Source organism: Lutjanus erythropterus, chromosome 15 (assembly GCF_056507025.1).
Source record: "Lutjanus erythropterus isolate fLutEry1 chromosome 15, fLutEry1.hap2, whole genome shotgun sequence".
Classification (NCBI taxonomy): domain Eukaryota; kingdom Metazoa; phylum Chordata; class Actinopteri; order Lutjaniformes; family Lutjanidae; genus Lutjanus; species Lutjanus erythropterus.
Window position 1 is genome coordinate 11,127,718 of NC_139331.1, and position 125,841 is coordinate 11,253,558.

The 125,841-nt window shown below is 40.2% G+C and overlaps 1 protein-coding gene across 1 annotated transcript; it reads left to right on the forward strand.

Annotated features, from left to right (window-relative positions):
* Positions 1-35,015: 35,015 nt before the first annotated feature.
* Positions 35,016-115,647, forward strand: ches1 (checkpoint suppressor 1). The gene is made up of 6 exons (XM_084737228.1): positions 35,016-35,789; positions 73,013-73,612; positions 91,948-92,099; positions 103,071-103,129; positions 112,906-113,014; positions 114,906-115,647. Exons 2-6 carry the CDS (start codon positions 73,031-73,033, stop codon positions 115,465-115,467), a joined length of 1,464 nt encoding a protein of 487 aa, XP_084593354.1. The 5' UTR covers positions 35,016-35,789; positions 73,013-73,030; the 3' UTR covers positions 115,468-115,647.
* The last annotated feature ends 10,194 nt before the right edge of the window (positions 115,648-125,841 follow it).

Genomic DNA, 125,841 nt, shown 5'->3' on the forward strand with positions numbered 1-125,841 from the left:
TCCTGCACATTTCAAATATTCTTCTTATTCTACATACTGTGAACTTTTTCACATCCTCTGGTGAATCTAATGCACATTTCTGCACAAAGTCTGCAGCTCTTTCATTTACATAACATATTGTACATATTTTATATTTTCATTTATTTATTATAGCCTAATATGGTCTTGCTATTCCAAGAGAACTTGCTTAATTAGGGAAAAATTTAACACAAAATATTACAGTTGTAAATGAAAAATATAGCAGCTGTGAAAGTTATAATGAGCTAAATGATTTTGAAAGGGAAGGATCACTAATACATTAATGCAGAACATTTTCTTTGTAAAATGTACATTTCAAATATTCTCATATAACTGTGAACTTTTGACATTGAATATACTTTTTCTACACAAACTCTGTACGGCTCTTTCATTTACATAACATATCATGCATATTCCTTAACATTTTATTATCAAATTTCTATTTATGCTTCTTGATTTGCAGTACTTGCTTTTTAGCTTTATATTTATTATGTTTATTTTGATGCACCAAAACTCAAAGCAGAGGAGGGGGTCTCTATTTCTTTCTTTTTTTTTTTTTTTCCCTGCATTTAAGTCTGCTTCCAGTGATCAGCATCTCACCACGGTCCCTGGTGTGCATTACTCTTCTATACTTCAGATAAAGATATGTCAGTGATAAAACATCTGCACTCTGTGACCAGCTGCCCTGAACTCAGTAAGCAATCACAGAGTTGGAGGCGACATAACCAAGCTGTAAAGTATCAGTGTGCTTCCAGCAAACTGTAGGTCAGATTATTGAAGAGCTTCAGAAACCCCGTAACTCCACACCGTCTCTTTTCTTTCCCAACTTTCTAAAATCACCAATCTGACATTCACACCTATTTCATACTGTGATTGGCCACCTGTCTGTCTGAAAGTGTGGGGCGTTTTTCCACCTTGCCTTCAAGTGTAGCTATGATGAATCTAGCCATTATCGCTAAAACTGGTTAAGAACCAAGATACAAGCACTTAAAATGGTTAAGAACCCAGATATAAGGGCCAAAAATGGATAAGAACCCAGATATAAGCACCACAAATGGTTAAGAACCCAGATATCAAGACTAAAAATGGTTAAGAATCCAGATATAAATGATAAAAATGATTAGAAACCCAGATATCAATGCTAAAATGGTGAAGAAATCAAACATAATTGCTAAAATTGTTAAGAACCTCGCTAAGAACCCAACTACGCATTGGACAGCATGTTCCTTTCAAGCATACTGCAGCATTAAGATCAACAAGAGCAGACGATCATTTGCGTTTTGGCAAATGGGGTCATCCATCCAACTTCAGTCCTGAGTTTTCCCACTGCCTTCAAACTAAAAGACTGGATCGAAACCTTTCAAGACTTAAACAGCACTTTCACATTTAGCTTGTATGTAGCTTGCTAAATGTGGTACTTGTCTTTCCTTTTGTTTCATCTGACCTTGTCCTGAAGATAGACATGAAGAGGTAGCTGAGAGAGTGAAAGTTAGGACTTCAAGGGCACTGTTGGTATTGAAAAAATATACTCTTGTATTTGCAAGCCACTTACTACATGTACTTGAACAGCAGTATCAGCCAACTGTGATAAGAGGAGTTTTATTCCAGGAAGAAAAAGAGACACTTACACTTATCAAATGTTTTATTGCACCAAATGAAAGCATTTAACAGAGAACAAAAGTTAAGAAAACACAGCAACATGGCCTTGGTCATTTTCATCTGTGGACACCGTTTGTCTCCGCTTCCACTTTTGTCTTCCAGGTGTCGATCATCCCATGAACCACCACAGCGATAATGACTCGGTGGGGCAGAGCAGGGAAGTATTTACCAAAGTGAGGGATTATTCAAAAAAGTGTTGCCTTTAAATTATTCATGCACATCAAAGGCCTTCCTTATTGGACCTCATGAATAAACCAAAGACTCGGTCAAGCTCTGTGTTTCACAGCCGAAAAAACCTGGGGAAAATATTTAAAGTTATCAAAATAAAAGAGAAGTAGACAGAGGGAGGAGAGTAAAAGCAAAAGCGGCATAATAAATAGGACATCTCAGATCTCAACAGTTCTCACTGAAGTCGACAGATCAAGTTGTTGAAGCTGTTTAAGTGTCCAGAAAAGTTCAATGAAGCATGTTTAGATGTGTAAATGTGGAAAATATATCCTGCTGCATAATCAGAAAGCTAGAAATAGAGAGCATGCTCATCATTGAGTCGTCTTTCTAAACTGAAGCATACGTAAGGGAATGGAGGGCCTGACTGATGCAGCCATTCCCTTGTTGACCACGACATCTTGTATTTCCTAGTGTCATTTTACGCTCCATTAGGGCTGCTGATGTTCATTAAAGATGACTGCCCTTCAGCAAAAGTGGCATCACAAACTAATTACAACTTTCAGCGGTCAACGCCCCAAACCGTCATTCACTGTCATGGTGCCTTAAGAGAGAAAAACCAAGAAGTGGCTCAGGATATCAGCTAGAATTATGTCGCATGGGTAGACACACTGTTTCAGAGTTTGTTGAGAGTCAGAGCATCTGCACCTTAGTGAAAAATGAGACGGGCTTTTGTTTTGAAGTTCAACAAGTGCCCAGTACAGGAAACACTTCAGTTAAGCAACCATCACCAGCCCTGCTGCATCTTTTATTTCAACATATCCTGCAGGTAAAAGGTCCTGTTTTTAATTATTCATTATTAATTGCATCAAAGCTATAAGGTTGCAGGGAAGCTTTCCTGACATAGCCACTCTCAGTGATCCATTATCTAATTTCCTGCATTATCTCAATCCCCCTCATGGATGCTCATTTACTCACTTGGGATGAAAAACAATTATTAGAAACCGAACTGCTTGTATTATTCCTCCTGTAAATTGTTTTTTATTATTTTTGGCCTTTTCATACCCTTATCGGGAGGTCTATAGAGAGATGACAGGAAATGAGGAAGAGAGAGATGTGGGATGACATGCAACAAAGAACTGGGGATGTTCAACGGATTCTCATTTCAACTCATCACATCCCATCGTGTGATACTGAAGCAGAAGGTACCCTTTGACTGCTGTATCTGACACGGTCAGGAAGTTGTTTTTAACATGTGATTAATGTTGTGAAAGAGTCGCAGTTTGGTTAGGTTTAGGCACAAAAACCTACCTGGTTGACAAAAGTCACATGACAGTGTTATGCAATAACATAGACCTACACCCAATCAGAGCAACAAAACGGACAAATAGGACAAAAATGGTGGTTGTCTGTTCGCAATCTTTCTCTTATCACAGTTTAAGAGTAGACAAAAGTATGTTTTTTTGTGAAAAAAGGCTATGTCGTGACAGATTCATGTTTGATCTGTGCTGCCTAGTTTGACAGATTGAGTTTAGAGAGTCTGAGGCATTGAGTTGGACGGACCCGCTGACTGGACACAAGCAGATAGACTTACAGCCAATCGGAGCAGCAGAACATGTGACATTGTGACTTATCAGTCAATCATCGTATTAAATAAACAGTTGTGATTGGCCCGACTGGATCCGAAGCTGGTGGAGTTCAGTCTAAATGGAAGTGGGGGGCAAACATATATCTGCCAGAGCAAATGAAAACATGAGCTCGACTGATTATGTGGTTCCCAGGATAAACAAGATTAGATAGAAGCAATATATCAATAGAAGCACTATTGAAGAAGTCAGAGGATCAGTTGCCACAGTTCATCCTCGGGGGAGCATGAACTATTCATCCAATAGCTGTCTAAATACTTCACACAAAACCACAATTGACAAACACATGGTGGCGCTAGAGGACAAGACGCGGGATCACCAAAGCCAGTATGGTTCATCCGTTGGGCACCATGAATGTCTATCCAAAATTTGTGCCAGCCCACAGGCCAGATACAAAGATACATCACTGGATAAGTGAAAACTTTGGCCCAAGAGAAAAAGTCAGGGGATCACCAAAATAATTAGACTACTTCCCCTGGGGATTTTGAATGTCTGTATAAAGTTTAATGGCTGTGTGCCGAGTTAACAGTGAGCTAAAGCTAAAGATTACAGTGTTGAAGAAACTAGTAATACAACCTGCAGCTTAAATTAATTATGAATATTTTTTTTATTAATTAAGCAACAATGGTGCCATGCTTTGTTCTCAACCCCAACGATGAAGCGTTTTTAACTTGCTACGTCTCCGATTTGCGTGTCATCTCCAATGGCAACTGCAGCCAAGGCTCATGGATACTGTAGTATTTAGACCCGCCACGACAAACTGATGGACATCCATGTGCTAGATGTTTAGATGTGTCACAGGAAAAGTGAAAACTTTGACCTGCTGGAGGCACTTGAGAAAAAGTCAGGGGATCACCAAAATCATTACACTACATCCTCTGACTTTCAGTGTCTCAAAGTTGAATGACAATTCATCTGTCCAGCTGATGAGACATTTGCATCTGAGCCAAAGTGGTGGATCGACCAACATCCCCAGACCCATGCTGCTAGCGAGGCTTTAACAGTGGAAAAAACAAAACTGATGATTCACTGGGAAATTCATATTCTCATCTTTCTGTTTTCAACCAAATTCTGGTTGTGTCCAGACGTCCCTTTTAGGAAAGTTTTTCTTTTCAGATGCACACATGCTGCATCACTTCTGGCACTAATCATATGCTGTAACCACACTCTACATGCCATTTCTTAAGAGAGACTAACTTTCCTCTATGGGTCAGCGTTGCATGAATCCTTCTTCCCTCTGTCTCTCTTGTTGTTAGCCCTGCACACATTTGCTGTAGTGTGTCTGACCCAGTTTTTCCAGCCAGTACAAAAGATGGTTAACATGTGTCAGCTTGTGCAAACAAGTTCCCTGTGCCTTTAAATACCCCTCTATTCATTTCTAGCACATGAATGACCTTTTTTGCATGCTGCTTTTTGCTTTTGGCAAAGTCTGGTTTTGAATTGGCCTATGACAAACATACAATATTAATTGAATCACTTGGCCTTCTTCTGTTTAACACTAGTTAATGTAGGTTTTAGTATTTTATTTCACCACTTTCAGCTTCAGTGTGAAGCTAATGCAGATTTTATTCTTGGATTTTGTCTATTTGTGTCTCTGGCAAACAGCCTTGTGTCTTTCTCTGTGAGTTAACATTAGCAGTGCTAAACAGGGCTAGCCAAGTATTATTATTAGTGCCACTAACATAACTCCCAGTGCAGCAGTTAAATGATGCATTTTGCTTGCTTTATCAGTTGAGAAAATTGTAACACTTTATTTGAAGGAGTTTGCATAAGATTGTCGTTAAACTGTCATACCCATGCCATGAAAGCTGTCATGAACATGAAGGAGTCTTTATGACTGTTGTGTCATTAATTAATAATGTTTTGTTTTTGTTTTTTTTGAAAAGTTGACATTGTTTGATATGTCTTTATGATGGCAACTTGTCATTAACCAAAACAACATAACCTGCCAATGTCTTTGTCATGACAGTTTGGTTTTGACACTAGCTCTCATAAGACTATTATAAGTGTGTCATGAATGTTTTGACCTCAAGTAAAGTGGTCCATTTTGGACTTGTCACTTTGCTTAATTACACTTTTATTTATTCATTTTTTTAACATGACCAGAACAATGTCCAGGACTTTAAGAGAGTGGTACCATTTGGACTTGTCATAAATATGTCATTAAATGTTATAAGGCCACTTTGAAGACAAATTAAAGTATCTATGTGAATTAACTTACAGAGTTACTTTATGGACAGACAGCAGTGAGCTGACAGCAACGGTGTAATTTTCTTGCTGGGTTTGGCTTCTGGCGCCCCGGGGCTCAGCTAATTAGGTGGCTAGCTCCACGGCTAACCAAGTTAACCGGCTAACACCAGTTACAATTAACAGCAGACAGACTTTACCAACAAGTAAACTAGCTTACTGCTGTCTGTCCATCAGCTAACACTGTAAGCTAAATCACCCTGATACTGTACTCTGCTGTCAAACTGGCCTTATATCATTTAATGACACCTTTATGACAAGTCCAAAATGGACAACTTTACTTAAGGTCAAGGGAAATATTCATGACCTGCTGATAATGGTCTCATGACAGCCAGTGTCAAAACCAACCACACAAAGACAGCATAATGTAATGGTTAAACATAAAGCTACACTGTTTAATAATGTCAATTTGACATGACAAAGACAATGACAGGTCATGCTCTTGGTTAATGTCAAGTTGTCATAGCCAAGACATTTTGGGCTTGATTAATTACAAGCTATCACAAAGACATCTCAAACAATGGCAACTTTTAAAAATGACACAATTGAAAGAATAGCACTTAACATAAATAACAACTTAAATGATAAATAATAATATAATGTATTGTATATAATCTATCAAATCACAACTTAACATAAACATCTGTAAAGACATGACAGGTGTCCTAGCATTGTTATAATAGTGTCTTATTCAGATCCCTTTAAATAAAGTGTTACTGAGAAAATTGTGACAATTTTGAACATTTGTTCTAAGTACTTCATACCATGCATAGCAAGGTGGGTATATATATATCAAGCATTTACAGCGCGCTCCACTGATCATCATCCTCACTTGGCCTCTCGCGGTGTTGGACTGAATATTGCATATACAAATGTCCTTTGTAAGAGGCTGCACACACTAGCAAATATAGAACACTGCAGTATTTGGATTTAGCACAAGAGTGAAATCAATAGGATTCTGGACCCCCTACCCCCTCTTTCCCAGTCTTTTTGTGTGTGTCTTTCTCTCACACACACTCTCCTCTCTTTCTCTCTCTCCATCTTCCTCAATCCCCCCCCCCCCCCCCCCCCACGATTGGAGGCAAAGCAGGCCGGCTCAGTTCCATGGGAGGGCCTCTCCACAGCAGATAATGGTCCATTCCACTCATTTTGGCTTCCTTTTATTTGTTCACATCAACATCAAAGCCTGGCCGTTTCCTCCGCTGGGGAGCGGGGCTTTAAGTCTTTGACTGATCTGCCTCGTTCACTCGTAGCGCTGCCCTGGTGATGTCCATCCCTCATCGCATGTGCGGCAAACAGACACACATACAAAGGCATTTACACATACATACATGTTAATACACACTCCCACACAGGGGAGAAGGAGCTGCACTGACACACATGTGAAGGAAGCCTCAGCATCCAGAGTAAATGAGGTTCTTCCCTTTATTGAGGCTTGGATACACTGTGGCATACTGAATTTACAGGCATGGCTCCAAAACTTTTTGAAACCATGGTACCCTTACCTACTGATTTTTCAACAGGATTAATTGAAATACTATAAGTGAAATCACCTAAACAAAAAGGTGTCAGCAATTTTGTTTTGATGCAGATTTGAACACTACATAAGTGCTACATAAATGTATTTCTTTTGTTCAGAAGTTAACAAGTTTACATCTCATTTTCATTCCAGACAAAAAACGTGCACACCAAGGTAGTATAACAAGATTTTGACACAGTTCTGATGATTGATTGATTGATTGGTCTCCAGAAAGTGCTGTTCATGTGCACATGGAAAACTCTTGTGCGTTACACTGGCAATGGTGAGCTGTTGTCACCAGTCTTAGCTGCAGCATAATAGTTGTAAAGTTGAAGGAGCTACATCAGGTGCTCCTGGTTCTGAAAGTCGTGTCCATTTTTACCATAGTCAGTGTTGTGTGACTCACAGTTGAAGCACTTCTATGGCTTTGCTTTCGCCAAGAAACATCCAATCAGAGACCTTCAAGTTCAAAGGGTAAACTACAAGCTAACAATTACTGTGTTGAGAAAAGTAATAACACAATCTGCAGCTTTTGAATTCTGGATCAATTTTTGATGACTCCAACATCTTTGTTGCCATGTTTTGTCCTCCACTAGGGTTGGGTCAGTGAAGCATCACAATGGATGATGATATCGTTGCTGGGTCTTAAAGGGTCTTTGTCTCAACATCACATGTCTGTAAACTGATGTAGTGATGTAGTGCAATGACCAGCAGCAACAGCTTCTTTTTATTTTCCCTCCCACTTGTCAAAAATGGGACATGGGCAGCAACTCTATGGAAACTCTGAAGGGCAGCACCACCTCAAATACAGAGGGCTTTTAAATCCTGATCTTGTAATGACAGAGGGCTCAGTGGTCAATGACTGTCAGCCATTGCGATGGAACATGGATCATCCATGGGCCCAACCCTGAAACAATGAAACATTTTAAATTTGCTACAGCTCTGATTTGCCCCTCTGACTGCAGCCAAGGCTTACTGGTACTGTAATATTTAGATCCACCATGCCAACCTAATGGAACAAACTGCGCAGATCCGATTGCTATTTGTTCAGTACTGGCCAAAATCACTTGAACGGTTATCAGGGGTTAAAAAAAAAAAAAGAAAAGCAACATAAAATCCATTATGATCCATTAGCCTAAACTATCATGGCAGTGCTTAACTAAATTTCCAGGGACATGCTGTAAAGACAGATGTGTCACAGATGAGCAGCATATGTCACGTGAACAGTAGCTAAAATGTGAGAGGGACCTGTTAAGCAGCGCCATCATCATATCAGCTGTGTGGAGTAATTTTAAGTTCAAGAAAGAAAAAGGCAAAAACGCTGATTACGGTTTATGCATTTATTTAAATTTCATTTTGAATATTTGAATGGTGTGGGCCAATCAAAACTGCCGCTAAAAGTTCTGTGTGTGTAAACAGCAGTGTTGCAAAACTGAGTCATGTTGTGAACCGTGCATTTCTTCCTCCATGGGAGCAGAATTTTTGTTTCACAGTTTGAGCGTGATGTTTTTAGATGGCTAGGTTAAGCAACAGCATAGTTGTTTAAGAGAGGGGTGTCAAATTGTTATCAGTGTCTGCTGATACTCAAGGTTGCAGACAAACATGAAAAAGCGGTAGCATGCTATCCCAACAAAAAACATGATTTCTCATAAACAAAGCTGAAATAATTAAAACTGGTGCCCACGGGATTGTTACCTTGTCTGGGAGAGGATGTTAAGTGACATTGAAGATACTGAGGATTGAGGATATTGCTTGAAGAAAAATTCATAGAGAAAATACTCAGCCCCAGTCCTAAATAACTACGCCGCTCTTAAGGAATCTCATATCTATCAAGAACAACAGTGTTGTTTATCTATTACTGTAATAAACAACAACTTCAGAAACAGTCTACTTAAATCCCTGCTTGTTTCAAATATCTTGAATATGGGTATTTTATCATGAAACAAGTGAATTTCCTGGAGACTGTCAGCATGGCAAAATAATTTGACTTAAATTTCAAAGTAAGCTTGATAAGCCTGAACACCAGATAAAAACATGTGCTGCGCTTATCATCGTTGTCCGTGTGGTTGTTAAGTTTGCCTCCGGAAAGTGCTGTCCAAGGGCTTAATGTATGAGAGGTCCATTCTTAAACCGCCCCCCCCCCCCCCCACCACCCCCACCCGCTCATGCAATCACACACACTTACACACTCATATGGATGCAGAAGGCACAATGGCACAAGATCAATTCCTGATCAGACGATTGGAGCTCCTTCTCTTGGCTTTCTTCAGAAGTCAACCTCTCCAGCTTTCTCTTAATTGGCCCCTAATCTCTTCTTTTCCGTCTTCTCTCTTTCCCTCATTTCCACTGGCTCTATTCTGTCTGTCTGGATATCTGTCCTCTTTCTGTCTTCCTGTTTCTCTTTTTGCCTGTCGTCTGACCACCCCCATCTCTTCCCCTGCGTCTCCTGACACTGCTCCTAATTAGAAAACACACAGGGGCCATTAGCGCAGACCTCCAGCCGACGCCTCTCCCTTTATCCATTCATGCCCTCCCCTCTGTCGCTATCTCTCCATCTCTGCCCTCCTTCTTTCTCTGTTGTTGGTCAAAAGTCGCTTTGTGTGGGACCCGTTAGGCGAACAAAGGCAGCGGGCTGCAGCGGTGCTCAGAAAGGTCACAGTGATGTACGGCCCTCGGCGCTGCCGCCAGGGTCAGGCCCGTCTCAATGGGGACGCACTTAACGCTCACACAGCCAAAAGCATTATGGCATTTTGAAGGAAATGCATGTTGTCTTGGCTCTGCTTAAAGGGGAATATCACTAAATGGAAAAAGTAAGAGGTTTTCCTATTGTTAAGTAAACTTCACTGGTTATCAAAACATGGGCAGCTTGCTCCTACGGGTTGAAACCAAACATTATCTCCTCAAAGTGTCACTTTCAGCATGATGAGTTTGGAAGCTTATATAACAACTACATATGACACAAAACTAGCAGAGCAGTGCAAAAAGGAAATGTCCCACAAACAGAAAAGGTAGTCAAAGAGCTGTGACAGTCATATTCTCCATTTTGTCCAGAGCTACATCTATAAATATGCTACATAAAACACTTGTTTCTGTTCCCTGTTTTCTTTGTAGAATACATGTTGGAGGAAACATAACGGTCGCCTGGAATATGTTCATTGGCAAGGTTGTTTTCCCATTCAGGAAGTGTCATAATGAGGAGGACAGGGTGGACGGTGGGCGGACAAAGCTGTGACACTGGAGGCAGGAGTTCAAAGCTGCCACAAACGACCTGGATTAAAAGGTTGGTTTTGTGAAAAGTCACCCCTATGGTTAAGGTGTGGTCAGATTTAGGTAATAAAAAATGTCTCGGTTTAGGGAGCCTTTGCGGTCGTGGCTGAAAGAAGAAATACTAATGTTGACTGTTGAAGACTCGCAGTGGCGTCTTTGACTCCATCCACCCACTCTGACCTCCTTTGTGGCTTGACTAAGGTTAGGAAAGGTTCGTGGTTTTGGTTAAATATTGAAAAGTAAACACAACCCGTCTCATGCCTCAAGTCAATGTTTACACTTAGAATCCCTAACTTTAATGTGCTTTAAGTTGCCTAAACAAATTGTACATCATGCGTTGTTACAGATATTGCAGAGAAAACTAAATAAGTTGGCACTGAATGTTTCCCAGACATTTTCTCGTTCAGTGTGAAAATTTCTGTTGGCAATGAATAGTTTGTAGGTACATTGAAGGCCAAATTAATCTGCTGTCAGGAAGCAAAAAGTGAGCTGTGGGCGCATGTAAACATAGTTGGAATATCAAATGTATTAAAATTACATTTTGTGGCAGGGTCCCTATATAGACAGGGTCTCAAGATAAGGTAAGATTGCTGACATATTGTTTGTTGACATTTGCAACTACTTGCCACACAGTATACTTTATTGCTGTCTTTAACACAGCCTTATATGGGTTAGATGTATGTGCAGTTGATGATGAAAGTAAGGAACGAAGTTTTACAGGCTGCATACAGTTTTTTAAGAGTACTTGATTACTCAAGGACTTTCAAGGCACCTAAACCAAAAACTTCCAGACACTTGAAGACTTTATCAAAACAACTAAATTGTTACTGTAAATGCAACTGCGAAAAATAAAGTTTGAGAAGTTGCTTCATTCCCACAGCAATCAGTGTCTATTGTTACTTTGTTTATCTTCCAAGCTGTTCATATTAACTTTAATTGTTTGTTTTGATCATGATTATTTTATGCTCAGTAATTTTGGTGCCCTGACAACAAATGACGACACGAGTGTTTCATTTCAAATATGAAAAATATTTTTGTTTTACGTGAGTAATTGTGTAGATCAGTGTTTCACAACATTTCACACTGTGTACCACTTCAGAAAATACTGAGCTCTCCAAGTGAAACTACTACTGAAGACATTTACTTTACTGGTGCTTTTTAAATCACCACCATCGCATGTAATCATTTCCCTCTCATCCACTTCATTTTTAACATGGCTGCTTGAAATATTCTCCTTCTGGTCTGCTCTTCTCTTAATAATTTTTTATGTTTGGAGCCATGATTGCAGTGTTTTCACGCCATCCATTTTCAGTCTCTACATTTCACCTCCACTCACCAACACAGTTTAGCTCGCAAATACGGGTGATCAGGCTGATATTAAAACAAAATTAGAGGAAAGACAGAACTTATTTTAAAATGCATTTCAGCAATATCACACTTTATATGTTTTCATTTGAAATTTTGTAGTATTTTGATAGTATCATATGTTTTAAAGTAACTTATTTCATTTTTAAAAAGTATTTCTGACATTCCTCCACATATCACTAGAGGCAGCTCACATACCACTGTCAGTACCACAGTTTGAGAATCTAGGGTGAAGATGAAACACCAGATTATGTTGAAAATAAAACTTTTATCAAAGAGCATATTCAAATTCAAATAACCTTGAAAACATAACTGTAATGATTAAGAATTTTCAAAACTTTCAAACCCTGCTTTTAGGAAACAGAATTGAGAATAGCTTCACGGCTACAAGCCCCACCTGCAGCATCTCAGAAGCATTTCAATAGCGGAGCATTTTGCCTGCCTGATTATGTTTGCTTGTTCGGATTTTGTTGATTAAGTCCGCTTTTCTTGCTCTTTGCGCTTCTACCATGGATAAGCAGGCTACATGGCTAAATAGTTTCTTTTCTGTCTGTTTATGATCGTGAGTTTGAACAAGGTCTTTTATTTTGAAAATTGACCGGATTCACCCTGCCTTTTCTGGACTTCCTGCCCGTTCAACCTGCTCTGTGCTAATCTGTCAAAAATACGGAGTGGAGCACCAAGCTGCTTCTGGGACACGTCTGAATCTTCTGGTGGAATCGCAAGCACTGTGTAGACTGGTCACGGATCGCTCAGACTGTCGCAGTGCAGCCGAAATGTGGCGCAGCCATGTCTGGTGGAAATTGCGGGTAATAGTAACCTGAAACACCAGATGGATTGTTACACAGAGTGATCTGGGAAGTCATCCATAGAGACTGTTTGGAAAAGGGTGCTGCTTTCCAAAAAAAAAAAAAAACTTGTCAGGTGATTGGCAGGCATCTGTCATGTCTAACATGGTCTGACTTTAACCAATTGGATCAGCTTACCGAACTGAAGCCAAAGCTGGCCGGAAGAAGAGTGAAAACATCTTCTCCATGGAGAAAAGCCTTCAGTGTTGTTCTTTGCTCTTCTTTCAATGAAGAAAAACTCCCCAGTTCTGATATAACTGATGATATCATAATATCTACGCTAGCCTCTTCAGTTTTTTGTTCAAGACGAGTCTTGCTGTCTGTGCATCTAAAACCATGACTGTAGCTGCCAGTAATCCATCCGACCATGCTGAATGGATCAGTTTGTGCCCACACCTTGCGGACACAAATGGATAGCTTGGAGCCTGGCAAGATGGGTTCTTGCATGATCTTGTGATCTTGCAAATCCAGCTGCCTCACAGCGTATATAGATCAAGTGTATTTTTAATTGAGTGACTTAGATACCAGTGGTCTGACCCACTTGCTGAAACCAACTGAAACACCTCTCATCCCCGGGAGAAATTCATCCTACCTCACTCACCCACATGAAAGTAAATGGTGGTGTAACAGGTTGATATATACAGTAATGATATAATCCAAAAAAGATCACAGCACTAATGGGAGAGCGGCATCTACTACAGTGGTTGCTGTGTATCTGCAGCCCCTCAATTAAAAATGCAAGTTTGTGAATTCCTCCACCTCTGAGTTACAGTGGCACAAGGTTTCTCTGGGACACTGCTGGTCCCTAACAGAGCTTGTGTTTCTATGAAACTGTACAGCGTGTAGGAAGACGTGCTGTTTAAAGTGGACGCATTCATTGTCCTTTCTCTTGTGAATGGCTCTCTGTGTCGTGTGCTCTGTAAGTGATATTTGTGTTAGGCTGTGCGGCTTGTATCAGGGCTCCGGAGGACCAAGAAAATTGAATCCCATTAGTGTTCTATTCAGCCTGTGTCTTCTGGATGTGTATACAGCGCTATCTGAGCTGTGAGATTTGCTCCTCTGTGAGCCTGTGCATGAGAAGCATGTCAAACTAGCCAGCTATGTTGAAGTGGGCTCAAGTGCATTACACTGTAAAAAAAAAAAAAAAGCCTCACACAGGACTTAAGTATAATCTAATCTCCTCTCAATAATTTCATGTAAATACACAACTTTTGCTCTCAAGTTACTTAAACTTGAAATTTCTTGTAATTATTTTAAGGATGCTTCAGAACTCATAAACATTAATTCTTCTAACTTCTAACTCATTTGAACTATTTTATATATTGTTTATACTGATTAACAGTAGTTAAATATGTAGACAAATGGAAGATATTTTTTTTAAACTACTCTTGTTTTGTAGGTCAAATTTTAATCTGCAAAGTAAATAACTACAGCTATTAGATAAATGTTGGGAAATACAACAAAAGTATGATGTTGTTAAGTAAAAAGTACAGTATTCTGATATGCTGCAGTGAAGGAGAAGTCAAATAACAGAAAATTGAAATATTTCAGTAAAGTGCAAGTATCTTGAAATTATACTCAAAAACAGTATGTGATTAGTATTGCAATATAGAGTAAAAATGGCTTTTCTACATTTTAAACTTTGATCACTGATATTAAGTATTGGCCAAAAAATATAAAAAGTTTTCAACATTTGAAAAATGTAGCTTATTTAAAATATATCTAGGGAATGTTGGTATCCACGTGCTGATTAATGTAGCTATGTGGTAAATAAAGAAAATGCATAACTGTTTGACTGTAGTGCAAAAAAAAATGCAATTGTACTAAAACACTATTTTCTGTTTTCTTACTTTGAATATATCAAATAGGTTTTATAGCTTAAGGTACAGTGTTCAATCAGCTTATTAAGTTTCTAAAGAAACATAATCAGCATATTAGCAGACTTCCCAGAATGCGTTGTTGGAGAGTTAAACCTCACCTGAGACCTTTCTATTTTATACTGTACCTTGAAGAAAACATAATGTAATTAGTGTAGGGGTTAATTGACTAGAAAAGCTTATTTGTTTTTGATTCATTTCAAATCATTCACCTCAACATGTCTTTTCAAATTCAGGGAACTTAAAAATTTAAGTTAATTTTTTTTTTAAGTTTAAACAAATAGTTTTTCACATGTTTTCTGAAGTACAACTTAATTAGTTTCAAGTTTATTTGACTAGAAAAGTTGATTTGTCTTGAATCTTAACAAAATTAGCTCAACTTGCCTTTTTAAAATTAGCCAATTTTTAAATTTTAAGGTAGTCTGGATGCTAACTTTTTAAAGTTGCAACAAATAGTCTATTTTTACAGTGTACTGTACATTGTGTGTGTGGTTATGTGGCAGCGCACACACAGCCTTGACCCTGCCTGCATTGTGTGAGTGGTACATCTGTCCGGCTCCTGTTGCCGATGCCGCAGCTCCTGGTCATTACAGCAATCACATGTTAGATTTATGCCGCCGCCTGATGTTTCATGGCTTTATAAAAGGAGATGAAAGTGGATCTCAATGGCTGGAAAGTGAGGGATGGAGGGGGTGAGTGAAAGAGGAAAGAACAAAAAATAAAAGAGAATAAAAGAGGGAGAGAATCCAGTGATGTCCTTAGCATGATGCCATGTCATTAAATAAAAGCTTTTCATGAGCCAGCAATGAAAATGGACTATTACTCCTTAAGTAATCCTTGTGTAAAAGAAGAAGGAAACACAGGCAAATAAATTTTTAAAAATTGGCGTGGGTGACATCAGGAGCAGTTAGAGGCTAAACCAGTATTGACCCCCAGATATAATGCACACACACACACACACACACACACACACACACACACACACACACACACACACACACACACAGAGGCATACTCAACCCCCGCCCCAGCCCCACTCCACTTTCCTCGGCTCCAAACGGCAGATGGAAGGCGTCATTACTGCTGCAGCTCTGGGAATGACAGACACACACTCATTCACACACACACACACAAACACACATAGATTAGGGATGGATCCGAATCTGAACACGTTAGTTGGGAAAGGACAAATAATGCGATGGAAACAGATACTTCTTCCATCAGAAATTGCTTTTTATTATCGGGAAAAAGTCAGCTTTAATCATTTGCTGATTTAATTCACCAAGATCATTCCTTCCAACTGAAGGAAATTCTCACATACTTGTATATCTTTATTGTAGAGTTTCTATTTCTAATGCAAAACAGAATCTTTCAGTATGAAGCACTTTTTTAGTTTCTTATTTTTCAATATCCCCCAGTCAAATGGGAGGCAGTGGTGGGTTTCACATTATTCATAAAACTTATTTTAGTTAAAAATAAAAAAGAGCTTGAGGTCAATGAAAACAGCAGAATGAGGATTATGTGAAAATACATTTCATACTTAATTATATGAGATTATTATATCATTATTATATTTTGATGATTTGTAGGCATTGCATTGCCAAAGAATATTAGGTTAGAAAATAAAACTTTACCCCACTTTAATGTAGGACTGTGTACTGGAAGGAATCTGGGATATTATACGTATTACAACACAGGGATTATAATTCAAAATATAGTTAGAGTGCTGCAGGAATGATGTATTTTTGTAGGCCAACCGGAAGTTAGCGTTGCACTGGTTCCCTACTGAAGAAGCCAATGGGATTTTTCTTCTGGATTTTGGATTAGTGCAGAAAATAAGCTCTGCAGCAAACAAAAGTCACAGGACTCAACGTCGCCCCTACTAAGTGATCAGTTTTCAGACTGATTTCCAAGTGGAGTTTTGACTGACATATTTTCTGTCGAACAAAATGTGAAAATCTCTTCAACTTGTGTTGTACCTTATTTCAGACAAATAACAAAAAACCCATTCAAAAAAACTCGCTGAAAACTGTTCTCATATAAATAACAAACCACCATATGCAGAAAAATCGGAATTTTATGCAATTAGAGCAGTGACGACAGAAGGTCAAAACAATCAAAATGAACCACTGCCACAAATCAAATTACTGTGACACTCAGGTGTATTAACATTTTCTAACACCCCCGACCAGTCCCTCCAGGAAGTTGCAACACTGCGATTGCAATAATTAACACAAACTCAACCAACCCCTGGAAATTCTACACAGCCTTTCAATTTAACAAATTTGACCAATCATTATAGCTTCCTGCAAGTTCCACCAATCATAGCAGGTGCCTGTACAAATATCATACATGCACATTTTAATGAATAGACTCTCAGTATGTTTATTTTATCCCGGGTACTGAAAAGAACACAATGTTTGCTGTTGTTAGTGACATTTAGCTTTTGACTGTTTTGGGATCCAAAAAGATTTTGCATCCTTGTGGAATACCTCCAAGTGCATTTCTTCATTTACAAAGACAGCATCATTTTTGTAATCCTTAGCCTTTTTGGTAAGATTACTTTGAACACTGAACAGAATGTGGTTTTATTTTCCCTGGAACAAGTTGTCTTTGATTTGTAATGTATTTTACGCCAAAAAAAAAAAAAAAAATCACAACTCTTTTCCAGCAATTTTCACCTGCACCTGCAATTTCATTACAAAAAAATCTATCACAGTTTTTTTGTGTAATTCTGGACAGACTATGACATGATTTCTGGTAGAAAATCACTCCCCCTTCAAAAACAGATATTGAGACAGATAAATTTGTTAGTTGATCAAATACAGATACAAAATATTACGTCTCTGTGCACCTCTGACACAAATGCTACTAAATAAAAAAATGTGCTGGGTTCCCACCATGCAGCATACCTGTACAGTAGATGTAGAGATAAAAGCTGTGACTCATAAAAATAGAGCACATATGTAACACACACACACACACACACACACACACACACATAAACACACACGACACACATGTAACTCTTGCAAGACAGCCATCACGCCATGTCTCTGCAATACCATAAGCTCGTTGGTTTTGTTTATTGTTTGTCTCCGGGCACTGGGAGGCCTTTTTACACACACACACACACACACACACACACATACACACACACATACGCAGGCGCTCCAAATTGTTCGATTAAGTGGGTCATCCTCTCCTACAGTCTCTTGAAAGAGAAAAGAGCTTTTTTGTGCGTTTCTAGCCGAGAGGCAATCGCACCCTTCCATGGTTTTGGCTGCACCTTTTAAGAGTATTTATGGAAATGACAGTACAGCACTCTGGAGGGCTGCACGCTGCTTGGTTGCTTAATGTGTGTGTTTGCATGTGTGTTGTATGTGTATCCATGTGTGCACGAGTGTGTGCGCACGGGGAGGATTTGAAAGCTCACTTGTGTGAATATCAGCTGGTGTCTGCGGCCGTGCACAACAAATGTGTCCAAGTGTGTGTTTTCCTCATGAACGCTGCTTTATTATTTGTTGATTTATTTATTTATTTTTGTTTTTTGGTGTGATAAGCCTGGTCCGTATGACTTGAACTGGACTGAGCTGCGACTCCGCTGCACATTTGGCAAGAGCACACGGAGGCCGACCTGTCACTGCAAATGAGAGCCAAATATCTTGCAGCCGATCCACTTTGGCTGTCTGAGAGAGAGACGCTGAGAGGGAGAGGGGGAGAGCTGAAGTGTCCATCTCTTTCTCCATCCGTCTGTCTGTCTGTCTGTCTCTTTGGACAGCTCTGTGGCAGTCCAGTCTGATCAGACTCCCTATCATTGAGTTTTTGGACGGATTCGAGTCCAACAGCCACAGCTGCACAGGAAACGCTGGTGCTGCGTGAAACAAACAGGCTTCAAATCAAAAGACGGTTGATGATGAATGTTGCATCTCTCATGTTTGAGCAGTGCTGGAGGTTGGTGAGATATTCTACAACGTTCGATATTAACCATGGTCCGATCTGACAAATCATTATCATTTCATCGCTTCCTGACTGGTCAGCAACTGAAAGACCACATGTCATGAAGATATAGATCGACATCAGGCCATATTTTTAGCTAGCATGTGCTTGAATGGGCTGTTGTACGTTATTTTATTTTGAAATATGGCTCGTTTCACTTCAGAATTCTCTGTAAAACAAAGAACAGTACTTGTCACCAGCTGGCTACTGATATGATGGAACTATTGAAGTCTGGGTTTACTAATGGTGCAAAATATAACATCATGATAAAGTAAATAAAGATTTTAATGAAGGAGTTCATATATGTTTTCTGATTTTATGTACTGGAACACGACAACTTGGGCGTGTCATTCTCAGCTCTGGCTTCCGATGTCTGAGTTGAATGTAACATAGCGTAATGCTACACAAACTGTTCACACCGTCCTCACAGAAGAACCAGGAACACACAAGGCAGATTATGAAAGAACAAAACAGCCATGAAAATAAGAAGTGAATGGAAGCAGGAGTTTAAGTGGCTCGAATATGACACTAACTACATAATGTACTGAGGTGTGTCGCCAGTTTCCTCAGCTAGCTGAGAAGTCTAGCTCGTTTTTCATCAGAGGCTGTCATAGAGTTTTCCTTCTCTAGGCTAAAGTTTAAAGGCTGAGCTGACAGGCTGTGACTGACCTCAACTTAAGTAAGCATAGTTTCCTTTTTACGGTCCAATAAGTAGAATCCACACACACACATATATATTTATATAGCTGGGTCAAGAATAACTAAAATAAAATAGTGAATCATATATTTAAATGTCTGACAGGAAGCAATTGGATGACAGTTGACAGCAGTGATTCACTTGTATTGCTCCTCTATCTCCTTCACTAAATGCTACATCAAGGTTTCGTGAAACTTGCTCAGTCACAAGTTAACCAACTCTCAAGATATACTTCACAGAAACAACACTTTTACACAACTTTTACAGTTAAGTTGCCTTTTCTGTATTTTTTTTTTTTTTTTTACATAGGTTTACATTTGGGCCACCAAAAATCTACTTTGGCCACTAAATTAAGGTGCTTGAGAATATTAAAATATTTGCTGGTCGGGGTACACAGTTTACAGCAGGAACCACTGTATGTTGGTGTCATCTGGATGGAAAAATACTGGACAATATGAGAATTAATCAAAATGCAGTAAAAATGTGTACAAATGGCCTAAATGTGTACAAATAATAATGATAATAAATAATATCACATTATTACATTAATCCACAATTATTATTTCATGGTATCTGAAATAAGAGGTATGATGCACCAGCAATGTTTTGTAATACACACATTAATATTCAGGCTTATTGCTGCATCATCAGTTTAAATATTTCATGCAATTATGAAGTCATAATTGCAGGGTAATTTAACACGTAATGTTATTTCATTATCATTCAATGTGTCACAATAGCAGTGTTAACTACATTTCCAGTTCATTTAAAAGGCCACACACACAAAATTGTCATAGAAATCAAACTTTTCCCCACAGATTTACTTTATTTCTCTTGTGAGCTGCTGGTTTTTGCAGTTGTTAAACACAGTTTTTTTCAAGTAGGTCCTTCTGAGTAGCTCCGTCCTTTCTATTGTGAGTTGCATTGTGGGGCAATAGTGTCCTTCAACCCCTCTGACACATCAGAGTACACGGCTTATCCACTCATTTGATTCTTTCTTCTGTGAATGTACTTCATATTCCCACACCTGCTTACAGATAGTGCACGCATTGATACCAAGAAATGTTTCCGTAGTTTTATTATCTCCATTTTCACGCACCTTCGTCATTTCAAAAACATCTATGCTAATCCATCACTTGCCACCATGACAGGACAGATAAATTTCATCATGGCCAGTTTGTCAAAAGTGGACAACCATAGAGGTGGTAAAGTGACAAAGATGTATTGGCCCTCCTGAGAAGACTGATGCATATTTTAGATGTTTATGCCCTTGTCTGAGTCTCATTATGCTGTATGATAACACGTATTATAAGAGAAGTAGTTTCTATTACAGACTGAAATCCAATATTGTTTAATGATAAACTGTTTTTCAAAGCAACAGGAAAAAAATACACTGGGTGCTCACTGTTGTTGAACTCCAGGTGAATGCAAAGTGCTCTCGAAGTCAAAGTGGTTAATTATAGAAACAAGGGAGCCACTGGGATTGCTTCATGTACCTTCAGCCAAGGATTTAGTAAAAGCCTTTATTAGTTAGGGCATATTCAGGTTAAAAAGCACAAAAGTTGGACGCCGCCTGGTTTCGACCCACACCGGTCCTTCCCCGGGACGTGGCTGGAAAGAAGTCAAAGTCTTTGATTTTTAACTCTGATATGCCCCAACTAATGAAGGTTTACTACATCCTTGGCTCAGCGCAAGTGGGCCTGAAGTAAGACCAGTTGCTCCCCTTTTCTGTAATAACTATCTTTGCTTTAGTTTTTGCCAATTTTTTTTAAAGCTGTTTTGTAGATTTTGAAAATTTCCAACATGTGTGTTTACCAGAAAGTAATGCTTAACAGTAAAGGTCCAGCATCAGTACCCAGAAGACTGAGGTTCATGCAAAACCACAAGTCAACTCTGGCTTCTTATTTAGTTACAGAACGTGAGTAAATTGCAGAATGTATGTAACATAAGAAATGTAAGTAACATGTCATTCTAAGTTACATATGTTAAGTTACACAAATGTGCTAATTTGAGTCCAATGTAGCCAAGCAGTTCTGTTACCTGAAGCTACTCAAGCAGTTTTGTTTCCTTTATTTTGAAAGTCTAACTGCACATTGCATATTTATTAGCGCAAAGTTGACCACTGAGCCCTGCATGTGAAAAAGAGTTTTTGGCAATTAAAAGCACAAAGGAGTAATGTTTTACAAGTGGGTACTCACAAATCAACAGTTGATGATGGAAATATGCCAAGAAATGAAGCAATGCACCAGCAAAGGTAAGGAACAGGAAAACTAGATGCTTGGATGTAAACATTGCAGTAATTAGGTTCTGCAAATGTTTTACAAGGAAGGAAATGGATTTAACACATTTATTAGTCCTTAAGGATACAAATAAAACATTTAGGTCATGGTCATTGAATGTTTATATACTTTTGTTAGTTTACAAAAAAACTCAACAGGGTACCTTTAATTTCCAGAATAAACCATTCACAGTAGGGACTTTGAAATAAGTGTTAAGTTACTTTCAAATAAAGTAAAAGATGAGTAACACTCACCCTAAATGTTAGGGTATTTAATGTGAAAATGAGGGGTAAAGTTGTTAAAAGATGTATTTAAATTGTATCATGTGTGTTTGTTAGTGATTCCAACTCTAAAGCCCTTGTGGGTGACTTCATTGTTTACATGGAACACATGTAGGTGGTCACAATGTAGGTGGTTTCATCCAATCATGAGAGAAACATTTATACAGTGGTGAGTTTTAACAATGAAATCACCTGTAGTTTTGAGCAAAAGACAATTGTACCCCCCCAAAAAACATCTTTGCAGACTGAGACTTTTGCATATATCATGGCCCATAGAGATATCAGAGTAAAGTTTGTGTGTGTGTGTGTGTGTGTGTGTGTGTGTGTGTGTGTGTGTGTGTGTGTGTGTGTGTGTGTGTGTGTGTGTGTGCATGTGTGTGTGCATGTACCTTTGCTGCGTATGTCTGCACTCTAGCAGCAAGGTTGACATGAAGCTGAGAAGGAGTGTGAAGGGCACAGCACCTCAGGAGGAATGACACAACACACTCGTGAACACACACACACACAGAGATACAGTACACACGAATACACCTCCTCTCCTTTCTTTTCTTCTCTCTCTTCGATGACTCATCCCACCCAGGGACAGCGAGTGAGGGAGAGGGGGAGTGAGGGTGGAGACGGATGGGAGAGTGTGAGGGGCGACAACACAACAGCGGAGTGAAAGAAGCGAGATTCACAGAGAAGACATATGGCGTGAAGCATTTTCTTACTGACCTTTTATTTCAATGCTATGCTAATCCAATTGCGTGCATCATTGTAAAAGTTATTCCCAAGCAAACACGCATTATGATTCCTGCCAGTCCCACGTGGAGTCTCACAGATGATTCCCTCACTGTTGTCTGTTTGTTTGAGAACGTTTGCCCCCTTTTGCATAACGGCAGTTCAGCTACGAGCAACAGAAACCCTCCTAACCAGCTCGGCGACACGCTGAGCTTTGCTCCTGTCTGCCCCGCCGCTCTGCTGCTCTCATTTGATGGTGTCTGTTAGAGAGATCCCAAACTTCCTATGCGTTCCAGGTCTGTATCACTGCGCATCACAGACCATAGACCCAATTCTTAACTTGTTCCAAAATCCCATAGTCTCTAATGTCTTTATCTTATGGTTTGAGGGTATTTGAGGAGGTAGATAGACTCCTGAGGAGCCGGGGATGTTGTCACAAGAGGTGATTATACCGCACTGAAGGAGATACACTATTGAGCTGGCTGTATTGCTGAGGATAAGAGCGTATTGCTGAGGATATGTCTGTATTGCTGACTGCTGCAAAGCCCAGAGATAGTTGAGTGGTCAGGTCCCATGTGCCTGTAGAGCAACATAGAGCATCTGCCCCTACTGCACCATTATTCTATCCTGACTGAACATTTTAAGGGCACTAGTGTTGCTCAGTGGTTAGATATACCACCTGATAACAGAAAGGTCCCATATCTGACTAGAGTTAGAGTGACCTAAAGTTGACCTTTAAAGGGATAGTTTGGATTATTTAAAGTGGGGTTGTATTAAGTACTTACTGATAGTCAGTGTATTAGTAACAGTAGATGGTGGTTGGCACGCCTGGAGTTTGGAGGAGCAGCAGGAGTCCTGGTGTAGGAAGCTTAGCAATGTACTGCTGTGGATAGGGTCAGTAACAAAACAGGTCCGCTTAAAAAAAAAAAATCAATACCAATTTGAGTGTATGCCATATTTAGAATGTTTAATTGCTGTACTTCCTGCCATCAGACAGCTTTCTGATGAGAAACCACTGTTATATAACCCAACTAAAGTTCTCTTCAAACCTACCAGACTAGGTTAAATCAGTCATTTTACCTTACAGACCACAGCAGTTTTTGTTCTACTGCTGCTTTATTTTTGTTATTATATGGCTAAGGTGTTTTAAAAGGACAGCTCAGATTTGTCAAAGCCACACGATAACACAAACTAACTAACAGATCAAGACAGCAGTAGGCCAGCAGCTTCCATGTTCTGCACAGTAAAATCACTGATTTCGCCTATGGAGTTTGGTTGGTATGGAGAGAGCGATATGTGGCGCATATAACACAGATCTCAAGAGTCAAAAAAGTCTTCCTGATGGCAAAGCGGTGAAAATATTCTAAATATAGCATACACTTTTAGATTGACCTTTTTTGTGAGTGAGTAAAGCACTTTTTGTTGCTCATCCTGTCTACAGCGGTACGTTGCTTAGCTTCTGTGCTTCTCTCTGCTTCTTTAATCTGGAGACATGCATCTGCCGTCTGCTGTAGGTAAAATACTGACTATCTCTAAGTAACTCATACAACCCCACTACCAATAATCCAACCTATCTCTTTAAAATTGGATACTGGCTAGAAAGTGTAATGTGTGTGTAATAATACAATGATACTTTGTTATGGTGTAGCATAGAATTAGCTTGAATAATATCTCAAATGGACCTCAATTGACACCCTGAACTGCTCATTCAGTGTAAAAGCATTAACTAAATGTATTCATGTTAGCAAAGATCAATTTCCTCATCAGTGTTTGCTGCAGCGTGTCGTTCCATACTGTGCAATTTTATGTTGAAAATGACCGTTTTTCAACTTTATGCTCCTTTCTCTGCTTTTGGTCATTTTTACTGCTCTTACTTTTTGCCCCGCAGAAATGGCAGCGGGATTGGAAGTGCTGCTAGATTGCCTCAGATAATGCAATGCTCTCAGGCGGAGCACAGGTGTGTGTATGTGTGTGTGTGCAAGTGTGTGTGAGTGTGTGTGTGGGCCCGGCTGGCTGCCTCAGAGGGGAACGTTTCTTGCCCAGAGATCCAAACTGATCCCCAAAAAAGTCCAACAGCAAGCCCAGACAAACCCTCACAGCATGCTGCCAAACAAACCCTCTGGAGGTTTTTGCTGTGATTATTGGACCCCAATACAAATCATTTGCAGCATCCTATCTGAAAATTCAAAAGCCTATTTGCAGTGATTTCTTAAATTATGTGCAGGAAATGGGTGTTAATTGGCAAAAGTGCCCATGGAGCATCAAGGTCAGAAAACAAAGTTATGATGTCTTTGATAACTTGGCACAAGGTACAAGGTAGATGTATTTACCACTTTGCAACGCAGGATTGTATTATGAGATTAAGTTGTTGCTCCTTTTTTTCTACTCACAGAAAATGTATATACAAACATTACATATAGTAGATTAGAATTAAATGATAACTCAGAAATAAAAAGCCATCTGTTTTGCATGTATGAGTGCTGAGGATAAATAGAGAGCCAAAGTCACATCCCTTCCATTGTGCCCCATGGGACCTAACCTGTCCATTTGAAAATTTGTGGTAGGTTTGTCACAGTTTTGATGAACACCAACATGGCTGCCCCTTGTAACATTATCTTAACTAAAGCATTTTCATGATTCCTGGTCCATTTTATCAGCCGTGAACAGACAGAACATTGTTGTGCGACTAAATGCTGGTTCGAAAAACACACAGGCATCATCATCGACTAACGTTAGCTTTTAGAGGAAGAAAGCCATGACGTCACTCATGCCACTTCTGGGGGTGTAGTCTAATTACATTTCTTAATAGTCATATGTCTTAAAGTGACAAACATCATATGTGTGAATTCATTGGCTACCATTAATATTTTTTCTAAATCTACGTCTCACCAAAAGGGGTGTGGCTTTGCTTGTTTATTAAAGAGTCTCACAGTCTGAGGGACCAGGTTGCTCTGTAGTCTGGTGGTACGGTAGCGGATACTTTTGTATCTCTTGCCAGACGGCAGCAGGCTGGGATGGGTATTGTCTTTTAGTATCCTTTGGCACAGGAGATTTCCTTTGTTAAGTTTCTTGAAGAAATACACCTGTTTCTCAACCTTCTTTACCTTGGTGGAGACGTGTGACGTCCATGACAGGTTCTCTGTGATGTTGATTTCCAGGAACCTAAAACTGTTCACCTGTTCCACCTCAACTCTCCTGACATACTGTGTCTTTGCCTCTTTTCTCAGAAAATCAACAATTAGTTCCTTAATTTTGCTGACATTAAGCAGTAGGTTGTTTTCTCTGCACCATTCTGCAAGACTGTTGATTTCCTCCTGATATGAAGAGTCATCCAGAAACTTCACAATAGAGTTGTCTCCATGTCAGGGGCTGCAGTCAAGGGTGTGCAGCAAAAACAGCAGGGGGCTGAGCACACAGCCCTGGGGGACTCCAGTGTTGATCACAAGAGTGGACCAGATGAGACCGCCAAGCTGAAGGGGTCTGTTTGTGTGGAAATACAATATCCAGTTACAGAGAGTGGTACTCTAGCACAAACATTTCAGTTACACAAGGTCACTTAACAAGAAACGTAACTCGTTACAGTACTTTTGCTTTACCAAAAACTAAAACCCCTTCGCAGTTCCTTTTGCTAATGTTCTCTGTAGTTTACATTTTTATAACGCTTGAAAAGTTTATCATAACATGTGTTTGTTTCTTTGATGAGACTAAAAAGCTTTTCCACAGGAGTGTGGATGGTGTCGGAGCACTGAGTCAAAGAAAGATTTGATCATGACTGCTTTATTGTTAAATAAATCCATCTTGAGACCTAACTTGAAATACTCGAGAAGTTCAGGGTCCGCCAATGGACTGTCTGTCCCTTGTCTCAAACAGAAAAAAGTCACCTGGTCTCCTCCAGTGACAGGCGCAGGCGGCAGTAGTTTTTGGGTGTGGTGGAAATATAATAAAATTGTAACATTAAGGGACTGCTTCCTTAAAAATTGAACTAAATAACTGAGTAATTCAGTTGCAAGACAAATGTGTTACACAGCTCATTAAAACAAACGAGTAATCTGAGTACTCTACCACGTTACTACAGCACTGTTTATTACTTAGATGACCGTCTTTAGACTCATTCACGGCAGAAAGTGGCACAGCAAAGGTCATCTGCAGATCCTCTTGAAATCGGCTGTGATAAAAGCTCTCTGATGTAGGACCAGTTGTTGTAGCTGCTGAGCTAACGTCTAACACCAGCCTCTCTCTATTATGCAGCCTATTTATTTATTTATTGTATTTCCCTCTGACATTTTGTCTTCAGGATTGTACATCATTTAAGTGATTTTGAAGAAAACATTTCTGAGCTAGCTATTACTGCCTGTCTGTGAGTCAGCTTGTTAGCCTTGTTGCTAACAGGACAATAGTCAACACAGTTTATTCATGAGATGTAGTTGTACTATTGACTGCTGTCTCATAAATGTCTAACTACCACGTCTCCTCTGTGGCAGAGGACGGTTAAATAAAAAGAGGATGCTGTAACACAGCTAATAAGCTACCATAGCTTATTATAGCTCATCTTCCCTCAAAGGTCAGCACTGTCGAGGCAGTTTGCTATTGATCAATGATGGAAATTTGTGTTTCTGCTAAATTTATTTCACTCCCACAGCGAATCTACTCTTGTGTACACAATGAATCTGATTTCACCATGAAATTTTGCCATTTTTAGATGCTGGTGTGACCTGATCCTTTTTTTACAAAAACATAAATTATTGAAAATGGTTTTGTCCTGTCTCTGAATTATAAAAAAAAATGAATCCCTCCTTTTATTGGTGTGGGGGAAAAAAAAAGTTTCTCTGTGCAGAATTATAAATTCCTGGCAGGACTAGACAGCCAGCGGCTTGGAGTCAGCATACAGAGAGCTCCAGCCTAGCCAGCTGCTGAGAGCTGCCATCCCCAGAAACAGAGACCTTGGCAGGGGACGGTGTTGAGACACACTGGGTCCCCTCCTCCAGCCTGGAGCCCTGTGAGTTCTGCTCAGTGGAGGAGAGACGAGAGCCCAGCCCAACAGGAGGCTTTGCTTGTCAGGCCCTGAGCGTGCTGAGTGTGTACTTGTCGGCGTGCGTAAGTTTGTGTGTCAGTTTGTCCGCACCGGTGCGTGCGGCATCGTGCTCATGTGTGCGAGCGCAGCGCCGACTCCAGCTGCAGCGAGATTTATAAGGTTGCACACATGTGTGAGTGTGAATGTGGATTCTGTCACCCACTGGGCCTCACACACATTCCAAAATAAACGGCTCCCACTGAGGATTACTATCGATCCGTGTGGAGCACTCAGCTGCATTTGGAAAGAGAGAGAGTGAGAGAGAGACCATGCAACTTCCTCTCTCGCTCTCTCTGTCTCGGCCTGTCTTCTGAGGAATGTTATGTGTCTGCCTGTCTGCAGAAAAAGTGTAAGGGATGATTTGGAAACACAGTCCACTAAACTGTTACAATGACAAACCACTGCTAGCTGTCTTTCAGACATATGAGACAACGAGTGTATGTGTGTCGAGGGGTGGCAAAAGTACACACATTTGTTACTCAACAAGTACAGGACCTTGTCATAAAAAGACTGGTAAAAGCAGAAGTACTGATTTAACTTCTTTACTCAAGTGAAAAAGTACAGGCTCTTAAATGAACTCAAAGTGTCCAAGTAAAAAGTAGCCATCTGAAGAACATTTCTACTGGATGTTTTGGTGTAAAGCTAACAGAACCTCACCTTTTCTCTGTGTTCAACTCTCACTCTCCATTTCATCTTGTTATGTCTTTTATGTTGTTTCTGTCTTTTTTAAAAAAAAAAAAAAAAATGTTAGATCTATCAATTATTATGTCCTTTTTTGTCTTATAACGTCTTTTACATCTTGTTATATCTTTTTTGTCTGTTATTTCTTTTACACCTTGTGTCTTTTTTGTCTGTTGCATCTTTTACATCTCATTATTTCTTTTATGCCTTGTTATATCTTATGTCATTTTTTTTTTTTTATGTCTTTTTTGTTTTGTTACATCTTGTCATTTTCATCATGTTGTGTCTTTTCTGTCTTGTTATGTGTTATGTGTTACGTCCTGTTATGTGTTATCTTATATTTTTTTTGTCTTGTTACTATGTTGTTTTTCATCTTGTTTCATCTCTTTTGTCTTGTTATGTCTTTTATGTTCTGTTATGTGTTAACTTGTTATCTTTTTTGTCTTGTTACTTTGTCGTTCTCATCTAGTTTAATATTTTTTGTCTTGTTAAATCTTTGTCATTTTCATCTTGTTACATCTTTTATATTTTGTTATGTTTTTTACTTGTTCATACATCTTTTTTGTCATTACATTTTTTGTCCTGTGACATCTTTTCCATCTTATACGTCTTATACTGTCTCATCTTGTTACGTCTTTTTTGTCTTGTGATGTCCATGAGTTACTGTCCCATCCACGTAGGCTGAAATCAGGAAGGGGAATAACTGATAATTCCCCTCAATTCCATTAAAAAGAAAGTGTTTGAATATATAAGGAGAAATACTACTGGTATTTGTGTGAAAATTAAGAAAATAATGGCTCAAGTTAAATACACGTAACTGAAAACTCTACTTAAGTACAGTGTCAAAGTATTTGTACTTAGTTACTTCCCACCTCTGTGTGTGTGTGTGCTGGTGTGAGACAGAAAGGGAATGGTATAATGAGACAGGGAGACTCTAACACCCTCTCACTTATTTTCCCTCTCTGAAGTAAGTGAAAATCTTTTGCTTGTCAGACTTGAGGGAGAGACGGGGTGAGAAAAAACAGACAGTGAGAAGTGGAGAAACACACATGGAGAGACAGAACGGGGAGAGGAAATAAAGAGGCTGTTTGATTGACAGCCAATACGCCTGCCTGTTTCCTGTCACACACATGATTGCTGACCCACCCCCTCCGCCCGGCTCAGGCCTCTGGGTAGACAGGCCAAGAAGGCAGCCCCATTTAAAGAATGAAGGATCATGAACGGATGGACGTCTCCCAGGCCACACACTGTCTCAGAGCTGGACATGTCTGCGTGTGTGTGTGTGCGTGTGTACAGTACGTGCATATTGTGTGTGTGTGTGTGTGTGTGTGTGTGTGTGTGTGTGTGTGTGTGTGTGTGTGTGTGTGTGTGCATGTGAATGTTAGATTCAGCATTTCACCCTATTTCACCCTGTTTCCATTAGCCTTAATCTCTACAGCTTAATCCTACCAGAATGACCACTGTGGTTTATTGGTTTTCACATGTAATGTCCAGCTGGATCCTGGTGACATAACTGGAGCACAAAACTTTTGTTGTTTTAATCAAGTGTCATTTTACTGCAAGAGCATGTCAGATAGATAGAGTTCAACCAATATTATAGACTGTTCATAAAAGACATTAGTCACAGGTGTGACCAGAGCTGCCCCAAGTAAAGATTTTCCTAGTCAACAAGCTGTTATCAGTTCAAGCCATTATTCAGTTTAAAATATATGTATTTCTTGGGCTTGAAGTGCCTCTTAGACGAAAATGCAAAGGTGATAATGATTCTGGACAACCAGCAAGAAGACTGAACATTTCATCACAGTATACCATCACATAATTCTTATTGTTCAAAACATCAATCAAATCATCCAGCCTCATAAAAACGAATACTCACAGACTTGGATGGGTGGATGATGTGCACTTAAGATCTGACTCTCTACAAACTTGTTCCTCAACCCTGACTGAGCCCGCAGAGTCAAAGTCGTGGTCAGAGTCGCTGTAAATCACCTTGGTACTGTACTCCCAGTGGTCACACTGGCCTCCATCTGTCTCAGAGATGTGTCCCAGTCTAATGGGGGCGCTAACTGAGCTAAGCAGTAGCAGTATGTAGTACAGTATCTGGTGACCTGAGGGTTGCAAAAGAAAAGTTCCATATTGCAGCAATCCTGGGCTTAACTGCAACGTGCAGCTCCTGAAAGAAGTTTAAGGTGTTTTTTTTTCTGTGACTAATAGATAAATGAAAACATGTAGCAGCGCTGCAGCAGCAATGCTGTCTGTTTGACCACCACATGTGCATGAGCTGCAGCAGTTCAGCAAGGCAGCCATCACACACAGGTTTAGTCTCTGAAAACTTGGTTTCAAGTCTCAAGTATTTTTCTATAGCTTTTAATATTTACAAAATGCAACAATTAAAGTTTGAATAACATTATTAATATAATTTATTAAAACCTTAGCATTCAAAATCTGTGGCTGTAGTTTCATCATTTGAATGACGGTGGAAACACATTTTTCCAACAGCGACCTGTCATTACACAGTGTTTTCATTTGAAGCCTCATTTCTGGTAGCCAAATATCAAAGTTAACATGAATTGCACTTTGCTAACCAAGCTAAGTAGCTAGTGTTAGTGTTAGCTGATAACGTTGGCTATGCTAACTGTACCTGTACCTGTTGATGTTAACTATAGACTGTCTACCTCTTGCTCCTCTGTAGCTCCACCTTCACATTTGAATATTATCACTTGTGGCTCCAGAAACCAAATTGGCACAGCCCAAAATGCCAAACTCAAGGCTTCAAAGTATTAGTCCATAAACCATGGGTGACGTCATGGTGGCTACGTTGAATTCTTGCGGACTGTCTGTACCAACAACGCAAGACATTTGTTGACCGCCAGCCGCACTTACCTAATGTTGACATCATATCAATCACACAATCACAGTTGGATGCAATGCAATAATATCAACCTTTATTTACACCAGGTGTGAATGCAAAAGCTTAGGATCAGATGTCATTATTGCGATAACTTATACAGACACAGATTGCACGTTTACACCAGGTGCAAACGAGGCATCACATGAGACCCAGATCGTTACTTTAGTACAAAATCTATGATAAGCTATAGACTTGCTCTCATGGCTTGGTCAGTAACCGGAACGCTCAGCCATTATGGAGATACTGGGATATAAACAGCAGAATGGATCACACGCTGAATATTTAATTCAAGCTGACTTAGGGTGTTCAAACCATAGAAAAGTTACGGAAAACTTGCGTAAGCTGCTAAAACTTACAGAGGACCAAGGACTTGGTCAACAGGATTATATATAAGGATATATATTGTGAGAAACTACGGTAAATAGATGATGAAGATCAATATGAGCTGACTCCTTTGTCTCAGAAGTGACAACCAGATACTGAGTTGATGGCAGAGGATCAAAATGCTGTATTGTCAGATAAGCAATTAAAACGGCTCTTCAACCAATTTATTGGCAAGATCAGTTAATGAGAACCTAGTTGTTATTCTCACAAGCTTATATTTGGTTGACCAAAATTGACCATTTTGTGCAACAGCTGCTGCCTTCAAGTTCAACTCATGAACTCTGAGCTTTCAGAGAGTTTCCACTCATGAGGTTGTGCAGCATATCATCAGGAAAAGTTACAAGTTCTGTATTATTTGTACATTCAGTATCTCCAACGTGGCCAGCCTGTGTATTGATGACGCAGCGGGAAAATACTCTATAATCTGTGGAGCAGAGTCACACCCATTTACACTAATAGCAAAAACAGAGGAAAAAGGTTTCAGAGAAACGCGTAATGCACATCTTCTGTGGTTTTTATCTTTATCTGCAAAATCTACCATCAGACACTGCATTACGCACAGTGGCGGTGTTTACCTTCACTATATTAGTCATCAGTAACAGTTAATTTCACACTGAATGACTTGACACCATCTCCACACTTTAAATATATCAGATTAACCAAAGAAGCCCCATTTCTTTAGAAAGTTTAACATGTTGTTTTTGCAGATAAGCTGCAAAGCCTGTTCCTGTATTTTTGTTGCCACTTGTTGACCCTGAAAATCATCACCTATTTGTGATTTTAACTGCTACCTGTACTCTGCCCTCCCCTTTCACTAACTCTGTTTTCTTTTGTCTTTGTTTACTCCTCTCATCTTTTCCTTCCTCTCCTCTTCTCTCCTGTGCTGTTTATGGGGCTCAAAGATAAGATCTCCCTCAATGGCAAACTTTGGAAGACATCTTAAAGATCCCCACTGTCACTTCAGCTTAATGCAGCCCTCTGGGCTCGCAGTACAAAAACACACATACGCACACATACACACACGGCCTCCCACTAATAACAGGGGCAGGGAGAAGCAGCCGGGATTCGAGGACTCGTAAACACACTTCTTCCTCCCAACAATTCTCTTTGATCTTTATCAAACAAAACAGTTTCCTTGGTGTATTTTGTGCTTCCATCTCTCAACTTGAACATACTGCAACACACTTTTCCCACTTAGATTTCCCCACCCATAAATAAAATGAGAGCACATTTGGATTTCCTGACTGTGGGCTTCCAGTAGGCCGATCGCTGCCACGTCTGTCAGATCCATTAATTCACAAGTGTGCGAGCAAGTTCTGCCTAACCGCTTCTTGAGGCAACATGTTTACATCTCAAACAGTCCATTTTGCATATCGAATCAAATTTGGTTTATTCTTAGCAACACGCTGGGAGAGTCGACAGGCATTACTTATGTTTTTGAAGGGTTTAAATGGATCATCCGAGCTCTTTTTTTTTTTTTTCAACCCCAAACAGCACTCAGCAAAACTTCCCTCTACAAAGCCATGCAGTGCTGCTCCACCGGGTGTTTAACTAAGAATGAGTTCAAGCTTTCCTGTTAAGGGTTCCCACTTCCTGTGTTCACAGAAAAAAAAAAAAAATCATGTCCTTCAGTTTCTGGATCCCATGGTCCATAATGATCTGATCTCTGTCTCCCATAGGCGGGCCGTTGCTATGGCAACCTGATGACGCTCTGAGGAAGGACGGGAGGGAGAAAAGGGAGGGAGGTGTAGGCAGATGAGGAAGAAGGTAGCTGCACTGAAGATTGCATATCTTTGAGATGATGACTCACTCGGATAAATATAAAGATGCGTGCCATCTGTCACATTTTTAGTCTTTGCTTAGGCTTCACATAGAAATGCAGTTTAGAAAGTATTTTGGAAGTGGATGCAGAGGAACCTTATGTGTATGCGTGTGTGAGGGGCGTGACCTGGGATAGATTTTCACGCACAATCTATAAGAAAGGGGTTTCAAAGGCTTCTCGACTGGAGCTTGACTTCAGCATAGAGAGCGTGAAAATATGATTTATGATCCGAACAAACAGAAGAGACAGAACTGAAAAGTGATCATGTGCAGAGGACATGTCCCCACCATCCTCCATATATAATGGCTCCTACACCCCTTGCATGGCTCTATGCCTCTGCTTCTGCCCTGCTGTTGCCATAGCGACCACTCGGGTACAGACTCACAACAACTTGCTGACAAAAACCTACATTTTACCTTTGGATGTTAACTGCTCCAAATGAGCCTTAGATGAGTGGAACAGCAGCTCTCTGTGGCACTGCATGTTTATCTCTCTGGTCCTATAGACCAGACTATATATCCTGTAGCAAGCAGATTTATAGGACTGTGGTTTTCAAATGTCTCAATGCATTTTGCAATTATGCTTGTAGTACCTGGAAAATTATGTGCTTCCAGGAGGGATGTTACAATATATCAGTCACTGCCATATCACAATAAAAATGTCTCAATACCAGACTGTGACAAGATCTACCATGATATTACATTACATTACATTTTTACATTATTATATATCTATATTTTAATGTTATTTTATAAAAGACTGATTGCTGCTTTGTTTTAGTTTTGCAATATCTTGTCTCTGTACTATATTCATTTGAATACAAGTACAAGTCAAAAGCAAATACTTGCATTTGTCATTGGCTAGCTAGTTACATCTGACAACTTATTTTTAAGAAAACGCTAGCTGATCTATGTCAATCCTTGGCTAGCTAGTTGGTTATTTTGCTAACATTAGCTAACTGAACATGTGACTATATATTGCTTTTACAGGTTCCCAGCAACATATTTTCACAATCTATAGTGTGTTTCTTTTTGACATACAGACAAACCTAGCATATAGCATGCATTAGTGCAAGAAACAGGAAAGGAGAAAGTTGAGTGTTTCTGCCAGGTCAAGCTTGTTCAACTCTTATTTTAGGCTCATTTTATTTCATTTTATTAAACAGGGAAAGAAGAAACATGTTACGATGTTTGTTTTATAGCAAACAAAATGTTGTCATACAAATGTATTATTAATTGTTATGTACTATTTAATAAGGGACATTTTTTCAGGCTGTAAGTTTTCTTTCTGTTTCTTCTTCTCTTCTTTTTTTTTTTTTTTTTTTTTTTTACCATGATTAATATTGTATTGTGGGCTGCTTATCTTGGCATTATTATACTTTGAGTTTTTGCTGTTTTTATTTTACTTTAATAAAAAAGGAAAGCAGTGGAACATGAACTTAAAAAGAGAAATTAATTTTATACAAACAAAAAATGCTGTATATCATAATTATTATTTTTTAATATATATATATATATATATATATATATATATATATATATATATATATATATATATATATATATATATATATATATATTAGTTATTCTCGTTTTCATTCTTTTTTTAAGTAAACAGCTTCCAATTTGGTCATACTTGTTTTATTTTTTACAAACATGGTGAGATATAGCTACAGGCAATATCAACGCTGCAATAATAGCACGAAAAAAATAAGTGAATCGTCTTGTTAAAACCATAGACGATCTTTGGCTCTATCTTCCGTACACAATAGCATTCTTTCAGTGAACGCAACTGGCGCTAGGACCCAGGGCGGGCGCCGGGGGAAGTCCTCTGCTGCTGGCGGGGCAAGGAAGGCAGAGCACAGAAACACACACACGTCCACGCACACACACACGCACTCACATATACACAAACACACACGTACACACACTCTCAGCACCACCACCACCGAGCTCTTCTCCGACAGAGGAGAGAGAGGGAGCGCAGAGAGGGATAAACAGAGGGAGAGAGAGAGACTATAGGAACGCAGCGGCTGCTCGTGTGTGTGAGTGCGTGTGTGTGTGTGTGTAGGTAGGTACGCTCGCTCGGTGGTAGAAACGACTGGCGGGGCGGATATGGAGGGGCTCGGGAAAAACGCTGGGAACTGACCGAGCACCGAGACGAAGAGAGGGAAGGAAAGAGAAGAGAGAAGAAGAAGAGAGGAAGGACGGGCGGACAGCACGGAAGGAAGGAAAGAAGGAAAGGAGGAGAGGAGAGGAGGAGACAGAGAAGTGTGACAGAGGAGAGGAAGACTGTGAAGAAGGGGCTCGTCTGGAACACAGAAGGATCCTAAGGTGACTTTATGGGGCTTTGATGGGCTGTGTGCAGAGGTGTGTGTGTGCGCGCGCGCGTGTGTGTGGTGTTGACATGTGCTGCATGGCTCCTGCACTTAAAGGGAAGAAGTGGAGGTGTGTGCATATGTGTGTGTGTGAGTGGTGTAAGTGTGTGTGCAGCCTATATATACATGTGTGAGTTTTTAGGCTTGTTTTTCCAGCAGTCTAAAAAGGGGGCCAAAGTGTGTAAGCGAGCTGAGCTGACCGCTATAAACTGGAGTGAAGGGATCAAAAGGAGTGGATACTTTTTAGGGAACGGCGTGAGCCCATTCCAACACACACACGCACACACACACTTCTCAGGTAGGCTACTTTAAGTTTAGCCAGAGAGAAAAAAAAAAGGGGCTAACCCTCCTTTAAGAGTCCATCTGCACCCCCTTTTCCTTCACTCTGAATGTGTGTGTGCATATAAGTGGACATATTACTCATGTTGAGGGGACATGAACCTGTTTCTTTACTGACATATTGGGGACCGCCTTCCTTATGGGAACCCATAACATAAATCATTAATTTCAGGTGGAAGACTTGGTTTATAGTTAGGATAAGGTTCGGAGTAGGCAAGTAGTAGTTATGGGTAGGGTTAGGGTGAATGCAATGTTCTCTGAAGTGATGGAAACACAACTCTGTGTGTGTGTGTGTGTGTGTGTGTGTGTGTGTGTGTGTGTGTGTGTGTAAGAAAGCAGAGTTTCAGTGCAGCAGGTAACACAGTTTGGTTAGAGGTTGCAAAAGCAGCACCAGATGAATTTTCTGTTTTTTTTTTTTACCAACACTGATTCATAAGTAGTAGCAGATTCTTCTTCTGTGTGTGTGCATATATGTGTGTAAAAGAGTGTGTGTGTGTGTGTGTGTGTGTGTGTGTGTGTGTGTGCGCCATAGACGGCAAACAGGTTGAGGGAGGCAGATCTGATCAGACGCACAGCAACAGAGGAGAGAGCGTGGCACAGGCTGAGCAGCAGCACATTGGATTACACACAGACGAATACACACACACACACACACACACACACACACACACACACACACACACACACAAGCTCCGTGGCCAGCAGAACAGCTGGGAGAAATGTGTGTGTGTGTGTGTGTGTGTGTGTGTGTGTGTGTGTGTGTGTGTGTGTGTGTCAGTGCCTGAGAGCGTTTCACTTAATGCATGCGTCTGCCTTCGCACGTGCAGGACTGTTTGCTTTTGTATTATCTTTTGCTACTGTGTGTGTGTTTCTGAGTGTGTGTCTGTGTGTGTGTATGTGTTTACCCATCTGAGGCTGTGTAAATATGTATGTGTAGGGAAAAGAATGTTCTGTCATCTCTTCAGACAGACGGCGTGTGTGTCTACCTCCGTCTTCTACCCCCCTTTTGGTCTAGGGGAGGCAGGAGGTGGAGGAGGGTCAGCGGGAGGAAAAAGTGATCAGATGGCCTGAGAATAAGGCAGATGAGAAGATTAATTCCAGTAGCGTGAGATGAAATAGAGACAGAGAGGAAGAAGGGAAGGATGATGGAGATTTCAGGACAGGCGGGAGGAGAAAGAGGAGGTGGAGAAATGGGAATGAAAGAAAGAAAGCGGAGGAGATGGAGTGCAGGAGACGGGGGCTGACATGCTCTCTCCGGGAGTGCTCATTCATAATTCACCTCCATGGCAAACGTTCATTCACATATTGACCCCCCATGGCTGCGCTCAATGGAGTTCTCGCCCCTCCACCTCTCCCTGTCTCTCAATGGACACCCCTGTGGCGCGACGTTCAGTTAGCCCGCTTCTTTTTCACTTTGGAGACAGTTGAGATTCTCACAGAAAAGCCCTCAGTGTTTTTGTCCGCTATGGCTGTTTTGACACTAGACTTTTTTTTCAGTTGGACACTCTGATGTGAGATTGAATTGTGTAAATTGAATATTGAATCCAGACTCCACCCTAGACACAGATAATTGGTATGGATGGCTCAGTGGGTTAGTGCTCTCCATACAACTGTTAGTCTGATTCCCTCAACGCAGCTAAAACAGTCCATAATGGATCTATAATTCATGTGTGAATGAATTGAATAGTCTGTGTTTTGAATAAAAGCATCAGACAGTTTTCTTGGATGCCAGCAGCATGATTTATTCAGCATAAATACTCAAAAATGGCTGCTTTAATATTTCTGATTGTATTAGCCTTGCCTGGAGCTACACTATAACCTACTGCTGTGCTCTGGTCAGCTGTGGCCCATGAGCCATATGGCGGAGTGTCTAAAATGCACAGTCAGAAAAAAAGTGTGCTGCAGAGAGGTACATTTAGTTCTAAAAGGTAAACTCTACAGAAGTCACCTTCTCAGCAAAAGTGATACAAAATATCCTGACTTCTTTAGTTTTATAGCTGTGATGGACTTGCATTGTGTTTACTCAGTACAGTGTTGACATTGTGTCTTCTCATATCACGGCTAAAAGTTCCTGGTGTTGCACCTTTGTTATGCAGTTATACAGTACAATGAATGACGCGGTAATGTAAAGATACAGAGTGAGGTACGTCTGTCTCAGTACAGTACATCCTGGTACTGCCGTTGTCAAGGGTTTGATTCCCAGTGGATCCAAGCACACTAAATATAGCTAAACTAATTAATAGCAGCCCCCACCTTCCCCCAAAAATGAAAAAAAAAACATCTTAACCATTCATCTCTTGGAGTCTCAATGGAAACTTGACTCAAGATTGCATGAAAATAAAAGACAAGAAATAACCTTGTATTTCCATTACTGCCATTAACAGACAAACCGTTCTGACAGCACCCAAAACAAGTCTCTTTGGGACCGTTATAACCTACAACACAAAGGTCACCTGACTGAACAAAACATGTGAAAGCATTATTCGGCTACTATAAATTAGCCTGGCCCCTTTCGTTAGTGTAGCTGGCTGGTTTACTTGTACCATAAGAAGGTGATCAAGTGAAGAGGCGTAGAAAAATGTAATTTGTCCCAGAAAGTGTATTCAAACTTTGTACATCAAAAGCAAAAATGTGGTGAAGCTTGTTAATCAACTTGCACTGTTTCTAGTTATGACAAAGCTGTGCCTTTCCACTCTGATTCAAATGTAATCAGTGCAAACATTTTTGAAGTGTAAAATTTTACAAGAGAAACACACACAGGAGCAGTGTGAAAATCAAGCATGTAGGAATACCTACGGTGGCCGTGACACTTGGGCAAAGCGCGAAAAGTCAAAACTAGAGCTGGTGTTTGGTTTTTCCGTTCTGGGCTACTGTGACAACACAGCAGTGCAACATGACAGACGGCACCTTTAAGAGTTGTTATTTTTTTTAAGGTGTTTAACAACAACCTGTAAAAGTATATCTGTATTCTTAATCCCACCATCAAAGCTCAAATTGGTTGACTGCACAACAGATCTAGGCTACTTCAACTGCTGAAAAAAACAGATGGTATTCACAAGTCTGTAACCAGACTACCTGGTTATTCAGCAGTAAACATGCAAGCAGAATATTTTATTCTTACTGCTAGCTTGGCTACCCCATGTGAGCCCCACCTTATAGTTCATAGCGGTACCTAAATTGTCGATCCTGGCAGAGCGGTCAGTTTTATCTTATGCATCTTACCCACTGGACAGCTTGTGTACCATAACCCAAGTGTTTAAAAAAAAAATAATTTTATTATGAGTCCAAAATATCCAATATTTAACCCCTTAAAGGTATATTTATCAACTGAACATCATTCCTGGAGTCAGAGTCCTGGTTGGAGCCCCTGTAAATCATCTCAGTACTGTATTCCCTGTCTCAAACTGGCCTCTGTTGGTGTTTGAGGTTATGCTCCAGCCATGTTCACCAGGAGGCTGCTGAGCCTGGTTCCATTGCTCGCTTGCTGTGCCTCAGTTCTCGTGCCCATTCTGCCCATCAGTATTCCCCACCCCAGGCCTGAAAACTTAATCCTAGCTGCTGTGCTAGCAATATAAGCACCAACAATACCCTGGTGCTCCAAACTCCCTGCCCTTTATTTGTTTTGAGCATGAATTCAAGAAGTGGCAAATTCTTACATATTGCACCTTTAATGAGCTGCATGTAAGGAGTCAACAACACCCTCAAATCCCAAAACCTCTTCCCAATTTACTCACCACGTTTTAAAACTCAAGTATGAAGTGTGTTGACATTCAAAATGTTGACAGTCAGCTTGAGGAAATTTTTAGGATTAGGCACTATAACAAAAACAAGGTGTATTTTTAATGCCACTGCTTTACTGTTATTTGTTCCAAATGTGATGGAAAGTGACATTTAATTCTCTCCAGAATAAAGTGAGGCAAATATGCATGACAGTAACTTAAATTTATGACTTTTGGATCCACACTGTAATTGTTTGACTATACAACAGTTTGATTATGCTGCACAGGAGGAGCTTAATAGACTTTTCTTGAAATCTTTCTTGCTGTGCCAGTCTTTCTCTGTTTGGTGACATATGAATGATTACCTGATGTGACTGAAATTTTGACTGAGGTGACCTGTGCTTGTCACAAACTGGTTCATGTGTTAAAACAACTGGAGAGTTAAAAGCCAGGTTTCAAACTGCAGTGGAAACACAGCCGGCCTAAGTGGCCAAGATGGCTCAGAAGAATAATGCTCGGCTGTATCCCCCAGGTTATAATTGTCTTCAATAGGCCTCCTGCTGATTTGAAATGGACTCATTGTCCACAGTGCTGGGCACCTCTGCTCAATTAGCCTCTCTCTACTTAGTCGTGCTGAGCTATTGCTGGTTGCATCCTCACACACTGGCACATAAACACACACTGACACACAGAGGAGCGTGCACGAGGGCTGTCACGCGCATTATCACGCATGGAAAGACGTCAGCATGTGTAAAAATAGAGCTTATAAATGGGGGAAAAAGTGTTTTATGTTTACAAGGGGTGATGTCATGTTTGGTTTAGATCCATAGCTGACGAATCGGAGGGCAGCTGTGGCGAGTATCAGCCTGCTCAGCTTTGGCTCAGCTATCTGGTGTTTTTTTTTTTTTTTTTTGGTGCTTTTAAAGGAGCACAGTTCAAGGAGTTGCAGTTTGTGTGAGTGTGTGTGTGTCTCTGTCTTCGTGTTTGTGAGTGTGTGTTGTTTTCAGCGGCAGAGGCATGCACACGGTGACGCTGCTCTGGTTGCCAAGCAACTCAGGAACGTGGGTGGAAGGATTTCCTGTCCTTAGGAAGCTTTGTTTATAAGTGGGGGGAGAGTGAGTGTGTATGTATATGCATGTGTGTGTGTAGATTTCAGTGTGCATTTCAGCAGTATGCTTGAGTGCTTGTGTGTTTTTAATGCACTCTCTGCCTCAAGTAAAAGTGCTACAGAAAAGTCACTTAAGACACACACACGTATACACACTGTGTATACACACACACACACACACACACACACACACACACACACACACACACACACAGAGGAAAGGCAAAAAAGGCCCTTTCTAGTCTGTTGAGTTGGATTTGCGTTGCATAACTCCTCTAGCCAGGTCTGCTTGCAGCACTGTCTCCTCCTCTTCTACCCAAACACTCTCCACCATGTCACAGCCGCCACACTCACGCCAGGCCGCCTCCCGCTAATGATGTCATCAGCATGCCTCATTTTATGTCTCCTCTCACACATGAGATTGCAATTATGTGTTCTTGCCCTGCATGCGATCACACAAAAAAACACACACAGCATGTCTGTCCTGCAGGCGTTGGACCCCATGATTACGTAATTGACATTGAGTGAATGGGATGACGTCAGCTTGGCTCTCTCTGACTCTCCTGTCTTTCTGGCTAGCTACAGTGATGTCATAAGTGGATGCAGCCATACACTGTGTGTGTGTATGTGTGTGTTTCTTGGCATGTATAATCATGTGTGGAGACAAAAATGACCTAAGGAACCATTTGATTTATATAATGTGTTTACTCCTCCCCCTCTTTTCCCCTCTTCTTTCCCCTTGAAGTGAAAAGACTTCAAAACTAATAGATACTTTATTGTTCTGTATGTGTTCTTTGGCAATGTGAGGAATTTAAAGACGTTCATACAACACATGCACACTGTTGCAACCCATTGAGAGTGGCTTCTTTTTTAAATTAATTGATTTTGTGGACATATATTCACAAGTTAGCTAATGTTAGTGAAGCTAACTAGCTTGCTAATCTACATCAGTCATTACCTAGCTAGTGAGCTAGGGGCCCCTTGCAGCCCCATGAGAGTGGCCTCTATGTGAAATGGATATCTCAGTGTTTTGCCAGGAGTAACTCCATTCTTCAAGTTGATTAACAACAATCTGCACAGTTGCGTCAAACTCATCTTTGCCTTTGTGAACCACTTCACCTTTCCAAAGCTCCGCCCATCTTCAGGCAGTGCTCCAATGACAGTTGAGCAAGCTTGTTACCTCTGTCAACTTTCTCCTTTTCAATGTCCTGTGCTTAGATATGCTATGTGCTAGGCTGGTCTATGCTGAAGAGAAAACCTAAGTTTAAACATGATGAAAAGATGTTGATAAAGGACCTGTAAAAGATGCATATATTCACTTTTTAAGGTTGCTAATGCTAGCTAAATTCTCATCTACAGAAATCATTAGTTAGTTAGCTTGCATTTTATTAACACTTGCTAGCTAGTTAGCTGGGGTTTTGCTAACATTAGTTACTGTAACTTAAAATTTGACCTTCTGCACCTCTTTTAGAGATGGAAAAGAAGAAAGATGACCAAGTTTGCTCAAGCATTACATCTATGAAGTTTCAATAAATAGCCCATGCATCAAAACCAAATTGTTTTGAATTGTAATGTGTCAAAAATGTCCATTATTTAACCCTTTAAATTACATTATATAAGAATTATAGTTTAAAACAGTCAGAAAATTATGCAGAACTTTGTGTGGAGTCAGACATGATCTCAGGAGCCATTTGATTTACTTAATATGTTTACTCCTCCTCTTTCCTCCTCTTCCTTTAAAGTGGAAAGACATCATAGCTAATAGACACTTTATTGTTCTGTATGTGTTTTCATAGCAACATGAGGCATTGGAAGATGCTCGTGCAACACATGCACTCTGTTCAATCCTGTTGCAGCCCCCTGAGAATGGCTCCTATTTGAAATGGATATCCCAGTGTCTCACAACTGGTAACTCCATCGCCTCTCTGCCCTCCGTCTGCGACTGTCTGACCTTTGTTGATTCTCATCCCAGGACTCACCAGCAATCGCAGGCAGGCAGCGAATGAAAGGAGAAAGAGATGATGCTGGCCTGGGTCGTCTCCACACAGATACTGTACGTGCCAGTTCTTATTTTAACACAAGAAAACACAGCGTCATGGAGAAAAAGGAGCGATTTGGTGGTTGGCCTTCTTAAGCTCTCGACAGAAATGTCTGTTTTTAGCTCGCTGTTTGAGCTACGAGGTTTTAGGCACAGAGGAAGAGTGCTCTATTTGTGTCTTGAGTTGAATAGGCCGCCTGTTGTGTTCTCCAAGCGTTGTGGTTGAAGCTCTGAACATCAGCCAGCGCTGGATGGGAGGACTTGGAGGTTTTAACAGACCTGAATACACACACAAAGATGAACAAACACACTTTGTCTTTCTGACGTCCTCTCCCACTTTTTCTCTCCCTAACCCTCAAACCAAAGGGAAATCACACCATGCGGTGACTTAACAGTTTATGAACTGAGCAGCAACACACAAATGGTTTAAATACACACAAGCACACAAACACAAAATATGCAGATTTTCCTAATAAACTGATTAGCATTAGCTCAGTCCAGCTAAGACCAAACCACAAACAGTACTGTACATTCCACAGCTTAACACTGAGCAAGATGATTTGATACCACTGCACAAACATACACACACTTAAATAAACACAAAACCCCAAAAAACCAAAAGAGAAAAAAAACAGCAGACAACTCTCAACAGCAGAGTCTCTTTCCAGAAATCATGACCTGGTCACTCAAGATAATCCACAGACTTTGTAGTTAGCAGTTTTATGCAGGAACTACTTTCTTTCTAGTAGATAGAACATTTCTAGTAGCAAGAAAATAGTTCTTATGGATTGTCTGTGGGTTGTTTTGAGTAACCAGGTCATGAGTTTTGGAATTTATTGGTTTTTTTTGATAACTATCATTATTAAATGGTAAATGGACTGTTAAGTAAACTTCAGTTAATAGTTATTTAACTGTTAACACATGTTAAGATAATGTTTGCATTATAAACCAGTTATTAAGCAGTTGTAAAACTTTCTAAACAACAGTTATAACTTTATAATGGCCATCCAGTGACAACGTGTTCTCACTGCTAACACATCAAATGCAGAACTGTTTAATTTTGACAAATAACATATACAAGTTACTTACGCAAGTACATAGAATATTATAATTACCAGTCGCGCCTTTATAATAGGACTCCAGATACGTTGATAGATGGTTTATAAACTAACCATTAACCATTATTACATGGCTTTGTTGTATACTTGATTCTGATTGGTCAGTTGCAGCATTCTAAAGTCTGTTATTTCTGGATAGCAGACCATTGCTGTGTATAAAAGACTGTTGCTGTGAAAAACAGACCATTGCTATCGATGCAGATTTTTATATCCATAAAATCATTTTAAAATGAATGCTTTGAGTCAAATTGTTTTTGTGGTGAGTAACCATGTCATAAGTAAGATTAAAGGTCTGCAAATATATTTGGTGCTCATAAACAAATACTTTATATTGTCTGTTAACAGTGAAATAACTATTAACTATTAACTATTAACTACTAATTAAATTAATCATCAAGTTGCCATTTATTAATGATGGTTATTGTAAAGTGTTACTTTTTTTTTTAACTGTTTGAGCACCACAAGCTGCAGAGAAGACAGACATCTCTCTCTCTATATATATATATATGTATATATATGTATACATAAAAAGAAGGTTAGGGTTAGTTAGGGTCAGAGTTAGTGTATTTGTAATGTATTTTTGGTTTTGGGGTGAACTGTCCCTTTAACAAGTAACAGTTGGATGGAGATACACAACTAACTGTAATTATATACATATGCACACACACATGCACGCGCTCAACCCCCCCGCCCCCCAGGAGTTTTAGGGCCTTAGTCAGCGTCTGTGTGTCCATGCGTGGGCCTGTTCCCTGGCAGTGTGAGGGGAAAAAATACCTTCCCATATGATGTAAACACCAAAGTCCCTGAGTGTGTGCGTGTGTGTGTGTGTGTGTGTGTGTATGCATGAGTGTGTGTGCGTGCATGCTTGTAAGCCTGTGTGTGTGACTGGCATTCTCTGAGATAGGATTCGCTCTCTGTGACAGTTTTCCAAATTATTCCACAACACAGTGCAGTTTCTTTTTAAAGATAAGTTTCTCTGCCATCTCTGCTTTGTTCCACTGCACACAGTGGAAAGAGACGGCAGAGACGGAGCAGACAGAGGGGCTGACATGTGACATCACTAACTAAAGCAGGGAAGTGAGGTAAAGACAGAGGCCAGTGCCTTTAACTCAATTTTTTTAAATGGCTTTTATTGATTTTATGATGGTTTTAGAGCACGCAGCACTTTGTTTGGAGTAATGCCGAACGAGTGAACTTCATTATTTTTACTGTTTCATAGAAAATATAATTATTAAGTCTTCAGGAGGTCCCTCATCGCTTTGCTTTGATACATGACTCACATATTGAATGTGTAATGTGTGTTTGTGTGTGTTCACATATGAGAAAATGTCAAACTGACTGTACGTATATTGTCACAGATAACTTACGAAAGGCCTCTCAACTAAGATGCAGAAAAGTGTTTAGGCCTATAGATCAGGGAAAAACTATGCTTAGATACAACGTTAAATTATTTTAGCATAATAATGACTTAGTGGGACACTCCAACTGATTAGTAGATAGAGATGAAACAGTAAAAAAAAATTCATATCATGATTATATTCACAAAATTCTCACAGTTATCAATATTATTCTGATTTGTTGGAACTTGCTTAAAAATTTACTGATTTTTAACTGATACTGATGCACATTGAAATCATTTCACCAAGTTTTATATTTAAAGCCTCTGAACCATCCACCCAAAATGGGTAATTAAACATCATTTTAATGTTAATCAAAATTTGAAATGGTGATACGAATCATCTCAACATTTAGCATACTTTACTGTGAAATCCGTAATCATTTCACCCCTGTCAGAAGATTGGGCAAAAGTGGAGCGAACAACCTGCTGCACCTGTTGAACCCCAACAGAAAAACCTCTTGTAACCTTTCCAATGATGCTCCAATGCGCTCCTCCATGCCTGTTAAAAAGTTTTACTTTTGTTTTCCGTCATTGGCCTGTCCTTTCTGTTTCCTTTCTTTTCCCTGAGTTTGATATCACCTGTCAAATGTCAGCAGCTTGTTGCATCACGATTTGCACACTGCACTTCCTCTTAGTGCTTTGTTTCAGAATAAATATAAGAGAAAATTCAGAAAATATCATGCATGAGACCCAGTGGCTCCTAAATTTCCCATAATGTAGCTCAATAGTATATTTTCCTCTGTCCCTCCCTGCCTAAAACATGACATCTTTTAAGTCCATGCCCAGAGTTTGTAATGTTGGGTTTTTGTGAAAAAGATTCTCCGAGCACAAGTCATGATGACATCATCCGAGCTGAGAGAGCCACAGAAGACATAACACAACTGTTTTCACTCCAGGTTTTCCAAGAAATTCAGGTCTTTTGCCCTCAAATATTGGATATCTGCCAGTACTGAGCCTTATCTGATACTTACATCTACCTAACTGTTGATTGAACATGTGTCTGACACATTGCAATAACAGCTGTAGCCTACAGAATTCAGTCCACCATGTTTTCCACAACATACTTGATCCAAATACTGGGGATCTTGGTTCAAAATTATAAAGTTAATAAGCTTAAATTATTGATATGATCTTAATGAAAGATTAACCGCTGAATGTGCCTTCTGAAACTGATGCGATGCAATCAGCTAGAGAAAAGATGTCTCACTCTGTTGAAGTGTGTTGGACTACAGAAACACTCAGTCTGCTTGAGGTTGTTCAGTGGTGTTACAGAGTAAAGCTTCGTTTACAATACAATAATATCAGGACTCAGCAAGTCCAGTTGGAGTTAAAGTACAAGACAGTTTGTAAAATTCACAGACAGGTTATTACAACCCTGGAAAGGTATCATGGTGGCAACTATTTTATCTTTAAATGTGATGATCGAATGGTAAACAGTAGGAATACTCATTTCCTGTTACAGAGTAATCTACTAGGAATTTGTCCATGCTGGTATTTGACCAACCAGTGCTGCACCTTGGTGAATGATGTTGCGTTGCAGACTAGCAGCGAAGAGCGTTGAACCTGTTTCAACTTCTTTGCCAGATGGCCCTGTATTGTTCTAATGGAGCTCTCTGCATGGGCACCCACACTACGCTGACAGACTGGCTGAGATTTTTCACGTAGGACTCAAGTCAGTCTTAACGCAGCCTTGTACTAGTTGGACAGCTGATTTTTTTTTTTTACTTTAAACCTGTGCTTAATTCAGCTTCTGCAGAGCCCCATATTTCCTCCCCGGCTCAGTGTTTATGATTTGAAAGAGCGCTGTGCACGCAGGGATGGAGGTAGAGAGGACAGCAGCCTTGTTCCTGTGATAACCTATAAAGAATTCAGTACACAGATGGGCTGAGCTACCTGCAGTTCTGATGAAACACACTTTTGTAGGTTGTATTCAATGTGTTTCTCCTGCTACTGTATTCTGCGTTTGGTAACGTTGCAGGGGCTTGCTATACAGGCTTTAAGGACTACAGGGGTATGGCAAGCCTCTAGGGACAATATTAAAAAATAGTAAAGAGCTACCAACATTAGCTCCAGTTAAGAAAGGACCAAACTGAAGTCTGCTCAAAAGTCAGAATGTGTGTGGTATGAGTTTTTGATATTAAACATGTAACAATAAACTATTTGTTTTAACTTAAAAAAGTTAGTGTCCTGGCTGCCCTAAAATTGTAATAAAGATGACTGAGTTTGAAAAGACAAGTTGAGGTAATTTTATAATACTTCAAAACAAATAAACTTTTTTTGTCAAATAAACTTGATATTAATACAGTTTTACTTGAGAAAACATGTTCAGTACACTTAAGATGTTAAGCTGAACCAACAACTCTTCGGTCATATTGCCAAACATTTATAGGATGTAACTTTTACAACAGTTTATCAGCTATTAATTAACTTATCCACTTACCTTAATGTGACGAACAAGTTTTCATCATATATGTTTTCTTCAAACTATAAAAAGAATCCTAACTCTCAAACAGTGCATGCTGGGAAGTCTGCTAATATGCTAATCTTGTGTCTTTAGAAAGTTTATTTAAATGAACTGATTGGACTTCAGTGCATTCATTCAGCTCATCATTTGAAGTCAAAAGACTTCAAGTTAGAAGAAATCATGTTTATAAGGTCTTAAGTGTTATGAAAAGAAATATTACAAAATTTAAGTTAAATTAACTTTAATAAATGAAACTTTATATTCACTTTAATGTAATAAAAAAAAGATAAGTTGATTCCACTTAATTTTTGTATGATTTTTTGTGTTTTTCTACTGCTGGTTTCAAACTTATAGCCATGATACCTCAACCGTGCACGTGATTTATTGTGGAAAAGAACAACTGTAAAACCAAATTCTCAGATTAATTAGTTGTAATAAGTAGTGAAAATTTCAAAATTGTTTCAAAGTTCTGTTAACTTTAAAATGCTGAGTGCCAGTAGGATTTGCTCTCTTTTGTTCGGTTCTGTTAATGTATTGCAATGAGAGGTGTGAATGAAAATTCTGAGCACTTACTTAAAACATTGAAGTTGGCGATATCAATAATTTTAACCTAATTGTCAAAGAGTACATGTAACACAAACTCCAAATATTTAAACTCTGACAACCTCCAACTTTTGAGTTTATGAACTCAAAAAATGTGGCCACTGATTGGCTCAGTTTTTTTAAAGTACTTATCTATGACTGCATGTTGCATTATTTAGCCCTATGAGCACCAGTAGCTGAAAATTAACAAGCTTGTGTGCTGCTAACTGTACCCTTTGGTTTCACTGTGGAGCGCTAACAATGGTGCAAGATTTATCATGGTCTATAATGAAGCACCAGCGTGTTCAACACATTTCTCCACAAACGTTGAGAGCCAGGTGCAAAACAATCATCGACTGTCAACATATTCATCAGAAAGACATTCAGATCTGGTCGTGGGGGCACGGAGGAGATCAGGCTGGAAATTACATGTGAGGTGTGTTTGTTGCTAGGCAATTTTGTCACAATACCCCTGTGACCTTCCGACCCTGCCAAGTCTGGTGTTACTGTCCCCGTCTCACACTCGTGTGTGTGTGTGTTATCTGAGACGATGGTGCGACTGCCGCATAGCAACTGAGAACAGCTGTGATTTTCGCTGTGGTTTGGGAAGAGTGTGTGTGTTTGTGTGTGTGTGTGTGTGTGTGTGTGTGTGTGTGTGTGTGTGTGTGTTTGTGTGCGTTTATGTCCGCGTGAAGCCGCCGTCACTGCTCATCTACGCACACACCCACAACAACATAATATGGCATGCTGTCACTTCCACAGCGTGATAGCGGCATAGACTCAATCAGCCAAAATGCACCCCCCCGTACGCACACACACACACCCCCGACGCACACACACACTCAACCCTGTTGTCAAATCGCAGCCGAAAATAGCGAGCAGAGGGAGCGACGGAGCAGTCATTTCCCTGAAGATCCATTCATGTAAAATACTGTTATTCAAACCTCCCTCCCCCTTATTCAATAGTCTTATTCATCTCTCTCTTGACTGCAAAACCAAACACGCCTTGTCTTCTGCTTCCCGGCAAGAGCCTTTGTGCCCGCGTACACACAACAGCGCTCGTGTGTGTGTGTTTTCTCCGCTCTTCTCCATAAGAGGAATGTCCTTGGCCTGTCCGACCTGCATGCTCCCACTGAGCCCTCCGTCAAACACCTGGGGCGGGCTCTCCCGAGCCGATGCATCCAATCAGGAGCGCCGGCAGTTAATGACATCAGTTAGCGGAGGATCTTTTAGGACCAGCCCCTCGAGGTGATTCGTCTGAGAGAGAGTGCTCTTATTGTTATGATGATTAAGTGTTATATGAAGGGCTATCAGAGGAGAGCCCCTTAATGAAAGTGGAGCACAGAGAGCAGCGGCGGCGGCGGCGGCAGAGCTGTAGAGAGCTACAGAGGGAGGCAGGGAGAGATTGAGCTAGGAGGAGAGTAAAGCAGGGGAGGAATCAGGAGAGTTTAAGGTGGGAAAATAAGACAGAGATGGTGAGAGAAAGGGAGAGCAGGAGGGAGCACATGCAGGGCTGAATATTCAGCAGCTGTGTCCAGACTTGCTGACTCTGGGTGTTCATGCTCTGAATGTACCATGAGAGGTAGACGGCGTGAGCAGGGAACCGCTGTAAAAGAGCAAAGAAGAGAAGAAGGAGCACAGAAAGGGAGAACAAGTGCATTTATGCGAAAATGCATACAAATGCGTGCGGTTTTGTAGGCTTGTATTTTGTTTTTTATGTGTGCAGGAATGCAAGCATGTGTGTGTGTTTGTGGAGTTTCCCTTGCCGTTTGGTGAAAGAGTGAAACGCCCTGCCTCAGAGGAAAATTCCATCCTCAGCTGCTCCTACGCTGTTGTAAATCATCAGGCCGGGATGTCCAGCGCATTCAGTTGTTTTGTGAATAAGAGGCGGCTTGTCATTTGCCTTTTTCTCGCATCTGCTTTTCCTCAGACTCTTTCATCAGCTTCTGTTAGCGGCTCACTACATTTCCCAGAATGCCTCTCGACACTTTGGCTCCCCACTCTTTTTTCCCCTCACCTGAGAATGTGCCTTAACTTGTTGAGTTTCAGCTGCTGGTGCACAGATGTTTGTAGAGAGAGTTATAGCAGGATTTCCTTTCCAGTTGAGAAAAAGTTTGTGGCTCCCTTTAAACACATCATGTCTTGTGGTTGCAATGCATTATGGTCTACTGGTGGAATTTGTCAGTGTGCCTCCTTTACGATGGATTGCTCCCAGTATGAATGCACGTCGTTGCAATCTGGAGGCTTTAGAAAGAAGCTCTTAAAACCTGAAAAGCAGAGGTTTTCCTTCACTCGTCCATTCGGGCAAGTGGGTCAGAAATCTTCTCGTCTGATGTCACTATTTACTCGCCTCTGTACAAACTGCTGTATTTATTTGCAGTTATCAAATAATAACAGAAAGTTAAGTTATTTGCCATGTTGAATTTAGGACTGCAACATGTAAAATGTCAATGTCTATCCCAGTTTCCCAGAGTCCGTGGTGATGGTTTAAAAGTCTTTTTTGTCAGACTAAAACTCAAAGATGTTCAATTTAAAGTGATAATAAATGGAGAAAAGTGAGAAATTTCCTTATTTGAGATGCTGAAAACAGCATTCTCTGCCATTTTTGCATGAGAAACTACTTTAGTTGTGAATCAATTATCAGAATCTTTTAATATTTAACTCTTTTTTAGCATTTTCCCAGCGCAGCAAGTGAGCTCTTATATTTAATTATTGTGATCTTATCGTTGAACCCATTGTTCATGTGTAGCTGCTGTCTTTTTTTTTGTTGTTGTTGTTGCACAATTTGTCCAAATCCCGTCACTGAACAGCAAAATGGTCCCAGGCTTCCTTGACATTTGTGTGTTTAAAAGTAGATTTTTCATTTGAGTAGTTTCCAGCACACCTAAAAATATTTCATTAGTATGGGTTCCACTGGAGAGCCCCGATGTCTGATTGTGTTTCACAGGCTTTTGCACTCTTACAAGAACACAATTATGAAAACACTGGAGAACTTTAAGTTTTATTTGCCTCTTTAGTTGATGCTTTGTCTCCCTGCTTTGGTGTAGTTTTTCTCATCTGTGACTGAAATTAACTTTTTGGCTCATCTACCAATGACTGTTAACCAAAATGTTACCTTGCCATTAATCAGACTGCTACTAGTAAGCAAGTAGTATAGTTATATATGTACCAAAATTGTATTGTAATGTGTTAACATTCTTGTTTTCATTGCTATTTTGGGTGTAGAATGACATGTATTCATCTGAAATTTGCTCACCCAGACAGCATATCAATTGAGCAGAAGTGAAGTGCAGTAATAAAGTTATGGTGAGGCTAAAAGAGAAATACTGTACAGTGAGGCATTTCAGTGTTTTCAGTCAGTGCCCCAGTGAGTAGATTTGTGTGAATGACACACCCCCTTAAGAGACAGTTAGGTCGATAGGGTTAACTTGAAGAGGAACCATACTCTAAATGGATGGTTCGATGGGGTGGTTGTAGCAGAATTCGAGGGTTTAGTTACCCTTCAAAGCTGTCTGCACATGATCAGAGAAGCACTGGTTGCACAGTCAGTGCTGAGAGCTCAGCTCAAAGCTGATTCATCAGAAATTCTATGTATACAAGAGCTACACGAACCCTAACTTTTGGTGGTGGTGGTTCCAACATGGGGGGGTGGTCAAAAGAACACACAGGGTTGTCCGACAAAAAGGTTGCTCTTGGCTAAACTTAAGCTGGACCACAAAGCAGTGTCATCTGGCAAGCTGCTGCGTTGGCCAATCAAATAGGTGCGAGCGCATATGCTTGGCAGAAAACTCTGTAACATAAATGCTGTATTTCTACTGTCTGCCTTGCAATCGTCTGGACTAAAGATAAAATGATTGCCGTTGTGATAAATTCTGAGAGTTTTTGTCATAGCATTCTAAATCACTGTATAGTGTTTTGGCATTTGATGAGGTTTCAAACCCTGGGATTTATTACTCCAACTCAATATCCTGGGCTGTATTTCATCGTCTCACTTGTAACACATTGCCACCAACCCTTTTTTAAAGCAGGGCGGTTTTTGGTCTGAACGCCAACTTCTCTTTCCTTTTTCTCTGGAAACTCAAAGATAGTGAGCTCTGCCTTGGTATAAAAATTCCTCTATAAGGGTTAACTTCTGTTTGTACGTTATTTGATAGGTTAATAGTGATCAAGGTTAAAATTCTGTGTATCATATCGAATTATGTGTAGAGGGCATTCGGATAGGTTTAGACCAACGATACTGCTGTTTAAAACAAGGCAGCATCATAATATTTTTTCGCTAAGACCACTTCCCTTATACGTTGGGGGCGGGGCAGGAATTTCAGGATGGCCAAGGCTCCTGTGCCCTAGTGGTCTTGGTTCCCGGGCAGATGATTTTGTCATTTTCTCTCGCCTCCTTTCTGTCAATACAGTTTTTACACACCAGTGTCTTTCGTTGAGATTAATTGGAGGTACTAACTCATTATACATCAGATACTATTTGGTATGTCATCACATAGACTGACCACTGACTGACTTCCGGTGTCCCTGTACTTAGTGTTAACAAATTAGGAAAAAATTCATTACATTACTTCATTACATTACTTCTGTGGACTTAAAATCACTGTTTTATTTGATGGCCTTGCTGCCCTGGCATTTGTGCCTTTAAAAACTTAACAACACCACAGGCCAAGTGACCTTGCCTCTAAAATAATGAAATTCCAGGCCTGATTATCATTCTGGAATAAAAAGCTCCCACTTTTCTTCAGATATAGTGCAACATCATCTGGCAGCACCTTTCATTGGCCAATAAAATACATGCAAGCGCACGGTCCCTATTAGGTAGTCTGCAACATGAGTAACCTAGTCCTAATGTTTACCTCATGACTGTCGTCAAAGGATAAATTGAAGTACCACTGTGAAGTTTTGGCATCTGATGAGCCATCCAATTCATGGATCAACTACTGCTGGATTGTATTTCCTCCTCTCAGTGTACCTGCTGCAGCATGCCAGCTACGCAGCCCCTTTTCATCCTGCTTAATTTAGCCTGTCTCTGAGTGGGCATGTTGGTTGTGTTTAGGGTTAATGTTCGAGTGGGTGTGTCTTTGAGTTAGTCTGCCGCCAACAGATGGACCCTTCTCAGTTTATCCAACAAACTCTACTATCACTGGCATTCATTTGGCACTGGGCAGATGGAAACTTCAGACTTTGCTCCAGAGTGGATGTCAGGCAGGAATGAGAGAAGAAGCTGTAAGACGAGCTGCAAGTATACAACAGGAGGTGTGAAGTAACCTCATGAAGTAATGCGGAGAAAGCTACAAGGATATACAGTTGTTGCGTCGGAGCTCAAGCAAAGCTAGATCATGTTCTGCTTGTTATAAACTGCAGAAGAAGAAGAGGCAGATAAAGCATCAGCCGCCCTCCACTTTCCTGTAGAAATCTCCGGCTAACAAGGAAGCTTCGGCACATATTTTGCGCTGGCAGAGAGGATGCCAGCCCCCCTTCTTCTCCCACACATCACCCCTGGCTAAAGGAATGTAGCGGAAAACGAGGGACTCGAGATAGAAGATCAGAGGCCTTAATACGAACCACATTGTGTGTTGTTCTCCTGTTTCCCATCTCCTGTGTTCTCCGCATCAGGAGTGAAACAGCCTTTGATGAATATCTACAAAGAGATTTGAGACTTATAAAGAGCGGCAATTTAGCCAGGTATGTTATCTTAAGCCTGGTAATTTGGGAATTCAATTCACTCATAGGGGGAGCCAGGGGAGCCTGTGGTGTTTATCAGTCTGACTCGCATCAGGACTTTACATTGAAATAGAGAGTTTCAGGGCTATCTAATCAATGAGTGACCACATCTTACGACTGGGGTTATCACATCTCTTATCCACCTACCTTTTATTCACGATTCTTTTCTGTCTCCTGCATGCATATTTGTGAGTGTGAGCGGACTGTAACCATGGATCAGCCCCTGTCTTTCCCCTGAGTTACACATCTAATCACGGCACCATCATTCCTCATCCCTAATTCTGTTGGCAGGGCCTGTCAAACAGCATACGCTGAAAGACGGGGTGACTTTGAAATGCTGCTAATGACCCTAGGATATAACTACCCTCTCTCTTTTACTCCCACTCACTCTTTCTTTCTTGTCCACTCCTGTCATTTGCACTCGCGGTCATCCTCTTTCTTGTCCACAAAGACTCTCTGGATCTGCTGATTAGAAAATGCAAGGGGGGAGGGTGTGAGAGGAAATATGGATTCATACCATTTTTATGCCTTCGCGCCAACATGCATGCAATAAGAATGCGTTGACGGAATTTCTTCTTCCTCAAAATTGGCACAAACGTTCATTTGGACTCAAGGATGAACTGATAAGAATTTGGTGGCCAAAGGTCACTGTGACCTTTTGTCAGTCCCATTCTTGTTAACTCACGAACATGAACTCATGTTAAATCGTGAACGCTTGGAGGGAATTTCTTCAAACTTGGAACGAATGTCCACTTTAACTGATAAACTGATTAAATTTTGATGGTCAAAGGTCAAAGTTTAAGGTCATTGTGTCCCCACGTCCGTTCCATTCTCGTGAGCTAGATATCTTAGGAACACCTGGGGGGAATTTCTTAAAACATGGTAGACGTCCAGTAGGACTCAAGGATGAACTGATTAGATTTGGTGGTTAAAGGTCAGATCTGCCAGACCACATCTGGAGGTGGTCTGATGTGCTTTGTGTTTGGATCTTAAGTAGGTGTAAACACAATCTGATCATCAATCTGGATGAGGCATCTGGATACAGATCCCATTTTGACATAAATGTCCACTTGGATACAAGGACAAACTGATTAGATTTTGGAGGTCAAAGGTCAAAGTCCCTGTGACCTCACAAAACATGTTTTTCCCCACAACTCAAGAATTCATATGCTAATTTTGACAGTTTGCTGCACAAATATCTAGTAGGATGAAGTGATGACATTTTATAACCAACAGGTCAAAGGTCAACTTCACTGTGACATCATAATGTTCACCCCTCTCTCTGTCTTTTGTACTCCTCTGTAAAAATAGGCTTTGATTGAAGGCAGCATGTTTCTCACTGGAAATTATTTACTGGAACCATACATGCAATTATAGTGATAAAGAATACACTTGATTCATTTCTTTTTATTCCCTCCAAGTCTTTAGTACATATGTTATACAGACATGGATGTAAACTGGAACTTTTAAGGTTGGCAGAGGCATACGACCGCACAACAGTAATTCCAGTTCCTAAGATGAATTACACTGGGTGTGGATAGGCTGGAAAGCAAGGCTGGTAGGGGTTAAATTGGAGAGCTTCTGTCCAAATGTTATTTAACCTTTATTTAAACTGGGCAGCCCTGCAGATTAGAAATCTCCTCCATCAAGGGAGGCCGGCCAAGACGCAGCATCCAGGCAAACATGAAAGTCTCAGACAGAAAAACACACAAAAGCAGAAATACAATCAAAGCCTCATAGCCGAGAGACTGCTTTATAAGCTGTCCAATAGGCAACACTCGAGCGTCAAACCAGCAGGCTCGTTGCCAAACCTATTTAAATCTTGACTAAACAAAGCAAAGACAGCTCCTTATTGAGTCCGCCACAAGAACCTTCATTAACCATGTAAACTCAGTGAGAGAGCTTTCAGCTTCAAATAAGTTTGCAGGCAGTTCTATGAAGAGGGAGCAGAGTACATAAAGGCACTTTGGCCTAATTCAGCTCTGACCTCAGGGACAGATAACAAAAACAAATCCTGTGACCGCAAACAGTAATTTTCCACCTACTTTTTTTTTTTTAGAGATGTAAGAAAACAGTGAATTAGAAGCCCCGGAGTGGCTGTATGTATTTATATATAAAACTGTAGCAGGGAATAAGTCAAGCGGTGGTCGGAGTGGCTGTCAGCTTGAGCACAGAAGGTGACACTGATGAGAGACAGAGGTACAGTCAGTAATAGAGCTCGCTGCTACAGTGGCTCAGACAAGAAGGGGTGATGCATGTGCGTATAAAACAACATGATAAAGTGCTAGCATGAGAATAGTAGCAACCACTCTGTCTCTGCAAAAGGAAAAAAACATGACATTTTAACCCACTTACTCAGTTGACCAGGCTTTTCCTACTTCTTAGGCAGCCATGTTTTTTCCATTCTGCTTCAACAGCAACTAAATCAAATTGCAAAGACAGGAAACCTGTGTAAACTTGAGTATCCCACTGAGATTTATTTCTGTCATTTTAGTGGGATTCACATACTGTATCTTCTAGCGAATTTCAAAGTTGACTCAAATAGTCAAAGCACTCAGAAAATCTAGCAAGATTGTCCAATTGTGTGTTTAACATATGGTGCATACCGTGTAATTGGTCAGGTTCTAGTTAGGTTCTGACTATGAATATTAGTTTGCACATGCCTTCATCCCCATCCTCATTTTCTGTAGGGCTGCAACCAGTGATCAATCAATTAGTTGTTTTCTTGATTAATTGAATAACAGCTGTTTGTTTTAACATGTCAGAAAACACAGTTTACTGTCATAGAGGAGTAAAGAAACTATTCCCATATAAGAAGCTGAAATCAGAAAGTTTTGACGTTTGAAAAATGTTGGACATCACTAAGAGTCTACAGCCATGCTTGCAGCCCTGTGAGGCTGCAGTTAGGAGCAGTGGTGCTTTGAGCTAAGTGCTAATTAGGGATGAAACAATTACTGGTTCCACGATAAACCGCTGTGAGATTCCAGACGGGTAAGATTACAGTTTTGAATTTTAATCATCATTGAAACTGTGTTTGATTACACACTTTGAAAAAACTTACAGTAAATACTGTCCAACATCAACCAAAGTTAGCAAAAGTCTCACAGACGCAGGTGTAGCCACAATGTGGGTTTGTGAGTCAGTTAAAAAAATGACATCATAAAGGACATGATGCATTTCAAATTGCTGAGAGGTTTTCAATATAAAACTTGGACAAATGATTTCAGAGGTTAATGAAGTACTTTTTAATCATTTTCAATACTGATAACCATGATCATTTTGGTCACAATGATCTTTAAATTTTCATATTGTTTCATCTTTAGTGATATTGTTAGCATGCTAACAGTCACAATAGCAATGCTAATGTTTAGCTGGTATAATGCTCACCATTAGCATGTTGCCATTAGCTGTTTATTAATGATTAGAGGGGAATGTCAGTACTTTTGCAGGTATTTGGTCATAAATCAGAGTATTGATTAAATTTGAGTTAGTTATCACAATGCATCTTGAGGGCAACTTGAAGCCAGTAGAATTTATCCTTTGACTAAGGACATCTGGACCTAATTTCATCACAGTTCATCCAATAGTTGTCAAGATATTTCACAAGAAATGTCAACTTAAATAAAAAAAGTTATTATACTTGTGACGGTTTAATACCCGAGGATTGGTAATGATACTAAACAATACTTTTTTGATACCTTTCTTTGAAAATTAATATACAGTAAAACTTTTTTTTTTCATTTAACCAAAGAAGCAAAAAAGTAAAAAAAAAAAAAAAAGAACAAAAAAAAAAAGAACAAAAAATTAAAACCAGACACTTGATACCAGTTTTCTGTACTTGATAGTTATGAAACTGTGTTTCATGGACATTTTTGTTTTGGCACTAAAAAGTATTAATGTTTGGATACCCAGCACTAAACAAATATAGACATGGACAGGATTTGGATCTGGCCGCCTCTTTATTTTCTTAAAAAGTTGCAATTTTTAGTATATTTAACTTCAAAATGCTAAGTAGTAAATAAATTCTGCACATTATGTTTTATTTGATTGGCTGAAAACATCCGTCTCAGTAAGGTGCTGAAACATGCACCGTATGAAGAGAAAAAGCATTTCAAACTCCCATAACGGTGTGATTCCTCATATCACTTTTCCTTTCTTGGCCCGTTTGTGAGTTTGTAAACAGGCTGAATTTTGTTTTGTCAGCATCCAGAACACGTTTCAGTTGACATAAGGTATCTTGAGCAGTGTTAAAAACAGCTTGTAGGAGTGGGAGGGAGGAGTGAAGGATGTAAGCAGAGTTGTATCATCAGCAGAAGCGGTCGAAGTATCGTCAGCAAAGGCAGACCGGAGAGGACTATATAGGCTCCTGACAAAGTGCTGCCTCACTCCCTTGTCCTTCTCTTTTCACGTTTTTTCTCTTCTCTTTAACAAGAACACATTTTTTGTGCTCCAGTCGTTTTTCTTTGCCAAAGGTGAGGTAATAAACTCTTCAGTCTTGATACACTTTCAGACCCAGAGATGAGGCCGCGCACTCTCAGAAAGAAGGATGCTAACTAGAACCGTAAAGGGTTCTTTGGCTTGTCTCCATAGCAGACAGTTCTCAGTAGAACCCTTTAGAAAAGTTTCACTTGTAACTCTTTCAGAGAGTTCTAACTAGAACCTAAATAGTTATACCTAGAACCATCTGTGGAAGGTTTCACCTTGAACTCCTTATGAGAGTAAAACCCTTATATGATGTTAGATCCTTCTCTGGGGGTTCCGTCCAGAACCATTCCACCTTCAAAGGGTGCTAACAAGAACCCACCCAGGGGATTCTACTGAGAATGTTTTTATATTCAGTGGGTTTTTTATTGAACCCACCAAGAGGGTTCTTCTGAGAACCTTCTTATTTTCCAGGGGTTTTATCTAGAACACACTCAGACGGTTTGGAGAGAACCTTTTTATATTTCACAGGTTTGATCTAGAACACTCTCTGAGGGTTCTACTGAGAACCTTTTGATATTCCAACGGTTTCATCTAGAACACATTCAGGGGTTTCTATCAAGAACCTTTTTATAATCCACAGGTATTATCTAGAACACATTCTGAGGATTGTACCAAGAATCTTTTTATATTCCTGGGTTTTATTTACACCCCACTAAGAGGGTTCTACAGAGAATCCTTTCATATTCCAAGGGTTTAATTTTATAACTCTTTCAGGGGGTTCTGCAGAGAACCCTTTAAAGAACTTCTGTCGAACCCAAGAGTTCTCGGTTCTCTTTCCCCTAAATAGGGTTCTTTGGACGAAAAAGCCCTTAGTCTTGCAAAGAACCCCTGATGAACCTTATCCTCAAAAAAGGGTTCTTCAGAAGCAAATGATTTTAGAGGAACCCCTTTAGAACCCCTTATTTCTAAGAGTGCAGTTTCTTCATCACAAACTTCTATCACCAAGTTTGAGCTCATTTGCTTATTGATTCCAATCTTCCGTGTCAGCCAAATTTGCAAAAGGCTCAAAGAGCAGAGGGAGTCAGAGGAGCCAGAGAGGGCGGACCTTTGGAACCGGACAGGCTCTTCCAGTGGTTGTTGCCATGGTTTTTTGTTGTCGGGACAAACTGTCGGCCAGTGGCTGAGAGCCTGAGCTGCTGTTTGTTAAAGATAAGTGGAAAAGCCAGAGGGGGGAAAGAGAAAGAGGGAGACAGACAGACACAGAGAGGGAGCCCTGCTGAATTTTCTTTTTCTTTTTTTGACTGCAGGACATCCAGCTGAAAAACACTCAGCACCTCAAAGCTCCATCCACCCCACTCTCCCCTCAATGTGGGGATCCCGATAGATCGCGCTCCCCTCTTTAAACAGTTCACCGAGCTCTTCTCCTTGCGTTCCTCTGACCCGCGCCCCTCCCTGCCCGCTATCAAAGCTCTGTTGGCTGTGCACTGGGCGCTTTGATATCGTATAGTGTTTCTGGCAGTCTCCCCCTCTCTGTCTCTCTCTCCGTTCCCACAATATTGTAAAAGAGCACCGAGCGCCAGCAGGGACCTGCTCACTGTCAAAGAGAAAAGACAGGGAGGCCTTAGAGGGAGCGAGGGAGGGACCAGGGGAGGGAGGAGAGGAGGAAAAAGTGGCAAGACTGAGAGAGTTATCTTTTTATCATTATTACTCTTCTTGTTGGCATCTGGTAGCGTTCAATCAAATCTGAATACAAAATTAAATCTGCTTACTGTATCAGAAGCTTTTCAGAACTCCCTTTTTAGATTCAGCTGTGAACATCTGTTAGTAACGTAGGTTGAAAAATCACAAATAACAGGTGTAAACTTCTCACTTTGACACCCCTTATAATTTCTTTACATACTAAGGGAAGCTAAAACTTGTGTAATTTTATCAAGATATGATATCATATCACAAAGTCTGCCATGATATGATTTCAATTCCATTCAACTCAGGGCCATGCAGTCAGTATAAGGTGATATCATGAATCGTGTTGGATTTTACTCGATACTGACTGTCAAAGATTCAAACTTTTAAAATTAAGGCATAAAAATGAAGATGTGGATCGATTTTTTTCACTCTTTTCAAAGTTTTCATTTGGGATTATAATTTGCAGTTGAAAAAAGGTCATAAATCACAATTTTTTATCGCAGTACTTGTAAAATACTTGCAAGATGTTTAAAATCACAGTCATATTGTGACTTAAGTATCTTGATAATATCTTGTTGTGGGGCCTCTGATGATTCTAACCTCTAGTTGAAAGAGTACATTAAAGTAATACTTTTACAATTTAGCAAATTTGCTTATTTGCCTTTTTTCCAGTAGTTTAATGAAAAGATCTGTCATGTAAGTTGGGTTTTAACAAAGCTCAAAAATAATCAACCACCACTTTCAAAAGTCATTTATGAAGAAAATGTAAGTGTATGTAAGATAAAAATACCATTTGTTGTTAAAAGGGGAGTAGTCTGACTCACCAGATTTACACTGTGGGTATAAACCTGCTGTTGGTCACCTGTTTCAGGTGGTGACGTGGCATCCACCATCTTCATTTTTAAAGTCCTCCGTCACTACATGATACAACAATAACAACCTCCAAGCTAGCAATCTACATGCTGAAAATGGCAAATTAGCAGCTGTGTCACCAACAGCGTAAATGGAAACAAGCTAGCAGCGGTTATCTTTTCTTTTGCTTAGCGCTGCCCATGACAATTGTAATTGGTTTGAAGAAATACAGAGGAGTTGAGTTGAGAAAAAAATCCCACACAAATTGTCATCTTGATGTTTTTGATTGCACATGGATTAAGCTAATGAGATACAACATGCTAAGTTAATCTAATTGCTTCCTGCCTTCTGATCTGTCCTGAAAGAAAGAGAATAAGCATATTATTTCCCAAAATGCTGAACTTTTCATGCAAATTCCTAAATTATTTTTAGGATATACTAGATCTATGAAAGTTTGACTCTGACCACTGATACATGACACAATCAGCTGATGTTTTCACATGGGCGAATTCACCACTCTTGTTTGTCCTGTTGCAAAAACACAGTCCAATTGCAGTAATAAAGTGGTTATAGAGAGTGTCTGTTTGTTTCTCTAACAAATGATCCTCAGTGTAGTACTCCCTCTGGCCTGCAAGAGCACATTAACTAGAAGCTGGTCGAGAATTTCATTTAGGTCTTTGGCTACATTTGTCATTTTAAGTAGCAAAAGCAATCATAAGTGCTGGATAAAAACTGGGAACCCTGTTACATTTGTACATTTATTGCTCTTTGCTAATAAAAATAGATTGAAAAGAGAGAGATGTTACAATAATAGATTTGTTAGCCTCTTAAATGATAAAATATGGGTATTTTAGCCGTTTGGGACTGGATCCAAACAGAAACTGATCCCACTGGCATCTAGTAGTGGTAGTGATATTGTTACTTACTGACACATGTAATCCATGTTGAACAGCACACCAGGAGAGCACGCTGACTTGACCTGAGCTGAGAGACTGAGAAAAGATTGGACCGACCGAATGAGCGACCGAGCGAGTAACTGCGTGAGCGTGCACGGACGTGTGATTGCATGTGGGCCCGCGGTGTGTCATGGCCATTACCATGGAAGTCTGGAGCCCAGGGCCTGCGCTTTTTTTAAGCTTGACCTGACTGTCGCAGTCAGTCCACCACACACACACACACACACACACACACACACACACACACACACACACACACACACACACACTATCCCTGCACTCTACCAAGGGACCTCCAGGGCTGCACACATACACACAAGTCACCTTCAAGTGTTCACATTCGCAACCTCAGTTTGCCTTTGTGTGTCTGGACACTTGTGTGTGTGTGTGTGTGTGTGTGTGTGTGTGTGTGTGTGTGTGTGTGTGTGTGTGTGTGTGTGAGAGTCTGATTGTTCGGCATCCTCGGAGAGCGAGGCTGAGCGTGACTTCATGATCGCTGGCTGCTGATGAATCATACCAAACTTACTCTGTGTTTGCCTGATGAATGTCTGTTTGCTCTGTTGGTTAGCCTACTTTGGAGGACGGAGGCTGTGTGTGTCTGTGTGTGTGTTGTCTTGAATTATTCAGTGGCAATATTTGATTTTCTTGCACCATACATTACACGTGTCCTGTCTGAGCCTCTGCTTCTTACTTACTGTGTGTGTACCTCTGCTTTTTTAGTAAAAGCAGTGCGCTGCTGTTCTTACAGCATAAGCAGTGGCCCCATTGATGTGTTTTGTGCTATCATTTTTCAATTTGAAAGTTCTGGGGCTCAGCTCCCCTAAATACGCTGTATATTATGTGCTTATTATCTGCTTAGTTGGTTTGCCAATAGACAGAGCAACTATGTTTAATCCTCTAACAGGACAAACTCTGAACTTAAACTTAAAACGATTCAGGTGCAAAGAACGGACCTTGACCTCTTCTAAACATAAGCCCCAATAATTAAGTCTGTTAAACCATTTACATTAAGTTTATGCCTTATTTTATACTTGAGCTGCAACTAACGACTATCTCTCACTATATGTCTCACTTATTTCCTGATTAATCAATGGATTGTTTAGGCCACAATATTTTTTTCACTAAATGCAAAAGTTCCCAGCACCAAAAGTGCTTCAAATTGCTTGTTTTTTCAGATTAACTGCCGAAAACCCCCCAAATTTTTCAATTTACTGTGGCATAAAAGACAAGAAAAGCTGCCAATCCTCACATTTCAAAGGCTGGACACAAGCCACCGCTCTAGGGATAATAATGTCAGTCTGTCGGTCCACCACTTTGCTCCAGGCTGAAAAATCTCTACAACTATTGGATGGATTGCAGACAAGTTTTTTTTCCCCAGATGTTCATAGCATCCTCACAGGTTGAATCCCACTATCTTTGGTGATACCTGATTTATTCTAGTGCCACCAGCAGGTCAAAGGTGTAGCATTTTCAGTAAAATGTCTCATGGTTTATGACCATGTACCTGAAAAACTAATAACATTCTCATCAGCCTCAGCTGCACTTTGTGGTTATATACCAAATGATAGCATGTTAACAAACTAGGATGGTGAGCATGATGGTGGCAGACTAAGGATGTCTGAGCAGCAGGGGAGAAAAGAATAAAAAAGGGCACCAGCATGCGGTTTTATCCACTGGAAAGCACCCTAGAGAAACAACCTTGGAATGTTTCGACTTTATTCATGACATTTCAACTTCATTCTCAACATTTTTACTTCATTCTCAACACTTGAACTTTATTCTCAACATTTCAACTCTATTCTCAACATGTCAACATTACTATCAACATTTCAACATTATTATCAACATTTCAACTAGGGATGCACCGATCGACTGGCCAGTTTTTTAGTGTGACCGGCCCTGACCGGTGACCGACCGGTCATCGTCACATATACGATTCTGTGCCTGTCATTTTCACCCACATGCTCTGCACAATGATCACGACATGCGCGCAGCAGACACACTGGCCCAGCATAACACCCACAAAAGCGCTAATCACAGCCACACACACACTCAGACACATGCTTGCATGAAGTGATAGATTCGGAGAACAGGATAAAGAGAAGATGGACAGTCTACAAGGAGACGCAACAGCTGAGCAGCTGACAATGTGGCAGAACAGCCGTAAACTTTCTAGCTCTTCAGGCTAATGTTAGCCAGCAGCAGACTACTGCTCACAGACTGACAGTTAAAATCTCACCTCCTGTTCTGGCTGAAGAATAAACCTGTGTTGATGTGTCTCCTCAAACATTTTCTCATTCAGACTTAACTTCTGCTTCTGTTTTTCTCACTGCAAAGTTTTTCTGCAGCAAACTGTTGCACCGCGTCAGTGTCTGGTTTGTTTACGTCTGCTTCCACACGAGATCACATGAAATCCTGTTAGATTCGATGAGATCTCACAAGATCATGTTCCCTCCAGTACATAATCTTAATATAATACTATAATAAGGCCTGGCAGTAACCTGGACGACTTTCAGAGAAAATGTGAAATAGTATGTAATGAATATGTAATAGTCAGTGTTTTATTATGAACATTTATTTAATTTTACAAGAAAAGATGCAAGAATGTTTGTGAATGCTGTCAATTCTAGTTCTTAGGAAGACTCGGAATCGGCCAAAATCGGTATCGGCAGGTCAGACACCTAATAATTTGGAAATCGGAATTGGCCAACAAAATTGGAATTGGCGCATCTATAATTTCAACTTCACTCTCAAGATTTCAGCTTTCTTCTCAACACGTCAACTTCCTTCTCAACATCTCGACTTTACTCTCAACATTTTGACTGTATTTTCAACATTTTGACTTTTCAAAAAAAAAAAAAATCTTCCTCCTCTCTTTTCCCCCAGTATTGTAGCCCTAATACTCCACTGTAATATCATTCCCTCCAAAGACAGTGGTAAATATTTTATTTGAACAAGAGTCATAAGGTTGGTTTAGTTTTTGAGTGTCTGCTTTTCAAGTATAAATCAGTCCAGTGTTGCTCTGGTGAGTTGACGTCTTATGCACAGACCAAATCAGTCCTCGGAGGAAAAAGCAAAGAAAGCCGACATGTTTCTGTCTGTCTGAATATGTGCATGTTTATATGTGTGCGTACATGTGTGTGTGTGTTCAACTGTGTGAGTTGCTAGGCAGCTGAGAGCAGCAGCCGGGACTTCAGGGTCAGGAGCAGTCCTCTGGGACACCCTGACCCCTGACCTCTATTCCATAACTCTTTGCTGCTGCGGATGACATAAAGGGAAGACACAGTGAGACCTTATAGGATGTGATTGGTCCTGCTCCGCTTCCTTAAAGCCCTCTGGAACCCTGATATTTGTCGTCAGGGAAAAGCAGGAAATACAGAAGGGGGGGTGGGGGGTGGGCGATTTCATGGGCTGAAAATGGAGAACATCACAAGGCTTCCTACAACCGGTGTTGACATATATGTAGCAGAAGTTATTATTTTCCAGTCTCTGAGAGAGTTCTCATTTTCCCCTTCCCTCTGTTGGTCTTCCTCTCCCCCTTCCATCCATCCAGCATATGTGTAGGAGGGATAAAGGTCGTCCTTTTGTCATCAAAACTCCAGATTAGTTTTGCCTCGGTGCATCTGACTCTCTGCTTTATCACTGTGGCCAGAGGAGCCACAAGGTTCAGCTCACCCCTCTGCAAAGTAATAACTCCTACCAGCTACTATTCCATTCTTCGCCCACTATCTCCTACACTACTATTACTACTTCATTCTGGGGTGGGGGGATTATTTTCATGGCACTGGCTTTATTGGGCTGTATAGTGAAGATTGACAGGAAAGCGAGTAGCAGGAGGATGTGACATGCAACATATGTCACGAGCTACGATCAAACTGACAAAGTTGTAATAGTCGCTTCAGTCCGTCGAGGCCCAGAGCAGAGGATATATGTGCTGCTGACAGCATGTCATAAGCCCATCTTGGTTTTATTTTAATATTTCTGCATTGATGTGGTTCTGGGGGTTCTGTAACTTGATGACTTGGGGATTTCTCTGAAAGTCAGTTTGGCTAATATTGCGGCAGTACAAGACAGTGAAATGAAGTACATTATTGAAATGTTTCTTCTGGCTTCAAAACGCCTGCGAGTCAGACAGACAAAAGCTGCCAACAGGGAATGAAGATCTTCAGAGGATTACGTAAATGTGGCATGTGATTTAGACAAGTATCTGCGAGAGCATGAATGCAGTGTTAGATGATTGTGCTGTCAATTAGAGCACATGAATTAGCCGACACCCTCTCAACTCTCAAAGGAGTTTGCTAACCTTCTCCCCTCGGTGTAAACACTGGTGGCCTCTACCTCCAGTTACAAAGGGCTCTTAGAGTTTCGAGTCGGTCAGAGGTCAGCAGGGTCACATCAAGGCCAGGGGAGAGTGTTCAAAATGAGCACGGGTTATGGGCTCAGCCATTTTCATCATTTTTAAAACCAAAAAATCCCAAACAAAACCCTCATCTTAGTTTGTTAATAGACTGCCTAATCGTTGGATCATGTTAATTGGTGCACCATTAACTCTATACTGTGTCTTATGCCTTAATTTTTTTTGCAGACAACAACAGAGTGTATATTGATATATTGATTTTAAAAACGTTATACTTTTAATGGTGCACCATTGTTAGCTGAGGCACAGTACGGCTGGAACCAAGCAGCACACTTTAAGACGAGGAGCTTTAGGTTTGTCGATACCTTGTCAGACATGCGGTGGCAAAACAAGTCCCGGCATAAACAAAGTGGCTCCAAAAACAAATTTAGGTAGGTGTACTACCTCTAAAACTGAGCTTTTTAAGACTCTGATATTATCTGTCAGGTAGGCCTGCTCATCATCAAGTAATGAATTCATTTAGTTAATTAATGTAGATTATTTTCATGATTAATCAGTGAATCATTTAGTCTATGAAATGTCAAAAAAGAACCCCAAGTGACATCTCCAGATTTCTCCTGTTGTCCAAAACCCAAAAACTCTTCACTTACTATCATAAGAGAGAAGGAAAAGCAGTCCTTACATTTAAGGAGCTGAAAGCAGCAAATGTTTGACATTTTTGCCTGAAAAATGCCTGAAATGATTCATCAACTATCAAAATAGTTGGCAACTAATTCTCTTTTGATTGACTAATCGATTAGGCTATTCAACTAATCATTGCATCCCTGCTATCAGAGAGGCACTGTTTTTTGTCTGACATTGTTTTTCACTATCATTAATTTAGTGATTAGGTTTTCTTTTCTATTAATTGTATATTCTCTGACATATTTAAAAAGTTCATTCTTGAATTTCAACATAATAGTTAATAAAATATTCCAAACTGAAGGATTATCTTTTTACACAGCCATCAACTGCATCACATGGTCTTCATCAGCAGATGCATTTGTTTGCTTAGTTGTTAAGCTTATGGCTAAAAGTTAGAGTTTAAAGAAATAGTTCATCATTTTAAACATATCCATTTTCTTGCTGAGAGAAAGCTCTCATGTCTGTACGTTAAAAATTGAGAGCCACATTTAAACCGGACATTAGCTCCTCGACTGAAGGAGGTCTCTGATGCGCATCCTCCATGTGTCACTGTGGCTTAATTTTGGCTTTGTGCGCCGCTGAGCAGATTTCATAGGAATGAACAGAGCCTTGCCTCCAACACTGTATCCAGTTCTCCTTAATACATCCTTGACCAGTATCTCTAAAGCTACTTACTGATTAACATGTTATCTCTTGTTTGCTTAATCTGTATGAAAACCAAAATGTAAAAATGACAAGTTGTGTTTTTATAGGGAGGTTGTGTATCAGACTATTTCTTGGCGAGGTGCTGTCACTCCCTGTCTTGTCTCCACTGTGAGGTTGCCAGGCAACCAGTGGAGACTCTGCTAAGCTAACTGGCTGCTGGTGGTAGCATGATACAATACTCACATGAGAGTGGTATCCATCTTCTCATCTAACTCTCAGCAAGAATGCAACTATCGCCCAAAACGTTGAACTAGTCTTTTAAACCAACTGATGGAGGAAACTCCATCTGCTTATGAAGACCATGTGATATGGTTGAAAGCTCTTGAAGAAAGATAGTAAGTGGATCTTGTGTCAGAAATGTTGTGTCTAAGTCAAATCAACAGGCAAAATTGCCCAAAGTTGAGACACTGAAACCAGAAGATGTGGTTTTGCTCAATATATGACTTAAACAATGAATTATTGTAGATTATCATTTTCTGCTGGTCATTATTTTAGCAGTTAATCCACAAATCATTTAAGCTCTGCTGTCATTTATAGCATAATAATGTCACTGAATAGAGGGCTGTTTCACTCTGAGGAAGCTGAAATGTTCAGCACAGTTGCCACGGTAATTTTCATCCTTTGTTAACTGACAGAGTCTTATGGAACCTATATTCATGGCAGCATAATAATAGGAACAATCTGACTTAAGTGTACCACCAACCTCTAAGCGTTAGAGAGTGGTGTTTCAGGTGGGAAAGCCATTTACTCTAATTGAATGGTGTCTTTTAAAGTCCACGTTATCGGGGTGCGGAGTGCAAACAGAACCGGTGTGATGCCAGGGTCACAGCGAGAACAGAGACTACTCACCGTACAGATTACAGCTGCTTTAAATCGCATTGGTATGCATGGACACTTACAGTTCAATGCGCACACACACACACACACACACACACACACACACACACACACACTGGGGGAAAAAAAACACATGCACACGCTAAGCCAAATGTGGACATGCCAAACAGAGATGAACACAAATCAAAACAAAGCATGCAAACACAAAAGAGATCCAGAGAATGAAGAAGACAGAGAGAATAGCACAGTCCCATCTGTCAAACAAATGTGAGGATGCTTCTCACACACACACACGCTCAAACAAATTCACACACACACGCACAGCAGGCATCATTTAGTCTGAACTTGAGCGATATCTGCCTTTGTCCTTTAGCAGTCGGTCCTGAGGGGCCGCTGTAGAAGTTGCATGAAAGTTTGTTTAGAGCCGAGCAAGTGTGTTAAGCTTTATGAGAGCCCATGGGAGACATGGTGGCACACACACACACATACACACACACACATGCATCTACTCATACACACACACACACACACACACTCAGGCACGAGGCTTGGGCGGCAGCTCGCGCTGGCCCCAACCAACAGTGAGGAGTTTGTTGTCATAGCAACAGTAAAATGAGATGACTTTACTGTCAGCCGTAATGTTTCATGGCCCCCTTGCCGCTATGGCAACATAACAAGGAGGAGGAAGAGGAGATGGAGAGAAAGAGAGCATCAGAGCCATCTCTGCATTCCAGTGGACTCCTACCAGGAACAATGTCACTATGATGCCCTTACTTCCTTCACAAGACAAACACACACACACGCCGTGACAAGCCTGTCAAACACACGCATAAATACACTCACACACACACACACACCTTGAAAAGCCTGTCAAACACCCTTTCCACCTCGCCCATCCCTTTGATTATGCGCTGACTATTTTCAGCTACGGTGTTATCGTCACCGGGGCAATTTGAATTCATTACGCTCAATGTCAATATTGGTGCAACAACGGCGTACCTCAGACAGGTACAGCTTGTTGAATGAGCGTGCTCACTGTCAGAAAGTGTGAGGAGTGAAAAGAGAGGAGAAGGAAGAAGAAGAAGTGGAGAGCAGATCAAAGACACGCAGCTCCACCGCACGTTTTCCCCACGCCGCGGAGAGAGTCGGATGGAGCAGCGGGGTGACTATAGGCTGGCCGACTATACGCGGAGCAACAGCATAGCAGCTATACATCACAATTCTATATTTAGCTCAGTCCTTCCACTACAGCCTATCAACACTGTTAAGCAGAGTTATCAGCATCGGTGGAAAAGTGGGAAGAATGAGGGACACAGCGAGGAAGGGGAGATACGTAGCGGAATTGGAGGGGGTGAATAGGTAGGGACAGGGAAGAGCAACAGACACGCCGAGAAGAAATAAAAAAAGAAAAGCATCAGAACGAGAGAGGAGTTGTTTTGCTCTGTTGCCATGGTGACACATCGGCTAGAGCTGTAGCGAACTGACAGTTGTCACGGCACGGCGGGTTGCCATGGGTGACAGCTGTCAGTCAATCACGCAGAGTGAGGGGACAGATCGGCCGATGATCACCTTGGATTAGAGAGCGATCGCACCACACAGGGGCCAGCCAGAACATATCTGGACTTAATCCCCATGTCCTAATGGCACTGCTCTCTGGTGTGTGTGTGTGATTTCATAAGTGTGTGTGTGTGTATCCATCCATGTTTGCATGTGTGCGCATGCTTTTAGTTTTGCAACCTTTCTGCACCCCTGCTTGCTAGAATTTGTATGTGAATGCAAATGTAGGTCTGCGGTCTCACTCGCACGTGTTTGCGTGTGTGTGCGTGCGCGCACGTGTGCATCCTGGCGAGGGTGTGTATTTGTGTCCAGGGTCTGCAACATGTTCACAGGGTGAGTGGAGCAGATTACATTTAGCTGTAGCCGCTGCCTGGGTCCTTCCCACAGCTGTCTGTGCGAGAGGACAATCAAAGGCCTGGTTGCAAGCCTTCTGATTGTGGTTTGATACTCAGCCCCAGTCCCCTTCAATTACCACACTCTGCCTGCGTCTAACGAGCACAGCATTGCTCTTATGTTAGGAGAATAATGGGCTGATTAGAATAGGGGTGGATTTGAACTCACACTGTAATTTGTTGTTTTGTTTTTTTCTTTGTTCTTGGCAAATCTCCCATTCATGATCATCTGTAGACCGTCCCCTGCTGTAGAACTAAGTTTGACCACTGGACACTTAACTGTTTCTAATGTTGAAGAGGAATGTTTCGGATTATTTGAAGTGAGTTTGTATGAGGTACTCGATAATCAGTAGGTCAATAATCGGTGTATTACTTGCAGTAAATGCTGGTGCACACCCTTGGTTTGGAGAGGCAGAGAGGAGTAGCATGGAGGCTGAGCAAGGAAATGCTGAGGACAAATGTATTTTAGCCACCTAAAAAATCAATATCAGTATAAGTGTACGCTATAGTTAGAATATTTTCAAAACTTTACTTTGTTGTCAGACATCCTTTTCTGACAGGAAATCACTGTTATATAAGCCAAATATTGCTCTCTCCATGGGTGAAATCAGTAATTTTACTTTGCAGAACACGGGAGTTTCTGGTCTACCGCTGCCTCAGTCTGTTAGTTTGTTTGTGTTTTTGTGCAACTTTAGTGAATCTGAACTCCCCTTTTAAACACAGAAGTCACACAATAACACAAACAAAGTATCAGATTGAGGCAGCGGTCGACCAGCAGCTCTTTTGTGCTGCGTGATAAAATGACTAATTTCACTCATGGAGACTGGTTGGTGAGGAGAGAGCTTGTATAATGATGGTTTTCCTGTCTGAAAGGGCTGTCTGATGGCAAAGTATAACGGTGAAAATATTCTAAACGTCATGATCGCCAAACGTTCCACCTCACCAACCAGACTACATGGCCGAAATCAGTCATTTTCAGGGTTGGTAATTGAAATCGCAATTGCATTATTTTCATAATAAATCATGAGGTGATTGAATAGTTCACTTCTAAGATGAAGAAATAAAAGAAGCTGGAAATTGGCTCAGCCAGGCTGTATAGGATGCCAAACTTTCTTACAGACAGGTGCTACATTTTGAAACATGAAACTTAATTGTGTTTTGCTTTAATTTGTCACCCCTCTGTAGAGTTCAGCAAGTCAGAAAACATAGTTTTGTCTTTTTTGATAGCTGAATAACATCTGATTTAATGCAATCAAGAAGTGAAAGGATAATTTTTAGTATATGCATGTAAATATATTTACCACAGGTGTTAAGTGCTGGAAAAGCTTGAAAGTTCTTGACAAATATTGTTTGGCAATAGTAGGAACCTTGAATTTTACTTTGCAGAATACGAGAGTTGCTGATCAGCTTCTGCCTTGATTTGTTGGTTTGTTATTGTGTGACTTTGGTGAGTCCAAACTGTCCTTTGAAACACCAAGGTCATATGATATGACAAACAATCTAACCGATTGAGGCAGTGGTAGACCAGCAAGTCCCGTGTTCTGCAAATTAAAATTACTGATTTCACCCATGGAGTTCTGTTTGTGTGGAGAGAGCGTCATTTGGTTTGCATGGCGATGGTCATGCAACTGGCCATTGCTTATCTTTTGTTCTGGTGCCCCTCTCAGCTTCTTCAAACTCGGGGTGTGCTTACCACCACGTACAGTCAGTAATACACTGACTATGGATAAGTACCTCATACAACCCCACTTCAAAAAATCCAAAATATGCCTTTAAAGTGTATTCTGCACACATCTATAGCTCCAACCTTTATAATAACACTTTGTCCTGCTGTACAGATGATAAGCACCGGAATCATCTCTGTGACCCTACAACTATTAGACCTTTAACAGTGTTCAGTATGTTATGACAGCAACCCCATGTAATGTCAATACTTTGCTGGTACACTAGTAATTAGAGGGTAGTTGTACAAGGCCAGATTTCCTCAACCAATGAAGCACTAAATTTGCCGTCCCAGTCAGAGCTGGATAGAAAGCCCGAGAGAAAAATGATGATGTATACTTTTCCCCTCAGATCTAACTCAGCGAGCCTAATTGGGAATGTGGTCAAAATCTTGTTGCGTGTCTCCACCCTTTGGCCTTTAAGAAAAATTAAGGCTTTATGTGAGACGCCAACTGAATTTTTTCTCCTTTTCCTTTTTCTCTTTCCCTCTTTCTGTCTGCTGTCTCCCTCTGCAGGAGTGAGCCCTGGGCTGGATGGGACCCACCATGCCCCCCAGTAAGAAGGCCCAGAGCCCCAGTAGTGGAGCCAGTGCCTCACAGGGCATGAGCCCGCCGTACCGACAGGGGGACGCCGCCACAGCAGCATCCGAGGCAGAGGCGGCCGACCTCTCCCTGTCCCTGTCCGCCTCCTTCTCCAAGGCCGAGGACGAGGAGCTCACCAGCCTCTCCTGGCTCCACGAGAGCACCGACCTCCTCAACAGCTTCAGCCACTCGGGGCTGCGTAGCGTTTCCCCTCTGCAGGACCCCGACGGCCAGCACCCCCGCTCGCCCTCCTCCTCGTCTCCCTCCCCTGACGACCCCCTGCTTGGCGATGCACACTCAGCGTACGACTTGGCGGCAGGGGCAAACAGAAAACCGCCGTACTCCTTCAGCTGCCTGATCTTCATGGCCATCGAGGACGCGCCGAACAAGCGGCTGCCGGTGAAGGATATCTACGGCTGGATCCTGGAGCACTTCCCTTACTTTGCCAGCGCCCCCACAGGCTGGAAGAACTCAGTGCGCCACAATCTGTCGCTCAACAAGTGCTTCAAGAAGGTGGATAAAGACCGGAGCCAGGTAAAGACATCATCAGAGAAATGCTGGATAATATTTACTTTCCCTCAAGCTAAGGGCTGGTATTGATCTACAACACTGTTTGATTACCAAATGAAGGAGTGAAATTAGACCGGAAACTTGGTCTCATTCTTTCTCAGTTCGTTCATTAGTCTTTGATCACATTTCTTCACCTAATCAGGGATTTTTGCAAATTAAAAATAAAGAGAATGACTGCTTTTGTTATATTCCTCATACTAACACAGTGAAAAGTATCACTGTAGTCTTGTTTCAAAATTATGACTGCCTTAAAACATGAAACGTCCTGTGACTTCCTGGAGTCCAAATTGTCCCCTTAAGGTAAAGATCACAGTTAATGCTGTTCTGAGGCTTCTTCTTTTTAGATTTTATCTGCTTTCATCAGTTGAGGTCAGTTTAGCCAAACTTATTCTGTTATTATTAATTGTTAATCTGTTGTCTGCTGAATGGACGTCATGAGTTCTCCAAAGATGCATCATGGAAATAAATGCCACTTTCCCTATCATTTTAAAGTTTTAAAAGATAGTGAGTAGATTGTCTTTATGCCAGAAAAAGATTGCATAAGAGTGGGGAGTTGTCTGTGGTTATGGTTGTCTGCACATACCTTTAAACATGTCATATTGATATTTTAAGATCAGGACTTCTGGAACATTCAGTGCTGAACAGCAGCTTGTTCTGTCAGTATGCAAAACTAGCTAACATTAACAGAGCAGCAGAAACTTTTTTTTTTTTTACTTTTGATGTTAAAAATATTTTTGAGAATACTTATCAAGCAATTTTAAATATCCCAGTGATTATCTTTGTCGTGAGCTTTCACACAGTATATGATCTCAGCGGCGATAACAGTAGTTTCTTCTTTCGGTATGTGATGGAATAGAAGCAATCACAGTCAACGTGTGACATGTCATTCATGTAAAATGCATGTTTTATGCTTTCATATCGCAGTAAGAACAACACTTTCATGAACGTTTTGTTGAAGACTTTACCTGGGCGAATTTAACCCAAACTAGCGGTTAGTTAGATGTCGCTGTTGGATGGTTTATCAAACATGCTAGCAAAACACAGCAGGAATTGACAACAGAAATGAACAAATTTACATATCTCCAAATTTCAAGTGACAGTTGGTTTTAGCGTGATGTCACGGTGATTCAGTCTATAACACTGGCAAACAAAATGGAAATTGTATGGCTGTCCTCACTTAATATCAGGCTAATTTTGATGTGAAATTTATTTTTGAGAATAATATTGAAGCAGTTTTAAGGAACCAAGTAATTTGCCGTACAGTATATGAGCTGATTTTCCAGATACACATTGACTTCTCAGAGTAAAAGTTCAAGTAAAAACTGATAACATATTTCAGTATAACAATCAGGCTTGATTCTTCATGATTCCATAATTTCCAAAAAGTTTTATTATGATGCGTGTAAATTCCTGCATCATTTTAAGGTCATTGTGTATTAGAGCCAGGCCGGTATATCGTTTGGGTGATATTGGCCTGTCATGCCTTTATCAGTCTGTTGGCATATATGTCGTCTGATATGAAAACTTTTATTTACAGAACATTACGGATTTTTTAAATTGATATACTGGCCGATACATTACTTCCTCCAAAAATCCAGCATCAGTCAACCTCTGTTGTGTATGGTGTACAGGTGTTTTCACAGTTTTGCTTACGTCCTCCTTGGATGGAACAGCGAAAAATACTAATCGTTCACTTTGACCTCCTCCCAGACAATCCTTTCTCCAACATTGACTCACCTATTGAAAATTTCAAATGATGCTGCACCCCAATTCAAACCAGCGCAGGGTTTTTCATCACTTTCCATCAATCATGCTCTGAATACTTAAATGGTGAAATAAGACTGCAGCCACATGGCAAATACACAGCCCATTATTCATTCTATCATGTGTGGTTATAACTTATTTCACAGCCAGACAGTTATCAGCCGTTTGCAGGCATATCCAACTTGAAGTCAAACATATTCTGTATTTTGTCTACAGCTGTACCAGATTCGGCCTTATCAATAGTTGATGATCTCTGCTTTCATAGTTCTCTTTCACTCAGACGTTCTGCGCTCCCCCAGTGGGAACAGCATTTCGCTTTTGATTTAAGTCTCGATACAGTCTTTTATACCGGCTTTTCCTATCCAGATTTTACTCCATTAAAGACTCGGGGTAAACGGGGAATGAATCCCTCACTCAATTAGTGCTAAATTAATACTGGAGGATTTAATAACACAGATGCCAGCAGACTTTAGATTTCATCTCGCCCGAGGGTGTTGGGGGTGGGGGACAAACAGCGAGGATCAATGCTAGCTTTGCGTGTTTAGCTTGATTGAGATTATACTGGAGGATATGGGAGCTTTTAATGCTTTCCTTGACCAGCGTGTGAACCTGAACTCCTCCTTTTCAGCGAGCTATGTGTGCGTATGAGCGTGTGTGTGTGTGTGTGTGTGTGTGTGTGTGTGTGTGCGCGCTGAGGAACAAAATGGATGAAGGATGAAGAGGACATGGTGTGTGTGTCTGCGCACACACCCTCACGCTATGCTGTCATCTGGCCCTTGACTACAACGGCACAGAGTTTCTCTTGTATACATATCTCCATAGTAACTAGGTTGCAGTTGACATAAAAGTATGCTGTTGCTGTAGCAACGGGAAAACTGATTTGGCTTTACTGACTTAGGCGTGTGTGTGTGTGTGAGAATATGTGCATGTGTGTATGAGCTTCAGACGGGCACTGAGGTGCTGAGTGGAGGAGAAAGAGTGTATGTCCTCCTCTTGTGTGATATGCACATTAGGGCAAAACTGATAATGGATTTTTGGGGCAGATTACAATGCCAAAATTAGGGTGTAAAAAATTCCATTGTTGATATTCTTTATACAGAATATAATGTTGAATATACAACCTACATGATTGCACAGTTTTTGCAGTGATCCCTCAAATGTGGTTATCAAACTCTTGTGACAAAGGTGTTGTTGTCCAAAATGATATCAGGACACTGACACATTCAAGCATTCACTGAAATTTTTTGATAGCAGAGTGTCTGTTTGTACCCGAGTAGAAATAAGTCAGCTATTTAGCTATTCACACTCGACCCCCACATTTTAGCTACAAAAAGTGTCAAGTTCACTATTGACAAGGATCCCGCCCAGGGAAACCAAGATTTGACAGTAGTGTGAAATTACATGTCATTGATACCTCTCATTTATTTATTTTGTGTTGGTTTTTTGTTGCAGTTGCAGTTTGATTAGGTTTAGGCAACAAATCTTCTTGCTTTGGTTTAGGCAACAGAACTACTTAAGTTTAGGCAACATAACAACATGATTAGGTTTAAGCAACAACAGTATTTAGCTAGGTGATGAAACAAAACTACCTGCTCAGGTTTAGGCAACAAAATTACTTGGTTGGGTTAAGGGAAAAAATCATAGCCAAAGTGTAGCTGTAGCTATTTACACCCTGGCTGCAAAAAACATTTTTGGCTTGTCTCTGCCATGGTAGGCCATATACATCCAGGTGCAAATAGCTTCACTGGGCATTCCAACTTGGGTGCAAATAGCACGTGCCTTTTAATAATTCTAATATATATCCCTCTAAATAAAAACACAAATACAGCAAAAATATAGACATGTATTTATGTTGAATTAAGACAAGTGATCAACTAAGATGCTGCCTATAAACCTAACAATTAAAACAATCTTCATTATTTTCTGTTAAACTATTGGACCAATAGTATCGGCAGATTGATATATCGGTCAGGCTCTAATGCACACATGTACGTGTGTAAGTAAGTGTGTGTGTGTGTGTGTGCGTGTGTGTGCGCATGTGGAGCAGCATGTGTAGAGGTGATTTTGGCAAGGACAGCCTGTCTTGTCTTCCTGTCACTGCACACCGTTTAAGACAGCACGCTAATTAACCCTTCAAACCTATTCCCCTCTCTCTCTCTCACACACACACACACACGTCCAAACACACACACAGGGCCATGTCCGACACACAAACAAACACACTCTCACACACACTCTCAAGCATGCATGAATGCTTAAAAGGACTCACACACACACGCGCACACACTCACAGGCGAGCGCTGTGTCGGTGTAGAAATGAGGGCACATCTCTGCAGACTCCTACTCTACCTGCCAAGTGCCGCGCTTTATCTGAAGCTGCAATTACAGAATCTCTGTAATTTTAGTCCGACTCTGCCATTCAAAGCTTTTCACTGAGAATATCTGCATGTGAATACTCCTTTTTTCTCCCTGCTTTGCTTTTGCCTTTACCTGTTTATGTCTTTTTTGAATTGAGCATGCAATTACAGGGTCTGAGTTATTTTTCTTTTTGTTGCATTATGTTTTTTGCTTGCTATGGAGAAGAAGAAGAAGAAGAAGAAGAAGAAGAACAGGATTTGGTTAAGGGGAGGTCAAGTTATGGTTGCGAGAGATAGAGACAGAGAGAAACGAAGGAAGCGTGGCTGACTGTGAACGCACCAAATCATATTTCCATCAATTTACAGAGGTGGAGATTAATATGACAGTGGCCTATTTGTTCCAGTGACTGTATTTCTGGGTCATATCCAGGCAGATGACAAGATGGGGACTAGTTTAGAATAAGCTAGCTTCCCTCTATGTGTGTGTGTGTGTGTGTGTGCGTGCGTGTCAGTCTTCCGTGTGGGTGTGCAAACTTGTGATAGAGAGCGTGAGAGTGTGTGAGTCCCACGGTTGCCATGGCTTTGTTTACAAACAGGATTCCTCACTGTGCTGAATGACATGCCTTAATGACAAGTGTTGTTGCCCTCAGACTTGTGGATCAGTGCTGAAGATCAGTGTTGTAACAGGGCAACACACACAAACACACAGGAACACGCACACAGATATGTTTCTCAAAGCCTCTTATGAAATCACAGCAGAGACAAACGGCAGTTTTGTAATCCAAGACTCACTATGAATTCTCTCGGAGTTGCACTTAAGTGTGTCACCTCCAACATAACCTTGCCCCGTTCAGATGAGAGACATCCTTGATTCTTGCTTCATGCGTTTTAACTCAGAGTGGGCTTAGATTTGTCTGATCGAGGAGGTTTTTGACATTCATTTATGTGCAGGTCACTATCACTGATGTATCTGCCAAAATGAAGAGATTTCTTTGCAGCATTTTCTCTTAAATCACATATTAATAATATTTCTTCACGTTTCATTTTCTAAGAGTATGTATTTTAAACTATGCAGGTGAACGCTTGCACACTACATGAGCACTTGCATGCAATCACCTTTAAACTAAGACAAAAGCTATAGCATCAACAAAATGAAATAAAGGTGTACTGGAGAGTCGGCTTGGGCTGTTGGGCTTTATGATCAGGTTAATTTTCTCCGCTAGGATTGGTAGGAGGGAGGAATGCACACTGGAGAGGTGGGGACCATAAAAAAGCACAGGTTGTGGTAGAAAATAGTCGCTCACTTGCAACCACAAAGCAAAAGACAGTGTTCTTTATTTTGATGAAAAAAACAAATGAAGAATATTGTCTTTTGCATCACGTGGAACTGTTTTCTCTCACAAACTAAACTTTCCCCTCTAGCTATAAAACCAACAAACACAAACCAAAAACCAAATACTGCTGTAGGGCTGATACCATTTAGTAATCAATAAAAATGAAGAAAACCTATAACCGATATTAGGAACTGATATGCATTTGTAATAAATACGAAAATCTTACCATCAAAATTTTAAATAACCATTTCCTGCTACTTATATATTTCCATTCCACTACACTTACAAGAGAAATATTGTACTTTTTACTTAACTAGGCTACATCTATATATACAAAATACAAAATCTAAATCAGCTATTATGAACAATTATGAAGTATTATTATGGATTAAGCTACATAGAGGTATATAAAGTAGCCTGATTAAGTGCTGGGGACAGGACATTGAGTAAGACTACAGAGTGGACTACGGACAGAGAGGCTGCAGGGCATTTTTCAATCAATTTATTTTGTCAGTAGTTGTATTTTTTTTTAGAAAAAGCTTCCATTAATTGTAAAAATGCTCAATATCGGAGCTGATAATCAGTCGATACCTTCCAAATACGCTGAATGACTCTTAATGAAGACATGCAACATTTATGAGAGATAAATCAATGAAAATATTACTGATATCCGGCCGCAATGTGGCAACACTTTGGGTTTAGCGTAAAGCCTCATTCTTTTAAAGCTGCAATAATCAATATTTTGGCAAAAAAATGATTAATGTACTGTATGTGTAATATGAAAGAACTCACTCATAGTGACAAACCCAAAGAGAGTTACCACCTGATTCAGTATGTTTCCTTTTTAGCATCTTTCAGCTCATTGTTTTGGCTTTATGGTCCCCAACTTTACTGTTTCAGTTCACACTCAAAGTGCTCAGCAATTCCATTTTCAGTCATAAGTAACAGTTGGGTTTTTTTTTTTTTTTTCAAACAGCAGACAGAGGAAGTCAGAAACTAGCTGAGCACTGAGAAGCTAATGAGCCATACACTGTGTTTCCCTCAGGGGTTGGTTGTGACCAAAACAGAGTTAAAAGAAAAGAGGAACATGACTCCAAATAAATTCTAATGTAAGCAACCACTTGTTGTCCAACCAGTTGTCCAACTTTTTAATATGTCAGAGTTGTGTTTATAGCTTGTTCTGCTTTGTGGCAGTGAGTGAGTGACCCAAAAAAACAAACAAACCCAACAAAAAAAAAAAGTTAATACTGCTTTAATTTTTAATTTTAAAGCAGTTCAAATATTACTTGCTTTGGTTTGTAATATTTTTCTTATCTGGTTGAAAATGTGTGTGTAATGTGTTTGTTTCTGTCACTGGAAGTCATGAGTGTGAAGACAGGCGTTGTTGTCACGTAGCATTTGTTCAGTGTAGCCTGAGGGAGGCAATTTAAACATCTGTAAGATTGGTTCTTGGTGGTGTCCTTGGAGAACTTTCACGGATGTGAAAATTATGCCACGACGACAAGCTGAGGAAGAACCAAAAACCCAAATGACCTCACTGAAATTAATTGCTAAGTGACAGCCTATCATAGGTGCTTTGGGAGCTGCTTGCATTGGACTAGGCCCAGTTTGTGCCTCTCGTGTAATCAGAGACTTTATGAGAATTTATGATTATATTCTAGTCACAGATTTGAGTTTGGTTGAAGGAGTAGAGCATATAGGATTATAGGAATATGGTGAGATCAGTAAAAAAAAAAAAAAATGCGCTGTGAAAAATGTACTGTGAACGGGATGGAATATTTTTCATACCAGCAGGATTGAGTCTTTGGGGAGGCTAGAAATGTCTCCAGTGTTGGCAAATGACCTGCAAAGTTTTTGAAAGTTTGCCCCGTATTAATCTTTGAGAACAAGAGAGACTTTCAACAGCAAAAGACTGAAATATAAAAAAGAATAATAATAATACATGAGAAATAAAAACTGGGACAAACTATGGCTTAAATTAAAACCACATGGCAAACAGTTTTCGTACTTCTGGAAGAAAAGTCAATTCACAACACCTGGAGAAGAAATTTACACATATTACCCCACTTTTATACTGACAAACCTAGCCAATAGTCTGACAAATAATTACTTTTACCCTACACCCAACAGCCATCTTTGTCCTGTTGTCTCTTTGTTGTGAAATGGCATGTATCAGGCAACTTCATTAGAAAAACTGTCCCCAGTCTTCTTCTTGTCCCTCTTTCTGCCTGTTTCCTCAAAAGCTCTGTTTTCCTCTTCCTGTCTGAACATTCCCATCCTCTGCTGTATTTCTTGTCTCATTGAGTTACATGTAACAGTCACCCTTCTTTTTTTATTGATAGATTTGCATACAAATAACAAGGGACAAAACATATTTGTACTGTTGTACAACATTAGGCAACACTGATCTTTCACATAAAGCATCATGGTGTACAACACAACAAGACAATCAATTCAAATTCAAAGAGAGCTGAGGCTGGTCATCACTAACAATAAATCCATGAAGTCCTTTGGCCATTCGTTGATAGTAAAGTAATTTGGTTTATGTAATTTCCAATTTATCACAATAATACATTTAACTGACCAAAAATCAGTCCCTCGAGGAAGTTGCGAGCACAACAATTAACATAAACTCAGCCAGTCCCTGTAATTCTGCACAGCCATACAATTTTGACCAGTCACACCAACTTTTCCACAATTTAGATCAATCGTTGTAGCTTCCCACGAGTTCCACCAATCACAGCGGTCCCCCACGCAAACATTATACATGTACGTCTTTATGAACCAACTCAGTGTTTTATTATTTACTTTTTCTCTGTATTAATTTTTTTTAATTTTGACACAGGAATACCGCCTAGTCGAACTTCTCCCTTAACATATAGGCCTAAAGCACATTTTGTTAGAATTTTTATATTTTATTCGTAAGGTTACTTAACCTAAAAACATTGGCAACATGCATCATATTTTATTTATTTATTTATTTTTTTGAAAAGTGAAATCAGGCCTTTTTTTGCTGCAACAATCCCAAAAACAGCCTGCGAAATCCTGCAGAGACTGAAAAAAAGCACACGCAATGATGTGGTGCATTAGTGTTGGCAGTATATTTTCTGCCCTTGTGCCTGAGGCAGACTAATGGACATCGGGGTATTTTCCCTTCGAGGGTAGTTAGAACACTTAGACTTCTGCTTTAAACCATATAGTATTTTCCCTCATACTCAATATCTTAATGGGTGTCCAGACATCTATATGGTCCACGCTGCACTTAACCTACAGTATACTATATGATTACTAATCCTCTGTTTATCTAGTGTATATAAACAAAGTATTGATGGATCTGTGTATCATATCTGTTATGTTTAGTCAGGCTTAAACACAACTAGGGTTAATGCTTTTACTCCGGCTGTGGGTGTCCATCATGAAATTGTATGCGGTCATAATACCTTGGATTGATAGTGTAGGTTAAGTCATATTGCACATGAAAATGCACAGGACAACAAAGCCTCTTATGCTGTTGCTGTGCGTGTTTCTCTGCACAGACAGTGGCAGCTCTGTGCTCTCTGTGCTTCATACGTCTTCAGTAATCTCATTTCATTACTGAGTTGAAACAAAAATTTACTTTCTTCCCTCATAATAGCCACTATGAACTGTTTAAATGGGTCTCTAGAACAGAGGCTCTCAATTTCTTCTTCTCCTTCATGTATGCATGTCCCTCGAAATAATTTGATGTTGCCTGTTTTCTGCCGAATCTGTGTAGTCTCAGTTATGTGAAAGAGCAGCACAAGAGAAATGTATTCGAAAGATATTAGACGTGTTAAAAATATGTGCACCATCTCATCACAGAACAGCCGTAAAAGAATGGAAGTGACAACAATTCAATTAACCACCGGTCTCTGACAGACCGTATTGTTGTTTCCACGGTAACTGCTGAGTTGACTGGTAGAAACAAATATTCTTAAGTTATAGATTCATTAGAGTAGAACACAATCTATGAACTGTTTTAGATTAAAAAATAGAATATTATTTGTTGGACTGTGAAGCCTTTTGTAAAAAATAATAAATAAATAAAAATACATGTTTTTTATACAATGAAAATTTAAATGATGAATCTGAAAATCTGCTCTACACTATGGGGATGCCATTGTAAATTTTGATTGAGCTATTTAAAGCTGTACTTTCAGTGGTGGACACTATATGGCTGCATTATAACAGCTCTTATAATATAGGGGTTGATTGAAGAAACAGAGGATATTTTTACATTTTATCATCAAATCCCATAAAGACCAAAACTAACAAGTATCCACCTCTCATTACTTTCTGATCTTTTTCGTTAATATTCAATGTTTTCCAAGGTTGCTTCATCACAGTGAGTATGCCAGAAAAGTTATGCCTATCGAGCTGCAACACGCTGGTCGTTGTCAACACGTGTTCTTTTACATGTCATCTAATGTGCAGCGTATAAAAGTGTCTAAATAATGATTGCGCTGTTAAAGTGATGATTGTTTAGTCTGGGACAGTTGAAAGAAGAATTTGTGACAGTTGCAGGACACAGAGAAAAAAGTTCTGCATGTTTTAAAATATGCTTTAAAAGTGCCGGTAACTCCCTAAAACACCTGGACACCATAGTTTTTATCAAACATCACTCAAACAGGAGGGAATATTGCATTTGTAGAGAACTATTTTTAGCTGCGCACTGATACACATTTGGTGTCTAGTGATATTTACAGCACCAGGACGGTGTATGTGGGATTGACTGACATAAACTACAGTGTTTGTGTTCATTGTTATAAAGCAACATGTCACCCAGTGCAACAGTGAGGCTCATTAATGTGTTTTTAATAGGTTTGTGACAACAATAGAGCTCTGTGTGGCACAGAGGAGTGAGATATATCAGGCTGTGGGTACACAGGCAGCTCTTGTTAGCAGCATTAATACGCTGTTGTTCTCGTCTTTTTATGGGATTTGTTGACAGTAAGAAAAATATATGTCAGTCTTAAAGGAGGAGTTCAGCACAATGAGAAATGCATTTATTCTCTTCTTTGCTGATACTAAGGCTGTCAAAAGTATTGATACTTTGATACTTTATGTTTCCAAATAAAAACACAGGAAGACTCAAGTAAAACCACAGACATAAATACGAAGATATGAGTAAAATAATAGCAGCAAATAGTATCCTGATTAAATTCACAATACAAGCAGCATTAGACAAACAACAAATTAGAATAAAAACCAGAGTGTGGTGAGCTGTGTCTTCAAGATGAAGACTGAGAGGATAAAGAAAAGAGACGGGTCTACTGACAGGTTTTAAAGGTGTCATTTAAGGGGGAAAGTACAAGTGCAATAAAAAATGATGTAAGTGCTCATTCAAGACCTCAATTCAGTTCAGTCTATTATTCTGCCTGAAATTTGGCTTGCAGCAAAAAAGTGATTTTTTTTTGTACTGTTAAAAAAAAGAAAAAAAATCTATCTTCTGTGTCTTTTTTACTTTTTGCCGTGGTATTGAAAAGGGTTATAGGGTTGAAAAAGAGTATTGTTTTTTTTTAATGTTGGAAATGTATCGACGTTTAAAGTTCTGGTATTGTGACAACTTTAATCGGCACCACTTCCATGACATTAAATATGAAGCAGCAGTTATTAGACGTTCAGGATAGCTTACCAAAAAAACAGGAAAACAACTAGCAAAAACAGAAAAATCTGAACAACTCTGTACTTTGAAGGTCACAAATTAATGTCTGTTTTTCTTTTATAAAAAGTGAAATTTGTTTTAGGAAACTAGTACACCTCCATAGAAATGTAAACATATTTTCTTGACCTTTTTTGCATACAGTAACACAGAAATCTGCAATATACTGACTGGAAAATCATAAAATGACCACAATATGTCATCAGGGATTAAGAAAACATGCTATTCTGACAACAATGCTACAGCTGCGGTGTCCAGCTTTTAAATTTATATTCCTGGCCAAAATACAAACGTTTTTCACTTTCACGTTGATTGGTGTTAAAATTAATGCTGAATGTTTGTTCAGATGTTTACAATAGCTAAATTAAGCAATATGTTAATGGTGTCTGGCAGGCAGTGACTGAAGTCAAAGAGTGTATTTTCAGAGCGGTGGGCTTCTGTTTTCAGATTAATAGGCTTAGCTTTCCCTCTCTTCCTCGCTTGCTATTGTCAGTTTACGATGTTGTGAGCATCCTGCGCTACTGCAGAGCTCCTGCAGCCTGCAGAGCTTCCCCTGAGTCTGGGGAAGCAAGTTGCATCTACTAGAGTCCAACACTTGGACTGCAGTACTGATTTTTACACATGATATTGCTGCATATTACTTTAAACAAAAAATAATCAATTGTTAATTAGTGGGCTTTAGTTGTACAGGCAGGCAGACTTTTTTAACCCTGAGATAGAGCCATACTAGCTGTTTCCCACTGTTACGGTCCTAATGCTAAGCTAGCTGGATGCTGGCTGTAGCTTGATATTTAGCATACAGACATAAAAGCATCATCAATGTTGTCATCTTGCCAAGAAAGTAATTAAACAAATTTCCAAAAATTACAAACTGTTCCTTTAACACATTAAAGTGTATGAGTATAGATTGGTTAAATTTACGTAATAAACAGGACTGGGTTAGTGTGCACAGTTAAGCACTCTTTGTATTGCCTTATAAGTATTTTTTTGTATTAAGTTGTCTAAAATGAAATGGACTGGTGTATTTTAAGTCATGATATACAGTATATGTGGTGTTTTGTGTGGAAGGTAAATATATATATACATATATATATATATGTTTGGAGCAATAATAGCACAAATAGGAATGCAGTAGCAGTAGTATAGTGTTACTAGTGGGGTCAGTGGCAGCAGGACTTTTTAATATCTCCCATTTCCAAGGGAGACCAGCCCCCACAGCTTATATAACACAGGAAACAGATGTTGGCAACACACAATCATCTCTCTCTGCCTTTCTCTCCCTTTGTCTGATCTTTCTTCCCCTTTTGTCTTTTACTCACATTATGACGTGTCACACACAACTTACAGTATGTATGTTTTTTCCGTCGTGAAAATACCTGCACATGGCTCAGCAGTCTGCAGTTTTAGAACATGGAGGCGAATGAAAAACCGCTTCTTTCCTCATCAAAAATACTACAAACTGGTGTAGTGACACAGATACATCTAATTAAATCCATTTCTTTTAAGTGTAATATTGCTTAAACTTGCAGTTTAACGTCTAATGCAGTCAGTTTTTTTTTTTTTAGTTTTTTTTATCTCACACTGTGTGAGATTTTTCTTAAAGTAGGGGGTTAACGTTTTGACTTGTGGATTATTTGTTGTGTAATCCTGCTCTTTAGCTGCAAACACCACAGTGATGTGACAGAGATTTTCCAGCACATAGATGGATGCAATTCAAATAAACACATCATCCAGAAAATAGTGCTCATGTGAGAGGAGTGAGAGCAGATGGGATCAAAGTAGAGCCTGACCAATTTTATGGACCAATATTGGCCTAATATGGGCCTTCTGAGAATATATAGTCTTGGCGTATATGTTTATGTATGACAACTTATAAAACAGAAGACAAGACTTTGGGTTATTTAGATTTAGCATCATGGGGACATTTATGAGGACAAGAGGAGCTTGCTTTCAGGTGATTGTCTTATAATCTGGTTGCTTAGTGTCTATCATTGTCTCTGTCAATAAAACTTCACCAGCAGACTCATTTTCCAATTTCTTCACAGTAAAAAACAGTAAATTATTGACTAATTAGACTCAGTTAAAAATAAAGTAGAGGAGACCGGGGTAAGTTGTAACATTTTTTGTCTCAGCACCTATAACTCACTGAATTTTTGTGTTAAAGCTCTCAAAGTTTGAAACAAAGTACTCTTACTTATTACAAACAACGTTTCCAACTGTTTTTGTTTCCATTTTTGTACTAATTTCACGCCTTTTCCCAGAGGCTTGGAATGGGCTGTGATGGTTCTAGGTGGAAATTTGTTATTATTATGACATAATATATATAAAATGTTTGTAATCTTATAAAGTACATTTCAGTGTTGTTCGGTTTGAGTAATTCTAGAGTGATTTAAAATTTGAACTAGATCACAGATGGTTATTATCCCTCATAAAAATAAATAAAATTTTGCCATGGAGATATTCTGGAGCCTGCAGCAGGAATTGTATTGATACATTGGATGTTAATAGTTTTGAGTCATTTATTAATAAAAAATATCCAAATTCTCTGACGTCAGCTCGTCAAATATGAATATTTACTGATTTCTTTAGTCTTCTGTGGCAGTAAACTGAATATCTTTTGTGGAAAAAAACAAGAAAATTTGAGAAAATCATCTTGGGGTTTTTGACTTTTTATGGACCAAACAACTAATTGATTAATGAAGAAAATAATTGACTGATTAATAAATAATTGTTAGTTGCAGCCCTTGAATCTATAATGAAGATATTTGTTAAAGAAAACGGAACAGAAAAGGTTTTTAATCCAGCTGCAAAACTCACTATATCTGCCAGCGTATCTGTACTTGGTGAATTTTTCCCCTCTAACATCGTGTCAGTCTCAAAAATCCCATCTCAGTCAGGCACTAGATCAAAGGACAGAGGGTGGAAATAATATAAATGGACATCACAAACACAGTTTCAGGTGAAAGTCGAGACCACAGTCCTTTATCACCTGCTTTTACTCTGTGAGATCCACCTTGTGGAGGATGTGCTGCTATTTTTAAAATCTGTGTCACACTGTATCAAAGTTGAACCCCTGCTGAAAACTCCGAGCCAATCTCTGACCTCAAATATTTTTTGTGATAATCGATTTCTGAGACACGCTGCCTTTTTCTCAACTTTTGCGAATTTGTCAGAAAATGAAAAGTCCATTTCACCTCCTCTTGCTTTCCAAGCTCAGATGATGCCTGTTGCCAAGGCGACCGCTATAACCCAGGTGACAGACCCTTCCTGTGAGCCGCGCCCTGTGATTGGCCTATCGACCGGGGGGTCTGCAGATTGAGCATTTTGATTGGCTGGCCGGTTGGCAGAGGCAGGGGCCCCGGCAGACAGAGATTCTGTAGGGAGCATTGATTTAATCGGCTGGCAAGCGGGCAGACAGTAGGCGCGCACACACACACACACACACACACACACACACACACACACACACACACACACACACACACACACAAACGGCTCGCGGGCTGGAGGTGCAAGGGGAAATTTGGCCCAGTGGGGGTCACCTCTGTGGGAGCGAGCGTATGTGTGTGTAATATCATGCTCTCCAGGAGAGGCGTTGCTGGCAGTAATAGAAGCACTCCCAGGAGCAAACCACGCTGGGTAATATCACACTCCCTAGGGAACTCGCCATACACACACTCACCCCCTTATACACACACACACACGTGCACACACAGCTAAACATGGCACATATGGCCTGTGTTCAACACGACTTACATGCTAATGCAAAGATGGAGAGACGGGGGGGACACAAATCAACACTGCACACACATCCGATTAGCTTCTTGCATTCTCACAAGGTCAGATGCTGCAGTGAGTTTTTGACTGATGCGCTGGACATCTTGGGATCAGGAGGTACACAGAGACACACAAGGTGTCCACAGAGGCTCTCATGAGACATGATACAGTTTGTCAAGGAATTTCTGAAAATCAGAAGAAAAAAGATCAGTGTGAGGGTAAATTTTAGAGATATTTTGAAGATTGAACCAGGATTCCTGCTGCATTACATTTGATGTTCATTAAAGCTGCAACAATTATTCGATCAATTAGTTGATGATTATTATTAATCGCCAAATATTTTGATAATCAATTAATCTTTTTGAATAATGTTTTAACTAAAAATGTTCAAATTTCTGATTTCAGGCTGTCTAATGTGAATAGTTTCCAGGTTTTTTTTACTCCTCTGTGACATTAAACTGAATATCTTTGGTTGGGGAACACTGATCAACACTTTTTACCATTTTCTCACATTTTATGGAATAAACAATTGATCAGTTAATCAAGAAAATGATCGACAGATTAATCAATAGTGAAAATAATCATTAGTTTCAGGCCTAATGTTCATGCTTTTGTGTCAAGTTTGAGATGCAGTTATCCTGACAGTATTGTTCTTGGGTTTATAAACTGATTTTTCCTGGTTTTCATATCAAAGTTTGACAGATGTCACCTCATGTACTCATTTTTGTTACATGATCATAACAGAGCACTTGTTGTTGAAGCTGAATGATATGCAAAAGTGATATATACTATGTTTGGACAAATATTGTGATTAAGATATGAGTCATGATTTTAATGGGAATGGTTTGCATTTTATTTAAACAGAGAAAGAGAAATATTAAAAAATGATGATAATTAGATTTTTCTGTACCAAACAAGCAATGCTTCATTTATAATTGTATGTTTTGACACTTTTTATTTTTATCAAAAGATTGTAGCTGCTGAGTTTTGGACATTGCACTTGTAACTGAATAGAGCTCATTTCACATTTATGTGTCATTTAGAGACGCCCGACATGGGATTTGAATAAAATTTTGGACTTAAGTAAAAGGTAAAACTAAAACACTTTCACTTTTAGCACTGCGTAAAATCTATTTGTCTAATTTCTTCAGATTAAACATTTAAGAGAGCTACGTTCATCTCTTAAATTGGTTAAGAACAGCCACATGAAACAGCCTCTTGAGAGCGTCAGTCTTCTGAATTGTGAGACATTTCTGAGTGAAACAGGACGGGCAGGCGGGACGTAATGTTGAGAGAAATGTGACTTGAATGTTGTTTGAATGTGGCGTTGTTAGTTAGCTAACTAATGAAATTGCTCGGGGGGCTTTTGGCATATATTATCAATTAGGTGCGTAGTACGACTGGGCATGTGATCAAAAGGGTTAAAGAGTCATTTGTCATTTTATTTCCACTTTAATATTTCATCCCATCAGAAATATCTAGGCTGTTGTTTATGGCGTGTGCTAATTGCTGTTAGAGATATTAAAGATTTCACACCAAATTAACTTAAATAAATATTATAGGGTTTTTCAGAATAAGAGAGATGCTCGGAAACTTTAGTCTTGCACCTCTCTGTAAGCAGGAGTAAGTTGCTTGATAGATGTGTCTTGTTCTTTACTTTTTGCGGAGAACTTTTCTACTTCTTTTCCTCAGAGTATTTCTCAGAAAAACTGCCGAAAAATACGAGCCCAGGACCCTAAAAGAGGAGGCAAAATAAATCTACTGCTGCCAATTTTTTCCAATGCCGTAAGCTCCACAAATGCCATTCACCTGTGAGTTATCATTCAGGTGAATTTCTGACTGATCCACTGATGTACGGGAAGCAATAAGATGTGTCATCCACTTCAATACAAAATGCTCCTCAGGTTTTAGAATCTGTCTCCAATTAATGCTCACACGCACGGCTCCGGCACATCTGACATTTTCCTCTTAATAGATTCCTCGCAGTATTTGCAGAAATCAGAAGCCTGCAGTCATGACATCTCCCCACCCTGTAGCCTGTACCTGTATCACATCACAGAGCGCTACAAAGTGAGCTGAACACGAGGCGGGACGGCTTTAATTTTATATTTACTTCCCTCTCTCTGTCGCTCTCAGCCTCTGTCGTACACAAACTCCAGGTTTTGCCACATTTAGATGACAAGATGAAAGCGCGGAGAAGTCGGTGAGGGAGACGGAGAATGTATTTTCATGGCGGCCCATCTGAGATCCCTCCCTTTTTCTATAATCTATAGGCTGGTTTCACTCAGATTGGGAGCTGACAGCTTCATTAGGTGAGGGGGAAGCTGCTTTGATCTAAAAATACACACCATCATTGCCTCTGGAGTGGAAAAAGTTAAAGAGTCTCCCTGTGTCTTAATCAGAAAGAAGCGTCCTGATTATTTTCAGCAGAGAGACACACTCTTAGGAATATGGGTTCCAAAAGGGTTCTTCCCGAAGGGCTGAGGCTCTACCCAGAATCAGCTGCTTCTGAAGAACCCTTTTTTTGTGGAAAATGTTTGTCAGGTGTTCTTTGTTTGACAAAAGGTTCCATAAAGAACCCTTTTCATCCAAAGAATGGGTTTCAGCAATCACTGATGAACTCTTTCATTAAGGGTTCATCAAGGGTTCTCTGTACTATAAAATAAAAAGATTCTCTGTAGAACCCCCTGAGTGTGTTCTAGGTAAAACCCTTGAAATATTAAAAAGGCTCTCGGTAGAACGCCTTGACTGCGTTCTTGGTGGGTTCTTGTTAGCACCCTCAGAAGGTGGAACATTCTACATTTAACCCTGAGAAAGGCTACCATGTGGAACCATTACACCATGGAAGGGTTCTCTGTAGAACCTCTCATAGGGGCAAACCTTTCACAGATGGTTCTAGGTATAACCCTTTATGTGGGGTTTTCGGTAGAACTCTCTGAAAGCATTCAAAGTGGAACCTTTAGAAAGGGTTGTACCAGGAACCAAAAAGCGTTCTCCTATGGGGACAAGACAAAGAACCTTCTTGGTTCTAGTTAGCACCTTTATGTGTGAGAGTGCAGAGAACGGTAAAACACTAAGTGATATTTTGTTGAGGCGTGTTAATGAGCGTTCTCACCCTGAGGAGCTTGCGAGTCGCCGCTGTGTGTTCAGGTGTTTTGGTAAATAAGAATCAGCTCTGGACTTTGAGCTCATGTTTGGGCTTTGGACTTGTTGGCTCACATCAGTGTGCTGCGCTGTGTTTGTGATGTGCTCCGAGCGGCCCGATAGCACTTCCAATAACATTTCTCTCTCATCTGTCTCCTCTCCACCCCTCCTCCTCCTCCTCCCTCACCCTCCGCCTCTCTCTCTCTCTTTCTTTCTGTCTTTCCTTCCGTCTGTTTTTTGCAGAGCATAGGCAAAGGCTCTCTGTGGTCCATAGATCCAGAGTACAGGCACAACCTGATCCAGGCGCTCAAGAAGACGCCGTACCATCCCTACTCGCCCGGCCTGGCCACCCCCTCCACCTCCCCACCCACCCTGCCTCAGACATTTCACCACAGGTAAGACGGATTAGCTGATTGGCTGATTGATTGTTCTGTGACATATCTGATTCACTTAATTAATTGCTTAATCACTTCATGAGGTTTGATTGGATTATTTTTACAGGGATAATTGATAAACAATTAACAGAGAGTGGGGACGGACAGACAGACAGACAGACAGACAGACAGACAGACAGATAGACAGATAGATAGATAGATAGATAGATAGATAGATAGATAGATAGATAGATAGATAGATAGATAGATGTTATACACTGAAAAGAGAGAATTGTTGGACAAAGTTAAAGAAATCAATTCACTTAGTAACACAAATTTACTTTTTTTGTCAAATAAATTTCAGACCAATTTAACTAGATTTGAAAATAACTTTATTCTTTTGTAAGCAATTTCCTTTTGTACGGTTCACAACCACGCTTTAAAAAAGTTTTAAAAATCAATGCCCAATTTTTTTCAAATCAAATTAAAAACTAAGACTAACACAGTTTGGGGGGAAACCTGAATTCATCTTTTGTTTCACCTGTTGAATTATTTAACTTGATAATCAAAATGCTTTTATCTGAATTAATGTAGAGTTAAAATATAATATTGCAATAAACTAAAACTAATGTAAAGGAAGCAAAAATAATATTCTGTTGACCACGTCATCATTATGTCTCTTATTGAGATGTTTGGGAGGTTTTTTTTTTTTAGACTTTCTAATTTTATTGGCATATTTTTGCACAGAAATACAAAGTTCAGTAGTTTGTAGTAAAGCCGCCTCACCCCGACAGCTGCCTCAGGGTCTGTAGGCAGGTCTCTATCTAGAATCATCCTCTGTTGCACCCGATGGTTTGACATCTCCTTCTGCATAATATCCTGCCGTCTAGTATTTGCACTACTGCAGAGATGTAGTGCTATTTGTTTAAGTACCCGAGAACACAAAGGATTAAATTGAGTTCTGTTTCAGGTCATGTAACCGCTGGTCTTATGGGGGCAAATATGCATACATTAGTCAACTATATCTGACCACACAGTCAAATGTTAGACTGACTTTATGAAGAGTTTTATCATGTTGAGAATAAGTCATGGACCATTTTGCTTTTTAGACACGTTTGTTTAGCATCTAACTTCGTGTCAAACCATTCACTTTTCTGTTTATTTCAGCTTTACTATTAATGTTTTCTAATAGTTTTGGGTCCACTTGAAATGGCTACCAGCACTTCTCACCTGGACGCTTGAATGAAAGTATCCCAAACATGGAGTGGAACGGCGTTGCACTTTAGGGGCAGGAACAAGTGATTTACAACAAGTTTGTGAACTTTGGAGAGTTTGATGAATCCAACTTACAAGCAGACCTCACAGGAACTAGTTAGAGGTGCTAACTTGATTAATTAAGACTGAAAGAAACCGTTTAAGTCAGTTATTTGAATCTGTATTTTCCAGTTCCAGTTTTTCAAACATGAGGTTTTGCTGATTTCTGGTTGGCTGGTTTACGTTGACTGACTGGAATGATTTTCTCAGGGAATATGTGTTCATGAGCCCAAAATGTGTTGCAGTGGCGTTACTTGTTTTAGTTGTAGACTTGGTTGCTTATTTTGGTCCACAGTTTTATGGTTGGATGACAGGCTCGCACTTGAAGCTATTTTATAGTCAAAAGAAAACGGTGTTGTTTAAAATGAAATGTATGATTCCAGAATAAATTCTGAGGAATGCTTTATACTATATTTATACAATCCTGCTTTGATTGAACTAAATTGAGAAATCAGAGCTAATATGCAGTTGTATGTATCTGTTTTTTGAAGATGACACCTTGGGCTCTGGGAAATAGTGAAGTATTTTTCTCTATTTTCTGATGCTTTATAGAAAAATAAATAGGGATGCATGATAAACATCAGAGTCAATATATTATCAGCTGATAATGGGAAAGTTAGATTATTATTTATTATTCTAATAATGACATTGTTGCTGGTAAGGATTGATGATAAACGATAGACAGTCAGCAAAATGATCTATTAAAGCCAAATGCTACTGGAAATTTAAACAAGTAAATGAACACTTGAAGAGTCAGAACTGTTCTAGTGTTGTGATACGACACAGTCAGAGATCTCACTGTCCACCACAAAATATTGCAAAATAGTGACTTGAACGGCGGCGAGAGCGGCCGCTAACAAACTTACACTGCTTATATCTCTTAAAGGACATGCCTTACCAGAAATGACAATGGTCCCTTAGTTCAGGAATGGAGATTTTTTTTTAACTGTATAATTGTTTCCACCCAGTTTTATCAGCAAAAGCTGGGAGATTGTCCTCAGTCTCTATTGAGCAAAGCATTTAGACATGAATTTTTGGATGTACTGTATATTTGTTGTAATAGTAACATCAGTTAGATTTGGTCAGAACTGTAGAACATTAAAGCATCCATCTTTTGTCACCAAGCCTTAGCAATTGCCACCCTCAGGTGTGCGTGACTACAGGTTATATGAACATCTTACATGAAAAGCAGGTAATCATCAGTTATTGATCTTTGCTGAAAGAAATCCATACGGTGCATCCCTAAAAATAAGCCATACATGCACAGATCAATGAAAATAATCTGTAGTTGCAGCCCTAAAGCAGATACAACATAAAACATACACACTCCTCCACCTCCTCTCTTCCTCTCTCTCCATCTGTCGCTCTCTCCACCCACCTGGCCCTAGGCGTTATATAGCTGACCCGCCCCATCCTCTTCTTAAATCTTTTTGCACGCTGTTTTCACTCCCATCCCTCCTCCTATCTTCTCTCCCCCCTCCGGCACATCGCAGGTAAAAGAGCTGCTCGCCTTTTTTTTTTTTTTCTTGCTCTCTCCACATGTTCACTTGTTCACTCCCTCACCCTCTCCGCAGTCTTCCCTGTCCATCCCCCTTTCAATCCACCTTTCCTCCGGCTCCTCGCACTCCTCTCCGTTCCGCTCCTCTCGCTCTTCTTGCCTCCTCTTTTTAATGTCCCATACACCCTCCCGCTCATCCTCAGGCATACATTACAACTAGCGGGGCACTCAGCACTCCGTCTTCTTTATTTATCCCCTCTGTGATTTATTCCCACTCTTTTCACTCCATCTCCACCACTTTATCATTCAATTAAATCCTCCTTTGTCTACATTCACTTCACACACACCTCTCCGCAGCATCCACCTGTGTTGTTTCCTCCACACTCTCCTCCCCTGACCTCTCCCTCTGCTAACTTCTCGGTTTCCGGCTCTTCTGACCATCCCTGTGGAGATGTCAGCGAGAGTACTATTAGTTGTCTTTTTTTTCCCTCTTTCTTCCGCTTGTTCTCTTTCTCCCTCTCCCTCTCTGAATACCCCCACCACCACCTCATCCACCTCCTCCACCTCCTCCACCCCGCTCCCCAGTTGATCCGGGCAGGTTGGCTTGCAGAGCCAGCGGACTGTGTAAGACAGAATAATTGGTTCACCATAAAATGTAAAAGTGTCATTTTGAACAATGAGGTATGGGGAAGTGGAACAAATTGGAGGCCGGATTCGGAACATGAGGAGGAAGGGGGGAGGCGGGGGTGTAGTGAGGAGAGGTTGGGAGTACGGGGGGGAGGAGAGGGAGAGGTGGGGGGGTTGTTCATTTGCATTGTGACACACAGCGAGAAATGAGAGAGCAAGTGAGGAGAGTCCATTTCTTGGTTAGAGTGCAGCCTGGAGTCCCTTGTGATGCAGCACCTGAAGAGCATGTATTGTGTCAATGTGTCTCTGTACACTATCTATATAGCTATACTTTTCCGTGTGTGTGTGTGTGTGTGTGTGTGTTGTCTTATCTTCCCAGCAGTGACTTTTTTCTGTTAGAGCTGCACCTGACAATTATTTTAGTCATGAATTAATCTGATGATAAGCTCCAAATAACGATTATTTTCATCTTCAATTAATCGGTCAATTGATCAGTTAGCTGCCTGCTCTGCAAGAAAATGGTGAAAGATGTCGATCAGTATTTCCGAAAGTTTCTGTCTTTGTCCACAACCAAAAGATATTCAGGTTTCTGTCAAAAAGGAGTAAAGCAACTAGAAAATGTTCACATTTAAGGAGCTCGAATCAGAGAATTTTGACTTCTTTTCTTAAAAAAATAAATTATCTCTTTAATTAATTGATTATTACATTAGTTGGTGATGCACTGACTAATTTTTAGGTCTTTAAAATGTCATAAAATAGTTGAAAATGTACATCAGTTTGCATGCTCACATCTTCAATTTTTTTCTCTGACAAACGACACAAAGATTGATTCTGTTCAAAACTGGCAAATCCTCAACAAAAGAGTGGTGTCCACGTTTCCTTTATTGGTCATCAGAATAGTTGCAGATGAATTTTTCTGTCCATTTGTTCATTAATCTGTCACTGTCAGTGAAAAATGTTGATCAGCGTTCCCCAGAGCCCGAGATAACCAGTGCTGTGCATGAAGGCACTAATGCTTCATGCTTCTGGTGAGCGGTGAACTGAACAGATCAGACTCTCAGCAGAGAGAGAGCAGAGCAAATATGAACAGAAGTTTCGACGTGATATAAAAACTTTCTTTGATCATGTAGCGTGAAGTGCATAACCTGGGCTACACTGCACCTCCTCTGTTAACAGTGAGAAACAGACAGCTAGATCTACATTCTACGCTTGTCTCCGCTGTCTCGTCTCCCTCTTCATCCCCCTGCTGTTCTCATACGTTATGGTGTGTTAATATTGAACTGTGAAGTTCAAAATTCAACAGTATGTTGGTGTACAAGAGAGGGAAACAGAATTTTCACTTTTTTTTTTACTTAAAAAAATACTTTATCGATTATCAAATTAGTTTTGATTAATTTTCTATCCATTTGCTTCTGTAGATTCATTGACTTATTGTTGCAACTCTCGTGTCCTTGAACTTTCTTTACATACAAAATCTATCTACATTACAGCTGTTTGCAGTCTTCCACATTAAAGACTAGAGAGAAAGCTGATGAACAACAAACCATTTAATGCAAGATATGACCAAATATACATTTGCCTTTTGTGCAGGTAAAAGAAATACTCTTTGACTCTTGGATGGTTGAGTGTCCTTGAATCCTTGAAAAGGAGAGCATTCAAGAAGTTAGTGCTTTCAACAACAACTTTGACAAAACACACAAAGGCTTCTAAATGTTACCTATAACTGTATAACAGGCGTATTTCAAGTGTGAGCAGACTTTTTTATCCTTAGATTAATGGAAACCAGTGGCTGGCTGGAAAGTAGAAAATCAATTTAAGAATTTATGGCGTGCTTTAGAAAATTGGCCAGCAGTAACCTAAAGCCCATGCACAGCATGTACAGTATGCACGATTTGCTGCTAATGGGCTAAGACATGAACACCACTCATATGGTTCTTTGTGAAATACTTCTCTAAGCAGTAGGAAGGAATTTACAGTGTTTTTGAACATTAAAGACACTTCAAAGAGGTGAATTTAAAGGGAAACTACGGGGTCATTATTACAATAAATGCACTTACATAGAGCTTTAAAGGGTGATATCAAGCCACATGGCTCGGCTTTTTTTGACTTTCCATTGTCAAAAGTTGTGAGTAGTACCTGGTTGGTAACACCTGAGCCCAGGTTTCAAGTGAGCAGAACTGATACTTCATCGTGTTTCCTTGTAGTTTCACACAGTGTCGCTATTGTTGATAGTTGATACTATCTGCAGTGGAAAATGAAATCAAGAGACATTACCTGGTACCTAAAGTGAGTCAAGACAGGTAGAGCCAAGCTGTACCATGCAGTGGAAACACTGTTTAATATCACCCTTTAAAGCTTTATGTAGTAACTTGGCCACAACTGTGCACAGCATGTATAGAGGGTCAGAATTTGCAACTGCAGTCTCTTACGCTTTATCACATTAGACAATAAACAAATTCTGGAGCTTGAAGATCACAGTGAATAAAAATGTATGTTGAAAAAAAATCTAATAAGTAGACCTTGAGTTGAGATTGCTCAAGTCCACAATATAATATTTATAGTGATATTAAAAATAAAAAACAGTAACTTTAAAAAATGTCCTTTCAGAAATAATATTTTTATTCTGACATAGCAATATTCAATATATTGTTACATCCCTATCAGATACAGTTTTGTCCAACATGATATGATACCTGAACTTTGTGTTTTTTTGGCCAATACCAAGTACCGATCCAATACCAGATGTTGACACCAGCATATTAACCATGTATGGATGTGAAATTATTGCAATCACTGTTGCTTGGCCTGGCTCAGGTTAAAAAAAGAACTAGCAGGGTCCCGTTTCGAGGCTAATAAATTACATGTCAGACTGGTGCACAGACTTATGAACTTGTGATAAACAATCCAGCATTTTAGGCTGGAATGAAGACATTTCTGATACAAGTTGGCATACCAGTATAGACAGTTAAATGTCTAACTTAATATAAATACAGTGAAATAAAGCCATCACATAGAACTTGAAGGTCAAGGTTGTTGTTTGGTACTATAGAAAGTTAGGCATCGGTCAGTCTTCGGATTTGGATTAGGTTTAGGGAATAAATCTAGTCAGAAGACATGAAAACACACAGAATAAATGAACAGGTTGTGTTAGAATATGGGAGCAGGTATTAACTGTTTCCTTTAATATATCTTGGAACTCAGCAGGTCTAATCAATATAACGCAGTATCTCTCTCAAGAGCCCTCACTCTCAAGAATATTATGTTATGGAGTGTAATGACTGTGAATGGTTGCACAGCGTGTCTATTATGTTAAGGTCAAGGACTGTCTCAAGCAGTTCTACACGACTCGGAAGTGGAAGATGAACCGAGAGAAGAAGATATAGAAGGAGAGTGGAGAGACGGAGGAAAGGAGGGGAGGTAGGGAGAAGAGAGGAGAGGGAGAGCAATGATGCTTCTTTGTCCTCTACTCTATGTCGCTCACACCTCTTGGTTTTTCATGGACCATAATAACTCACACCGCTCCAGTCGACCCCCACCACCTGCAGTTTGCTTCAGAGTGTGTGTCTGCACGTGTGACTGGATCTGCGTGTGTGTGTGTGTGTGCGCTTGTGTGTGTGTGAATGTTTTAGTCCAACACTGCATATGTGAATGTATCCTATGCATGCATTCTCAAATAGGTGTACGAGGATGTGTCTGACATATGCAAGGGTGTGTGTGTGTGTGTGTGTGTGTGTGTGTGTGTCTGTAACTGTGTGTGTGTGTGTGTGTGTAAGGGAGAAAGAGAAAGACAGAGAAAGCATGCTGGGTACGCTCTTTGAAATAAAGATGTTAAATAGAGCCATATAGGGTACCAATTTGGTTCCTGGTAGAACCCTTTATAAAGGTACCTCATGGATCCCTTTCAGAGAGTTCTACTGAGAACCATCTGTAAAAGGTTTCACCCACAACCCCCTATGAAAGGTTATATAGAATCTAGAATCCTCTCTGTGGGTTTGATCTAGAACCCGTCTTCCTGGGGGGTTCTGCAGGGAACTTTTTTTTTATTCCAAAGGTTTTATCAAGAACACAGTCAGGAGGTTCTATCAAGAACTTTTTTGTATTCCAAGGGTTTTATCTAGAACCCATCAAGGGATTCTCCAAATGACCTTTTTATGTTCCAAAGGTTTTGTCTAGAACCCATCAAGGGGTTTCTACCAAGTTTTAATTTAGAATATATTATAAAGGTTTCATCTAAAACATAGTCAGGGGTGCTACTGAGAACCTTTCTGTATTCCAAGGGTTTTATCTAGAACCATCATGGATTGCTGAAATCCTGCAGGAGGTTCTTTGGATGGAAAAGGTTCTCAACCCTCAAACAGACCCTCTCTTCAGCCCTTCTGGAAGAACCCTTTTGGAACCCTTATTTCTCAGAGTGTAGGAGGTCAGCTCTGTGGTGCATTCCTTCACACCCCATCAGCATCTGGATGAGAGGAGGAGGAGGAGGGGAGGAGGATAGAATGGATGGAGGGAGGAAAAGGGTGTCTCAAGGGGGTTGGGGAGGAGCTCCCTCCCTCACTCCCTCCCTCCTTCTCTCTCTCCATCTCTCCTTCTCTTTCTTTCTTTCTTTCTCTACTTCCCTCCTCTCCCCTCTCCTGGAGAAAAAAGATGAGGGGAGATGTTGGGTGGAGGGGGGGTGGGGGGGGTTTGCAGAACGAGCGTCTGCCACGAGTTTAGCCCCTCGCCCACTACATTAAATGCACAGGGTCTCCTTGGCAACGGGAACGCCGCCATGGCAACACATGTAGTATAAGGCAGGTGCTGTCGCACTGTGAAGCCATTTGTTGAGAGAGAGAGAGAGACAGCGCAGGGATGGGATGAGAGACAGAAAGAAAGAGTGAGAGAAGAGTGAGTGAGAGAGAGAGAGAGAGAGAGAGAGAGAGAGAGAGTGGGGAGAAGGGGGAGAACAAGATGGGAGGGGGGTGGGGTGGTAGGGAAAACAGACAGGCTGTTAGCGCAGGAAAAATATGTTATCGCCGTGGCAACGCAATGTGGCAACTCTCCATGGCAACAGCAGGTGGCTCAGGGCTGAAATTTGCGTTCGCTTGCTTTTGCTGTTTCGTATTGCTGCTGCTGTTTGTGTGTGTGTGTGTGTGTGCATGTACAGTAAAGTGTGTGTGTGTGTGTGTGTGTGTGTGTGTGTGTGTGTGTGTGTGTGTGCAGCCGTGCGTGCGTGTGTGTCTGAGTGTGTATGAGTCCATTATTCCCCTGCATCTGGTGAGGTGAGAGCCACATCACAAGTGCAGACGTCCAAATCCTCTCATTCAGCAGCTTAGCAGAACATAAAACAGGACTCATATTACAAAGGGAACTCTCCTGATGAGTGCAGAACGAGTGGGCTGCTTTTTCAGAGTTCACAGCTTCCCCAGGTGTTTTCTGTCCTGTTTGTCTGTTCTATGTGTGTTTGTACATATGATCCATGTTGTCAGACACACAATCACTACACTCTTAGAAATACAAGTGCTAGAACCCCAGAGAGAAGCCTTTTGTTTTCTGGTTGTACCATTGATAAAGGTTGCACCTGGAATCCTTTCAGGGCCGTCTTCGGACAAATAAGCTCCGGTTCTTGAATCAATTCCGGACCAATTTGTTTTTGCTGTTCAGAACTAGAGATGTACCAACCCACTTTTTTCTGTTCTGATCCAATTCCAGTATCTGAATTTGGATATCTGCTGGTAATGATGTATACCAAGCACTGAAAAGCACTCTCAATGTTTCTGATTATTTATTATTGTTATTATAATTAGTAGTAGTAAGATTATATGAGGGTGAAACTGATCTCTAGTCTGGAAAGCTTGTGCAGTTTGTGTAACGTTCCTGGTAATGGCATCCTTTAACCACTGTGGGGTGCTGTAGTATTCTGGCTTGTGATATTCACATGCGCAGCTGATAGGCTGAGAGACCTCATTTGCATAATTTCCCACGATACATTGCTGACGGTGTAAGTTTTCTATTTTATGTTACAAAATGCAAATGTCACTAATGTTTGTTAGTGTTTGCAATGTGTTTGTCATGCTTTCATGAAGTGGTTGTCATGTGCTTTGGTTTATGTTGGTCTTCACTCCAGTTGTGTTGTAACACTTAAGTTTTAAGTCAAAACACTATTTTTTCCAGGTTTTCTGCCAGTCGTGGACTTCTGATTCAGATATTTGAATTTGCTATAAGCGATACTGATGCCAGCGCTCTTTTTTCTTAAATATTATTGTTGTTGTTGTTGTTGTTGTTGTTGTTGTTGTTGTTGTTACAGTTGATGTTGACGCACATCCAGTCAGAGTTTTCACCATCTGGAAAGCTTGTATAGTTTGTGTAATGCAACAAGTGTAATGCCTTACGTTAGTAATTGTCATTTTTCTGCTGGTTTATTGTTACACCATGAGTGAGCTGGCAAATACTTGTCTTCATGCCAGCTGTATTTGCAAATTAAAACTTTGAAAAGCACTATTAATCTCATGCTGTTTAGCATAGTTTTACAAAGAGAATATATGTGGGGTTGTTGAATTTGGATTGGAACGTGGATCGGTGATGTGAGTCCCATATCTGATGTTTGACTCAATATAATGTATTACATTGGTTTGGAATGGTTCTATTTCTGACTGAGATCCATGTTATAAATGTGCTGTATGAATGAAACCTGAACAATACTGGCATATCCCATGTCTTCATCTCAGAATGCTGAATTCAGAATACTAAATTTGCAGTTTACATGACCTGTGTCAAATTCAGAATTGTCATATTTGGAATAATAGTGGAAAATTAGTATGCATTTAAACGTAGTCATTGACTGTGTTTGGGAACAGTCTGTCTAGCACCAGAGAGGGAAAAAGAGAGGAGCAGTCAGACGTGTTGTCTAATGGGGAGCTAAAGACCACTCAACCTGGAAAAGCTCTTTCAGCCTCTCTCTTTCCCCTCTATCCCTCCATCTTTCTCCCCCCGTCTTAAAATTATGGATTCACCAGCAGCAGGACTGTATCTATTGTCTTCTTGTGTATGTGAGTGAAGATGTCTCCGTCTATGTGAGAAATGCCGTCATTACCTCCCTCATTAGTGGTGCAATGATCACCTAAACCGAGTCCCCGGCTTTGTGTGTACTTTCCTCTGCATGTGTGTGTGTTTTAATGTGTCGCGCTGTACACTCGTCGCTCTTAAACATGCCTGTCTGACATGAGCGCGTGTTAAATGTGTGTGCGTTGATGAGGGTTTTTTTTTTTTTTTTTTTTTTTCATATGTGTGTGAATGGACCAGTGGCGGGCGGTGGGGGGTTGTCATGAGAAATTACCCCCATGGACTACAGCGGCGAGGCTGTAATTCTCCGAGGTAATCACAGGGAATAATGGCAACAGTGGGACACCCGGGAATCTAATCACTATAATCAGAAGCACTGGCTTATGGGCTCAAATTCCTGCCTTGCTATCTGCCTCGTGATGAAGCCTGCTGGGCTGGTTGGCTGCTGCAACATGATCAAGTGATTGACCAGTTTCTCTTCTTCTTCTTCTTCTTCTTCTTCTTTTCTTTTCTAGTCCTCCATTGTGGTCGGGGAGTCCCCTCTTCAGAAAGAACGGAGGAGTTCTCCTACAAGGTACCGTTTCACCTCAAGTCGTCTACTGTATGTTGTGTGATCTCCCGCCTGTTTCTTTCCTTTCTTTCTGTCTTTATCTCTTGCTCTTTCTCTCTGTCTCACCCTCTTCCTCCCCTCCCCTCCCTCCTCCTCCCCTCCCTTCACCCTCTACGGATGTGCCAACTCCAATCATCTCAATTCCAAATCCCTCTTTTTAGAAGCGCACCTTGAGAATACCGAGTGCTGAGTTCTGACACTTGGCTCCGCGCCAGAGGAGGAATGCTTTTTCTACGGAGGCGTATTTGAAAGTTAAAAAAAAAAAAAAAAAGAAGAAGAAAAGAAGTGATAGAGACACAGCAAGCGAGGGAGGGAGGGAAAGAATGAAAAGAGAGGGGAGAGAAAATCTCAGCTGCAAATCAGAGGCTGGGGAGCAATCCCCTCGCCTCCTCTCCTCATTCAACACAACGCTCACTCTTTTACTCTTATACACCTCTTTTTCCCTGTATTTCCCATTATTCCTCTCCTCTCCTCCACCCCCCCCACCCCCACCACCCGTCCGACCTCCTCCCTGGTGGCTGGACGGCAGTTTAAATGGACATTCAATCCCAATCAGGGAGCACTCCGGGAGCTCGCTGGGCTGCCGAGTCCTAAATGGAGGGGGAAATGGATACATTAGGCGTCTGCGGCGCGCCCTCCATCGCCGCTGATAATGGAGTAGTAATGGTCAAGGAGCCGAGGTTGGAGAGAGTGTCTGAAAACCTGAACTCCCCCCAGACGCACACAATCTGAGAGTGATGTGTCTGAGCGGCTGGACAGACAGATAGACGGAGAGGGGAGACAATCAGGAACTTGACTCTGAGTGCATGTGTCAGGGTTCTTCCGGGTGCTGGAAATCCTTGGAAACAACTGAATATTAATGTGATGTTTTCAGGGTTTGAAAAGTGCTTGGATTTTGGATCAACAACTTGAAACTACTTGAAATTATGATTGACCCTTCATAAGTCACGCCCCTTTTCTCTCTGTGCTCAGTGACACCTGAGCAAGCTCGGTACCTCGGTAGGTAAGAAAACCAAATGATGAAGATCGTGAAAAGACATTGATGAGGGACCTAAAAAAAAACAACTTACTTTATAGCAAGATAAAGTCTCATTTAAAGCTATAAAATGTAACATAAAAAATCCTAGAAGAATGTATATGTATATTTTCTTGAGTTGAGTGTTTACTTTATTCCAACAGTTTCCAACAATTGTCCAACTCAGAGAAATCTGTAATTTATTCATGGTAACAGTACAGTTCCTTGCTAGCTGCTAGCACTAAGACCTCCAAAACACGGGATCCGTCAGGTGGTTGTTTAATAATAAGGAAAAAATTCAAGAGAGATACATAGCTTCAGCTTCAGAGAAAATGAGGGACACTGGTGCGGTCAGTGTAATTTATCTAAATGTAAGGTGAAAGAGTTGAGTGGAAGTGTGGCACAGAGGAGCAACAAGCAAGCGTGTGGGGTCGTCACTATATGTGTACAAATATGTGATTTACCGCAGCTGTAAGGTGCTGGGAAAGCTTGAAAATGCACCTTGGAAATGCTTGAAAAATTCTTGAATTTGACTTTGGAACAGGAACCCTGACATGTGACAGGGAGAGACGGCGAAAGGAAACTTTTTAAATGTGTAATGTGTTTCTGAAAGGGTGCAGAATGGTCGGGCGTGACATTCGGAGGCAGCGGAGAGAAAGAAAGTTGTGACAGACAGCCAGAGGCAAAGACAAGGAAAAAGAGGAGGAGGGGGTGGAGAGGTGGACTGCCAGAGAGAGTGAGTTTGGGGCTGTTAGTGCCCTCCGTTATTACTTCCATCTCTCCCATTCCCAGAGCTTTCAGAGCTTCTCCGCTCTGAGCTGATGTGGGCTGAAATCTGCCTCTCCCTGTGGCCCGGCACCGGCTCAGGATGAGCACAAGGACAATGCCTGGCAGCTGTGTCCTTAATCCAACCCATCACCCCCAAAGTTCAACGTTTAATAGCTCCAAATTATAGGGGATCTGCTCGGCCTAAGTGTTTCTAGTTCATTTAAGCACTGAGGTCACCAGCTAAGATTTCAGTTGTATTATTTAGAAACTCGTTCTCAGGCTTTATTTACCTGTCAGCTGCAAACGAGGGGAGTTAATAGAAAAATTGTCCGGCTGTTTAATTGCAGCAAATCAGCACATCCCAACCTCTTTGAAGGTTCAAACATATCTACCAGAACAGTAAAGAATTTTTTGTTTGTTTGTTTTATTGCAACAACAGATAGCTAGAGAGCAAAAGTTTTTTTTTATCTATTTTTATTTTTATTAAATTTTGAGGTGCTTTTATTTTTATTTCATGGTACTTCATATTTAAACTCAATCACAATACGGTTCACCTCAACCAGTTACAATGTGTTTTTATGCTATTAAGATGTAAAAGTTGTGATTACAAGTAAAAGTCCTGCATTCAGAAGTTGTTGTACACAAAATGTACTTATAATATCAAAAGGAAAAGTGGGCACAGACACACTGTTTATTATTATGATATTATCAATGATGCAAACAGCTTAATGTTGCAGCCGGACAAGGTGGAGCTCAGTTGAGCTCTTTTATGTACTGTTACAATTGTGTCATATTTTGGATAGCAACCATACCATATGTGTAAGATTTATTTAAAACCTTAATTTGCAAAGAAATGAGCTGTAAAATAAATGTAGAGTGAAGTGGAAGTAGAGATTAGCATAAAATGGAAGTATGTACAAGTACCTCGTATCTGCATTTGAGTACAGTACTTAAGTAAAAGTACTTACTTAAATAAACAAAATAAAGACAGAGGGCAGGCCTCTGTCTGTATTTTCTTATTTCCTACTTATTTTGCTGTGCGTGGGACACTAACCCAAAATGTTTGTATTTGACGTCCTGGAAATGAGACTAAACAACTGACTGACTTTCTGGTGCGTTTACAGACAGCTCAGATAAATCCTACTGATTCTCCTTTTAAGCTCATCATCTGGGTTACTTTTTGAGCCTTGACAGAGCTACAGAGACATTATACTTTCCACTGGCTGAGTAGTGGTCCTCATGACGACTAAACTCAACTGCAGGTGTAAAATGAATAGAGTGCTCCTGTACATTTTCGAAGCAATATGAGACTCTAAAAGATTTTCAAGGATCCCAGATCATATTTTCCCAAATAGCAGGTCAAAAGATTTGATTTTTTTAGAATCTAATCAGGGGAATAGACTTGAAAATCAGCGAAAATGTGAGAAAATTCAGGCAAACTGCATTAACAGAAAAGAACAGGAGTTAAAGGTTGAATTAGATGAGCAGAAATGTAGGAGTGTAGGTGTTGTGCTGGTTAACACTCAGTCTGATATGACCCATGCTTGTAGCTGTGTGTAAAAGGCTTATTAAGTTCCAGTAATTAAGTGTTGCTTTTATTTGCCCCCCCCTCCCCCCGTAAGTCATCACCCATGTCAGTCAGCCAACCACTTAGACGCTCAGCTGGAGTGTCAGATAGACAAGCCGGTTAGCCATCCAGTTAAACTGCCAGCATTCTCAGCCCACCAGCAATCCAGTCAGTCAGTCAGTCAGACAACATTAGTATGCATCTTGCCCTCAGACTCTGTACTCAGTTTAACACACGGCAGCCAAGCACATAGACAGGAGGGGACGGGGCGGGGGGCTGTTTTGACTGAGCAAGAAGCCACTTTCAAACGGTTGCGTTCTCAAGGTCTGCTGGGAGTGACCTTTGAACCTTTTGGACTCTGTGTGTGTGTGTGACTTCAGTGTGTGTGAGTGTGTTTTTTTTTTTGTGAGCCTGTCTGCTGCGCTCCTCTGCCAGCCGTGCAGAGACTGCAGCCTGCAGGGCCATGTGGAACTCATTTAACAGGAGAGCAGAGGAGGCTGAGTGCGTCTACGGCACATGAGAGCGCAGCGGAGAGGGGAGGGAGGCTTGCCCTGGAAAACAGGCAGGCAGGGAGACAGGCGGCAGGCGAAGACGTAGGAAGCAGACAGAAAGGCAGAGCAGCTGAGCAGACAGAGGAAAAAAGACAGACTAGAGGATATTTTCTCTCCAGGAAAAAGACGCAGACAGACACCTCTTCTCTTCTGTATTTACATTTTTTTTTTTCCTCGGCGCGTCCTGCTTTCTGCTACCAAGCTGACAATTTTTTTTCTTTTTTCTTTTTTTTTATTGCTTTGAGCTTGTAAAATGTATTGCTCAATCTCAGTGAGTGAGGACGGGTTTTGGGAGCGCTGCCTGCTCTTTCCTCTGCTTAGTTTGTCACCTCATCTCCTCAGCATATGTCCCCGGCTTTTTTACCTGCAGAGACAGCGTGCATGCTCAGTCGGAGAGATATGAGTCACCACTATACATAGAATGACGGCGAGATCGATAGAGAGGGAAAAGAAATCAACAGGAGAGGGAACAGAATTAGAAAGACAAAGAGAAGGTTTGCTGAGAAATCCAAACAGCAAAGAGAGGAGGTGAAGAGTCAGAACATGAGAGGAGAGTTGTCTGCGCTTGTGCTGCGCTCTTAAAAATTCAGGTGCTAACTAGAACCATGGGGGGGGGGGTTCTTTGGCTTGGTCCCATAGGAGAACCCGTTTTGGCTCCTGGGTGATTCTTTTATACAGGTTCCACTTTGAAACCTTGCAGAGAGTTCCATCAAGAACCCAACATTAAAGGGTTGTACCTAGAACCATCTGTGAAAGGTTTCACCCAGAACCACCTGTGAGACGTTCTCAGGAGACCCCTTCTATGGTATAATGGTTCCACCCAGAACCATCTCTAACCTCACTAATCATTCTACCAAGTAACCTTGTATATTCCACGGGTTTTGTCTAGAACCTGTTCAGGTGGTTCTAACAAGAACCCTATTATATTCCAAGGATTTTTATGTACTGAGAACCTTTATATACACCAAAGGTTTTATCTAGAACCCACCCAAGGTGTTTTTTCTAGAACATACTCAGGGGGTTCAAGTATTCTATTTAGAGCTCACCCAGGAGGCTCTACTGAGAACCCTTGTGTGTTTTATCTAGAACACACTTAGTAGGCTTTACCTAGAACCTTTTCATATTCCCAAGATTTTTTCTTGACCTCACCAAGGGGCGTTCTAAATGGAACCTTTTCATATTCCTAGGGTTTTATATCTAGAACCAACCCAGCTCTTCCAAGAACCAATCTGAATCCAAGACTGTTATTTAGAACATACTCAGGTGGTTCTTTCAAGAACACTTTTATTTTGGGCTTTTCATAAACTGTACACAGGGTGTTCTATCAAGAACCCTTTTATATTATTGTAGAAAGAACCCTCACCAAAAGAGTTCCTCGAGAATTTCAACAATTTCAACAAAGAAGTCTTTCTTTCAAAAAGGGATGAAAATGGTTCTAAGTGGAACCCTTAGTCTTGCAAAGAACCCTTGACAAACAGGGTTCTTCAGAAGCCTTTTCGGTTGTGGCCCTACAGGAAGAACCCTTTTGAAATCCTTGGTTCTAAGAGTGTAGGAGCGAGATGTGTGTGTAAGTGTGCGTGTGTGTGTGTAACCAGGGTAAACAGCGGTGGTCAGGAGTATGTCGCTGAGCTATGAGAGGCCGTGTCAAACAGAGCTCGGTATTTCCTTTCCCCCTCTTTTCTCTCTCCGCTCTTTCTCCGCTTCTCTCTATCACTTTCTCTGCTGATGCATGATCTACCACTCTGTGGCATGTGGAAGGGGAGCCGTTGCTATGGCAACCCAAAGCCTGACTGGAGCGAGGTGGGGAAGGAGGGGTGGGTGCACATCAACCCGGGGAGACCTAATGCACTGCCCACACACACACACGCACACACACACACACGCACACACGGCCATGCAGCCAGTGATCAAGATTATAAAAGAGACTCTGTGCAGGGACCTACTTATAAGGTTATGGAGAGCAGAGCTGGAGATATCAGGGGCAGAGCCACACTAACTGGAGTCAATAAGATTACTGTGGACACAGCCGGCCGGGGGAAAAGCTACAGAAACGCACCAACAATGACAAACGACAAACAGATCTATCCTAATTCATCCTTGTGTGCTACAACACGGAGCAAATATTCGTTGTGGGATGGTTTTCTGGGGGGTCTCGCCATGACAACTTGTATGTTTTAATGAGCTTGTGGTTCCTGGGGGCGAATTAAATTTCCCCCCTCATCACATCAATCATAAATTTACTGAGATTTCAAACCGAAGCTGAAGCTACAGTGCTGTATATCGATGCTATGGTAAACCGTTTTTATGATTTACACCTTAGCTAATGCGTCTGCGGCAGACAAAGCAAACAGCAGGTCATCATTTGCGAAAATGCAAACTGACCCTAGAGATGGAAATGACAGCTGTTTTAGTGAACTGGGTTGGCTGTGGGGAGCCGCCTGCCCTGAGTAATGAGAGCTTTTGGCTCAGATGTACACATGCACTCTTCTTGTCTTTCCCTGTTCTCTTCTGCAACATAGACAATAAAGATATAGAGATACAGCTGTTGCACAGTTGAAAGCATATAGATCTCCCCTCTGGTGTTTGACAGTCCAGTCAGTATTAGAGAAAATGTTTGGATTGACTTTGACCTTGATGGAAAATCTGAAGCTGTTTAAGAAACAAACTAATATTTGATGGTACTTAATGCTTGAATGAATTCTAAAGTGTCTTTGAAACTGAGATATTGTTAGTTCTGAACCAGAACAGAACCAGTACAGGGTTCAACATTAAAGGTACCATAAGCGATTCTGGACAGAGGTAATCAAATACTGATGTTTCGTAAATGAGACTCAACAATCGACTATTTTACTGAACTGTGATTGGCCAAAGTCTCTTGTCACAGGCTAGATTTTTTAAAACACAGAGCCAAGAGGTGGATGACAAGTCTAGTTTTCTTTTAGACCACTTGAATTACATTATGTTTAAAGGTTATTATGAAACTTTTGCCCAATGATGCCAAAATTAGCTGCCTACCCCAGCTTTAACCATGGCCCGATGGCCTGTGTGCAATGAAAAGTTTCTCTGTGGCCACTAAGTTTTATCCACATGCTCTCCACAAACAATCCGATTTCTTTGCGCCTTTGACCATTGAATATTTTAAGAAACCAGCAAATAGTACTGTTAGCTACAGATATGTCAGGACCATGTCAGTATAGATTTACCAAGCAATTTGAATTTTGATGGCAACACCATCCAATCCTAAAGCAGATTCATTGTGGAAAAATGAAAAATGTTTAAATGTAAGAGGTTGTTTAATGTTTTGGTAAATACTCTTACTCACTCTCTTGCTGAGTATTAGACAAGATGGCTTGTGCCATGCCTGCACCGTAAATATGAGGCTACGGATAACACCCTGTTAGCTTAGCGTAGTTTAAGTCTGGAAACGGGGGGGAAACAGCTAGCTTGGCTCTGAAAAAAGATAAACAGATTCAGCATCCCTGAACCTCAAGAGCTCAGTAATGAACAAATTGTATGTGATTTGTTTAATCTGAACAAACACAGAACAAACACGTCTTTATCCATGGCTAAGCTAAACGCTTTTATTTCTAACTTCCTATTTAGCATACACACATGACAATGGTATCAGTCTTCCCGTTTTGCTCTTGACAAAGAAAGCAAGTAAGCATATTACCAAACTGTTGAACTATTCCTCAAATGCTGATTTATTAAAAATCAGAAACTGTCACTGCAGTACAGAAGATGCATTGATGGCGACTACAGCTTTAAGTCTACCAGCTGTCAGATTGGATTAGGAGTGCTGGCAAACCATGATCTTCAGGTCTCCCCACAGATTTTCAAATAGCTTCAAGTCCAGGCTTTGGGTGGGCCACCTGAGGACATTCGGGGATTTGTTCCAAAGCCAGTCCATTATCCTCGATGTGTGCTTCAGGGTGTTGTGTTGCTGGAAGGTGAATCTTTGCACCGTTCTATGGGGTATTCTTTGAGGACCTGTCTGTATTTGGCTCCGTGTGTGTGATGGTGCTGTCATCGTGCTGCAATAGTAGTGGCACCAGGTGATAGCCAGGTAATGAGCAGCACCTGGTTTTTGCCAGTTGAAATGCATGGCTTTCAGATCCGAGGATTTCAGTTTGGTCTCATTAGATCAGAGAAATCACTATTTGGAAACTCCAGGTGGGTTGCCATATGCCTGTTATTCACTAAAATGGCACTAAGATGGTGCGCTGAAGAGCCGTCCTTCTGGTAGGTTTTCTGGTGTGTTTGAAACCTGGTTAGCGTGGCCGTTGGGTCACTTTCTCCTTTCTGACCAAGGCCCTGTCTGTCTGGTTACTGCTGACCAGATGCTCTTGGAAGAGTATTTCTTCTTCGTCCACTGAATGATGGAGCCCACTGCGCTCCTGGGAACTTTAAATTCTCTTTCCCAAATCGACATCTTGACACAGTCGTGGAGGTCTACTGAGCATTCCCTTACTTTCATAGTTAACTGAGGGACATGACTGATTTCTAATTCATCTGTAGTTCACCTTCAAGTCAGTGCCACTGGTTGAGGTTGAGATTTTTCAAAAATGTCAGTAGTTGATTAACTGTTTCTTTTTTATGAAACAAATAGCAATATACTGTGGTTTTAATTCCTTCAATTTCGACATTTGTTGATTTTCTTAGTGTTCTGTGTCATTAAACAGAATTTTGGAGTCTTTTGAATAAATATGCCAATATAAATTGCCAGTATAAATTTGAATATGCTGACTTAGGCTTCTGAAAATTGTGATGATACATTTTTTACTTTTGTAGACTGTAGAAACATGGTGGTGCAACTTCTAAAGTAATGAAAACATTATTGTCCATTTTACTTTTTAATATATTATTATATCATATTTCTGCCACATTACACCAATAAATCCAAAATGCAAAAAAGTGCAATATTTGTCGATTGTGCTGTATGTCATTAAACATTTTTTTTATTTTTTTTATTGTATTTATTGTGTTCCATTTCTATCACATTGTTCCAGTAAATCTCAGTGAATGTTACACACTGGATCTTTAAGTCCTTTCTAAGGCAAATTTGCAAAATGCTACAGTTCCATTTTCTTCTATGCAGATATTTGTTGATTTCCTTAGTTTTCTGTATCACTAAACTGAAGTTTTGGTGGGCTTTAGAGTCTTGGTCAGAAAAAAACAACTGATTTGAACTTGACAACTTGGGCTTTGTTAATTATGATGGGAATGAACTATTTTCTGACATTTTGAGGACAAATAATCAAGAAAAGAAGCAACAGATTAAGAGCAGAAAATTGTCTGGAATCATACTTGAATACTTAAGTTTTTAAAAAATACACAAACATTCTAAAACCTTGTCTTCTTTGTGAAATTAGCGTATTGTATTGATAGTATAGTATAGTATGTGGACTGCTTTAAAAAATACATTTAATGAGTTTTGACTGAGTTTTAATGTGTCATAACTCACGTATTTTAAAATCTGTGGTTTCCCCCTTTAAGTCCCAGCTGCCTGCTGTTCAGCCCACAGCATCAGACAGGCTGGATTTAGCCGAGCCCAGCGGTCGTTGGTAATTGAATGATTCGCAGCGGCCTTAACTCATTTATGACGCTTTCCCGCTCAATTTAACCTTGCCTTGCTCATCAATATTGCCCTGTTGGCCTCCTCAGACGGTCAGTGAATGCTCATCGAGCTGCTCCCGGGTCTTATCGAGGTCCGATCGGGTTTTGGAGAAGCTTCCTCTGTGTTTTCCTTCCTTACTTTGAAGCTAATTTGTGTGTTGCATGTGACTAATGTGGCATGGATCTGTGTGTTTATGTCTGCCGTCTTTTCTCCCTCTTTCAGTTCCTCGTGGCGTGATCCAAAATGGAGCCCGTGTCAGGAGCCAGGCGCTCTTCCCCGTGATAAGACCCCTACCTGTAAGCCCTGTGGGGAGCAGAACCTCGGCCATAAGGTGGGTAAACGTCCGCTCTCGTTGCCCTCAACCGTGCAGTTAACGTCAGTCAGGGCTTTCCCTTCGAAAACACATTCCCTCGCAGACATACACAGACACACCCGCGCCCACATGCGCACATACAGTAGCCTTCGAGCAAACACAACCTCGCTCCAAAATTTTCCACTCACAGTTTACATAATTACATCTTTATTGTGTCCAAAAGTCAGAGGCATTCACACGCTCCCCACTGCTCAGAACATTTTATCCAGGTGTGTTTATATAACGGTCTCACACACACATAGACACACTCACACAAACAGGTTTATTAGAGGGAGAGGCCTCATGATTCAAAGAACATTCGGAGCATGCATGGACATGCACATCCATCATAGGAGCATAAGAGTATGATGGCCTGCACCGCATAATGAATTAAACATACCCAAAGTCTCACTAAAGGTATGCAGTGAATATTTGATCACTGTAAGGGGTGCATGTTTTTCTTATAAGATATTAATATGCTAACCCTCTCATTCTGAGGGGAGAAAATGTCCAGGGGACAGGGCACGCTGCTGCTGCTGCTGCTGCTGCTGCTGCTGAAGCTGCCTTTGATTTATTGGATGTCAGAATGCACCCCTGTCCTTTAATGCCTTACAGAGAAAAGTGTCTTCTGACTAATAGAGCAAAATATGTGTTGCAGTATAATGTAGAAGCTGACATATGGTGGACAGTGTTTAAAGGGATAGTTCAGTTTTTTGTTTTTTTGTTTTTGAAGCAGGGTTATATGAAGTACTTATAAGTATTCAGTGAATGGCAGTTGGTACGTCCCCAGTTTGTAGAAGCAGAGAGGGACACCTGCTCGGAAGCTCACTTCTTTTTATGTGCATGTCCAGTGAGTGTTGATGGTAAATGTCATCAACAAAAGCAATAAGTTCCACAGTGTGTGCCATATTGACTCAGGAAACTGAAAACATTTCTCCTGCTCTGTTCTTCTTCCTGTATCCTGTGATGTCACGGTGATGTCACTGGTTTTAAAGAAAAACTACAGGCTATTTCAGCTAAAATTTCTAGTCCGGGTTGCCACAGGGTGTGTTAGATGAGTGTTTTTGTCAACAGTATGTCATGGCCAACAAAGAAATAGCTACAGGCTAGGGTGGTGATAACACGGCAACGTGGGGATGAGCGTCAGAAGCTTGCGAGCGATGCATCCTGGTTCATGTGGGCACTGCTTGGAGAACTCAGCTTTCTTGTCAATATAGCACAACTGAGGAATTTATTGCTTCATTTATTGCTACTTAAAAAAAAAGTACACCTGCAAAAAATCCATATCACTGTAAGTGTACGCTATATTTAGAATATTTTCACCACTTTACCTTGCCAGACCTTTTCTTACGTGGCCTCCATGCTGTTACCCCTCACTACTTCTCTCTGTCGACTGTTGACTATCGATAAATACCTTATACAACCCCACTTCAAATGATGCAAACTATCCCTTTAAATGACTCCGCTGCAGAATCGTCACTCTGTGTGGTTCTGCCTTTAGAGCTTGCAAGGACCTTTATGTGCTGAGCAAGTTTAGGGAGCATGAGAGCTGCTCAGAATGCACTGTGTCATTTGAAAAATGCATAGGTGGCAATCTGAAAGTGAGTCTGCTCATTTCTAAAAGGAGAGGCTGACTCTTTTTGGAGATACAAGGTTTCGATCTGACCTGAGAAATATGCACATTGGGCCCTTGGGGGCAATTTGAGGGTGATAGATTATCGCTGGAACTTTTTTTTGCTTTGCAGCCAAACGCAGAGTAAACTGGAGCAGCGTCAGTGGAGTGAAGCGTAGACAGGCGGGCCACCTGGCTGGCGCTGTGACAGCAGGAGTAACAATATTCTCTCCCTCTCTGTGTCCTTGCTTTATACAGATCATCCCTGGGAGATTATCTAAGCCGAGGACAGGACAGCCCATCCCGCTACTCTCCTCCGCCCTGCAGCGAGGACCTCCAGGACGACCACACTTACAGCACCGCCAAATCCCCCAGCAGGCTGTGCTCCTCCCAAGTCGCCACCCCTTCCTCCCCGCTGGACGACGACGACGACATCATCGCCGTGGAGATCCAATCAGACGTCAAACCCGAGCCCCGGGAGATCCCGCTGGATTCTCACATTGCCACTGCCGCCGCCGCCACCTACATTTCCCAGCAGCCCCTGCGCGGACAGAGACGTAGCTCTGGGGCGGGAGCTGGGACTCTGGCGGGGAGCAGTTTGCCCTGGACCAAAAACCGAGCAAGGGGCATTAGCGACACGCTGCCGCTGAAGAAGCGGCGCGCGGCGGCGGTGGAGAAGCCGCCAGAGAGCGACGACGAGGAGATGAAGGAAGCGGCGGGGTCGCTGCTCCACCTGGCGGGGGTCAGAGCCTGCCTCAACAACATCACAAACCGCACCGCCAAGGGCCAGAAGGAGCAAAAAGAGGCCCTGAGAAACTAAAACACAAACATTAAACAAGTACATAGTCATGCAAACACACACACAGACAGCTCAAAACACGCACACACATTAAAGGGATAGTTCAGATTATTTGAAAGGGTTTGTATTGAGGTACTTATCAATAAGTACTGTATTACTTACAGTAGACGGCATTCGACACACCCCCAGTCTGAAGAAGCTGAGACATCTACAGGGTCAGCAACAAAATGTATTTTAGCTACTTTAATGGATGCACCTAAAAAAATCTGTATTACGTAAAACTTACGCTATATTTAGAATATCTTCACTGGTTTACTTTTTTTTAAATAAAGCTTGAGTTTAAATTTAAGATATCTGTCTTGGCGTCCTTTATAAGTTACAGTCGCCATTTGAACCTCAGGAGCTTGTCCAGGAGGCAGCCTTTTCTGACGGGAAGCAGCCGATATCCGTGTGAAAAGTGGTGAATTTTCCCTTTAAAAAAAAAGGACCACCTAAAATACTCAACATCAGTTTAAGTTTACACTATATTTTGAATATTTGCACCACTTAACCTCGCTGTCACACAGCCTTTTTCAACGTGAAACCACTCTTTTACAAGCTAAATATCGCTTTCTCAAAAACCAACCAAACTTCATGGGCAAAATCAGTAATTTTGACTTGCAGAACATTGGAGATGCCAGTCTACAGCTGGCTCAGTCAGTTAGTTTGTTTGTGTTACTGTGTGACTTTGTGTTTTAAAAGGATAGTTCAGATTCACAAGAAGTCACACAGTAACAAAAATAAACCAAAACATTGTGGCAAAAGTAGACCAGTGACTCCCCTATCCTATGAGATGAAATGACTGATTTTTCTTATGGAGTTTAGTTGATTTGGAGAGAGCAATATTTGAGTTATACGACAGCGGTTTCCATCCTGGACAAGCCCCCAAATAAGTTATCGCCTCTCTAAACAAACAAAGGCTGAAATGGAGACCACAACAGATAAAGGATGCCTAGACAGATATCTTAAATCCAAACTCAAGCCTTATTAAGAAAAATGAAACATATTCAAAATGCAACAGAAAAATAAACAATAGGGGCATATGCGGCCCACCATCTACTGTAGGTAACACAAAGACTGTTTATAGGTACTTCATACAACCCTACAACAAATGATCAGAACTGTCCCTTTAAACACAGACACATACAATACACAAATAGGTTAACAGGTAACGTTACTACAGCATTAGTCTCAATGGACACTTCTCATCTCCCTCTATCTATCTGCAGGGCATTAGGTGAATCCTACTTATTTGTGGCAATATCAAAAATCTATGTTTTCCTACATGTTCAGCAACACTAACATCAATGGGTATTTCTCATGTGTCTTTGTTGTTTTTGTTGTTTAAAAGGGGATGAAAGCCATACAAAAAAAAAAAAAGCATGTTTTGTCACTAATTCGGACAAGCTGAAACACGACAAAACCGAATCACATTGAGGAGCGTAACAGTACACGAACACAGAACAAGATGGCTGTTTGTCTTACCTGTTTGTTTCTATGTGAATCTGTAGCAATCTTGCAGCGATGCCAGCGGAGACAAGACTTAGGGCTCTCTCTCTCTCTCGGCCGCTCACTGGCATCGTTCGCCTATATACATCCACGAGCACAAATGTGAGACTGTGCCAAAGATAAGCGACCAGGTTGCTTCATGTAGCCGATATAACGACAGCCGACAAAAAAACACACACACACACAAAAAAAAAAACACACAGAAGGCATAGTAGTACAGGAGAGCTAGAGAGAATGACCTTAAGTGTCAAAATAATTGTAAAACCCAATGTGATATATATTCATGCACTTAAGATTATTTAACGCCACTTATAATAGAAGCATCATGGGTAAAGACATGGTTTATTTCAAGAGCACTCATAGTATTTAAGAATAGATATTTTAAAATAAAAAAAAATGGTCATGTTTATCACCATAGAGATGGATAGTGTGCCGGGTCTGAGGCAATATCTCCTTCATTTTGTTGTTGTTGTTGCATAATGTAAACGTCCCTGAAACCTCCCCCCAGTACTTCTGTCCATAGACGTAGACACCTGGTATAGATATCGGAGCTACCAGTAGCTACCACACCTTCCTCTTCATTTTTTTTGACAATGTCAAAGAACTATATACATGAACTGTGGGTTTTAGATTTCCGTTTGTGTCTGTTTACCCTCACTCTACCCTCATAAAGATATAAGCAATTTGTCCCGTGCGGACAACTCTGTAAAAAGGTTAGAAAATATTTTATTTTTTTCCTTTCTTAATTGAAGCAATTTGACCTGCAGGACTTTCTCAGTTATATTGCATGGGTGCTTGTAAATAAGATAAAAAGCAAATCTTTTTTATTCAAAGATCATGTAAGATAAACAATGTATTTAGCATGAAGCATGACTTATTTTCATATAAACCTTGATCCTAGAGGAAAGAAAAAAAGTTTTGCCGCCAATTCTTATACCCGTGATTATATTGGATTTTTTTTTTCTTTTTTTTTTTTTTCTTTTGTTTATTTGAATCTTTTTGGGTTCTTTTTTTTTCTGAGCGGGCTTTCAAAGACACGTCTTCAGGGAGGAACGTGGGAGATCACTCTGCAATTTTAGAGGCCCCCGAGGGTGCCACCTCTCTTGGGCTTCGGGTTCAGGCTAACGTAGGCCAGCTGAATCACCTCTTAGGGGTGGGCTTCCGTCTTCTTCTGCCTGTACAGTGATTCTTTAGGTGTTCAATGTTATTAACCCCAGTGTTATTTCAGAACACATCTGTAGAGTGTGTGAGTTTGTGTGCCCAGGAAACACACACCCTTTAACATTGTGCCTGCCTGCCTTCCTGCCTGCCCTCAGTACCTCTGTTGTCATGTCTCAGACATGTTTTGACAGAACGTAAACTGTCTTTATTTATAACAGTATTGTTTTGTTTTTGTTTTTTTTCTTTTTCTCCTGTGTGTAAATGTACGTGTCCTTATTTTCCATCAGCATTGTTCAGTGTAAATGTATGGATCAGACGGGCATGGGAAACTTTGTAGGAACCTCATATCTCCAAAAAGGCTACTTGGGAGTTGAAATGAAAAGAATGAGGAGTGTAGATGGCATGAATGACAAAAAAAATATATGTTTTTTCATTTACATACAGTATTGTTAACCCTTTGACTAAAGGACTCACCTGCCGTTGTGGATGTCAAGCTTGCACACAGTCACATATTTATCTCAAGAGCCCAATCTGGAGATCAGAGGTAGTTTTCTTTTTATATTTTGCCGCTCTACAATATGTGTACCTCACTTAGGGTCATGGACACACTGACTTGATTGACAAGGGCAGGAGTGAGCTTGACATCAGAAGTGCTACAGACACTGCACTGCCATTATTCGGCATGCTTTTGCTGAAACAGGAATGCATTAAAGGAGCAATATGTAACAGTCCCACGTCCAAATAGTGCGTTGGAGCCATAAGAGGGTACATAAAATAGGTCAAATCCCTATTTAATATACAATTTATGGTCGAAACAAGCCACCTCCTCCCCAGACTCGAGGAAGCTCAGGCAGGCAGCACAAGACGAGTGCAACATTGTAATTTGACAAACGACACTGAGTCCTCCGCTGTAAGTTGATCAGCAGTTTATAACTGTCAGTTGTTTGTCAATTTAAAGCTAAACCCATTATCCTGAAAACAAAAGCTCACTGCTCTTTCTGCCTGCCAGACTCCATTAACATATTGCTCAATTGAACCATAATGACCATCCACTCCTTCTAAAAGATTAATAATTTCTTATGATTTATAAACGTACACTTACTCATTTGGCAAACATTCAGCTTTAATTTCACAATAATTAACATGAAATGGGCAGTTAGGGGCCAGAAAAGAAATTTCAAAGGCGGACAATGTGGCAAAAGTGTTGTCAGAGAAGAAAGTATTTCAATTTAGCATGTTTCCTTAATCTCTGATGACATACCATGGTCATTTTATGATTTATTGAAATAAATATAATAAAATTTCTCCTTTAAAGTATTAATTTTCCCTCCACTTGCAGAGATGCAGTGCATATAAAAAGCAGCTAGGAAATATTGGCTGGGTTTGGCTGTAGCAACAGTCACGCAAGGTTTTGTTTAAGCTGTTGAGTGACTGTCAGCGAGCCAAGCAGGCAAACAAATGCATGTCCCATCCACCGGTACAGTCCTTCGCCACCTGTAGCATGCATCACTGGCTTTGCATTTTGTATGGTATCCATGCCGACATATAAAAAAAAGGCTAAAAGGAGACACTGTCAGTGTTCTTGTTGTGTGCCATCCGTCTCTCGTCTGATATCTGTCTGAGTGCTCCCATGGCCCGGGTCAAGCACTCTGCTGTATTTGCAGTAACAATCCGCTGTTGTGGTGACTAATAACGTGTTCAGCTGGCAAGAGGCATGTCAAGGGGAGAATGCGTTGCTTTAGCAACCACCTTTTTTCCCTCTGACTCACTCGGTGACATGCAGGAAAGATGAACTCCTGACCTACGAGTCCTGGAAAAACAGAGCAACACATAGAATAAAACATACATGGGACATTTTAAAGCAAAGGAAATATACTTCACTGCCTGAAAATCCCCCCTAAAACAAGTGTTTCTTTCAAACCTGCCAAACATATAATGAAAAAAAAAGAGTTGCCATTTTTTTATTTGTGATGTTTTTATGCGCATTTTCATTTTCTGTTTTGTTTTCCTCTGACAAAATTATCTACAATACTGCCATTATTTTTCGGTGACTGTCTGAGCTGAATATTGGAAAGCCATAGGTTAGAGATGTCAAAATGCAAAACTGTTATTGATCTGTGAGATGTGATGCAGAGTACACCCAGGTGTTGTTTTTTTTTCAGTAAATGTTCAATTCTCTCCTTATTGTGCAATCATATTGCCAAAGAATGATTTCAAGACCTATTTCATCACTACATGTAAATATCAACGTTGTCCAATACCGTGGCAAAAAATATATAAATGTTGTTTTATTTTGTTTTCCATTTTCTGAAAAACTGCAATGATGTTTATGTGATGTATTGTCTTCCAGTTGGTTGCAATAATAAAAAATACAAGTTGCAGAAGATTAGTTTGTCTGTTCCTTTTCACAGATCAAACATGGAATCTATAATCAAGGAGAATGATATTCATGTCTGCTGCTGTGACACATTTAATAACAGCATCACTGTTGGGCAGCATTTCAGATGCTTGTTGACCCAACTGAACATAAATAAATAGTAAAAGAATTCAGACACTAGGTGAAAACTACCACATTACATCTAAAAGTCTGGCATTCAAAATCTGACTTGAGTCAAATACGAGTACTATTATCTGCTAAATGTACTTTTTGGTTGCATCAGTAAAGATTAGTTCAGAGTTAAGCAAAACTACGTCTAAAATGAGTAAATCCAGTTTTAAAATAAGGCAGAGCTTTGTTGCACAATTCAAAACTAATTTGTGTTTAGTAAAGCCAAGTTTAGTGATGTAAACCCAAATTAACTTTCAGCCGCTCTGTATTCCTTAACAAAACAGTGCATTGTTTGAAAGCCAGCCACATTAAAAAAATTAACAAAATAATGCATTGTTTGATAGCTAGCTAAAATGTTTTTTTATGTTAGATTGCATGCTAGCTAACTAAAAAGTTTTTCAAAAGTTATATTGTTTGCTAGCTATTTTTCAAAAGCCAAATAACAGTTATATTGTTCGCTAAAAAAAGGTATATTATTTGCCAACTAGCTAAAAAAACGGATATTGTTTGCCAGCTAACTAAAAAGTGAAACAAAAACTGTTAAATTGTTTGCTAGCTGGCTAAATAAATGTTATGCTGTTTGCTAACTACCTAAAAAAAAAGCTAAATAAGCATTATATTTCATGCTATTATTATATTGCTAATTTGCTAAAAAAAAAAAGTAAAAAAAAAAATGTATTCAATCCTAACTAGCTAAATAGCTAAATAAATATATTGCTTGTAAAAAAAATAATAATAATAAATAGTTTTGTTTGCTATCTAGGCAAATAAACATCATATTGCCTGCCTACTTGCTAAAAGTAAAAAGAAAAAAAGTTGTTTTTGTTGCTTGATAACTAGATGGCTAAATAAATGTTTATGTTGTTTGCTAACTAGCTCTAATCACTGGTAGGCATTTCATGTGAGCTCAGGAAAGCAGTAATCTAAGAATTCCCCCTCTGAAAATTTCAGTTAAATATAGTAAAGGCTTACAAGAAAGCATTTCACCATTTCTTACCCCCCGTCCTCCTTTTCACCACTTCTACATCCAATCCCCATTTACTGGTAAAGTGCTAGCTTTGTGAGACTGGAGACTCTTTAATTTGCTCTCAGGAGTGACCCCAATCATTAACCTCACACATTCCCATCAACAAGGGTCTTATCATAACCATGCCTCTTCCGCCAGTTAATTATTCATTTACTTATTCTAATCATTTAAGTTCAATACTTCTGGTTAAAGTCAAACTCAGCTCCCCCCACCTCGGGGAGAGAAGTAAAAGAGTTAAGTGTACCAAAGAGTTCCTCGATGTCTTATCAATCTGAGTGGTGCCATTTTGGAGCCGTGTGGCAGTGGAAGCCCATTCATAATTGAAGCCGAGACAGGCTTAATCTCGAGCCAGTGCCTCCCTGTGCAGCGCGCTCCCACCACCAACACAACTGGAGCTAGCAGCTCCTCTGTTGCTATGCAACTACAGCAAAGAAAGAAGAGGGAGAAAAAAGTGTGCATTCTCTAGATCTTTAGAGGGCATCATACTACTCAGTTACCAAGAGTGAGACTCAAAGGTAGAGACGACATGCCTTTATGTTTGATCACATCTCACTGTCTGAGAGACAGACGTGGATACAAGTCTCACATCTTCTTTTTCACAATAAGAAAAAGGTTACAAGTGAAATCAAAGGCATATCCTCATCAGTGTCAGACAGTCCTTTAATTTGGCCCTCTCAAAAAAATCTTAAATGAAGTCAGCTGTTGTCTTAGAGGAGGCACAATGAAGTGTTAAGTGGATTGATGCACACAGAGCTGTGTGTTCCCTGGTCTGTATCATCCATATCCTCAGAATGACCAGTGAGGCAAGTTTCCATGGAGACAGAAGTGGAGGTAACGTTTTTCTTGTCAGCTCTCATTTACTGCAAAGCTTTATTGTTTTTTGGAAATTTTCCCCCGGTAGTCAGGACAGGTGTCTTTTGGGTTAAACAGATAGAACCCCTGACCGTAGCTCATCCAAAAATGTACTTACTCACCCCCCCTTTATTGAATCACATGTAAAGTAGTTCCTTGCTACACAAAGTGAATGCATTGTGTGTGTTGGTGTGTGTTTGTGTGTGTCATGGATTCAGAAAAGCCAGAGCTTGTTTTCTGGAGTTCTGGTATGAGGTGTGATCGCACTCTTGTGGTGGTTAGGTGTTACTACATGAAAAGTGATCTTCAAACGTAAACAAAGGCACCAAATATTCCCACAAAAAGCACCATTAATGTTACAGACATTTGATTTTAATCAGAATAAAAGTAAATCCATAAACATCCACATGTATCCATAGCAACTCCATCCTGAGGCAGACAGAAACAGCTTGGGTCGTAAGATGCTTGAATCAAAATCAGAGCAGTCATGCAGCTGTTAAAACTTCCAATGGGTGAAATCAAACTTTAAACTGGAAAAACTCTGATGAAACTGCACCCATCAAACCGATCAGTGTAAAACAAGTTACTCAAAGTAACATCCATGTTGTGTCAGTATAAATAATATGCCAGGTTAAAAATTACCACATTATGTACAAGTCCAGCATTAAAAACCTCACTTTATTAGATAAAAGTACATAGACTGGATTGTGCCAACAAAGAGTAATTTAATCTGAGATTACTTCTAATCAGAGTTCAGCGAAACTAAATTTAAAATTAGCAAAAGAAAATTAAAATTTAATTCAAAATTAGGCATCTCTTTTGCACATTTAAAAACTAATACAAGCTTAGTAAAAAAAAAAAAAAAGTTGTCAATAGTTTAACAGCAGGAGGAAACATTCACTCTCAGCTGTTCTGCACTACTGAACAAAACCATAATTGTTTGCTGGCTAAAAAAAATAACAAAACATTGTGTTGTTTGCTGGCTAGCTATTAAGTTGTTTTTTGTTTTTTTTTTTAAGTTACACTGTATGCTAGCTCACTAAAATCTAACAAAATAGCACACTGTTTGCTATCTTGCTACAAAGTAAAACAAAAATGTTTTGTTGTAGCAAGCTAGAAATGTTTTAAAAAGTTATATGGTTTGCTAGTTAGCAAAAAGTTAACTAAATGTTAATTGTTTGCTAGCTGGCTAAATTTTAGTTAGTCTATTTAATCTATTCATGATGGCTCAGCAGAGAAGCTCTGATTTCTCTACTGAGAAAAACTTGTTGGTCAAATTATCAACTGGAATGAAAGAGAGGAACATCACAAAATTCAGTGGGGTTGAGTTTGTCCCTTAACCTTTGAGTAACATGATGATTTTATCTAAAAAAGACAGCAAGTTAAACCTCTTCAAGTGCAAGTTTCAAGTTATGGATCACGGATTAAATTGGAGTTGCAAGTTTTTTTTTTGAGATGGAATTAAATTTATAAATCTAGGTTTAGAGTAAAATTAGACTGAGTTAAAGTTAAGCCCAGCCTTAAAATATCAAGAACAAAAAGTACTCGTTATGCAGATGAATGACTGCGGTCACTATCACATATTATACGAATTCATTATTGCCAGTACATAAATGTGTACAAAGTATTTAAGTGTTGATGGTCTGGGTTGACTTCATTTTAAGAAGTTTATATACTGTTTATAAAATGAAACATATTTTATAAATTAATCTTGTTTGTATTTTGTCTTTTTCTTACTTTGAATTTATCACATAGGTTTTACATCTTTAAAGGGATGGTTCACCCAAAAATGAAAATCTCCTCACCCTCCTGCTGATTGAAGGTCAGGTTTAGTTTTTTAGTCCACAAAACACTGCTCGACTTTTACATGAAAGCAGCGTTGAAAAATCTCCCACACAAATGAAGTGAATGGTGACCAGTTTTCAAATATTCCTAAAGTCCCAACATGCCAAGTTGACTTGAAAGACTTAATTTACACCATGTTTTTAGCCTGAATCTACACCGTGGATCCTTAGTTTTGAGCTACATTCATCATGTGCACATTGTCTGAATTGGGTGTGTGTGGCGTGATGGTGTACAAACAACATGGTGGTTCTTTATATAGGTTATACTGGACAAGCAGTATGGAGACATTTTATGTTTGTTTGTTTTTGGCTGTTTTTTTACAATTGAAAACTGGTAACTATTCATTTCCATTATTTGGTTTGCAACGCTGTTTTCCTGTGAAACTTGAGGAGTGTTTTGTGGACAGAAAAATTAAACCCTGACCCTCAGCATGAGGGAGAGCAGATAGTGACTGAATTTTAATTTTTAGGTGAACTATCCCTTTAAGGCCATATTCCTATGCAAGATAAATTTTTCAATGAAAAAAAAAATCTTACTCTCTTAGTGGAATCAACTAATTGTTTGTCATTAATTTAATATAAATATACAAGTTTTATTTACTGAGTCTCAACTATAACATTTTCTGACTTATAATAACATGCATCAGAAAACATAAGACAAATGACCAAAGAGGAAATGCATAGTCGAGTCCAGTGAGTCAGACTTAAGTCTTAATGAAGGCTTATTACAAAGGACTAGGATTTTAGAATAGTATTACACTGCGCCCTTTATATGAAGCACCATAACTGCCAAAATCAAACATGAATAAATAAATGACTGAATAAATTAATGAATATGCCATTAAATGCACAAAAATAATGTTATAAAATTTTATTTATAAAATGACAGAAATGAATCTTTCTGTTAAAATTGCATCTGCATTCATTTTGGATTACTTTCCCTATTTATTTACTTTCCCAATTATTTTTTTCAAACAAGGCATGTGTATTTGATCTATGCATCTAAGCATTCTGATAGTGATTCAACCAAAACCAACAGGCAAAAAGTTGACCTCATGAAACACTTTGAATTGCTGGCCCTTCATTTGTATAAGGAAGCAGAAATATACAAAGAAATGTTTAAAAAAAATGAAGAAAGAAAGAAAGAAAAGAAAAGAAGCAGAATTACATTAGTATAAATACATCTGGGAAAATAAAACGGAAAGGGACTGGCGCAAAGCGCAAATAAATACAGTAACAATTTATACAGAATGTTAATTTACGCCTACATTCATAAAACATTAGAATGGTATTATAGTTTCATATTGTTGCATTTAATGGCATGTAATTTGCGTATTGAGTCAATTCTTTGTTTATTTTTTTTATTTTCTAGTTTCAGTGCTCCTAAATACACTGTCTGTCATCAGATTGCACTG

What these genes read in the sequence shown, in the direction of transcription:
- ches1 (XM_084737228.1), top strand. Translation starts at nt 73,031, where the DNA reads ATGGGACCCACCATGCCCCCCAGTAAGAAGGCCCAGAGCCCCAGTAGT. An exon ending in TGGATAAAGACCGGAGCCAG is followed by an intron (nt 73,613 to 91,947) that starts GTAAAGACATCA and finishes TGTTTTTTGCAG; the next exon opens with AGCATAGGCAAAGGCTCTCT. An exon ending in AGCAGAACCTCGGCCATAAG is followed by an intron (nt 113,015 to 114,905) that starts GTGGGTAAACGT and finishes TGCTTTATACAG; the next exon opens with ATCATCCCTGGGAGATTATC.